The 139554-nt window shown below is 45.9% G+C and overlaps 8 protein-coding genes and 1 long non-coding RNA gene across 20 annotated transcripts in view; 4 read left to right on the forward strand and 5 right to left on the reverse strand.

Moving 5' to 3' along the window:
• Positions 1-7118: 7118 nt before the first annotated feature.
• On the reverse strand, positions 7119-37182 carry Stag3 (STAG3 cohesin complex component). 3 transcript variants are annotated; one of them, XM_076923361.1, is made up of 34 exons: positions 37059-37182; positions 35866-36033; positions 34350-34446; positions 33917-34036; positions 27580-27676; positions 26594-26670; positions 25817-26021; positions 25272-25423; positions 23438-23511; positions 22500-22623; positions 21884-21982; positions 21607-21686; positions 21142-21249; positions 20827-20941; positions 20598-20703; positions 20277-20380; positions 19961-20053; positions 19768-19857; positions 19356-19556; positions 19187-19257; positions 19000-19087; positions 18346-18423; positions 18170-18262; positions 17877-18045; positions 17631-17767; positions 16569-16670; positions 14917-15065; positions 14591-14719; positions 14351-14508; positions 9945-10131; positions 9673-9774; positions 9330-9402; positions 7692-7760; positions 7119-7467 (listed from the first exon to the last, which is right to left on the reverse strand). In XM_076923361.1, exons 2-34 carry the CDS (start codon positions 36021-36023, stop codon positions 7459-7461), a joined length of 3714 nt encoding a protein of 1237 aa, XP_076779476.1. In that variant the 5' UTR covers positions 36024-36033; positions 37059-37182; the 3' UTR covers positions 7119-7458. The 3 variants fall into 3 exon arrangements, with proteins under 3 accessions (XP_076779476.1, XP_076779475.1, XP_076779477.1); XM_076923360.1 differs by having other exon boundaries at positions 36741-37180; XM_076923362.1 differs by having other exon boundaries at positions 36587-37138.
• Positions 37183-37657: 475 nt separating this feature from the next.
• Positions 37658-43585, forward strand: Gpc2 (glypican 2). Its single transcript, XM_076923363.1, has 10 exons — positions 37658-38038; positions 38706-38864; positions 39172-39494; positions 40173-40253; positions 40875-41037; positions 41289-41419; positions 41545-41691; positions 41774-41913; positions 41996-42165; positions 43051-43585. Exons 1-10 carry the CDS (start codon positions 37873-37875, stop codon positions 43308-43310), a joined length of 1740 nt encoding a protein of 579 aa, XP_076779478.1. The 5' UTR covers positions 37658-37872; the 3' UTR covers positions 43311-43585.
• A 1245-nt stretch (positions 43586-44830) lies between these two features.
• Gal3st4 (galactose-3-O-sulfotransferase 4) lies at positions 44831-52970 on the forward strand. 5 transcript variants are annotated; one of them, XM_076923372.1, is made up of 5 exons: positions 44839-44912; positions 46084-46175; positions 46298-46399; positions 46616-46919; positions 51592-52970. In XM_076923372.1, the coding sequence occupies exons 3-5, from the start codon at positions 46302-46304 to the stop codon at positions 52603-52605; spliced, it is 1416 nt and encodes a 471-aa protein (XP_076779487.1). In that variant the 5' UTR covers positions 44839-44912; positions 46084-46175; positions 46298-46301; the 3' UTR covers positions 52606-52970. The 5 variants fall into 5 exon arrangements, with proteins under 5 accessions (XP_076779485.1, XP_076779487.1, XP_076779484.1 ...); XM_076923371.1 differs by having other exon boundaries at positions 44843-45062; XM_076923370.1 differs by lacking the exon at positions 46084-46175 and having other exon boundaries at positions 44831-44912.
• On the reverse strand, positions 51270-53880 carry LOC143437982 (uncharacterized). 4 transcript variants are annotated; one of them, XR_013107108.1, is made up of 5 exons: positions 53735-53880; positions 53504-53606; positions 52261-52365; positions 51933-52141; positions 51270-51671 (listed from the first exon to the last, which is right to left on the reverse strand). It is a non-coding gene; the product is annotated as an uncharacterized LOC143437982 (long non-coding RNA). The 4 variants fall into 4 exon arrangements; XR_013107109.1 differs by lacking the exon at positions 52261-52365 and having other exon boundaries at positions 53735-53879; XR_013107106.1 differs by having other exon boundaries at positions 51270-52141; positions 52261-52381; positions 53735-53874.
• A 170-nt stretch (positions 53881-54050) lies between these two features.
• Positions 54051-58337, forward strand: Trappc14 (trafficking protein particle complex subunit 14). Its single transcript, XM_076923364.1, has 11 exons — positions 54051-54461; positions 54715-54810; positions 54904-55033; positions 55147-55233; positions 55392-55512; positions 55623-55770; positions 56074-56156; positions 56243-56406; positions 57023-57177; positions 57317-57510; positions 57628-58337. Exons 1-11 carry the CDS (start codon positions 54051-54053, stop codon positions 57779-57781), a joined length of 1743 nt encoding a protein of 580 aa, XP_076779479.1. The 3' UTR covers positions 57782-58337.
• A 252-nt stretch (positions 58338-58589) lies between these two features.
• On the reverse strand, positions 58590-62492 carry Lamtor4 (late endosomal/lysosomal adaptor, MAPK and MTOR activator 4). The gene is made up of 4 exons (XM_076923373.1): positions 62359-62492; positions 61826-61906; positions 59195-59312; positions 58590-58916 (listed from the first exon to the last, which is right to left on the reverse strand). The coding sequence occupies exons 1-4, from the start codon at positions 62359-62361 to the stop codon at positions 58819-58821; spliced, it is 300 nt and encodes a 99-aa protein (XP_076779488.1). The 5' UTR covers positions 62362-62492; the 3' UTR covers positions 58590-58818.
• A 3944-nt stretch (positions 62493-66436) lies between these two features.
• Positions 66437-83542, reverse strand: LOC143437979 (NXPE family member 3-like). Of its 3 annotated transcripts, XM_076923367.1 has the most exons (6): positions 83412-83542; positions 78761-79061; positions 76552-77294; positions 75431-75513; positions 72607-72819; positions 66437-69254 (listed from the first exon to the last, which is right to left on the reverse strand). In XM_076923367.1, the coding sequence occupies exons 3-6, from the start codon at positions 77280-77282 to the stop codon at positions 68722-68724; spliced, it is 1560 nt and encodes a 519-aa protein (XP_076779482.1). In that variant the 5' UTR covers positions 77283-77294; positions 78761-79061; positions 83412-83542; the 3' UTR covers positions 66437-68721. The 3 variants fall into 3 exon arrangements, with proteins under 3 accessions (XP_076779482.1, XP_076779481.1, XP_076779480.1); XM_076923366.1 differs by having other exon boundaries at positions 76552-79061; XM_076923365.1 differs by lacking the exon at positions 78761-79061 and having other exon boundaries at positions 83412-83514.
• A 9794-nt stretch (positions 83543-93336) lies between these two features.
• On the reverse strand, positions 93337-112610 carry LOC143438249 (NXPE family member 3-like). The gene is made up of 5 exons (XM_076923944.1): positions 112587-112610; positions 101668-102410; positions 100873-100955; positions 97964-98176; positions 93337-95841 (listed from the first exon to the last, which is right to left on the reverse strand). Exons 1-5 carry the CDS (start codon positions 112608-112610, stop codon positions 95309-95311), a joined length of 1596 nt encoding a protein of 531 aa, XP_076780059.1. The 3' UTR covers positions 93337-95308.
• A 12760-nt stretch (positions 112611-125370) lies between these two features.
• LOC143438250 (NXPE family member 3-like) overlaps positions 125371-139554 on the forward strand; it is a 14837-nt gene continuing 653 nt past the window's right edge. Inside the window, exons 1-6 of the mRNA XM_076923945.1 lie at positions 125371-125428; positions 126670-126812; positions 132761-133503; positions 134533-134615; positions 138234-138446; positions 139140-139554. The exon at positions 139140-139554 is cut by the window's right edge and continues 653 nt beyond it. Coding sequence (XP_076780060.1) covers positions 125371-125428; positions 126670-126812; positions 132761-133503; positions 134533-134615; positions 138234-138446; positions 139140-139554 — 1655 coding nt within the window. The remainder of the gene's footprint in view (positions 125429-126669; positions 126813-132760; positions 133504-134532; positions 134616-138233; positions 138447-139139) is intronic.

Here is a 139554-nt window from a genome sequence, read left to right on the forward strand (position 1 = left end):
ACCCTTTCACTTATCAAACTGGGAAAAACCACTATCAACTCCCTGACTACAGAAGCCAAAGAACTGCTGGCCCCCTTCCAAGAGCCGCTTATGAAAACAGTCAACTCCTCTCTTTCTACAGATGCCATTCTCCTAGCCACAAGGCAGGGTGAATTATCAGTTTTTCTTGTGTAAATTGAGACTGCCTCACAAGCAAGTTTTAAACTAAATAAAGCAAGCAGTTTTAACCAGTCTTTCTTTTGAACAAGAAACTTAGAACAGGGGCCCGGGGAGATCACCTAAGAGAGGGGTGGGGAGTAAGCAGGCAAAGATGCAAAGCTGCCCCTGACACAAGTGGATCAAAGACTTCAATGTAAAACTAGATATACTAGACCTAATAGAACACAGAGTGGGGATAGCCTTAAATTCATTGGTACAAGAGACAATTTCCTGAACAGAACACCAGTGGTTCAGGCTGTAAGATCAACAAGTGATAAATGGAATCTTGTGAAACTGAAAAGCTTCTGTAAGGCAAAGGACACTGAAAATAGGACAAAACAGCAGCCTAGGGATTGGGAAAGGATCTTCACCAACCCTCCAGCTAATGGAGGGTTAATATCCAAAATTTATAAAGAACTCAAAAAATTAGACTCCAAAAAAAAGACAAATAACCCAATCAAAAAAAAAATGGGATACAGAGCTGAAGAGAGGAATCGCTAATAAGCTGAGAAACATTTATTATTAAATACTACTCAGCTATTAAAAACAATGACATCATGAAATTTACAGGCAAATAAATGAAACTAGAAAAGACCATCCCGAGTGAGGTAACCCAGACCCAGAAAGACAAACATGGTATACACTCACTTATAAGTGGATATTAGCCATAAAGTACAGGATAACCACTCTACAATCCACAGACCTAAAGAAGATAGGTAACAAAGAGGGCTAAAGGGTGGCTGCTTGAATCTCAATCAAAAAGGGAAATAAAACAGACATCAAAGGTGGATGGAGGGAGGGAACTGGTTGGGAGGTGGGGTGGGATAGGGCTGGGAGTGAGAGCAGAATTCAGTGGGGGGTTCATCTCCTAGGACTGGGGAGGATCCTGGTAGTCTATGGGAGGTGTCTAGCTGAGACTCCTAGCAGCTGGAGATATGGAGACTAAAGTGGCCACCTCCTATAGCCAGGCAGGACTTTCAGTGGAGGGAGTGGGACACCAACACATGCACAAAACTTTCAACCCAAAATTTGTCCTGCTTTCAAGATGTGCAGGGATGAAGATGGAGCAGAGATTAAAGGAATGGCCAACAAATGACTGGCCCAACTTGAGACTCATCCCATGGGAGAAAGCCAACCCGTGACACTATTAATAACACTCTGCTATGCTTGCAGACAGGAGCCTGTCTTAACTGTCTTCCAAGAGGCTTCATCCAGCAGTTGATGCAAACAGATGCAGTGACCCACAGCCAAATATTAGGCAGAAACTAGGGAATCTTGTGCAAGAGTATGAGGAAGGACTGAGGGAGATGGAGTGGTCAAGGACACAAGAAGACCTACAGTAAACTAACCTGGGCCCATGGGAGCTCATAGAGCCACCAGTCAAAGAGCATGTATGGGCTGGGCCGAGACCACCTACACATTTGTAGCAGATGTTTGTCTTCATGTGGGTCCCCTAACAATTGAAGTGGAAACTGTCTCTGCCTCTGTTGCCTGTCTTTGGATCCTCTTGCCCTAGCTGGGCTGTCTTGTCTGGCCTCAGTGGGTGAGAATGTGCTTAGTTCTGCTGCAACTTGATCTGTCAAGGTGGGTTGGCATCCATAGAGGCTTCTCCTTATCTTAGGAAAAGAGGAGGAGGTAGTGGAGAAAGGGGTTTGTGAGGGTGGGAGTAGGAGGAAAGGGAGAAGGGCCTGGAATCAGGAAATAAAGTGAATAAATTAATGAAAAAAAACAATTATTCAATATTGAGCCAACAGAATAGTTAGAGCCCCAAATAATATTGTTTAATATTACTTATAAACTCACAAAAAGCCTCCATATCTACCTCCCAAGCTGGCCTTTGCTTAAGGGCCCAGCCTAGCCTAGGCCTGACCAGTCTGAACTATTGCTGACAGAGTCCCACCTGGGCAAAGCTGAGCTGACAGAGACAAGTAGTAAGGCCCAGTGGAATCTAAGTCATCCACAGATGTTCAGGAGAAAAGAGTATTGACAGTGGTAGGCAGGTGCACTGAAGGAACGCACACAGAAGCTGCCACACGGTGGCGGGTATGAAAGACACCCAAAGGCAGCCACCACACTGTATGTGGTAGAGATGAGAGAGAAAGAGAAGGGCATGATGAGCACTGGAGTCAGAACTGGAGACTCAAGGTGGGTGAGGATCAGCCTGGTGTGAGTAGCCCATAGTTGCCACCTGAGGCCATGGTAAGGTCCTGGCCCAGGCTACCACTGAGGGCCATTCATGTTTGAGTCCATGGACCTGCAGCAGCAAGGGCCTGTGTCTGTGGCCCACATCACTACCAAAGGCCATGAGGATGTCCCTGGTCTGGGCTGCCTCCTGAAACCATCTTGATGTCCTAGGGCTGGGCAGAGCTGGCCCTCTCCTCACCAGCTGCAGCACTCAGGGGAGCCACTTGCCTGGGCAGTGTGGGAGCTGGCCCCAGTGTCACTGGTGAGCTAGTCTGAGCATGTGAGAGGAAGAGCTGGCCCTGCCCCTAGGAGGGGCAGTACTGAAGAGTTGGCCCTGGTGGCATGGATGCAAGAGAGCTAGCCCACATGGTGTGAATGCCTGAGAGGCAGACTTGCCTCTTGCTGGCTGCCACAAGTAGGAGAGCTGGCCCTGCCCTTCTCCTGGGCAAAGTGGAAGAGCTAGCTCTGGTGGTACAGGTGAAGAACTGGCTGAACCACACAGCCACCACACAGGCTCAGATCTAGGGCCTTGAGTTGGCCAGCTGCAACATCCACCCGAGATTGTGTGATAGGGCAAGTCCTGAAGAACCAAAGCTACAGGCTCTCCATGACACAGGGCAGCAGGATATCCAAGAAGAGCTTGGTGAGGATCCAGAATTGATGGTGTAGCAGGAACCAGAGGCCTCAAACCACACCAATGACTTACTGCAATCAACATTCACAAGTAAAGCTGTTTGGGCAGAAAGGTATACTGTGTGACAGACTGTGACATACTGCAGCTTCCACAGCAAGGCTTTCGTTTAATCTATCTATCCTCCTCCTCCCTCTATCCTCCTCCCCCCCCTCTCACTCCCTTCTTTCCTCCCTCCCCCCGCCCCCGGTTGTGTTTTATTGTTTTCTGTTGGGGGACATTGTAAGAGTGAAGAGAGGGATGAGATGACTGCGATTGGGATGCAGAATGTGAAATTTACTAAGAATCAATTTAAAAAGGAAATGAAGATCACTTCTAACTTTATAGTGAAACAGAGGGTGTGCTGGTGAAAGCATTTGTTGCTCTTACAGAGCATGTGATGTGAATTTGGCTCTCAGCATGTTTAGTTCTCAACATCCATTTCAGGTGCTACAACCACCTGTAACTCCAAGGGATCCAATGCTCTCTTCTGGCTTCTGTGGGTACCTGCACACACATATAACACAGAAACAAATAATATATAAAAATAAATCTTGGGGTTGGAAAGATGACTCAGAGGTTAAGAGCTTTGCCTGCTCTTTCAGAGCAGCTGCACCTGAGTCCCAGCATCCACATGGCAGTTTACAACTGTCAATAACTTCAGTTCCTGGGGATACAGTGCCCACTTTGGGCCTCTTTGAGCACTTCTCACAGCTGGTACACACATATATACAGGCAAAACATCCATATACATAAAATAAAAATAAAAACCCAGGGGGTAGGGAGATGACTTACTTAGTAGTGCCATCCATGTACATAGGCAAACCTGAGTTCAATCCCTAGCAAACACTGGATAGGAACAAAAAGCTGGACATGTACATATAATCCCAGTGTTGGGGAGGAGTTAGGAGAATCCCCAGGAGCTGGTCAGCTAGTCCACAACTAATAAACACCAGGTTCAGTTAGAGACTGTCTCAAAAGATGAGGTAAACAGTGACTGAGGAAGATACCACACATGTAAGTACACACAGAAACATGCACAAACTACAAAGCTATTCTTCTGGTGCCTTCAGTGGGACCTACATGTCACAGGCCATCTCTAATTGACATTAGCATTTTTGAAGGAAAGGAGGCAGGCCAAACCCACAAGGCATCACCACCGAGTGGCTGAGGTGCTTCAGGGAAGACTTCTGGCTTTCAGGTCCCAGACTACCATTCAAAACAAAAGTCATTTCTAACCTATCCTGTAAGGAGGATGCTATCTGTCCTTGGAAATCATTTTTTTTTTTTTTGATGTTTCCAAGTTTCCCAAAATGGAGACTTTGGGGGAGGGGCTGGATTTCTCTACTGAAGCACTAAATACAAAGAGCTTATCTATGCCATTTGGATCAATGTTGAAACCCTTTTTGAAGTTAAAGAGGTTGTTAGAACTATTTACCAAAACAGCTTTCAACAAGAACTTCAGAAAATGCTAAATTATGTCTTTTTAAAGCAAGTGTCTCTTTGTTCTAAACATTTTTTCTTAACATTAAAATGTATTTTGTACTTCTAACTACCAACTATTTAAATACTATGGTGGTTTAAATGAGAATGCCCATTATACAGATAGGTTCAAGATTTTGAACATTTGGTCCCAGTTGGTGGCACTGTTTTAGAGCGGAGGTGCTGCCGCTGAGGTAGACTTTGAGAGTTCAAAGCCTTGTCACTTCCAGTTCACTCTCTGCTTCATTCCAGGAGCCATATCTCTTGCCATGATGGACTCTTACCTCTCTGGAACAGTAAGCAAAATAAACTTTTCCTTCTAGAAGTTGTTTTGCTTATGGTATTTTAATACAGCAACAGAAAAGTAACTGATAGATACACTTAACTCACCTACTATATTTAAATGTGCATTGAAATGTACAAAATGAGGGATTATTGACATGATTATTTTATTTATACATATATTTTGAAGTTAAAATAACATCATTTACAAGTAGTTATTTTTAAAACAGTATGTTTCAACAACAGCCATATAGCCCAGGATGGCTTCAAATTTTGGTCTTCTGACTCAGCTTTGCTAGTGCTGGGATTACAAGTATGTGCCACTACATCTTGCTTAAAAGGAAAAAGAATTAAATGACAAGGACCCCCCCCCCCCCAAACTTTTGGACTGATGTGACTCTAAGGATTTGTCCCAGTTACCATGGTATATTGACTGGATCATGTGTCAATTTGACACAAGCTACAGAGAGGAAGGAGTCTCAATTGTGGAAATGCCTTCATGAGATCTAGTTGTAAGGCATTTTCCCAATTAGTAATCAATCTAGGAGGGCCCAGCCCATAGTGGGTGGTGCCATCCCTGGGCTGGAGGTCCTGGGTTTTATAAGGCAGGCTGAATAAGCCAGTAAGCAGCGTCCGTTCATGGTCTACGCACCAGTTCCTGTCCCAATTTCCTTCAATGGACTAACAATTAGTAGTAATGTAAATGTAAGCCAAATAAACCTTTCCTTTCCAACTTGCTTTTCAGATGGTGTTTATCACTGCAAAAGAAACCCTAAGAGACAGCCCATATTTAAAGGGAAGATGGCCCAATCTCCCAACACAGTGCCAAAAACAAATGTGATATGAGGGGTGGGAGGTGTAACACATCCCCAGATTCTGAGGCCAGGGACCGATTGATCCACCATATTGTGTCATCTGGATATTCACATTTACAAAGTCTACAAGTTTCTCTTTTCATTTCTGAAGTATCCTTGGCGAGTATTTAAGTAACTCAGGGATCTTTTCCCACCTGGATTCTTCTATCTCATATTCCTTGAAAATATTCATATTTTCACCTCAATGTTCAAAAGTGCTTCCATATTCCACAGATCCCCGAATCTGCTGCAAGGGAAACCACCAGGCTGCCTTCCAAAAAGAGACTCACACTCCAACCTCTTCTTTTATCTGGGATGGGAGAGGAAGTGTAGCAAAACCAGCAAAGTGGGGACAGGTAGAAATGATTTGGCTGGGTGGCCTGATCATTGGAAGACTGTTCTTTCCAGACTACCACTGGATGGATGGTGGTGCTCAGAAAGGATCTGTAATAAAGGGCTGGAAAAGGACTTAAATCATATCTCCACAGAGCTGCTGAAGAGCTCCATAAGCCCCAGAAAAAAGTAGTGGCATCACAAAGCCACACAGCTGTCTTCATGTTTGTGACAGCCTATCTGGTACAGTACAGAGGTCCTATTGTTGCTGTAAGAGACAGAGCAAGAATTAACAAGTCCTATTTACAGAAGGCAAGTCTCCTGAAATTTTGTGGCAATCAGGTGAGAGATATATTAGAGAACAGACCGGAGATGGGTGTCAGAGAACACTGCAACAGGACTTGTGAGAAACTGGCTAGGGAAGGACTGGTAACGTCACTTTCTTGTATTTGGGGTTAGGTATGTGCAGTAATTTCTGTATTCATTCTCATTCTCTCTCTCTCTCTCTCTCTCTCTCTCTCTCTCTCTCTCTCTCTCTCTCTCTCTCTCTCTCTCTCTCTCTCTCTCTTTGGTTTTTCCAGACAGGGTTTCTCTGTGTAGCCCTGGCTGTCCTGGAACTCACTCTGTAGACCAGGCTGGCCTCGAACTCAGAAATCCGCCTGCCTCTGCCTCCCAAGTGCTGGAATTAAAGGCGTGCGCCACCACCACCCGGCTCCTACTCTCGGGTACTGTGAGTCTGAAAACATTCACGTCTTTGGGATAAAGGTATGAAACTATCCTGAAAAGAACCATTGGACGACAGCCACCATTCCATGCTCTGTGAGCTTGGTGGGTAGAACAAGTTTCAAGAAGGTTCGACCTCACTTGCCCATCAGTGCCATCTTTTTTCACTTTGGCCTTCACTATCACCATCAGTGCAACTGCTCACAGACAGCTACACTCTCCTCAGCCATCTGTCCATTCATCTCACTGACACATCCATCAATCCTTGAAAGTATATATATATAAAATACCTGAGCATATAGAGGCAATTAAATAGGGGGCCATGGTGCCAGGAAGCCAAAGAACCCAATCTCCATCTGCATGACAATCTCAAGCCACACCTGTGAAATAGCTGATGTGAACATGTTTATTGAGAGCTTGGTAGTTTGGAGAAGAGATATCAAATAGAAAGTTTACTAAACTTTAGTGCTGAGGTAAAGTCTCCCTACCCAACTCCCACCACTGCAAACAGGTGAAAGCATAAAGCTATGGCGCATTAAGGATGACAGGGCTCATGGCATCTGTATACAGCATCCACTGCAGAAAGAAATGGAGGTTTGAAAAATAAGGCCATTTCTCTTTTCCTTTAATGTACTTTGCTGGGACCCAAAGAATGCTTCATTTTACTCCTTCCTTCTGCTCACTCATGGCCTTGCAGTAGTAAGTAGAGAAAGGGAGAGGCCTAAAGTCCCATCAGAAATCCTGCAACAAGAAGGAGAATGGAAGACATGAAGTTTAGGGAAAAAACAAGTAGTAAACAGAAGGCTGTGTGTTCTAGGGTAGCCACTCTAGTTCCCTCACATGGGCTCCTGAAGACTAACAGAGAGCTGCCCGTGGGTTCTGGTCTTTCTATCTATTGGAATGATAGACAGCTGGCCACCCTCACTTCCAAGGGCACACATACACACTAGCCCTGAAACACTCACCTCCATGTTCAGCTCTGTTGTATCTAACAGGTCCAGCCCATGCTCACTGGAAGAAGGGCTATGAGGTAGCTAGAGCAAACAGAGTCAAAAGTTAGAAAGACTATTCTGAAATTCTACCCAGCAACAGAAACATGGTTCCTTCTGAAGTCTCAATGAATAAATCAGAAAACTGACTCCTCTCTTGGCCTCCAAGCTAGCCTCTTTACATGCATTCAGCTCTGGAACCAGAGAATGGGATTGACCTAGCCCTCTGTACAGGTTATTTAAACAGAAGTATGAAGGTGCTATTTGAATTTTCCTTTTCCTACCCAGAGAAGACAATAAAATAATAGCAGACAGTATTAGCTTCGTGAGGATTAAATGTCTGCAGCCTCTGCTCCCCTCTACCTCCTGCAAGACCTACCTGATATGTATATTGAGATCCTAACCCTTGGAGCCCATAAAAGAGGTGTGTTTAGGTGAGAGAGTGGAGCCCTTAGAACTTTGTTAGTGCCTTCACAAGAGGCTAGCATTGGCTTGCCCTTGCCTGCATGTGAGATAGCCTGTAACTAGCAGCGGACCCTTACCAGAATCCATCTGTGTTTACCAAAACTCAAGATGTCTAGCTTCCAGAGCTGAAGGAATAAATGTCTGCCATTTATAAGCCTATAGCCATGCTTCTCTGAGCTAAGGTACAATCCTTTGCAGTTTACAAGGAGTTTTGTACTCTATAATATGTGTAAATTCTCCATTGTAAGGATGGGGAAATGGAAGTTAGACAAGCAACAGCTAACTTCATATGAAACTAAGGACTCACAGTCAGGTGACCTCACTTCAAGCTCCCTATTTAGTTCACTAGATCAGATCATCCATCTAAAATTCAGGTATCCAGAGAAGAGAAAGGAGTTAGTGGAGGGACAGGGATGGACAGCCTTGTCAGGAAAGAGGAAGGAAGGAAGGAAAGAAGGGAGGGAGGGAGGGAGGGAGGGTGGGTGGGTGTAGCTGGGGTAGACTGAGTATTCTGTTCCTGGCTCTAGGCAATTCTTCTAGCTCTTGGGAGATTCTGTGGCAACAATATTTATTTGAAGACTGTGAAGGAATGTGCTATTCCAATTCTTTTCCTTTTTTAAAAAAAATTGTGTGTGTGTGTGTGTGTGTGTGTGTGTGTGTGTACGTATGTATATCTGCACAAACTGTAGAACAGGACAAGTTTTGGGTATAATTTCTTGCCTTCTACCAATGGGATCTGGGACTGAACTCAGGCTTTCAGGCTCAGCAGCAGGCACCTTTATCGAATAAACTATCTTGCTGGCCTTTGTATTTTTAACTTCTTTTCCTACCAGTTTTCAAAAGCAGGGTCTCACTGTCTCATCCTGGCTGGTCTGGAACTCACTATGTAGCATTAAACTCATAGCACTCCTCTTGCCTCAGTCTCCTATGTGGGAGATTATGAGTGTAAATGACTTCCTCTGGTCATTTCTAAGCTCCTTATTTAATAAAAGTAAAGTCCGAACTAAGTCTGCAATCTTTCCTCTTTCCCTCTATGATTCTTTCCAACAACCTTTAGCAACTTTCAAAAAAAAAAAAAAGTCATCATGAAGACTAAGAACAGGTGTCTCAGCCTCTAAGTTCTAGGAGAAGGGACTACTGGGTCCACACCTTGTCTCCACACTGCCATTCTTCATCCAGAAGTCTTAGCTCTTCATCCTCATCTTCTTCCATAAGGCTGAGTCTGTGGTAGTGGCAAAGAGTAGAGGCTTTCAGATGGTCCTTTAAGTCCCCCTCAGTTTCTTCTCAAAGGCATGGGGAAAGAGGGCCGGGCAGCAGGAGGGGCAGGACTTAGGCTCTAGTGCACACTCCTGCTTCTGGAGAAACAGTCCTTTGCATACTAGAGAGACATGCTATGCTGGAAAGAATGTTCTGAGACCAAGACAATCCAAGAAGCACTAGCTCAGGTGAGAAGTCAGAGTGGGTAACACCAGCATGAGAAGGGAAACCTCACCGGGTCAGCTGCCTGCTCAAGCCAGATCCTGAAGGATCACATCGAATCTGGAAACATGGTACACTTGACATCTTCAACCTCTGGGTGCCTGAGAGTTGCTGACTATTGAGAATAAAGCAGTGACAGGGTTTGATAAAAAGCAAAAGGTAAAAAGAGAGAACATCACAGAGTGTAGAGGAAACATTGCTGCTATAAAAGCACCATAAGTACCCAGAGATTAGAAGGTTCTACAGGGATAAGAACAGAAACACCAAGGTTTCCCTTGGCCTCACCTGCAGATCAGCTCTGGTCCTGATCCTGGTCTTGGTCCTGATCTACCTTTTTGCCTCTTGCCCACTGTCCTCAGAGACTGCCTTGTCTTCACTGCTGTGGAGGTGAGGGTAGGTGTTGTGGGGCCACTGTTTAGCTGAAGGCTTTCTTCCTGGGATGAGGACTCTTCTTCCTGAAGCCTGCAGGGGCCTGCAAAGAAGTAGATACATATATCAAATAAATCAGAGCTACTTTTGTAAACTTGTCCCTTGTCTCTTATGGGAAAGTTAAACAGAAGAGAATGAAAAAATTATGTAGCCTTATTTTGTTCCATCTCAAGAATGAATAGAGCCCTACATAATAATAATACCTGGGTGCTATAGTGGGATGCTGTATCATTATATACAGTTCCTATCCTAGAAAATACTACCTACCTAGGAAACAAGATAGACAGAGACAAATATCCACTTCCACTTCACAGAGAACATAAACATTTGATAACAAATGTGGGAGATGAGTGATTCTCTAAAATTAAGCAGTTTGTTAAGCAATGAGTTATGAAATCCTATCCATTCTAGATTGATAGTAAACTGTTTTTGGAGCAGAGACTAGAGCAGATGTATAAGGGCCAGGGAGATAGGGTTTTCTGAAGTCAGAAGATAAAAGAATGGCAATTCTAGTGTCTTCTTACCAGAGAGGCTGAGTACAGGAGCTTTCTCTGCCAACTACAGAGGGAAAAGGAGGACGACGCCACCAACTGAAGTGTCCCCACCTAAAGCTCTCCTTCCCTGGGGAAACTCAGGTGATGATTTTAAAACTGCAGCCAAATATACATCACCATTTGCCAGTATTGAACAGTCACACCTCTACTGACCCTCTTCCTTCTCTATGACCATGTATCTACATAGAAAGAAACCCAAAATTTGCTGCCATTAACCTATAAGAAGGATTATAAATATCAGAGGCTGTAGTTATAAGTAAATCTTTGTGAACCTGGACCAGTGAATGGTTCCTTAAGACATGACATGATGGGCCGGGCAGTGGTGGTGCATGCCTTTTTTTTTTATAACTGTATAAAAACCGGCTGACCAGCCGTCACCTCTCCTTTTGGATACAGGATGAACCCCAGCATGCTGAAAAAAATACACTCCTCTTAATAATCCCAGCACTTGGGAGGCAGAGGCAGGTCAATTTCTGAGTTCCAGGCCAGCCTGGTCTACAGAGTGAGTTCCAGGACAGCCAGGGCTATACAGAGAAACCCTGTCTCGAAAAACCAAAGGAAAAAAAAAAGACATGACATGACATGAAATGCACAAGTTTAAAAAATAAAAAATAGGTAAAGTGGTGAATCGGTCAGCTCAGAGCCTTTGGAAAATTCCACCAGGACCCCTCACTTCCCAGAAGGGAGAAGTCCTTAGAGCACATAGGCACCCCTCCCCTCCCCTCTTGAAGGGAGAGGCTAAATCACATTCCTCACAAAGACCACAGGGGGAGACAGATCATTGATGACCTGCAGATAAGGGAAGCTCAGAGTGTATAGACACATTCCTCAGGGCTGGCCGCCCATTAGCCCCCAACAGATAAGAAAAGCTCTTGCCACCTCATTCCCTAAGGGCCAATCAGTTTAAAAGTCACACTATTCTGCCAATCACATTGTGTCTAGTGGCTGTTGCTCTATTCTACCCTGAAAACTGTATAAAAACCGGCTGACCAGTCATCGCCTCTCCTTTTGGATGCAGGATGACCCCAGCATGCTGGAAAAATACACTCCTCTTGCTTTTGCATCAATCTCTGGCTCTGCATGGTTCACTAGTGGGGGGTGGGGGAGGGATCCCCGGTAGCTAAGGCTTGTCAGAGTATTACAGTGAAATTCATCATAATTAAGAATACTAACAAACTAACCAACAGAATTTGAAAATATTTTTATATCTCTTTACCTAATAAACATCTATCTAGAATGTGTAAAGAACCCTCAACAACTTAACAATAAAAAGACAACTCAATTTTGAATGAACAAAAGAAAGTGAGCATGGTGGCCATGATCTGTAACCCTAATACCTGGGAAATGGAGAGAAAAAAAAACAGAAGTTCAAGGTCATCTTCTACTATATATAGTTCAAGTCCTGCTTGGCCTACACAAGACCTTGTCTCAAAGAAAAATAGACAAAGGATTTTACTAAACAATTCACCAAAGATGAACTTTCTATAAGAACATGAAGTAAAAAACTCAATTTTGTTATTCAGTAGGGAAATATAAACTGAAAAGAATGAGATATCAATTCAGTCACTAGAAGATAAACACAAGAAGCCCAGACAGTCACAAATACTGAGAGAGAAAGAAGTACTTGGGCTCCCAATTGTCTGGAAACTCCACTGCTAAGGTCAAAGTCTGATATTACTGGAAAGCCCAGAGCTCAATGCAAAATGGCAGACTCCCTTTGTCAGTGGGCTTTCTTCTTCTCTACCTGGGGAATCTCAGACTCCATCTCGCCTATTTGAGAACCATCATGTAGCCCTGCACCTAAAATTCCTGAAATGCTTGCCCATGCTAATGAGGCATCTAAGTACCTCAGCCCTCAGCCAATGACGTTTGCCCGCCCTGGATATTCTCACCCCTTCCCCAAAACTATATAACCCTTGATTCACCCTGAATAACGTGTATGTATACAAGCTGTTTCTTTAATACCATCTAAGAGAGTTGTTTCATTGAATGTAGTCTAAAAAAGCTCTATCACTGAAATCTCCAGAGGAAACCTTCTTGCCCCTAGCATTCACTGCTGGACCAGGGTCCTACTGACCCACCAGTTCCAGACTTTGCTTCCTCCTTTCCCTACTGGTGTATACTGGGGTCTGGACACTCCAAGAGAAGGGGCGGACCACAAAACTTGGCTCTGCTTCATCCTTCCCCATTCGGTGTGCAGTGGTGCCTGGACACCACAAGGGAAGAATGGAAAACCAGAACCACACCCAATCACTGCTGGTGGGCATGTAAAATGATGTAGGCACTTTAGAGAACAGTTTGATAGGTCCTTATAAAGCTAAATGTTGAGCTTCCATATGACCTAGCCAGAAATTCCATTCCCAAATATATCTCAAAGGTATGTCCACTCAAAACCTTGTATATGAATTTTAATGACATGCACATCAGTCAAACAATGGAAACAACTTAAACGTTAATCAATTTATGAGTAAAACAGGTAATGACCATACAATGGACTATCATTCTGCTATAAAAAGAACCCAAAAAACAGACTAAGCAAAAAAATAGACACACAAAGCCTCATATGTTGGCACTGCTTAGATAAAAGTATCTGCCAGAGGCAAATTCAGAGAGAGGAAGGTCAGTAACAGTGCCTTGGGTCAGGAGGACAGGGAGAACCATGAGTGTAACAGGGACATAGCTGCTTTTGGAGAAGTGAAAATGTCTGAACATTAAAGACCGGTGGGATGGTACGATGGCTCAGCAGGTAAAAGTGCTAGCTGGAAAAACTCCAAACCTGGGTTCAACACTCAGAATCCATGTAAAGGAGAGAGTCAACTCTATAGCACCGCCCTCTAGCCGCCTCATGCACAACATGACAAGTACATGCTATACATATTACACACACTTAAAATAATTTTAAGACTAATAAAATTAAAATGTTAAAGTCTTACATAAAGATTATGAATTTGCCAGGTATGGTGGCATACACCTTTAGTGCCCAGCACTCAGAGGCAGAAGGATTTATGTGAGTTTAAGGCCAGACTAGTCTACAAAGTGTGTTCCAGAACAGCCAGGGCTAAACAGAGAGTCCCTGTCTCAAAGGAAAAAAAATAACAAAAAGCACACAAAATTAAGTACTAAAATAAAAATAAAAAAAAATAGTGAAGAAACAGTCAGCAGTTAAGAGCACGTCCTGCTCTTACAGATCTCAATTCAGCTCACAGGCACCTGTGCTCACACACACCCACACCCACATGCACACACATGTCCACAATTAAAACTTGTCAAGGAAACATAAAAGCTATTGATGTATACACTTTAAGAGGATAACTTTGACTTTTATGATTTGTAAATTGTATCTCATTAAAGCTGTGACAGTTTCAAAGTTGGCATATGAAACAGATTAGAATATTTTACTTGAGACAATGTAAAAAAGAAAATTAAAGATATTAGGTAAATTTTAAGATAAGTGGTGATCTGAAAATTATGAGAAATTAATGTATTGTTTGCTGTCAATCTTTGGCTTTATCATTAGTTTCTATATAATTTTTCAAGTTTTCTATTTTAAGCAGGCTAGGTAAATGATGAAGAAAATAGATGACAGGGGGTGCCTGATGAAATATTTGACAAAGTACAACTTTGAAGAAGATCAAAACCCATCTCCTGTTATTAAGGCAACTGGGATGTGGTGCTGAACTGATGCCAGCCCTAACCCTGATCCCTTACCTTTAACACACCTCTTCTTGGAGGGGGGCGGTCCCTGAGGGCTGGCCTCTGCTGTGTTCTCTACAGGGTGGAGGGAGTGGCAGTAGGTGGCAACTGGACCCCAGGGATGGCTAGGTGCCTTGGAGACACACTGCAGACACTTTTCCAGGTATGACAGTCTAAAGGGATGGTACAGAGAATGAACTGAGCCCTCTCTAGACTCTTCTTCAAATCCACATCTCTATTCAACCACTAACTTACAGTAGCTGCTTGTCCTGATGGAAGAGGCGGGGGGAGAACTCTGAAAGAAGCTCCAGGAATGCAAGATTTGGGGGTTCACGAGAAGAACCAGCAGGAGGAAGCTCAGACAATGAGAACTTGATGCCTTCCCTTGATTGGAAAGAATGATTTCAGTTAAGAGTCTGAAACACCCAAATGCACCATCCCTACATTCTTGTTGTCCAGGCACACTCAGGACTTCTACTACTTCTACAGCACTGCCTGCTACTTCTACACATGGCGATGCATCCATTGAGACCTTATTCCCTGCCCTCCATGTACCCAACCTCCAACTAGCACTTCCTTACTTATGCAGCATGACCACAAGATCTCGGTTATGGAGCTGCTGGGGTCCAAAGCTCAAGGCAAATCTCCGGGCCAGGTCTCTCATCTCAATGAAGGCTGGAAGTTCTGTCAGGCCCTGGGGCCCCTGCTCCTGTATCAGTTCTGTGTAGAGCTGTGTGCAGGAGACAAGGCACATTTGGAAAAGGAGAAAAGGTAGCTCAAGAGAAGGTTAACTTTCTTCTCTACTCAAGACCCTACAAGGCTTGGGTGTGGAGTGCCGTCTACCTAGATACTGCCACATCCTGACCCCTGCAGCAGAGTACTTCAGCCCTGCCCCATGAGGGCTTTTAAAAATGTGCCCCTGAGGATCTATCCCAGGGCCTCATACATTGCAGGAAAGTACTTTACCACTAAAAGCCATCCCAGCATTCTAGCTCTACAGAGATAAATATCTCTGATCGGGCTGGTGAAATGGATCAGTGAGTAAAGGGGCTTGCTACTAAGGCTGACTTCCTGAATTCAATCCCCAGAACCCACAAGGTAGGAGAGAACAAATTTCCACACTTTCCTCTGATCACCACACTTACACAGTGGTACATCCTTCCCTTCCACCCCAGCTACAAACACAAAATAAGTGTAACAAACTTTTAAATGTCTGTCATAAATGAAGAATGCTGCAAAAAAAAAAAAAAAAAAAAAAGGCAGACTTAAAAAAAAAATTCCCTAGAGGTTGGAGAAACAGCTTAATGGCTAAGAGCATTTGGTGCTCTTGCAGAGGATCTGGATTCAATTAGCACCCACATGGTGGCTCACAACCATCTATAACTCAAGTCCCAGGGGATCTGACTCCCTCTTATAGCTATGTAGGCACACAGTGCAGATATACATTCAGGTAAAACACCTACATACATAAAGAAATGTTTTAAATTTTCCTATCAGTTTAGTATTGATATTAATAACTGATTTCTATAAGGCTTGGGGAAGGAGGAAACTGTTCAGTTATCTTAAGGTCTGTGGTGGTTTAAATAAGAATGCCTACCATAGGCTCATATATTTGAATTCTTAGTCACCAAAAATTAGAATGATTAAGAGGTGTGGCCTTGTTAGAGAAAGTATGTCACCAAGGTGAGCTCTTTGAGGTTTCAAAAGGCCAAGCCAAGCCCAGTGCTGCTCTCCCTATTCCCGCCTTAAGGATGGGAATATAGTTCCCAGCTGGTGTTCCAGTGACTGCCTGCATGCTTCCATGCTCCTTGCTATGACTATGATAAAGACTAAAACCTCCAAAATTGAAAGCAAGGCCCCAACTTAAAATACTTCTAAGAGTTGCCATGGTCATGGTGGGTTTTTTTTTCACAGCGATGACTAAGACAGAGTTTATAAGGTGTGAAGAAATCTGTCACAAGAAGTGAGATTCAAGAAAATTTCTGTCCTTAAAAATTTTGCAGCAGCCAAGCAGTGGTGGTATACACCTTTAATCCCAGCACTTGAGAGGCAGAAGCTAGCAGATCTCTGTGAATTTGAAGCTAGCCTTGTCTACATAGTGAGTTCCACATCAAGAGTACACAGAAAAACCCTGCCTTGAAAACAAAACAAAAAAAACTTGCATCTGTAAGTAAAGGTGGGTGGGAATCTTGGAAGAGTAAGCCACAGTTATTATGCCTCCAGGCAAAAGCACCTGCTTTAGGCTCAGGAGGAGGATCCGAGAGCACTGACAGCGGTCAATTTGTCTTGCCCGAGTTAATGTTTCCTTGATAATGTCACCATAGTCTTCATAGAACTAAGAGAGAGGAAATGAAGAAGGTAACATTAACCACACGAAAAAATCTTTGATTTATTACTCCACATTCCTAATTACAACTTCCCAGTGAGCCTTAGGTAGGAAAAACAGTTGCCTGAGTATAAATAACTCAGACTAAACCTCATCTCTAAATATTGCACTGTTCAAAAGAAACCAGATGTATGAAAGAAAGAAAGAAGAAAGAAAGAAAGAAAGAAAGAAAGAAAGAAAGAAAGAAAGAAAGAAAGAAAAAGAAAAACCTAGGAGCAAAAATTGGTTGAATCTATGTACTGGAGAAAAAGAATAGGGCACTAATACCTACCCTCGGATAACACTGGAGCCTACACATCCCTCACCACCAGTCTAGAGTTTGTAAAACAAGAGTTTCTGTGCTGTTCATTGCTCTGTCTTTAGTACCTGGTATGTCTGGTGCACTGCAGATGGTCAATAGAGAGGAACTGAGGAAATGGTAAATACACACACACACACACACACAGACAGAGAGAGAGAGAGACAGAGAGAGAGACAGAGAGAGAGAGACAGACAGAGAGAGAGAGAGAGAGAGAGAGAGAGAGAGAGAAGTGAAGCGAAGAGAAGCGAAGAGAAGAGAAGAGAAGAGATAGATAGTGAGGACTGACTTTCCCCACTGTTTTCTTTCTCTAATGTTCCATCCTGTACATTAGGTTTAAAGCAGGGAAACCAGATTTCTGAATTGGAAAAATAGGGTTATTTCCCAGTCAAGGAAAGTCTCAATAGCTTTTTCTCCTTAAATATTTACACCCATATCTCTTTCCTTTGTTCTTTTTCTAAACCCCTACTTATGTTTTCTCCTACTTCTCTTTTAAGCCTGACCCTCTCAGACTGCCTCCAACCTGACTTCCTTTCTTAGATGCTGCAGTATCTATGCTGTAGCCAAGGCTGTGTTCAACTTGGGTCTTTCATGTCAGGGTCCTGCTGTACCTTGTTGTAGTGTTTGAAAACATCTGAGGCTGCATCCAGCTCCAATACCCCATAAAGCAGCAGCTTACAAAATCCTGCAAGCAGGCGGCGCCTCTGGTGCAGAAGCTCTATCTGGACATGATCCTCCTGTGACTGACCTGCCAGGCAAACGCAGAACCAATCACAGGCTTAGGCCTGTTGCCCAAGATTCTATTGCCAGGCTCAACCCCAACCCCTTCCTAAACTCTAGGCCTAGATTTCTTATACCGTTGCCCAATTCTCCAGGCTGGAGAAAGACATGGTCCATGAGGAAGCTGGCTAGTTCTGATTGGAGAGTAGCTTCCGGAAAAAAGACAAGAGGCCTAAGGAAATCCCGTCCCCCTACAATCATCTGAGGGCTGAAGATGAGAAGCAGGTCACTTAATAAGACAAAAGCCTGTTGTGGAGGGAGAAAAAAAAGGATGATTTAAAAAATCAGAATACTACTTACAAAGACTATAATTATATACCTCATTTCCCTGGAGAACAGTCTTCTCAAACTGCAGGACACACATGCTCACCTGCTCCTGGATCTCTGAGTCTACGTCTGAGAGGCAGCTTTGGCAAAGTTCACAGAAGGCTACCATTCTTTTCTTCAGACTCATCAGCTGCTTCTGTAAAAAGAACAGCTTGCTTCACAGAGGAATGAAGGCTCATGCCCTTCCCTTCTCAGTCTCCTCCTCAAACCCACACTCACTTGGGAAGTAGACTCGGAAATGTGGGTTACTGCCCAGAGAATAGAAAAATATACCAGAGTCAAGGCTGGCAAAATCACCTGTAACCACAAAATGCCAGATTAGGTGGCTAGAGAGCAAGAGTGAGGGAGTATCAGAATTCTCACACAGACAATCAATAAGAGAGAGAAGCTGAAGTGAGGTGGTGCATGCCTTTAATCCCAGCACTCAGAAGGCAGACAGGAAGATTTCTGTCAGCAGCCTGGTCAACAACTAAGTTCCAGGACTGACAGGGTTACATAAAGAAACCCTGTGTCAAAAAAACAAACAAACAAAAACTCATCCCAAATAAGAAGATGAGACCAGGGAAACAATTCCTTTCTTAATAGAAAAGAAGGGACTATTTTGGGCAATGTCCAGAGGCTTCTAACCTAAGCAGAAATGTCGTATCTTTCTGGTTTATTTAGTCTCTTAGAATTCCTCAACATTCTCCTTGGCTCCCAGAAACCCCAGAAGCCCCCAGTCCACCTCAGAGAAGAACAGAAGTGATAACGCCACCTGACCTTCCTATGTCCACTACACACCCGAGGACTGAAACTGCCTGGGCAAGATGGCCTGCAGAACACAGATTCTGACAGTCATCTGCCCTGCCTGTGTGTGTCCAGCCTATCACCTGCCTGATGAGGAACTTCTCCTGTGTCTACAGCCTTCCGGAGGAGTTGAGAACATGGTTCAGAGATCTCCCAGCGGGTCAGGTCATGAGCACTTTAAAGAGAGAGAAGGAAACATGATGTTAGGACATATCCAAGGTAATCAACTCCATCAACATTAGGAGAAAGGGAAGGTGGCAGGAGAGCTGCTCACTTGTAAAAGGCAGAGAGACGCTTTAGAGTGGCTGTCAGACTGTATACCTCATCCTCATCTAGGAAGGATGACTAAAAAACAAAGAAGCTCACAGCAAGTTTCTCAAGAATTCATCTTTAACCCCAGCCCTCTTTTACCCTCCCTGAGTTACCCTGCCATTTAGCACCACCTGCATTAGGTCATCAAGCTCCTGCTGGAATCTATCAGTCAGAAGATCCACTAATTGGCTTCTGGCAAAGTCCACTCTGCTGAAGAAGGTGAACTCTGGCTTGCAGAGCAGATAGAGGGCATGTGCTGCAGCCTCTAGCACCTCAGACTCTACATGCTTCACCACCACCTCCTGGAGTTGTTGCAGAAGCAGCTCCAAGTGCTAAAAGGGAGACAAGGTATGGTGGACTATATTGAAGAGTGACACAGGAGGATGAAAACAGTGATGTTTAAAGGTAAGATATATTTAAATTATTATAGGTTCTTCCTGGACCAAGGGCCTTGTGGAAAACAAATTAACCAGATACTAGAAGAATCCTTAACTTAAGCAGGGGAGCAGCAAGGTCTAGGAAATGGTCTTGCTGTCTATTCACCTTCTCCAAGCGCTGAGTGCAATATATGCTGAGGTCAAAGTAACTGAGCAGCTGGAGCAGGGGAGCAACATTCTCTGCATCTGCTGAGAACTACAGTGGAAAGAGTGTCCTGTTAATTAAGGGACAAGAGGTGAATCCTTTCCTCATATATTCCCTTACCCATTTATGCTCTAGTTGTACAAGAAGCTCTTACCTTGGCAAGGAGCTGGGGCAAGAGGGGGATGAGGTGCTCAGCCAGCTTCACCTTATCATAAGCCTGAAGCTTGCGTTCTTTGGCGGTCAGACTCTGGGATTAGTCATGAGGGGTGGAAAACTGTGAAGAAACACTGGGTACAGAGGGTGGGTGTATCTGCACACACTTCTGCTCCTTTTATATGGAGATAGGACTCTATCCACATATCCACATACAAAAGGTTAGGAGCGCCCTAACCCAGAAGATAGAGGTGAAGACGGAAAATAACCATCTGGTTCCAGTAGTACTGACGTACTAACCCACTACTCATGCTCACCTTCTTTCCAGTGATGCGCCCCACTGGTGGGTGACCCTCTGCAGCTTGCCGGGCACTGGACACAAGGATTTCTATTAGCATTCTCTCTTGCATATCACCCAGATCTGGGATAGAAAGAGGATCAAAAATAAAATACCACAGATTAACCGCCTTCCATCTCTATATTCCCTTCCCAGGACCTCACTGCTGCTTTTTCCAAATCAGCTAAAAATTAAAATTAAAAATTAAAAAAAAAATGAAAAACAAAACAAAAACCCAAACCTCTCAGTTTCACACGAGAAGGTGCAAAATACACAGCCCCAGCAACCATGTGATACGCACTCTGGTCTTTCTGCAGCAACAGGCTTGTCAGACTCTCCCAGTCCTTCAGGTAAGACCCTGCACAGTCCCACAAGCTGTCTACTAAGTAAGCAGCATGGTTGTGATGCTGTGAAAGAAGGTTCCCAGTAAGTTATCCACTGATGTCACATCAAACTGCTCCAGCAAGTAGCTGTTGATAAGCAGGACCCTCCTGCCCACTGCCCATCTTGTCCTCTACTTCCTACGTTACCTCACTCTCCATAAAGAAGGCCAGTAAAAGGAAAATGAAAGTCTTCTGGGCTTGTGGACTCCGGCGTCGCTCCCTGCCACTCGATGCTTCTGCCCCACATTCAGGATGGAAGATCCTGGTAGGATGGATAGGTGAGAAGAGCGGCATGGGGAGAAGTAAGGACGCGAGGACAAGTGGAGAGCCAAGGAACTCCCATAAGATTGAGAGAGAAAAGAGGAAGAGAGAGACTTCAATAATTTTGATAAGTCCATAGGTGGGGCAGACAGGTGAGAGAGAGAAAATGAGATGTCAGTGTGACAAACACATACCACTTACTTCCAATACACAAATTCCCCTGCAGAAGAGGCCATGGCACGGTTAGAAATGTACACAATAGAGTAGATTTTCTCACAGTCTGCACTAGTCAGCACTCCCTCCATGTTCCTGCCAAGAAAAAAGGAGAAGGGGTGTGCACGTGTGTGTGTGTATGTGTGTGTGTGTGTGTGTGCCAGAGTCTGACCGCACACACACACCCAATCTTCTCACACAATGAAGTATAGAACAAAACAATACCTATAAGAATATGACTCAAAGAAAATGTTTTAGGAGTCAGAGATGAGTATGGAGAGTTAAAAATAGAGAAGTTCCCCCAGCTATCCTACAACTCAGGAATGTTCTTTGTCTTCTAATCTGGACACAAAGCAGGGTCGATTGTGACAGGTAGGGGACAGAACGCTGGAGGGTTTGTTTGACCCTCCAAGGTAAGTCTGTGAGGCTGCCTCCCCACTTCCTTCAACTCACTTCAGAATAAGGGTCAGCAATCTGATGGCCTCCACTGCTACTTCACACTCTTTGTCCATGACCATGGAAACCATCCGGTCCTATGCAAAGAACAATATCCAATCTCTTACTGCACCCATTCCCAAACACCATAGTCTCCTGAGATTTGAAATTCCCAACACAGAGGGAGTGGGAGCTATATCCAGAAAAGCCATCAGTCTGCCGGTTGAGAAGAGCTATGGTAGGGAAATGGGAAACACAGCAGAGATCGAAACCTGGGAACGGTGTCCCATCTCACCTTGAAGCGATTGGTGAAGAGCTCCATCCGTAAGCACAGCTCCTGGCTGCTGTACAGCCCTGCCAGGGCCTTCACACACTTTAGGCGGACTTCCTTGTGCTGTTGATGAAGGAAACAGGAGAAGAGAAACATGACTGACAAATGGTCATCACAGACTCCAAGTGCCCCTCACTGTTCTTCATTCTGGGCATGGGTGATTTCTACATCAAGGATTCTTAAAATGTTCAAAACAAAACAAAACAAAAGAAATAGTAAAGCACTGTCTTCTCACTGAAAACACAAATGCTAATATAAGAACTGGACAATCATGATAAAAAGAATTCCATTGCATGGCACTCTGGCCCTTGTCATCATCAACTTGCTGTTTAAAAGAGAGTTCTTCCTCTATGATATATGAGGTTTCAAAGGTATTCTGACTGCTGAATGTTTTTCTCCTTTCTGCTTTATCTTACACTCCTCAGCACTGAAGCCATCTCAAGATTCAATACCTGGATTGAGAGATAACTGCTCAATGTGTGAAATGACTGAGTAGGTAGAGTAGGAAAAGGTAAAGTGTTTCAGGACAGGTTTGAAGAAGTGGGTGACCGGGAGGAGGGAGAGGCTGACTTAACCACACCTTATCATGCAGGGTCCAGCCAATGTATTTTAGGTAGCTGTCATTAAGAAAGGAGGTGCTGTAGCTTTGCATCCAACACCCGATCTCCTCAATGCAGATAGCACGGATCTCAGGAAGGATGTCCCTTAGACAGAGAGACAAACTGACATATTACCTTCTTTCAAAGGTTATTTCTCAGCCTACTACACAGCCCTCTCATGAAGTCATGTTTGCAACAAAAGACCAGGTACTCAGCCTTTCATTTCCTCATTCCAAAGTAAATACACAAGATATATGAAATTAAAATCTTCTTTCTATAACCAGCATATGAGCTAGTTTAACATTATACAACTTCACCCTTTACACTCCTTTAAAAGCCAATTTTAAAAATTCACTTAATTGTAAGCTAAAATGTGCTATCTTTCAATTCCACATCAAGAAATGATTAAAATTACAGATAATCAGAAGTTCAAATGTAGACAAAAGTGAGACTACTACAAATACTCTCATTCTAAAACGAACATGACTTAACTCTACCAGTTCTTCAAACACTATCAAACCCCCTGGCCCTTAGCATAGTAAGAACACAGGCTTGGCTATGAAATGGCTTGCTGAGCCACACATGCTTCAGGAAAGCCAACCTTCAGGTTTCTACCCTGTCTGCTCAAGTCTCCAACTCCAGAAACACAGAAGGCAGGGCCAGGACTTGGGCAAGGTCAAGAGGAGGAGAATTCTCAGTGATATCTTGATCTCTGATTTTCTTTCCCAGAAAAATTCACAAGGTCCTTTGTAGGTAAAGATAAACCAGATCTTAACTAATTCAACATATCTGTCAGTTTTCATTCCAGTTTTCGTTTCAGTTAGTTCTGAAACTAACCAAATAACTCAGCAAAGGCCTTGTCATTTCCCATGCTACTACCAAGGACAGTGACTTCTGTAAGAGCCTGTAACTGACTTACCTGTACCGATGGACAAAGACACCTCTGAAGATGGCATTCATCATCGCCTCTATCTCTTCTTGATTCTCTTGGAACTGGAGGAAGGAACAAGGTCAGACTCACGTCACATGGCTCAAAAATACCCATCACTCCAGCTCCAGGAGATCTAATGTCCTCTTCTGGACACTTTGTACAAATACAGATACACATGAAAAAATGCAATTTTTTTTAAAATGTCCCTCCTGATTGGGGTTATTCTACTCATACCTAACTCACAGTTGTGTTCTTGACTACTACTAATTAGGAAAATGAAATTTAGAAAACTGTTGAATATATTTATTTGAGGAAAGGGCAACATACATAGGTATAGAGGTCAGAAGATGACTTTCAGGAGTCAGTTCTCTTTCCACCAGGTGGGTTCTGAGAATGAGCTTAGGCTTGGAAACAAGTGTTTTTACCCACCAAGTGATCTCACCAGCCTCAAAATGAATTTTTAATATACCCATTTTGATAAAAGTATAACCAGTAAAGATAAAAGAGATTGGATCAGTGATTTTAAAGTGGACAGTTTTGTTCCTCAAAGGATAACTGGCAGTGTCTGAATCCCTTCTTCCCAAAGTTTAGGGATCATTGTAAAAGATCCAGAAATGATAGATGAATTCACAAAACAGTGTCCTCTGGACACAGCAGAGCTACATATGAACTTGTAGTGGTTCTGACAGCATGCACAAGCCCCTTACAAGCTCAAGCAAGGTCAAATCCCAGCATGGAAAAAGGAGGTTTACATTAAGCCACACCCCAAGCCTAGGAGCTCTAGAAACTGATAGCTGCTGGTAAAGGGAGAGTCAGTTTCCTTGGAGAGTGCTGCCCCTGGTGAGCAGAACGTGCTCCAGTGGAAGGCCACACATCTATATTGTATGTGTAGGACAAATCAGACTTAATGGGAGGGGCAAAGGATGACAGAGAAGTAGAGTGGATTTTGGAAGAGTGGTGAGGAATAGATACGATCAAAATGCACTACACAAAATTCTCTGAGAATAAAAATATTTTTAAATTAAAATGTTTTAAAGTTTTGGTTGTCACAACTAAGCTGGTATCAAAGTACTACCAGAGTCTAGTAGACAGAGGCAAAGGAACACTGCTAAACAGTATACGAGGCCAGGCAGCCTCCCGTGTCAGTGATGGCACTACTGAGACGCCTCAGACTGCATGAACAGCAGATACTAAGGAAGCAGACTATAAGGAGAAACATCTTTGAAACAACTAATCCTATTTCTTCACTACACTCACATATTAGGGGAAATCTGAGGAAGCAGACATTCTGTGTAGGATTAAATAAAACAGGAAGCCAGATGTTAGTACATTTAATCTTAGCACAAAGGAACCTGAAGCAGGATTTGAAGCCAGTCTAGGCTACATAAACAAGACCCTATCCCAAGGAAGAGAACATTAAAAGAGGCTCTCCAGAAATACTATCATCAAATATCCTTACTTGAATCCTGGCTACCCTTATCACCTGTTTTTCAGCACTGTACATTTAACATGAAATTTAAACAACCTGGCATGCCAGTGTAACATTTAAGTACTACTGATAATTCTTATAGAACAATGGAAGCTGAATGAAAGTGAAATATAGAAAACTCTATCTTCACTCCAAATTAAACATCTCCAAAACAAAAGGAACACACAATGACTTCTGATAGATGAGTGCAGGAAAACTGTTGCCATCCCTATTATTTTTTGTCTGAAGGGCTGCCTGAGACCTGTGCTTACTGAGAAGTGATAGAACCTGATATGGTCTAGGCACAGAGGATGAAAGCTGGAAGAGGAAGGAAGGGGCCAGGAACTTCCTCACCTCTTTTCGTTTCTCCAGCAGACTCTCCAGTCGCTCTGGTGCTCTCTGCTCTGGCCCTTTGTTTCGTTCAGCCTCATACTGACGTTGATTGTTGTCTTTGTGTAGACTCAATTGGAGTGCAACTTTTACCAGAGAAGTCATTAGCTTCATGGCTTTGAGTCAGAGGAAACAAGAAAGCCATTGTTCAAGTCAGAGGAGAAAGCATGAGTGCAAAAGCAACAGGAAAAGAATAAAGAAAAAAACCAAGCAGGGTGACACTGAAGTCCTAAAGTTTTCTGTCCTGGAATGTCCCTCCTCCGCAACTTTTCTGGCCTTATTTTATGTGCCAGTCTATTGCCAGAAGTATGCCCTGGGAAGATATAAAAACTGGGAATCATTACTGTGGTCTCCCCTTTCCTATGTCCACTGGTGAGAAGCAGGAGGGGGGGTCTAGGATAAAAGCAACAAGGTACAGTATCATTCATGCAGGTGGGAAAGAAAACCCAGAATATACAACAAAGTCCCACTAATCTCAGGACAGCCAACTGAGTTGTGTGAGTGCTCACCAGCCAGGGTACTAGTATGACGAAAGGCTCGGACCTGGGAATCTGAGAGGCCAATGAGCAGGGAGATAAGGTCATCCATAGGAAAGCCATCATAGAGCAGGCTGTACTGGCACTGATAGACTAATGTCTTCACAAACTCACAGAAGCTTCCCCGGAACTTCTTCCAGGATAGACCTGGAGCTGTCAGAGGATAGTCCCCTGAGTCCTAAAAATAGTTTATGAAAAGTATAAGAAAATTACTAGGTTCATGAAAGTCCAGGGATTAGAAATCAAAACTCAACATAAACTCAGCATCATGAAAATGTAACTCTTTATACTTCATTTCACATTATCCCTCAACCCCAAAGCCTGTCAGCTAATTTCTGTCTCTTTTATATTCTAAGAGGCTGATGTCTTTCTTATAAAAACTATTTACAAGAATCAGAAATAAAGGGATAATGAATCTTGTGTTTTGAATTCAGAGTAAGAAGAGCATGATCCTGGGCTGGAGAGATGGCTCAGCGGTTAAGAGCACTAACTGCTTTTCCAAAGGTCCTGAGTTCAATTCCCAGCAACCACATGGTGGCTCACAACCATTTGTAATGTGATCTGATGCCCTCTTCTGGTGTGTCTGAAGACAGCTACAGTGTACTTACATAAAATAAATAAATCTTAAAAAAATGATAAAAAAAATAAATAAAAACAGCCATATTGGACTAAAAAATCAAACTTAAAAATAAATAAATAAATAAATAAAAATAAAAAAAGAAGAGCATGATCCTGATGAGCTTCTTTCACCTCATTAAACTCTTCTGTTAGGTGCTGGATGATCTCTGAGTTGGACATTGTCTTGAACATCTCAGGAGTCACAATGCCTAAAGATTGAAGGAGATAAGAGATATAAAAAGAAAATAAGAGGACACAGATACATTTGAGGATGAACTAGAGGAAATACTGGGAAGAGCTTAGAAGGAGCAATCACACAATTTGAATCCTTTCTAGTTATAAGCCTGTCATCATTCATTTGTACAACTTCTATGAATTAACTTCTGAGAAATGCAAACTGATTATGTAGTGAAAAACTATGGTTCAAAAAATACACCCAAACAAACAGAAAAAGAAAACAAAACAATTTGACAGCCCTGGCCCAATAAACTAAACCCTGGCATGTGGAGTTGGGGGCTCCAAAGATCAGATAGAAAACACAGTGACTGAGTAATAAGATTAATAGACTATCTCATCTGCAAAAACTAAAAGGCACTCAGTGTTTTGTGCACCCCAGAAATTCCAGCACTCAGAAGGCTGAGGAAAAATATAGATGAAACAGATGATAAATAGAAACAAATAACAGATTACCCCATATACAAAAACTAAAAAAAAAAAAAAAAGCACTGGATTTCATGTGCATACCTGTAATCCCAGTACTCAGAAAATTACATGAGGCAAGAGGATTGATTGCTTCAGGATCAAGGCCAGTCTGAGATACATAGTGAAACCTCTCAAAAAATAAAATAAGAAAAGCCTCCAAAGGTATTATAGTCCAGTTTTAAACCTGTGCCTATTGTTATCAAGACAGGTTTTTTCCCACCAAAAAGTTGCGCCTCAAATTGTCATAGTTCTCTACTAAACTACTTCCAATGTGCAAGCATCAAAGTGTACTTAAATACTCAAGCTCTTCATGCCTTACCTTCTTTTTATAGACAAATTCAAATGTACTCATAAAGACAAGTAGAGTTTTAAGCATCAAGGATAGGAATCAGGAAGAAGTGGGGGAGTTTCCTCACTTTTACATCCACAGGCTCGGATGAAAAAATTAACAAGCTCCAAGAATCCTGCATTTTCATCTTGCTTGTAGTTTTCTAGCCACTCATCCACCAAAGACTAGGAGAAACGTGTAGATGATTTCAATTCCAACAATATGACACAACATACTGTATTTCATCTCAAGTGAAATATATAAATTTCTCATTAAAAATTACAAACATCCTTTTAAACACATTGCTGAACTAGAATGGAAGGTAAATGTACATGTAGGTAAAAAAATGAGATAATAGCAATTCTAGGAAGGAAGATGCTGACTTTTGATGGGTTTTACTAAATAAGACAGCTATATAGAATGCACAGCCTAAGAAACAGAGCCTAAGGTATGCATTCCAAGAAGAGTAACCCAAGAGAAGGCCACCAAATAAAGTGGAGTCCTACAGAGCTGTATTCTTACGAAAACAAAGATGGGAAATGAATCTACAGGACCACTGGGAACAGAAAGGGAACATACACTATAGTGTAGTTCAAGAGAAAAAGTGAATTCACTCTCTTGAGAATTATAACCATACTTAGCCCTTGGGACTGGATTTGCAGCCCAGATTCTTTCTACCAATATGACCAGAATAATCTCAGGTAGAGTGCTTATTTTAAAGTGGTTTTTAGCAGGGATGGTGGTGAACAGCTCTAACTGCAGTATTTAGGAGGTGGAGGCAGGAGGAACAAGAGTTCAAGGTCATCCTCGGGTTCATAGTGAGTTTGAAGTCAGTATAAGGTACATGATACTCTGTCTTAAAAAAAAAAAAAAGCCATCAGAAAGTATTCAAAAGTGTTCTTGTGTTAGAAAAAAATGGAGATTTCTCTCTTATAAGCATAACTTTGACCCTGAACCCAAAGAGTTCCAACATAGAGCTTTGGAGAAAATGAGTGGATCATAATAAAAACCTAGTAAAACATATGAGGAAAGAAGGCACTGAAAGTAATAATTACAAAAAAAAAAAAAAAAAACAGACAGAATTATAAGCAGTCACTTATAAGACTGAAGGTACCACGATTAGGTTTCACGATTAAAAAAATTAACCAAATAAAAGTAGAATGCAGTAAAATTTGAAAATGTGCTATCATTGCAGAAATGAGAAATATAATAAAATGTAAAGGTTTGCAGCATATGGCTGCAGAGATGACTTAGCAGTTGAGAGCACTTGCTGCTCTTACAGAGAGGACTTGGGTTTGGTTCCTAGAACCATGAAGTGGTTCACAACCAACTGTAACTTCAGTTTCAAGGGATACAGTGCCCTCTTCTGGCTTTTCAGGGCACTACAAGCTGGTGGTACATATATAGCCTGTAGGTACTCATACACATGAAATTTTTTTTAAAAAATTTAAATCTAATAAAAACACAAACTTCACTGGATAGGTTACAGATAACTGGACACAGAAGAACAGATGGCAAAATGAATCAATGAAATGTCCAAAATGCAACTCAGAATGGCTGACAGATAGAAGTCAAAGAAGTGTTAAAGAGATCTGAGAAGAGACTGAAACTGTCTAAGATCTAACTGAATTCTAGTATAATAAAATGAAGAAAGGGCAGTATCTGAAAAGAATCTTCCATATATTTTGAAAGACATCAATTCTAAGATCCAGGCAGCTCATGGCTCTCTCTAGCATGACAAATTAAAAAGGAAATTTAACCATTAAAAGGCCTGTAAGACATCAGAACACAAAAACAAGAAAATCTTAAAAATAGTAAAAAAGAATCAATTACAAAGACCATACATTTAACATTTACAAATCAAAACATTTGCAAATGAGAAATATGCAAATACATTGGCCTTGAGTTAAACAGAACTATTAAATTAAACTTAAAAATGAAAACCCTTAGTTATATAAGGTATATTTTAAGAGCTCAATAATTGCATACAGCTAGTGGGTACTATATTAGAAACACTGATATGTAGTCATTATAAAATTCTGTATTTTAAATTTGTATTTACTATGTATGTGTATCTGATGTGTGTAGTATGGGTGTGAGCATGTCACAAATGTAGAAGTCAGATGACAGCTTTCAGGAATTGATTCTTTACTACATTTATATGGTTCTGGGAACAGAACTTAGTCATCGGGCTTAAGTGGCAAGTGTTTTACCTACTGAACCATCCCACCAGCCCTAAAATACTGTATTAATTACTGTTAAATTAGTAATAATAGCTGAGGTGTTTGAATATGCTTGGATCATGGAAAGTGGCACTATTAGGAGACGTGGCCTTATTGGAGGAGATGTAGCCTTGTTAGAGGAAGTGTTATCATTGTGTAGGTGGGGCTTTTAAGTCTCATATATGCTCAAGTCTGGCCAGTGTTATCTGGTCTCTCCTCCTGGCTGCCTGTGGAAAACAGTTTCCATCTGCTGCCTTCAGATCAAGATGTAGAACTATTGGCTCCTCTAGCACCATGTCTGCCTGAAGGCTGCCATGTTTCCTGACATGATTATAACGGACTGAACCTCTAAACTGTAATCCAGCCCCAATTAAAAATTTGCCTTTATAAGAGTTGCTTTGGTCATGGTGTCTCTTCATAGCAATAAAACCCTAAGACAACAGCTAATTTTCAGTAGCAACAAGGAAAAACATAAAGCAGTGTTAATCACATATTTAATGTGCTAAGGTGGCTCTCATGCCTGTAACCCCAGCACTCAGGAGGCTAAGGTAGGAGCATTTCTGTGTCTGAGCCAGTATGGGCTATAAAGTCAATTACACGCCAGCCTGGGCTAGAGTGAGACCCTCAAAATGTAGAGGGGTGTGTGTGTATGTAGCACACACTTTAATCCCAGAACTCAGCAGGCAGAGGCAGGCATAGCTCTGCAAGTTCCAAGACAGCCTAGTATATATAATTCCAGGCTAACCAGGACTACATAATGAGACTCCATCTCAAGAATTAACTTTTAGGATTGTATATCTAGTAAAATGTCTTTCATGAACAAGTATATGTTTTATATAAGCAAAATATGAAAAACTTTATTAATAAAGCTCTCCTAAAGGGTAATCTGGAGATAAAAGAAAATAATTCAATAGGCAAGATATGAGACTCAAGAAAGAATAATGAAGAAAAACATAGGCACATAGGCACACACACATATACATACATATATATATATATATATATATATATATATATATATATATGGGAATATATATATGGGAATATATATATATATATATATATATATATATATATATATATATATATGGAATGGGAATAGACAGAACTAAAATATGACAGCATGTATACTGGAGGAGACAGCTGTACCTAAATATACTAAGGTCCTTTAGAAGACATTCAAAATGAAGCATGTATTTGAGGGAAAGCAGAAAAAATATAGAACTGGGACACACAAAATGATAGAAATACATCAATAATGATAATAAATGCAAATTGGCTAAAATTCTCTGAGGTTCAGATTAGCAAAATAAGAAAAATAATCCAGACATGAAAAGAACAAATCCTAAAGATACACAGTACAACTACAAGTTTAGGGGAGAGAAAGAAACCAGAGCAATACTAACCAAAACCAAAATACGAACAAAGCAATGTTACAAGTGTCAAATTTTAACTATAAAACATTTGATTTACTAAGTAGACAAAATTATAAATTATAAATTTTCATATGATGCCTCATAATCTTTAGGCAAATACAGGGATAAATATAAAAGGAATAACTGAAAAGGTCAACTTCATAGATTTATGTTATTTTTGTTTTGTTTTTTGCTTGACAGGGTCTCTTTGTGTGGTCCTGGCTGTCCTGGAACTCACTATGTAGACCAGGCTGGTCTCTAACTTAGGGATCCACCTGCCTCTGCCTCCTGAGTGCTGGAATTAAAGGCATGCACCCCCACACCCAGATCTTCATAGACTTTTCATATACCTCTCTATATAACTGATTTATCACACAAAAAAGCATAAAAAATAGCAGAGATACCAAAATATTATCATATTTAACACTCTCAGTTTCCCTCAAGAGCACACTTAACTGAAGAATATGAACTCTCTTCAGGTGCCTGTACAGCAGTTTCAAAAACTTACAATATACTAGGTCAGAAAGCTTGGTCTGATTAAGTTTGAAAGACCACATTCTTTCAATACACAACTATAAATTGAGAGACCAAATAACAAAAATATAACCAGTAAAACCCCATACCAGAGGGCTGGAGAGATGGCTCAGTAGTTAAGAGCACTGGTTGTCTTGAGTTCAATTCCCAGTAACCACATGGTGGCTCACAACTATCTGTAATGAAATCCAATGCCCTCTTCTGGTATGTTTGAAAACAGCTACAGTGTACACACATAAATAAAATAAATCTTTAAAAACAAAAACAAAAAAACCTTCCATGCCTGAAAAAAAACTAAAAATGATAAAATCTGTATTATGCATTAATATGAGTGGTTCCCAGTATTTATCAAAATAATTACATTACAGAATACCAAAGAATGAGTTGCTTAAATTGATTAAAAGCATTATTAATAATAATGCTATAACAACAAGAAAATGATTAACCTAAAGTGCAGGTTAGCATTGTCTCTCTGGCTGACACTGGGAACTGAAGGACTGAACAGAGTGGAGAGAATATAGATAAACTTCTCTTCAGCTCTTGTTTCTTGAATTGAAGACCATTTGGGTGATTTATCTTTCTAACACTGGGGACTGAACCTACAAGTGCCTTATATATGCCAGACAAGTGTTGTACATCTGAGCTATATGCCCAGCCTAGTGCTGCAACTTTTAAAGTATATACAGGCTTTAAAAGTGCTTTGTTTTGTTTTGTTCCTAACTGGTCTAGACTTACTATATAGCCCAGACTGACCTCCCAAGTACTGAATTCAAGGCATGTTTCACCAGACTTGCAAAGCTTTATACACTTTTAAATGATATGCAATGAAAACATAAAAAATAAAGGATGGGGATGGAGAGATGGCTCAGCAGTTAGGAGCACTGGCTGCTCTTCCAGAGGACCAGGTTTAATTCCCAGCACCCACATGGCAGCTCACAACTGTGTGTAATGTCAGTTCCAGGGGATCCAACCCCCTCACAAAGATATACAGTACACAAAGGCAAACACCAGTGCACATAAAATAAAAATAAATTATTAAAAAGAATAAATGTGGTGACAGAAAATATTTAATGTAACTGTTTAAGAAGATACATATCTAGGCTTCTTTCTAGGTGACCCAGTGACTCGACTTATTTCTTCTAGAAAGGTAGAATTGATCCTGTTCTGTGGTATCTTTAGAATAGGAACACTCTCTTCCGAGGGCCCTCTTATTGTCACTGTAGGGGTTCATGTCCATTGTCTTATCTTTATTAGCTTATGTATGCTCAGTAAAATGCCAACAACAAATTAAATTTGTAGATTCTGATCTTATTGTCTCACCCTACAAAGCATCAGATGGTATCAAGAGGCAGGTGAGTTTGGTGTGTGACACATGCCTATAATCCCAGAAGTTGGGAGACAGAGAAAGGCAGATCTCTATGATCTAAGACCAGACTGACCTACATACTGAGTTCCAGGCCAGCCAGGAATTCATTGAGAACACATAGATGAAGTTTGCAGTTGCCTCTCTCTAAATCCAGCATAGCCTTTTGCTCACTGAACTCAAGCAGGAGAGAAAGCAAGGTCTCAATAGCAGACTATCTGAAAAGCCACAGGTGGGAAAGCACCCAACAACTAGCTATAGACACTACTAGCTAGAGTATGCCCTCTTCTGGCAAGGGGAAGAAAGCTCAGCATTCCAAGCCTGATACTGTGGCTTGGAAATAGCCTCTTGTGAAGTAGACCATAAGTCCACTGAATTTCTGGTTCGAAAACTCCCTTCAAGCGTCTGGTGTGGAAAATAGCTCAGGATTTCAAAATAGATCTGCACTTAGCTATTGGTCCTTTGAAGGAGGCAATGAAGACCTATCTGGTTAGCATTTTTGAAGATACTAACCTGTGTGCTATTTATGCCAAATGTTTAACAATTTACCTAAAAATATCCAGGTAGTATGACTTATACATGGAAAACACACAAATCCACTATGAGGGGAAACATTTCATTCCCAGAATTACTAGTAGAAAACTAGGGGACAGAAATTAGTTATTGGTAGTTGGTTTCTATTTTCATTTGTATGTGAATTTTTAATAAACATATATGATAAAACATTAATACAAGTCAAAATATTTCAGTAAACAAGTTTCAACAGCTCAACTTTTATAAAAGTTATAAATAAACCTGTAAAAACTATCTGGACATAACTATATTTTTTTAAATATAGTTAAATTTCTTATTGATGTCAAGAAGAGGAGGAGAAGTAAGGCACTTCCTTACCTGCATGCAACTTCTGGCACCTTTCACAGCATCAAAAAGGTCATTGGTTGGTGGCACTGATTCATTCTTGCCATTCCCACTAGGTACTATTTGGGACTGCTTCTTCCGATGTTTTGCTGCCTATTAAGTGTAAAAGTATTACCTGTACAAAAGCTGTAAAAATGACGCTAACATTTGACTTCATCATTATCACTTTAGGTAGCCTTAAGCTGTCAATTCCACAGCAATGGTTCCATTATTGTCTCAGAGCTTAAGAAACTGGCCTTTTTTATGGTTGTGAGATTTATCAGTAACCTTTTCTGTTTTTAAAGAATTCTGGTACCTCTCTATCCTAATGTTCTCTCTTCTTCCATTCCATCACCTAAGTCCCTTCCATGTTTTTCTTTGCTAATTCCCAGACTAGATTCTGAATTAAACAAAATGGCAGACTCACTGGGGCAGCTTTTGGTGGTCGTTTTGCTGCCCTCTTCTTCACATTTTGTCTTAAGCTGTCTTCAAAGTCACTGTCTTCATTAGTTGAGGGACTATCCCTATAAAGAGAATATGGTTTCCCTTAAGCATCATCCCATTCCCTCCACATAAAGAGTTAATTATCATTTCTATTTATCTCTAACTGTGCCACATCTACATGAGAAAAACATTCAAATTTTAAGACATACTGGACAAGAAAAGTCACTTTAAAGCAGTAGAAATGAAAAATGAGGAACTAAAAGCAGGTGAAACGGTTCAGCAAGTAGCAGCACTTTTCACCAAAGCCTGATGACCAGAATTCAACTCCCAGAACCACATGGTAGAAATAGAGAACTGCCTCCTGAAAGTTATCCTCTAGCCTCCATGTACGTTTGTGGCAGGTACATATGTACACATACACATAATTAAATGTACCTATTTTTTAAAAAAAATGTGGAACTAAACCCAGTGAATAAGACAACTGATATTCACAGTTGATATTCATACTATTCTGTGTAAAGAAAAATCAGCATGGCTCAGGAAATAACTCATCACTCATATGTAAGTAGATTAGTATGCACCTGGAATTATAGTTCACCCTTGACACTTAACCTTCATTTTAGTGATTCAAGTTTATAGTGCTGATATAATCTAGTCTTCAATAATAGCACTGGCAGAAACAGAAATGATTCAGAGAAGGCCAATTAAAATAAATGGGATGAAGATAGTGGTATATGAGATTACTTTTTTCCTAGAATGATTATAAAACATGATATGCTATTACAATATTCACAGAACAAACTCATAGAGCTGTAACAAGTAAGGATCGAGGATCTGTTTTAAGAATCTGAAACAGAACTGTAGGATACCAACTAAAAGATACCTACAAATTTTCAAACAACAAATAAGGCACTATTTATACTGTCTATTAGTCCCTACTTCCACCAGCCGTCCTAAGCATTATTGCATATTCAAGATAGGTTTAGGTAGCAAGATAAATTCAAAACTAGACCTGTACTCTATTCTGTTTTCAGGGTCTTGCTCTGTCGCCCAGGCTGGCCTTTTTCCAACTGATTTGCTATTGTTGATGTTTATAAGTTGTAAGGCAGCCAAGAAACAACAGAGCTGGGAGAAGCTGGTTCTCCAATCTGAACCAGTATAGCATTTCTTTCTCCCTTTGCTCTTCCTTCCCCTTTTCTACCTTCCATTTTTGTTTGGTTGGTTTATTTTTACTTAGTTTTAGAGCAGAGTCTCATGCAGTCCAGGCTAGCTTGAAGTCACTATGTAGCTGTCCTTAATCCTTTTGATCCTCCCACTTCCTCATCCCAAATTCTGGGATTACAGGTGTGTGCCACCATATCCAGCTTTAGATATAGCATTTCTGATACCGTCATACAGCCCCACATATACTATAACCAAGCTAGAAAACAACAGAGGAAAGCTTCTGGGGATACAGAAGGGACCCCGAAGTTCAACCACCTCTCACCAACTGCACTCACCACTCTGCAGTTCCCTGTGAGTCTCTGTCATCACAGGGTAAGATGGTGGAGGAACAAGGAGGCAAGGCCATCTCTGCACATCTCACAGACTTTTCTGAGGACACGCTGCCTGAGGAAGAGCCATGGTACTGGGTGGAGGGTGACCACAGAGTAGGCATGTTAATCCAGCTGTAGGAAAAAAGGAAAGAGTTCCTACTACTACTACATCCCTTTGGGGACCATCATCTGTCTCTCCCACCATGTGGTCTTAGTCCTGTGGGTTGGGGCACCAAAACCAATAGTCAACCTGACCACACTGAGGCATTATGGTCACTACTGCCTTAAGGGTTGGCAAACAGAAACCTAAAACTAGGGGTGATGGTGTAGGCCTGTAATCGCAGCTACCTGGGAGGCTGAGGCAGGATGTTCATCAAATCCAAAGCCAGTCTGGAATTCCAGAGTAGCCTGGGCAACTTAGTGAGACCTTATTCAAAATAAACAGTAAAAAAAAAAAAAGAGGCCTGGGGGGGTTACAGCTGAGCAATAGAAGGCTTACGTAACATGTTCCAAGACTCGGCAGTACCCAACCTTCAGTATGGGTAAATAAATTAAGGCCATAGGGCCTGGGTCCAATTTTCAGTATAGGTTAATTAATTAATTAATTAATTAAAACAGATAAATACGTAAGGCCAGAGAATCTGGGGCCAACAAACCCACAAATAAGGCCAGAGGGCTTACGCACAGAGCAGTTTCTGAGCAGCTTCTGGCACAAAGCGCTCTTAGAGGAATCAGAGAGGGGTGCACTGGTTGAGGCTTCGCTGCTAAAACTGAACGAAGGCCCTCGGATTTCCATTTCTGACTCTACAGGAAATGGGCTCTGGAAGTAGAGGCGTCACCTGAGTTGGGCCAGGAACATTCCAGAGTAAACTACGCATTCTCGACTTCCAGAAAGCGCTATATAAGGTTGACCCCAAGCTTATTTGAGCTGGGGGTGGGAGGGTGCCTTCCGTTGATGGGACCACTTATCTCTTCAAGTCAGAGGATGGGATTTCCGGCCTCCGTAGCGGACACGACCGAGCTAAAGACCTCGGTGGAGGGGCAAGAGGGCGGGAGGGTTGGAAACGCCGCCTGTGTGCAGGGCCAAAGGGGCGACCTCACTGTTTGCGCTTGGAGGAACGACCTCTAGATGAACACGGTTGAAGAAAAGTCACCACCTCAGAGGTCCTTTCAGGTCTCAGTGAACATCCCACCTCTCACGCGAGACGCCCGCCCGCCGCAGCGGCTCTTCTTCCTCAGGTGGCGGGCGGGTAAGTCTTAGAAAAAAACGCGGGAAGGCACGAGACACGCCGTGCGCAGGCGCGAGATTAACTGGTCTTCGCGCGGCTGAGAAGCGTCGCGAGACTTGGCACGGCGCGAGCTCGTGCTAACCACGTTCCGGCTCCGCTGCACGTTCTCTCGGCTTCGAACAGCCACCAGGCATGTGGCGTGCACTCCTGTCACGTGGGCCCCAGCGCGTGCGGGTCGCTCCACCCTGGTCACGCCTCCTTTACTCCTATGTCCCCCTCCATTGGCTGAGCGTTTGCTACTGCCTACAATCCGGCTCCTCAATTGCAATAGGCTCAGTTTCACCCAAGCCCCGCCTTTTGAGCAAGAATGCCACGCCCCTCCCCAAGACCACACCCCCTTGCCCCGCCAGCGTCCGCTGTGCGGGCCTTGTTCCGCCCCCTGCCGAGTTGCCGGTCCACATTGGCTTTGCGTTTACCCTGCCCCCGCCCCCGGGGCCGGTTTCTTCTTATCATTGGCGGGCTACAGCCTCGGGCCCCGCCCCCTGTCCCGCTCCCCGGCTCCCATTGTCTCCGCAGATGCCTCCTGGTCCCGCTACGGTGCTGGGGTTGTTCAGTTTTAGGGGGCACGCTTCTATTCTTCTCTTCGAGACGTCCCGCGGCCGAGAACGGGATTCTAGAGTTCCTTGGACTTGTCTTTCCTCCTTAGGACCCACTTTGTCCGGTCCCAGGGAGGAGAACAGCTATGTCTGCGCTGCGACCTCTCTTGCTTTTGCTGCTCCCTCTGTGTCCCGGTCCAGGACCGGGACATGGGAGTGAAGCAAAGGTCGTCCGGAGTTGTGCAGAGACTCGGCAGGTGCTGGGGGCCCGGGGATATAGCTTAAACCTAATCCCTCCCTCCCTCATCTCAGGTGAGAAGAAAGAGGGACGAGTCAGGGGTGGGAAGGGGCGGGGACGGGTCCTCCCCATCTCACAATAACTCTTTCCTTTCAGTGACCATTACGATGATTGTTTCATCTGTTGGGCATCTTTCTTTTCCTCCTATAACTTCCTCACCGGGATCACATTAACCCTGCTGCTCACCTAATAGGTCTCATTCTATCCCCACCCAAGGAATTCCCTTCTCTGTAATTAGCACACCCGTTAGTGTCTAACAGCCAGAAATCGTCTTGCAATTCCTGTGAGCTTCTTTTATGACAGTACTTTCTTGCTTACCAAGTAGCCCCACCCCTGCAAATCCCGTTCTTCATTCCATAGATGCCCCATAAGTCCCTGGAGGCGTGTGGGGTGTGCAGTGTTGGGGAGGGTTACCTGAAGACCCTCTCTGGTCACTAATATGGCCCTCAAAGCAGCTGTCCAATTACATTACATTACATGATCCCATTACAGATAGGAGTGAAGCTGAGATGGGTGAGGGACAATGAAGGAGGGTTCAGGTAGGGCTGAAGGGGCAAACAAAGGAAAAAGCAACCGGGCAGGTGGAAGACAAAATCAGCCCCCAGAGATAGGCGAGGGATGAAAGAAAATTCCTGAATCCCTTCTTGCCATCCACTATTCGTCCCTGTCTCCTCTGTCCAGGTGAGCACCTTCAAATCTGTCCTCAGGAGTACACCTGCTGTTCCAGTGAGACAGAGCAGAAGTTGATCAGGGATGCTGAGGTCACATTCCGTGGCCTGGTGGAGGACAGTGGCTCCTTCCTGATTCACACGCTGGCTGCCCGGCATAGAAAGTTTAACGGTGAGGACCTTTGAGGGTCCCCAGATGTACGTCACACCTCTTTATGCTTTGCAGCCCGTTCCCTTTTCCCACCTCCTGCAGTCCTAGGTGGCCCACCACCCACCCACCCCAGAACTTCCTGCTCACTTCCCATCCCTACTCCACGTTCTCTCCAGGACCCTGCCCTTCCTCCGTCCTAGTCTGCCAGATCTCCGACTTGCTGGGCTTCTAATTCTTTTGCCTCTTCTTTTCCTCATTCCCTCCTGCCTCTGCCCTTTCCCGCTCTCCCTGTCTCTGTTCCCTCTTCTCATCCCTCCACCTTTGTTAGAGTTTTTTCGGGAGATGCTGTCTATATCCCAGCATTCTTTGGCCCAGCTCTTCTCGCATTCCTATGGTCGCCTGTATTCCCAGCACGCCGTCATCTTCAATAGCCTGTTCTCCGGCCTGCGGGACTACTATGAGAAGTCTGGTGAGGGGTTAGATGACACCTTGGCGGATTTCTGGGCACAGCTCCTGGAGAGAGCCTTCCCTTTGCTGCACCCACAATACAGTTTCCCTCCTGACTTCCTGCTCTGCCTTACTCGGCTTACTTCAACTGCTGATGGCTCTCTGCAGCCCTTCGGGGACTCACCCCGCCGCCTCCGCCTACAGGTGAGGAGGCCCCACAACCTCTCTGACCTAACTGGCATCTCCAGGATAATCACCCCCTTTTGTGTCCGTGTAACCTCTGACCTGATGGCCTGCATCCTTGCCTTCTCTGACAGTGATCCTCGTGCCTGACCAGGGCCTTGGTCACCTTGAACTGCATTCTTTGCCCTACTTATATACACACTTGGCCCTCCACCCTCATCTACTTTCTGCCGACACCTCTCTAGTTCTAACACAGTGACCTTCTGTGGTTCAACTAAATAAGAATTGGGCACCAGAGTTGGGGGGTCATTTTCACTTACAGCATCACATCGAATTGTCACCATAACTGTCTGAGTTAAATAAGAGCGTCCTTATTTTACAGAGGAGGAAAATGGGGTTCCCAAGCAACTCTCAGAGCCAATAAGTAGTGATGGTAGGAGCTCACACCCTCAGTCTTCTAACTTTAGGTTCAATGTTCTGATGCACAGTCTACCGTACCAGCTCTTTCCAAACACCCAACCCTTCTAGACCATACACAATTCCTATGGCCCTATTGAATATATCGATATCACCCAGCAGTGTACCCACCCGAGTTAATTTCACAGTCTCAACCTCCTTCTGTCTCTCACTCCAGTCTTGACTAACTGATCATTTTTGTATTGTTGGTTTTTTTTTTTTCCTCGTCTTCTTTTCCTTCAGATAACCAGGGCATTGGTGGCAGCCCGAGCCTTGGTCCAGGGTCTGGAGACTGGAAGAAGTGTGGTCAGCGAAGCACTTAAGGTTAGAGGGGACCTGAATATGGATAGAGGCCAGGGAGTGAAGAAGACAGGCACGAGCTGACAGGAGAGGCCTAGAGCTGTCCTTTATCTGTTTCTGGGCTCTGGTGTTCCAGAGTCAGGCCTCCCCAGGGTGTCTGACATGATCTCCTGTGACTTCTCGTCCCCCCTCTGGTGACCCACATGCCTTCTGCTGCTCTTTCTATAACAGTTCAAGATTGGAGTGAACTCCTCAGTGCCCCCTCCCTCCTCCCTGCTGCTGAAGATCTCTCTTCATCACTGGTCCTATCCTGCCTCCTTCCTCTCTCCTCAGCCTGGGCTCACTCTTGGCCCTGAATCTTTCCTTACCACCTCCTCCTCAGTCACACCCTAGTCAAACCCCTCTCAGGAAGCAGAATCAGCAACCTTTTCTCTAGGTACCCCCCCCCCCTTGTCAGCCCTGTAGCAGTCCTGTGGTATCACCGGGTGCCACATGGGGTCACCAGCCACAGTGTACTCACATCCAGCTTCCAACAGATAGCCTGGGGAGGTGGGTCAGGATCATTGACCTCTCTGAGCTCAGCACCAGGCTTGCCAGGAACAGCCTGGGTGTCCATGGAGGGCCAGACCCATTTTCTACCCACAGGTACCCGTGTTGGAAGGCTGCAGACAGGCCCTGATGCGTCTGATTGGCTGCCCACTTTGTCGGGGAGTACCTTCGCTTATGCCCTGCCGGGGCTTCTGCCTCAATGTAGCCCATGGCTGCCTCAGCAGCAGAGGACTGGAGCCTGAATGGGGCGGATATCTGGGTGAGGGGACTCAAGAAAGCCCTAGATTGAGGAGGGCCCTGAGTAAGGTTGGGGCCATTTGAGTAAGGAGAGGGTGGCCTAAAACCAAACTGGGGGAAGAAGGAGGAGGGTTTTCTCATGTCGTTACACAGCCCACCTACAAGCAAGCAAAGTGCTCTTTCCCTTTAAGGCCCCAGTGAGATGTGTGGGAACTAAATCAGTGCTGTTCCCCACTGTATATCTCCTTTCTCTCTCTCTCCCCTTCCCTCAAGATGGTCTCCTGCTGCTGGCTGAGAAACTCCAGGGACCCTTTTCCTTTGAGCTGGCTGCTGAGTCCATTGGGGTGAAGATCTCAGAAGGTTTGATGCACTTGCAGGAAAACAGTGTACAGGTGTCAGCCAAGGTATAGAGAGGGAAGGGTGGAGGTGAGCCGTGGCTGTCAAACAATGGGGCATATGGGGCTGTAGTTTCAGAGGCAGGACACTGATTTGCTTCAGAGTGACTGTTGAGGTCTTTCCCTGTACATAGGTGTTTCAGGAATGTGGGACCCCCCATCCGGTGCAATCCCGTAACCGGCGAGCACCAGCACCCCGAGAAGAGGCAAGCCGGTCTTGGAGGGCATCAGCCGAGGAAGAACGACCCACAACAGCGGCAGGCACTAATCTGCACCGGCTGGTTAGTAGTGGAGCCGCCGGTGCTGGTGGGTGTGGCAAGACAGCTGCTCAGAAGCGCGGCAGCTTTGTTTTCTGTCGCTCAGGTTTGGGAGCTCCGGGAGAGACTGAGCCGAGTGCGGGGCTTCTGGGCTGGACTGCCTGTAACGGTGTGCGGGGACTCCCGCATGGCAGCAGATCTCTCACAGGAGGCGGCACCCTGCTGGACTGGAGTTGGGAGAGGCCGGTGAGTGTCGGGCTCTGACGGCTCTGGGAGTCTGGAAGGAGGGAAGGCTGGAGCCGGAGCTCTCGAGGTGCTGTGCTCTCAGGTATATGTCGCCTGTGGTCGTGGGCTCCTTGAACGAGCAGCTCCACAACCCGGAGTTGGATACTTCGAGTCCGGATGTCCCGACGCGGCGGCGGAGGCTACATCTCCGAGCAGCTACTGCTCGAATGAAGGCAGCTGCACTAGGTCAGGACCTTGACATGCGTGATGCAGGTGAGGCTCAGAAACCCACCCCGCAAGGCCCCTTGACCCAGGCGCTGGTCCATTGCTTCTCAAGTCCCGCCCACTATGCTCAATCTGATAAGAGCCAGCTCTGGAGCCCAGCCCACTGCTTCACAAGTCTCATTGGGCTCTTGGAAGGGAGCATCATTGCTCCCTGACACCACCCCCACTTGCTTCCACCCCTGCCCATCCCCCTTCGAGTCCCACACATTGCCCCACTAGCCACCCCTTCCTCCCTTCCCCCCCCCCCACATTAATTAGCTTCATTCGTTTCTGTTCACTTAAGACTTAAGTGCCTGTCTCAAAGGTCTCCATCCTTGATTGTAGTGGGAGACACAAACATTCCTACAGAGAACACTAAGGAAACTTACTGTAAAGGGCAGAACTGGGGACAGGGAAGCTAGCTGTGCTGTCACTGGACCGCCCCACCTTCACCCCACCTCCCATCCGTGAAATTAACCAAAAAGAGAAACAGGCACATTCACCTTTTCTTGTATTGGCTACTCTCTCAACTCCTCCTCCCTCCCCCATTCCGGTTTCTTGTCTGCCTGCTTTCCCCATCGACTCTTTTTTTTTTTCTTTTTTCTGCTCTGTCTTTTCCTGTCTCCTTGCCTTCTCCCATCTCCTTGTCTAGTGTGTGTTTATGTTTCCTCCCTGGTATTCCTGTCGTCGCTCACAGTTTGTGTGTCCTCCTCCGGCCTCTCTTAATCTCTTTTTTGTATATTAATTATACAAAGTAATGGATTTCATTTCGACATTTCCATGCATGGCTAAATATATAAAAACGTGCATATGGTTTACCTCAGTTTCCCTTCCTTCTGGAGTCTCTCAGTCCTCCTTCCTACCATCCACCTCTGGCCCTCTCCACCTGCACAGATGAAGATGCCAGTGGCTCCGGAGGAGGGCAGCAGTACGCAGACGACTGGAAAGCTGGGGCGGCGCCCGTGGTTCCCCCAGCCCGGCCTCCAAGGCCACCTCGTCCTCCTCGAAGGGATGGCCTTGGAGCGAGAGGAGGAAGTGGCAGTGCCAGATACAACCAGGGCCGAAGCAGGAATCTGGGGTCTTCTGTTGGCCTCCATACGCCACTTGTCCTCATCCTCCTCCCCTCAGCTCTGACCCTGCTTGGACTTCGATAACGAGGGAGGGGCGCCCTAGCGTCAGAAGGCTTAGTGGCCCTTTTCCTTCCACCTCCCTCAGCTGGGCATGAGGAGGAGTGGAAGGGGGCTACAGAGAGGGCAGAAAGGGACTTGGTGGGTGAATGGCTGGGGCCCCAAATCCAGGATTTTCCAGTTAGTGGGGTGGGAGGTAGATGGGTGCTCATAATATTTATTTTTTCATTTGGGAACTGGGGATATTTATTTAGGAAGGGAGTGTGGTTCAGCTCTTTTAAGGCACAGGGCTCACTGATGCAAAGGGCAGGGGTGGGGTGGGGGTGGGGAGGGGTGGTACTGTTGGCATGGGGGTACCTGGTATTGAAAATGGACAAATAAACTAGCCGAGAGTGACGTCACTTGCCTGTAAACCCATTATTATTTTGGAGGCTGAGGCAGGAGGATTGAGAGTTGGAAACTAATAAAGCTAGGAGCTGACAGTGGGGAGGGGGGTGTAGGGGGTAGGACCTGAGTTGTATTGGCTCTTTTAAAATCATCTGTTTCTTAAGTGTGGGGGGACCCATCTTGTGACCTTTGCCATCCATATCCTTCACAAGCTCCCTCTTCATATTCCTGTGATCACTTCAGTGTTTATTGGTAAATAAATAATTTATTGGACCATGTGTATGGCGCTCTCTCTCTCTCTCTCTCTCTCTCTCTCTCTCTCTCTCTGTGTGTGTGTGTGTGTGTGTGTGTGTGTGTGTGTGTGTGTGTGTGTGCGCACACGTGAGCATGCACACAGAGACCAGAGGACATGTCTTGTTATATCTCTTTGCTGTATTCCCTGGAGACAAGCATTCTCACTAAACCTGATGCTAGGCTGGCAGCCAGCAAGCTACAGTGATCTTTTTATCCTCCAATATCACTGGAATTACAGGGAAGCTGCCCTTGTGATCAAGCCCAGGGTCTTCACATGGTTATAAGGGATTTGAACTTGGGTTCTCATGCGTATGCAGCAAGTGTTTTTCCTCCTGTCTACTGGGCTTCTATAACTGGCTCAATTTCGACCTGAATCTTGCCTCTTGGAGTCTGTCCCTTGGGAGCAAGCAGCCCTAAAGAACAACCCCGTATTTCCCAAGCCTGAGGTATGAGTATCTTAATATATTAAAAAACAATTTGGACATCAAACAAATTACATGAAGTACCTGTAAAATGTGCAGAACACCAGGCCTACATAGATTACACACCACTGCTCCTGCCTTCAGGGGAAGGGCTGCTCTTCTTGGCAGCCTCTCTGTCTCTCTCCCAGTTTCTTCACCTGAATAAATCTCTTGTTTTGTGGAAAGCCAAAAGAAAAAGATGTAATTGATTCCTACTTGAAAGGAGGGTAGGAGTGGCATCTTTCAAAGGCAGTCTAGGAGAACTTTCCCCAGCGGACTGGTAAAGGGCCAGGGAGGGGAGAGACCCAGAGAGACCGATCAATGCCCAAGCAAGCAAGTGGCTGCTTGGACTGGCGGGACAAAGGGAGGGGAGGGGGAGGAGTCTGGGTGCTGAGAAAAGTTTGTGGGGCTAGTTGATCCAAGGAGCCGGGCGGGCGGTGGCTGGGGAGCCTGGCCTGGTTTTTTCGACTGCTCTCCTCATGGCCTGGTGAGTGCCTAGAGAAGCTGAGGCTGGAACCAGTGGAGGGACCTTTGAATTTCTGGAAGGAGACTGGAGGGGTTCACAGAAGACCCTTAACAAAGGGCTGGAGACAGATGCCGCACTCACCAAAGCTGCAGAAGGAGAGCTGAGATTCGGGTAATGAGAGAAGCTCGAGGTGGTTGGGAGGAAATCGAATTTAGTTCAGGATAGAGGAGTGAGTTCTCGGCTGAATCCTCGGGGCTGTGCTCCAGGGAAGGAGCTAGGGGTAATGCCAGAAGGAGGCGGACCTCTATGGGTAGCAAGCTTGGATTCTTTCCGTTTGGGATCAGCCTGGCTAGTTCAGGGAAGGAGGCTGTTTAAGCACGTTGGAAGGACCTTGATCTTTGATTACAGGGTGTGATCTGAAAAGATGGAGTTACACTCCAAGTTGGTCAGGAAGCTTAGGGCTGGGGAAAGAAGAATCAATCAATCAAAACCCCCTCACTGAAAGGATTACGAAGTGGGGTGGGGTGTATATGGAGACTCTGTAGACCCAAATCTCCATCAACCCCTTTTAGATCCTGGGGTCTTCCTTGTGCTGAGTGGGTAGCAGTCTTGCCAGCAGGTACAGTGGCTCGCCACAGGCTCCTCTAAGTCCACCGCTCCCATTCCTCCTGGGTTACCCAACCTGTCCTTATCTGGTCCTCCATTCCTTCCTAAGGTTTCTCCCTATACTAGCTACAGAAGGAGGGTTCTTCATTCCGATTTGTGATTGACAGAGGGACTCAGAAGGCAGCCAGGACCCGGTGTGACAATGCCAGGTTATCATCACGAGCCAACAGGTTCAATCTCGTTTGCTATCTGTTTCATTTGAGATCTGGGTCCTGGCTTGATTTCCTTCCCTGTTAAATGTCCAATGCTTAAAGGGGGTGAGCACAATTGAAGACAACTGAAGAGCTAGGAAGTGGCAGCAGATAAACAAGGTTGACAGCAAAAGGAATAGATGCCAGATTATCTACAAGGGTCTGGTGTAAGGAATGTGCATGTGCGTGCGTGCGCGCGTGCACACACACACACACACACACACACACACACACACACACACACACACCAGGCTACTCCCTATCCCTGCCTCAGGTCTCAGTGGCAGAAGAAAAGCTTCTTAGACTCCTCTCCTTCCCCCTCATTTCCCTTCTAGACGCTGACAGTGGCAAAAATCTGCTAACTCAGGGGGCAGACTCAACCAAGGCTGCGAGGAGGCCCGGGGAATGATCCCCTGATCTCCAAAAGGTGCCTTCCACGGCTGTACAGCCAACGTCAGTTCTCTCTGCCAGCCATGGCTCTTGGCCCTGGCTCTGTCCCTGTTTAATGTCACTTCCCTTGTGACACATGGGCCCTCTGTCTCCTACCAGGACCATGAGGCTCTGGAGGCCTCGGAGCCTGGGGGTGGCTCTGGGAGTCTTCATGACCATTGGATTTGGCCTCCAGTTCTTGGGGGGATCATTCCAGAGGAGGTGAGTCCCTACCCTGTCCTACTTCTCTGACTATAACCCCTCCTCCAACCCACCCCGAAACCTACTCTTCCTTGATCTTACCTGGGGATGTGACTCTAGGGGGTAAATCCTCAGGCAGGGGTGGGCGTTCCTACTGTCTATCCATTACAAGGACCCACCTGTTCCACATAATGCTAAGGAGCAGGACAGCATTTCCCTCCCGATCTGTTTTTCCAGGCTACCTGGACTGCAGCTCCGACAGTCCTGGATCCCTTCACTGGAACCAACTGCTAAGTCTTGCCTACCCCGGCAGCGACTTGTGTTCTTGAAGACACACAAATCTGGGAGCAGCTCTGTGCTCAATCTCCTTCATCGCTACGGGGACCAGCAGGGGCTACGTTTTGCCCTGCCTGCCCACTACCAGTTTGGCTATCCAAAGCTTTTCCAGGCCTCTAAGGTCAAAGGCTACCATCCCCAGAGTTCGGATACCCAGAAGCCTTTCCATATCCTCTGCCATCACATGAGATTCAACCTGAAAGAGGTGAGGAGGTACAGTGAGGGTAGACTAGGAAAGAGATCTCCTCAGGCTTATGGCCAAGATCTGTAAGAGAAGGGTTCCATGCCTTGGTGTGAGGGTTCACACCCAAGTTGGCATAAAGGTGAGGTCTCCTACTGTTCTACAAATGTGCTTTCTCTGGGGCAGGTGTAGTGTTGGGAGCCAGAGTCTTCTCTCAAGTGAGATTTGTGTGTGGAGGGTGCATGTGCTTGTGGAGGCCAGAGGCCAATCTCACGTGTGTTTCTCATTCATTCTTCATCTTAAGTTTTTGAGACAGTTTTTCTCACTGAACCTGGAACTTGCTCATTCAGCTAGACTGACCTGGCCAGTGAGCCCTTAGGATCTTGTCTCCATCTCCCTAGTGCTATGGTTATATATAAGTGCCACACAGAGACTTCTTATCAGGTTTGTGTTAAACTCTCAACAAAACACAGAATAGTTGGACATTTAGAATCCCAGAACTGGAGAAGTTGAGACAGGAGGCAACTGAAGGTCAGACTAGGGATGCAGCACAGTTGATAGAGTTCTTGTCTAGCATGCAGAAAACCCTGGGCTCAATTCTTTTTTTTTTTTTTTTTAAAGATTTATTTATTTATTTTATGTATGTGAGTACACTGTCCTGTCGCTGTCTTCAGACACACCAGAAGAGGGCATCAGATTTCATTACAGATAGTTGTGAGCCACCATGTGGTTGATGGGAATTGAACTCAGGACCTTTGGAAGAGCAGTCAGTGCTCTTAACCACTGAGCCATCTCTCCAGCCCCCTGGGCTCAATTCTTAGCACCACATAAACCAAGTGTGATACTACATACTTTTAATCCTATCACTCAAGAGGGCAGAAGGATCAGGTGTTCAAGGCCAGCCTCAGCCACACAGTCAGTTCAAAGTCAGTCTAAAATACAAAACACCTTGTCTTTAAAAAAAAAATAAATAAAAACAAAATAATTGAAGGCCAGGCTGAGCTGTCAGACCAGACCTTTGTCTCAAAAACAAACAACAAAAAGAGACCCCAGTTCTGACCCCCCAGAGGAAACTTCTTATGGGAGAAATAGCACATTCTCTCACAAGCTTAAACCGGTGAACACTTGTCTGAAAGAAAAGAAAGCACATTAGCACTGGGTGTGGTGGCTCACTCCATAATCCTAGCATCATGAGGGATGAGGAGCACTTGGAAGAAGAAAGATTGATGTGACGGGTAAGGAACTCAAAGGAAAGATTAGATAGGGGTTTCGAGTCAAGACTTATTATACATTCAGCTTTCTCGTGTGAGTGCGTGCGTGCGTGCGTGCGTGCGTGCGTGCGTGCGTGTGTGTGTGTGTGTGTGTGCGTGCATGCGTGTGTGTGTGTGTGTCCCCTTCTGTCTGTGTTTGTATTTGATCTCATGAGGTTCAGACTAGTTTCAAACCTACTAGGTAACTGAGGATGGCCCTGAAGTCCTGATGTTCCTGCCTCTGTCTCCTGAGTGCTGGGTACAGGTACGAACCACCACTACCAGTTTACCCAGTGAAGAGGATGGGACCCAGAATGTTGTACATGCTAGACAAGCACTCTACAAAGTGAGCTAGTTCTCCAGCTTAGACATTCTTTTGGGGAACTTTTTTTGGGGGGCGGTCACCATTGAGAACAGAATGTCCTGGAACTTATAGCAATACTGCTATATCAGCCCCTCAGGGTGCTAGAATCGTAGGTATGAACCACAATGCCCAGCAAACAGCAGACATTCTTGGTGATTTTTCTTTTGTTTGCTTTTAGTGAAGGACTGGGGATTGAGCCCAGGGCTCTCCCACATGTTCTATGCAAGCACTTTACCACTGACCTATATCCCCAGCTCAGATTGGGCATGCTCAGAGGAAGCAAACCATCACAAAGTATATACGTGTGTATCAGGAGAGTATTGCAGTGAATAGCCAACTGCCAAAACACTTTATTTTGAAATAGGCTCTTGCTACATACCCTGGGCTTTCCTTAAATTCTCAGCTGTCCTCTTGCCTTGGGGGTTACAGGTATGAACTACCAAACCCAGCACACCCTTGTTGAAGGCAGAGCAGGAGACAGCTGAGGATTGAGGGTGACGTTAGGGGTAGCAAGAGGCCACTGTTGAAATATTGAGGGGAAACTTTATCAAGTTTGGAATAATGACAAGGATCACTGAACTAAGTTCCTCTAACAGCTGAGAGACGACCTTCTTGTCACCACCACTGACTACCTACTATGTTCCAGGCACTTCCACATTCTTCCAGATATACTGATCCAGACCTACACTATAAGAAATGAAGGTTCTGATAACATCAGTGAAATGCCAAAGTCATACAAGTAACAAATGGTAGAACTGGGAAGTTATTTTGGATGCCAGAGACAGTTAACGTCTACTTAAAAAAAAAAAAAAAAAAAAAGTTCAAAGGCTCTGCCCTCTGGGCATGCCCGTATTAGTGAAGAAAATTTAAAAAAACAAATCAGTAAAGGCTAGGTACTTAAAAAAAAAAAATCTTCCATGTGTAGTTCGTTTGTGTGTGCTCCTGTGATACAAACATGTGTGTGCCGTGGTGCATGTGTAGGGGTCCAAGGACAACCTTGCTGTTGGTTTTCACCTTCCACCTCATTTGAGATGGGGTCCTTCTTTGCAGGTGGTGGCCATGTACTCCCTGCTAGCTGGTCTGTGGGCTTCTGGGGATTCGAGTGTCTCCACCTCCCATCTCACCATTGGTGATTACAGAGGCATGCTACGTCCAACTTGGTTTAATGGGTCATGGGGAGCTAAACTCAGGTCCTCACTCTTGCACAGCACATTATCCAGAGCCACCTCTCCAGCCAATCATGGCTCCTTTTTAAAAAATCAATTGGTTTTTTTTTTTTTCTCCTCAGTAATTTTTAGTCTGTTCTGTCGTAAATCTCCACTCTTAAGTCATCTGTGAAACGTCATCTGTTCGTATAGTTTCCAGATGCACATAACCCCTTAAATCCTAAATAGGTTCCTATTACCATTTTGGAGATTGATCCAAACTTTGTTTTCTTCATCTCAAGATTTAGTGTGTGTGTGTGTGCACATATGAGGAGGCGTGGAGAAGATGTCAGGGTCCTCATTGTCATTCTCTACCTATTCCTTTGAGGCAGGGCCCCTCCCTGAACATGAGGCTAGGTTCTCAGGCTATCTCTGCTGCTACTGGAGGTAGGCTTACAGGTATTTGCAGAGATACCTGGCTCATTACATGGGTGCTGGAATCTGAATGCCAGTTCTCATCATAAGTGCAGCATAAAAGGTCTTAACCACTGAGCCATCTCTCCGCCCCAGGATGGTAATTCTTAAAACTTCCTTAAGGACGGGCTTATCACCAAAGAACACCAAGATAGAGAAATGTTAGGTTCCATGATAAAAGTCATTATCAGAGCAGAAAGCGTCTTAATATATCATGTTAATCAGTCTGCTGATCAATGGCTATGTTACAGCCCAACCCAGCCTGATTGTCAAGGTACCTGTTGAGAAATGAAGACATACACCCCAGACTTTAGTCCTACCGGTTTTTCAGCACCTTTCCTCAATGCCTTACTTCAGGAGTGTCTTTTGTTCTCCAAGTTCCTCAGGAGTTCCAGAAGTGCCTTGCGCTGCAGCCCCCTTGGACTGGCCTGAGAGCAGAGCTGTTGCTACTGGCATCCCCCTCCTTCCATCCTGAGGAGCCTCAAGGCCAGTTGCTGTCTTGAAGCTGCGACCAAGAGTGTCCCAGAAAAGGCATTTAACAGGTTTCTGTGCTAGCCATAGTTGGTGCCTGTCTGTAATTAGAATGTTCAGGTGGCTGAGGCAAGAGTTCACGGTGTGCTACATAAGTGTGAGTAACCCTATGTCAAAAGGAGGCAAGGCTGGGGAAATGAATAAAACACTTCCCATGCAAGCATCAGGACCTGAATTTCATCCCCAGAAGCCATATAAAATGCTGGGCATGGTAGCAGGCTCTTGTGTTCCCAGCACTGAGGAGACTGAGTTAGGAGAGTCCCTGGGGCTCTCTGACTAACCAAGCTTGCCTAGTTGGTAAGTTCCAGGCCAGTGAAAGATCCTATCTTGAAAACAAAGGAGGGCGATGCCTGAGGAAAGGAGGTTCTCGGAGTCCACATGCATAAGTGTGCACACAGACACTCACACATATACACACATGCACTGAATACAAATAGACTTTCCTTGTAGAGGTGAACACAAAATTTGATTCTTAGAGATTTCAAGTGTGGGCCAGATAGCACCCAGGATTCTACCTGTCTCCACCTCCTCAACACTGGGTTTATAGGTGAGCACCACTGTTGTCTGGCTTTTAGGAGTGTACTGGGAATATAAACTTGTGTTCTCATGCTTGTGTGGCACACACTTTATTGACTGAGCCATCTCCCCAACCCCAGATTTGAGAGTTTTTCCCAACCAACAAAGACACAAAGACTCAAGGAAATGAATGACCAATATGAGTTTTCTATGTTCCAGATTTCTGACTAGGTGTTCTCTCGAGTATTCTTCTCAATCACCTGGGAACCTCTGACTCCTTTCCTTTTGCAGACAAGCGAATTGGATTTCAGAGGGGAAGCTAAGGGTGGACAGCCGAGCCTGAGGGCACCTCAGAGCCTCAACTTGTACTCATTTCCTCCTCAGCCAAGCTGTTCCTCTCTTTCTTTCCTCTGCAGGTACTTCAGGTCATGCCTTCTGATAGCTTCTTCTTTTCCATTGTCCGAGATCCAGCAGCTCTAGCCCGCTCTGCCTTCTCCTATTACAAATCAGTTTCATCGGCTTTCCGAAAGGCACCATCTTTGGCCGCCTTCCTGTCCAATCCTCGAGCCTTCTACAGACCCGGGGGCCGTGGCAACCACTACGCACGTAACTTACTATGGTTTGACTTTGGTTTGCCCTTCCCCCCAGAGACAAAGACCATGAGAATGAGTCCTCAGCTACCCAGAGACCCCAAACCCCTCCCACTATATATTGTACCTTCCAGTGCTAGCCCTGGAACTCTCTTCCGACCTATTACCTCGGCTGCTGATAGTTACAGGCAGCCAGCCAGCCTTGCCTCCTCGGATTTCGGGCCCTCGTCCTTTATCCAGTGGGGTCTGGCCTGGTTGGACTCGGTCTTTGACCTGGTCATGGTGGCTGAGTACTTTGACGAGTCACTGGTTCTGTTGGCAGATGCCCTGTGCTGGAGTCTGGATGATGTGGTGGGCTTCATGCACAATGCCCAGGCTGGAAGAGAGCAGAGCATCATCCGGACTGCCAATAAGACTGTGGTGACTGACGAAGATCAGCAGCTAACCAAACAGGCCCGAGCTTGGAATAATCTAGACTGGGCCCTCTATACTCACTTCAACCGTAGTCTGTGGGCACGGATAGAACAGTATGGCCGGAGTCGACTGCAACGTGCCGTGGCTGAGCTCCGGGCTCGAAGAGAAGCTCTGGCTAAACGCTGCCTGATGGGAGGTGAGGCTTTAGACCCCAAATACATTGCTGATGTGAGGCTCCGTCCTTTACAGTTTGGTTCAGCTAAGGTACTGGGCTATGTACTTCAGAAAGGACTGAACCAGAAAGACCAAGAAGAATGCGAACGCTTGGCTACCCCTGAGCTTCAGTACAAGGATAAACTCGATGCTAAGCAGTTTGCTCCTACAATCTCCCTGCCTCTCAAGACTTCAAAGCTGCTGCCCTCATAGGTATCAGACTACAAATTAGGACATATACGACAGGTGGAGGACCTCGAGATATATCTCTGTATTTCCCTCGGAAGAAACAGAAAGTTTACTCTAAGGTGAGCCTGGCACTGTCTGGACTTCCTCTAGGGATCCCAGCAGCATCTGTTCCCTCCCCCAACCCCTAACTGTGCCACTTCAAGCCTCAAGACAGATTCATGTAGCAGTTCCCCGAAGCCCCCTGGAGGGGCAAAAGATGAGAGCGACACAGAGAAAGTTTAGGGCATATGTCCACTTCTCCATGAAATATTTGTGTTGGAACTGTATTGATTTCACTGTAAAAATATTTGTTGGATGAATAAATGCTATGAAACATTTACTTATTTTTTAAAAAAAAATTATTAGATTTATCTTATGTGTCTGAGTATTTTGCCTGCATGTGTAAATGTGCACCACATGCGTGCCCGATGCCCTCAGATCTCCTGGAACTGGAGTTACCAATTACTGTGAGCCATCATGTGGGTGTTGAGACCCAAACCCTGGTCCTCTGAAAGAACAGCAAGGGCTCTTAACCAAAGAGCCATCTCTCCTACCCCTTCCCGTTCTTTGTTTTATGTAGGGTTCTAAAGCGGGGAAGTGATGGTGAATCTTTTATTGGACAGAAGTTGGTCTAGGAAGGGGTCTTTCTTCAATATTTCCTCAAGGCTGGGGATACAGCCGTTGGTAAAACGACTGGCTAGCATGAGGCTGAGGCTCAGGCATTCCAGTAACACATACACACACACACACACAACCACCACCAATAACAACAACAAAATCCAGAAAAAAAAGACATCGATGTAGCTCAGTTTGTAGAATGCTTGCCTAGCATTCACGAAGCTCAACGCCCAGCCCTGCATAAGTCAGACCTGATGACACATACCTATAATGCCAACACTCCGGAGAACGGAGGCAAAGGGATCAAAAGTTTGAGTTCGTCCTTAGCTATATAGGGAATTTAAGGCCATCTTGGGCTACAGGAAACCCTGTCATAAAAGGAAAGAAGCGTGAGTTAGAGGGAACAGAAAAAGAAAGTCGGGGAAGAAAGCAAGAGAGAGGGAGAAGAGAAAGAAAGGAAAGGAGGGAGGCGGAGACAGGTACAAGTAAATTCTACCCAAGGAAGCCGGGCTATTCTCTTTAAAGGTTCCTCGGCAGCTTGCATCCGAACCTCATCCAAGAAGCCTCAGGGGCCACGCCCCCTTCCTTCCGCTTCCGCTTTCTCTCCAGTCATTCAGCCCCGCACCCCTGTTCCGGCGCTGCTAGGTGTAGGTTCCGGGTTCGTTTCCCTGGTTTCCGGGCCAGGCTGGTGTGTCCCGCTGCCTGCCGGGTGGAGCCGCGGTTCTCCGGTGTCGGGACTCGCCGGCCGAGCTCCCGCCGGTCCCGTGGCTCCCTGCCGGCCCGGGCTCGGGTCGCGTCGCCCTCTCCACCCAATGGAGTCCCAGTGCGACTACTCGATGTACTTCCCGGCTGTGCCGCTGCCGCCGCGCGCCGAGCTGGCCGGGGACCCCGGCCGGTACCGGGCGCTGCCCCGGCGCAACCATCTGTACCTGGGGGAGACAGTCCGCTTCCTGCTGGTGCTGCGCTGCCGGGGCGGCGCGGGGCCTGGCGTTGGGGGCGGCGCGGGCTTGGCATCCCGAGGGGCCTGGACCGAGCTGGCGACCGCCCTGGCCGCCCTGGCCTCGGTCAGCGCCGGAGGAGCGCTGCCAGGGTGCGGCAGCGCGGGCGAACAGGATGCTGACCCCCCGGGGGGAGGGGACCCGGGGGGCGGGAGTTTGTTTCGAGGCTGCAGTCCCCTTCTCACCCACGGCCCAGGCCCTGCTACCTCAGGGGGAGCGACCACGGTGAGGATCTCTGGGTGACAAGGGCTGAGGGGAGGTTTGCTGGGAGCAAGAGAGGCAGTTTGGAGCATGGATTCCTTAGGGACCTGATGCAGGAGGCAGATGGCTGCATTGTCCTGCCTTGCAGAGGGACCTAAGACGGGAGGCAGATTGATATCCAGGGGTGGGCATAAACTTGCCCTGTCTTGCAGAGAGGTTAAAGGATCCTGCATCTTTGACACCTTCCTGACATCTTCACCCCTTTCATAACCCCTAGCTGCCTGTGGAAGAACCGATTGTGTCCACAGATGAGGTCATCTTCCCACTCACCGTTTCACTGGATAGACTGCCCCCAGGGACACCCAAGGCCAAGGTAGGATGACAAAGCTGGAGCTGTCTCCCTGTAATTCAGATGACATTTCAAGAGCACTCCTCCTGATCCTGGTCCGATGGCTCCTGTACCTAGATTGTAGTGACCGTGTGGAAGCGGGAGGTCGAGGCACCAGAAGTCAGAGATGAAGGCTACCTGCGCTTGCTACAGACTCGATCTCCTGGGGAGACCTTCCGTGGAGAACAGAGCGCCTTCAAAGCCCAAGGTGGGGGTGGGGGGAAGCTGGAGTTTGGAGAGGAGTAGACTAGAGAGGGCCACATTGGAAGGGGAGGTCTGTGATGTGGAGGTCTGACGGCTTGCCTCATCCTCTCTCTGCAGTGAGCACCCTACTGACGCTGCTGCCCCCTCCAGTTCTGAAATGCCGGCAGTTCACTGTGGCTGGAAAACACTTGACCGTGCTCAAGGGTGAGCAGATGTGCTGGCTCGAAGCCTGAAGAGCAGCAAGGGAGTGGGTTGGAGGGCAGTGATGGGTCCAGTATGTTAGGTAAAGGTGGAGTTGGGGTGGGAGGGCTCTCACTACTCTAAGCTGGGCTTGTTCCCCCTCCCTCTTACACCTCCTACAGTGCTGAATAGCTCTTCCCAGGAAGAGATCTCCATCTGGGATATCCGAATCCTCCCCAACTTCAATGCCAGTTATCTACCTGTCATGCCTGATGGCTCTGTGCTGCTGGTGGACAATGTCTGGTGAGGTTTCGGGGGGGGGGGTGCGGTGGGGGAGGAAGGCAGGGCTGTGGAGTGGTGGGGACAGAGATGGGATATAGCAAGCTCATGTCTTTTCCTTTCTACTGAACTAGTCACCAGTCTGGGGAAGTCTCCATGGGTTCCTTCTGTCGGCTTCCTGGTACCTCTGGCTACTTCCCCTGTCCACTCAGCGCCCTGGAGGAACACAACTTCCTGTTCCAGCTGAGAGGGGGTGAGCAGCCCCCTCCAGGGGCCAAGGAGGTGAGCTGGTGTGTTCACAGAAGTGATGAGGACTGTGGGAACTGGTCACTTGATTGAGTGCTTGCTTAGCGATCACAGAATCCTGGGTTCTACCCTCAGCATTGCATAAACCCAGCATAGTGCCATGGGCCTGGGATCCTAGCACTTGGGAGATAGCAGGAGGCTTGCAAGTTCAAGGTCATCCCCAGCTATGTAAGGAGTTGGAGAACAGTCTAGGCTGAGACCTGTCTCAAAGAGAACACAATGGAAGGGAAAGGCCATGAGCCTCTGAACATGAGAAGTCTCCCTTTGTCCCATCTGCAGGGTCTTGAAGTCCCCTTGATTGCCGTGGTTCAGTGGTCCACCCCGAAGCTGCCCTTCACCCAGAGCATCTACACCCACTACCGGTGAGTGTGTGGGAGACCCACCAGGCGCTCTCCTGCTCACCTCTGCCTAACACATACATCCAGCTTCCTCTCTTCACTGCTCCCAGCCTGCCCAGTGTCCGCCTAGACCGCCCCTGCTTTGTGATGACTGCTTCTTGTGAGTCCCCTGTTCGGACCTACGAGCGTTTCACTGTCACCTACACGCTGCTCAACAACCTCCAAGACTTCCTTGCTGTGAGGCTTGTGTGGACCCCGGAACACGCACAGGCTGGTGGGTCGCCTGCCAGGCTGAGACCTTACTTATCACCTGGGAGGGACAGGGAAAGGAAGAGGCAGTAGTGCCAGCCCCACTTCAGTGGGTGACTTGCAGTACCTGGATGACTCTCCTGTGTACCTAGCTAGTCATCCAGGGTCACAGGTCAAGGTAGGCAGTGGGCAGAGACACTGGTTCTATTCTTTCTGATATAAGCTCGCTCGCTCACGCGCGCTCTCTCTCTCTCTCTCTCTCTCTCTCTCTCTCTCTCTCTCTCACACACACACACACACTCACACACACAACTCTCACACGCACACACTCTCACACGCACACACACACTTACTGGCTCTGTGACCTTAGGTAGGTTACTTCACCTCTCTGAGCCTCTATCCACTGAGTAACATCTCATGGCTTGTCGTGCACATTAACGGAGTTAACTCACCATCTGGGTTAGAATAGACCACAACACACAGCATTAACCACTGTTGCCTGTAACCCTCAGCAAAAGATAACATTTACTCAGCTTACCCCACAGAGCACTTTGCAAATTAAACACCCCCTGTGCTGGTAAAAACTTGTGGGAGCTGAGGAAAGCTGTCCAGTGTTCATGGTTATGTGCTTCTGTCCCCAGGAAAGCAGCTGTGTGAGGAGGAGCGGCGGGCCATGCAGGCAGCCCTAGACTCCATCGTCTGCCACACACCCCTCAATAACCTTGGTTTCTCCCGGAAGGGCAGCGCACTCACCTTCAGTGTGGCCTTCCAGGCCCTGAGGACGGGGCTCTTTGAGGTGGGCCCAGTGTTGGGTAGAATAGTCAGGGCTCTTAACTTCTAGAAGGGACATGTCTTAGGTAGCACTAGAAGGCTGGGCACGGGGAAGTGGAAACCCAGTCCACCCTGGGTCTGAAGGTCTGCATCTTCCTACCCAGCTGAGCCAGCACATGAAACTGAAGCTCCAGTTCACTGCCAGTGTGTCCCACCCTCCACCTGAAGCCCGGCCCCTGTCCCGAAAGAGCAGCCCCAGCAGTCCTGCTGTCCGGGACCTGGTGGAGAGGCACCAGGCCAGCCTGGGCCGATCTCAGTCTTTCTCCCACCAACAGCCTTCCCGTAGCCACCTCATGAGGTAAGGGACCAGGACTGATAACAGTCTGACCAAGAAGGGAGTTGGGGTCAGGAGGCGGCCACTGAGTGGGATGCTATACCCTCACAGAGCTAACCCACAGCCTCTGTCTTCTCCCAGGTCCGGCAGTGTGATGGAACGCAGGGCCATCACACCCCCTGTGGCCTCCCCCGTCGGCCGTCCCCTCTACCTGCCCCCGGACAAGGCTGTGCTTTCTCTAGACAAGATTGCCAAGCGTGAGTGTAAAGTCCTGGTGGTGGAGCCCGTCAAGTAGCACCCACCAGTCTGCTAGCTCAGCTCCGGACATGCCAGAAACCCTAAGCCCCAGAGGGCTCCTTGTTCCTAGGCTGTGCCTCCCACTGTGCGCAGAGGCCTTGCAGGGCTGCCTGTCTGTGTCTGCTGGTGAGGGATGAGGGCAGAAGCTGTGAAATCCCAGTGTGGCTGCAGCTCAGCCAACAGTATTCCAGAAGTTCTTGGGGGAGGGGAGGGGAGGGCTGGCCCCACCCCAGCAGGGCAAGGGCTGCAGGAGCTCCCTGAGTTTACAGAGTATTCTCTCATTCGTGTTCAAGCCTCTCTGCCGCTGAAATTCCTTTGCACCCACCCGCAGGGCTGAGGTTAGAGGGTGGTAGTGGTAAAGGGACCCATGACAATGACTCTCCTGTCTCAGGGGTTGGGGACATAGCTAGGTGGCCTCTTTCTGCCCCTCATGTTTACGTTGGCAGCCTGAAGCACTTTAAGTTCTGTTTTCTGTTTTTGTCTGTTCCTGTAACTTATTCTCTCACTACATCTTCCAGCTGAAGTAAAACTATTAAAAGCTGTTTGGGAGAGAATATGAGTTTGTCTGTGTTGACCACAGGGTAGATGGCCTTCGGTGTGCAAACAGCTGCCTTCCTATGTATGTATGCTTCACTGGTTCCTAGTTCTACTTACAGATGTACACCTGTCTCTAGTTGTCAGTTTTATGATGCCTGGTGGTGATATTGGCCCACTGGCTGAGGCATAGCTGTCTCCCTAGAAGGTTGATGATAGGCACAAGGTGTAACCTCACCCAGAACCAGACAGACCATTCTGTGCACACATCCTGAGCTCTGGAAGGGTTGGACTTGTGTTTATTACGAACAAGGGAAGAAAGGGGAGCCCACTAGTCCGTTTCCCTTGACCCTTAGTGTAGACATGGCTTTGTGCCTTGGGTGGGGGTCAGGAAGGAGGTGGTGAGCACAAGCCCGGCTCCAGCAAGAACAGTAGAAGACGGTGTCCCCCTGCCACAGGCCCCAGAAGCAGTCCTCTTCTCCAGCCAGTGCCTTTTATACCTCAGACATCAATAGGCTCCCGACCTCGGTTCTGCCTCTTCACCACAAACACCCTCTGTCCTGACACAGTCACCAGCAGCGTGTGTTCACCAAAGACCACTGGAAAGGGAAGGGAACAAGAGTTAGTGGGCACAGTGGCCACTGTGGAGGGTCACAACAAAATTGGCTGGGATGGGACAAAGCAACCCCTTCTCATCCTTACTGCTATGTTCTCATCCTAGAGGGACCTAGTATGAAGGCAGGGACTCCAGGAGGAATTGGAAGTCAGTGGAATGGAGCCAAGAATTCCTTCCCTGAGCAGAGAGGTCTCTAGAACCCCCCCCCCCCACCACACACACACACACACTCCACCACCACCACCAAAGGCAGGAACTCACCAGACAGGCGCTTGAAAGGGATGTTTGTGCCATGGTGCAGCCGGAAGCCACAGGCTGTGCTGACCAGCTCTGAGATGGCGCTGGCTGCCTGCTCATCATTCTCAAGGTCCCCAGATGACTGCATGTGGATGAAGGAGGGTAAAAGCAAAAGAAAGAGACCAGAGTTAGGAACAAATTCAAGTCACAGGACCTCTGCCTCCTACACTTGTTATGGTCTCCCATTTACACTTGCCTGTAGTCCCAGATAACCCAGCTCCAGAAAACTCTCCTAAAACCCTTCATGGTGGTGCTGCCTTCTCTGTGCCATCTTGTTTCTTACTCTGAAATACCAGGCTTCCTTTGCAACTCTACTGATAGCCATAATGGAAATCAAAACCTAGGGTGTGATCACCAAGTGAACTATCACGCCCCTCCAGCCCCTCAATAAGGATTCTAGGCAGGGGCTCTACTACTGAGCCACGCCCCCAGCCCCTCACTGGGGTATTCTATGCAGGGGCTCTACCACTGAGCCACGCCCCCAGCCCCTCACTGGGGGATTCTAGGCAGGGGCTCTACCACTGAGCCACGCCCCCAGCCCCTCACTGGGGGATTCTAGGCAGGGGCTCTACCACTGAGCCACGCCCCTAGCCTCTCAGTGGGAGACACCTGGGCAAGTGTTCTACTACTGAGCCATGCCCACAGCCCCTCAGAGGATTTTAAGCTCTACCACTGAGCTAACTGCTCAGTCTTTGAAGATTCCACCTGCTCCCCAGTCTTCCCACTTGTCCTGTCTATAGGCTATGAAGCAGAAACACCCACTTTGTCTTTGAAGCTTTCCCTCTGGCTACTCCTTGGGTAAATGAGAAGACAGTAGTGCAGACTTCCTCTGGACAGTAGACTGGACTGTTTCAACTTCCTCTTCCCACCGCTTCTAAATGGGCCCTTTACTAGGTTTAGTTCTTTTGCTCTCAGTGTCTCCATCTGTATATTGGGCCTATATTATATCTGCCCTTGTGAGAGTCTCATGAGAAAACAATGAGAACATTATATCAGGGTCTACATAATAAACATACTATAACTGCCATTAGTCATCTCACTCAGCGTCTACGGTCAGGCCATCCCCTTAACTACTTCCTTGGTCAGCTTCCTTTCTTGGTGTCCTGTTTGTTCAGGTGCCATGGTGTGTTTCTGGTTTTCCCTGTTCAGGGTCCTACCGGATGAGTACTTCAGAAAGGTGAAGTGCACGCAGAAGTACTTAACCCAATTATTGCCAACATATACTAATACCTCTAAGATGTGATCTCTGGGCTGTAGAGACGGCTCAGTGGACAAGAGTGCTTGCTGTACAAACAAGAGGACCTGAGTTCAAGTCCCCAGCCAGGCATGGCCACACTCATACCCAGAATCCCAGCACTGTGGGTGTACAGGCAGGTTGATTGCTGAGGCTTGCTCAGGGCTGCCAGTCTAGCTCCAGGTTCAGTGAAAGACCCTGCCTCAAGGGATAAGGCAGAGAGCGGTGAGAGAGGGTCTCTAATGTCCTGCACTGGCCTCAGCACATGCATGGGCAACACATCTGTGCAGACACTGAAAACATAGACAAAATGTCTCTGCCCTTGCTCCTCATCACCACCCGTCCAGTCTCCTACTTAGATGGCTCTCCTGGGACAGTCATGCTGCACCAATTCTGTGAGTCACGGTTATGTTTTAAAAATCTTTTTAAGTAACCCTCAAGATTTGCCCCAAGATGTTGAAGCTCTAGCTGCAGGAAGTTCAGTATCAGAGTCTTATAACACAGCATCCTTCCTCTTCTCACCGTTTCAACACAAAACCACAGCCAGCTTAGGCATTGTCACACCCAGACAACTATGTCCAGCTCCCAGCCCCGAGAGTTCTTTTCCTTGTTCACAACCTTTTGCCCTTGCAGCTCAGCTCAATTCCTGCCTCTAGAGAAGAATTGTTCCCACCCTCCAAAATTCTAGGGGCAGGCGAAACAGATCAGAGCACTGAAGTGCTAGCCTCAATGCCTGATGACCTGACTTCAATCCTCAGGACCCACGTGGCAGAAGAACTCACTCCCGAAGATTGTCCCCGGACTTTCACCCACTGTGGAACCCATGTGTGCCCCCCACCTCCCCGCACACACACATGAGTTTTAAAGATATACCAAATAAAAACATACTGCAAGTGATCAGTTAGCAACACAACTGTAACTAATTGTATGATTTGGTAAAGTTTTTTTGTTTGTTTTTTGAGGCTGGGTTACATGCAGTCCAGGCTGTGATTGTACTTTGATAGGTAGCCAGAGATGAGCCTGAATGAATGTATAGTCCATCTGTTTCCACCTTTCAAGTGCTGGGACTACAGATTATGTGCCTTGGTGTTTGGTTTTATGCAGTATTGGGGATGAACGGAATTGTTTCGTGCGTGCTAGGCAACTCACTCTCCTGACTGAGCTACATCCCTAACCTCTGGTAGGTAGTAAGCTTTTACACCATATACCCCAACACTACATAAAGCTCAGTATATGGCAAGCAGAAATAGACAACTAGGAGATATTTGAAGGGATTTCCGGGCTCTGTGTCCCCAAAGGACCTCCTCCCATCCCCACACCCCCAGCCCCACCACCACACGCCTTGCCTTCCCACAACGCACCGCCAACACTGCACCTTCGCTCAGCACCAGGTAGCCAAGCTGGTCTGGGATTCGCTCCAGCCCTTGGGTCAGTGCGGAAGTCTAGTGGGTAAAGAGGCAAGGGGTGAGAAGCATGACAGCCTTGCAAACCCATCTTCCTTCTGGATATGAGCCTTCCAGACCCTCATAATGGTTTCTAACACTGAGTCTCCATCCACGGTCACTACTGGACCCCTGAGCTCTTCCACTTGTCACGTAGGTGACCCAGGAGGCCTTCCTAGCACCACAACCCCTCCTCATAGCCCTTCTCACTCCAGTCCCCTTATGCCCCGCCCCTTGTGCCATCTAGACTACTCCCCAGCCGCAGAACACCCGGTAGCGGAGCCTTCCTTTTTCAGCCCTCCCTATCGCCTCCCTCCCATCTGTGTTCCCTTTCGGTCCCAGGGTGGACTGGAGGTGTCGGTGGAGTGCAAGCCAAAGGGGGGCAACCGAAGCTCGGGGAACAAGGACGCGGAACCCCAGGCGTGCAAGCCCGCGCATGCGTCCTCACTCACCATCGCCGCGGTAGGTGCCGGAAAAGCTGTCTACCGGGTAGGTAGCTTCCGGCTCCGGGCTCGGGTCAGGTGGTTTCACCGGCTGACTCTAGCCCGGCCCTTCGCTTGCGGATTGGATGGCGGGTACGTCATTATACTTTATCAACCACTGCGGAGCGCCGCTTTCCGAACACATTCGTGGATTGGTTGCATTTCCCCGCCCCTCAGGAGTTGCCAGCCAGAGTGGCCGAAGAGTCCGAGGGTTATCGGGCGCGGGTACCCGCATACGAATGTGCGCTGGTGGGTTCCACGGAGAAAGTAGAGCAGTCCGGTCACGTAAGGGGAGTTCCCTGTTAGGTGTCACGGTTCAACCTGAAAAGAGAAACTACTGTACTAAAGTGAAAAACGATAGTTTACACGTGAAAAGCTGTTCACATGTTAACTTTCTGCCTTGAATATACGTATAAGAGTGAATAGACCCAAATATGACTATGAATGGGTAAATTAAATTTGGTGTATACACACAGTAGTATATGAACAATACAAGGGGAAAATGTCCAGATACCAGGTGTATGTGGCTTGAGAATCTCAAAAACAAGAGAAAGCAGGCCAGAGAGATGGTTTCAGAGGCTACTCAGCCTTTAGAGGCTCAGACTCAACCAAAAGGACTGGCTGTGAAAGGCCAGACACGTAAGGCTTTTATTTTATTTTATTTTATTTTATTTTATTTTATTTTATTATGTGGTTTCATCTATGTAAGACGCTTAGCTGTGACTGATGCCAAATGCTGCCAATCCTGGTATAAATGCTGGGAAGCCAAGGAGGAGGGTTGTAAGTTCAGGTCAGATTGGGCTGAATATCGACTTCAGTGTCAGTCTGAGGGCCGAGCTACCTATCAGGACCCTGGTTAAAACACTTACGCTTCCGGCAAGTCCAGAAAAACTGAAAGCAATTAGTGGTTAGTAGTGGGGCAAGAGAAAATAGGAAGGGCTAATGAGGGTATTGGGGGCGGGGCATGTGATTTAAGCTTCTTGAAATTCGTATTGAAGTCTGCATATCTTTGTGGATGTAGGAAAGTTACTAAGTTGTACACCTTGAATTAGAAAATGTTAACATCATGTGAATTATATCCCTCCCCTCCCCACTTACTTTCAGTGCCGAGAAGCAAAGTCGGTGTAAGGTTATGCACACTGGGTGAGGCTCTACATCTGAGCTACACCCCGGCACTAATCATAGCCCACCAGAGAAAATCCTCTACCCCAAATCATCTTGTTTTAGGAGAAGCAGCTAATTAGAGAAAATGTATGTCTTTAAAAACTGAGGCTAGGTTGTAGCTATGGCTCTGAGTTTGAACACTTGTCTAACATGCACAGGCCCCGGATTCAATCATCGCGACAAAAAGTAGGGCAGGCAAAGTGGCTCAGCAGGCAAAGGTGCTTGCCGCCAAGCCTGATGACCGGAGTTTCGCCGGGTCCCACATTGTGAAAGGAAACAATCAACTCTCACAAATAGTCAGTCCTCTGATCTACACATGGGAGCTATGGTACACATGGGCACACACACACATACATGTACATAATAAATTAATAAAAATAGAAATAAAAAGTCACGCAGTGGTGGTGCATGCCTTGAATCTCAATGACTTGGGAGGCAGAGGCAGGCAGATCTCTGAGTTTGAGGCCAGCCTGGTCTACAGAGTGAGTTCCAGGACAGCCAGGACTACACAGAGAAACCCTGTCTTGAAAAACCAAAACAATAAAAATAAAAAAATATAAAAGAAGTGTGATTATAATATACAATTTAAATTTAAGTGGGTGTGGTAATGCATACCCATAATCCCAAGCCTGGGAGTGAGGTGGGAGGAACTTCAGCTAGAGACTAATTTAAGCTAAATAGGGGGAGATAGTTTTGAAAAAAAATTTAAATTGGTGTAGGTTGTGAAGAGAAAGCAAGGCCTTAGATACTCATGACGCTTAGGAAAAACATGGTTTTGTCTGTTTGTTTGTTTTATTTTGCTTCTGAGGCAGAACTTCACCTAACTTAGGCTGGCCTTGAGCTCCTGGCACTCTGGTTTCCACCTCCCAAGTACAGAGGTTACAGCTGTGCCCTCACTGCTGGCTGGGAGCAGCACTTTTTGTGTGTTTTTTTTTTTTTAATTACTTGAGCATTTTCAAGTCTACACACTCATCTAAAACTCTCATTCACAAGCCCATCATAGCATCCCCTTAGCTCTTCTGTAACAGCTCCACGTTGCTGATGGGGGAAGTGCCGAGATCCAGCCTCGCTTCCAGGAAGGAGTACAGCTGGCCAGAGTTAGTTCCCACTCTCAATTGTTTGCTGGATGCCAAGGCCGGTGCTTTTTCCTTTGCTCTATAGACCAATTATGCAGTTCTCTAAAACTACGTTTACGCTTTTGGGTTGCAATTGACTAAACCATTCAAGAACCATTGGTATTCAGTGATCAAGAAGGAAACGAGGGTCTAGAGAGATTGCTTGCTGGTTGACATACCTTGCTTGCATTCCAGAGGACCTGAGTCGGTTCCCAGGAACTGTTCAGGCAACTCACAAGCTCCAGCTCTAGGAGATCTGATGTCCTCTCTCTTCTGGCATCTCTGGACACAATTAACGGTTGTTGTTGTTGATGGGACTACATTTAGCATCACCAAGGAGACAGGCCAGAGGTTTCTTTGTGATGATATTCTTGGAGAGGTTTATCTGAAGAGGGAAGACCTACTCTCAATGTGTGCAGCGCCATCTAGTGGACGGGATCTCAGCCTGGATTAAAAAGTAGACTGCTCTCTGCTTCTACTGTGGATGCCATGTGACCAGCGGCCTTGCACCCCCATAGTCAGTCCTTCCCACTCCCAAGATAGGCTGTAATCCCCAAAGTCATAATCTGAAATAAACCCTTCTTCAAGCTCTATATTTTGTCACAACCGGAAAATTAACTAACACACACACTACATCACATTAACAAAGTTCTGCAAAGGAAATAAATAAATAAATAAATAAATAGATAAAGATGGATAATATAAAGAATGAGAGGAAGAGCTGGAGAGATGGCTCAGCGGTTAAGAGCACTGGCTGCTCTTCCAGAGGTCCTGAGTTCTATTCCCAGCAACCACGTGGTGGCTCACAACCATCTGTAATGGAATCTGATGCCCTCTTCTGGTGTGTCTGAAGACAGTGAAAGTGTACTCGTATTATAAAATAAACAAATCTTTTAAAAATAAAGAATGAGAGGAAATAACTGAAACCATATATCTGGCATGGAGTTAATACCTAAAATATATGTCACTCAGAAAACAGTTTGAAGAACCATGTAATTCAATTAACAGGTGGGAAAGAAGTCAATTTTTTTTCTGAAGTGGATATACAAATATCAACAGCTGTTTTGTACAATTCAGAGGATGGTCTACAATAGCCAAAATTTTGGTTTTGAATGAATGACTTTATTAAGTATGAGAGAGACAGACAGACACATACACACACATATACACACACTTGGAGGAGAGAGAGAGAGAGAGAGAGAGAGAGAGAGAGAGAGAGAGAGAGAGAACATCAAATTGGATACTCAAGTATACAGCAAAAAAATACCTGAGGAAGCCCTTTTAAGACAAGCAGAGTCCTGGGCAGAGCAGAGAGTTTCCTCAAGAGAGGCTTCTAAATAAAAGAACAAAACTCATCAAATTGGAAGCTTACAGACATCCACCAAAAACCAGCCTGGGGAGGCTGAGGCAGTTAACTGGAGTCCGGATTGTTTTCACCCTGTGACTGAGCTTCCAGCTTCTTTATAACATTGCAGGCACTTTTATACCATGCATGAACCCTGGAGATCTCTGTTGGAAATGGTTTGCCTGTCAGCTGTTCTCAAGGGCAATTTGCTTTCTGGCTTGATTGCTTGGTTGGTTGATCTTGAGACAGGATCTCACAAATGTAGACTAGGCTGGCCTAGAACCCACAGAGCTCCTCTGGTTTTTGCCTGTACAGTTCTATGACTGAAGGTGTGTTCCATCATTGGCTGACTGGTACAATGTTTTCACTCTTGATGTTCTGTTTGAAAAGACGGGAGTTGGCACAGGACACACCAAGACCAAACTTTCAACATGAAGGAGATTTATTTGCTCCAGAGGGACAAAGAGTGGGAATAGAAGACAAGGAAGAGGGGAAAAAATATTTGCCCCAGAGGGACAAAGGACTGCCTCTGGATAAAGTGGAGACAGATGTAGTCTTTAGGCAAATGGCAGTTCATAAAGGAAAAAGAGGAAACCTGTGTTAGGATGAGTTGCTTTGTTTTGAATAGGCGTGTTAGTTAGGGTAGCCAAAGGCAGGCTTTTGATTGCTGGACATTAATATTTTATTACCAAGCTGGTCTTGAACTCAGAGATCCACATCACTCTACCTACATAGTGCTGGGATTAAAGGCCTGTGCCACCAGGCCCAGCTTTATTTATTTATTTGTTTATTTTGTTCTTGTATAGGTTTGTGTGTCTGTATGAGTATATGCTATATGCATGCAGGTGCCCATGACGGCCAGAAGAGGTCACTGTTTCCATGGGAACAAGAGTTCGAGGGCGTTGTAAGCCACTGTCTAACTGGGGTGCTTTGCAAGAGAAAACACTCACAGCGCAGTGCATCTCTCCGTCACCCTTCTGTTTATTTTAAGGCTTATCAGGCACACGATTTTGTTGTGTCTACAGGCAAGCTTTGACATTGGTAATTTTTAAAAATCTGATATATTGACTTGACTGTGTGTACATGCACCGTTTGTTTGTATTTATGTGCACTTGTATGCAGGGCCTGAGGAAGTAGGAAGACGGGATTAGATTCTCTGGAATTGAAGTTATAGATGGTTGTGAGCCGTCACAATATTGCTGGGAATCAAACCTATGTTCTCTGAAAGAGCAGCCATGGAGCCATCTCTCTAGCACCAGTAACACTTATTTTGAATCTAAGCATTTAGCTTGATGAGAGGTAGTTAGACTAGTAGATACTAACAGTGCCCAGGGGTTTCTGTTTGTTTCTCTTGATCGAAGTGCACTGCGCACTGTCTTCCCCACCTCCCCTTCTCTCTCTTTCTCTCTCTCTTCCTCCCTCCTCTCCCTCCCTGTGGATGGGCAAAATACTGTTTGTATTTTAATGCTAGCTCCACTCTCCTGGGCGGGGCTGTCTGGAACAAGGAATGAGTCACATACTCAGGACTTCTTATGATTCAGCCCCTAATGAATAAAAGAGCCAATCACTGGGCGAGTAGGAGGTGGAACTTCCGGGTTGGACAGAGGAAGAGAAGGAAAAGAAGAGAGGTTACAGGCAGTTTGGATGGGACAGCGTTAGAGCAAGATAGGTCTCCTGGTTTGTCGAATCCACCAGGATTCTCCACCGGAGGTTTTAGACTTAATATGACTTACAAGATTAGCAGTTTAGTTGTTGCACCCAGAGACTGAGTTACCATTGTTTCTGAACTAAGTTTGTGTGATGTTTTTCTTTTTTCGGCGACTCAACTGAGTTCAAGAGAGAAAGGCACAGCAGCAAAGTGTGAGTTTGCCTGATGTGCACCGCAAAGGCTGTGAGAATTTTGAAGCATGAGGCTGGCATGGTAGTGGCTCGCCAGAGGGAACTTAGCGGGTTGGATGGAGAGATTTCGGAGCTCTGGTGCCACGTGGCCCGCCGGTGCCAGAAGAAGTGCGGGGACTGCCGATCATTTTTAATACTGGCAGCAACACTTCTTTCCATTTTTCTTTCTTTTCTATTTTTTTTTTTTCATTCTGGTTTTTCAAGGCAGCATTTCTCTCTGTGTGCCCCTGGCTGTCGTGGAACTCACTCTGTGGACCAAGCTGCCCTCAAACTTTCAGAGATACTACTGCCTCTGGCTTCCTGGGGCCAGGGATTGAAGGTCTGGGGCACCCCCACCCAGCTAAGGGCTGTCTTTAAAAAACGTAAGGGTGTAAACATGAGGGCTTGAGTTTGAATTCCAAGAAACACATTAACAAATCTGATAAGAACTTTGTGCCTGCAACCACAGAGCTGTGGACACAAAACAGGATGCTTGCTGGCCGTCAGCCTAGGTCTGGTGTCAATGAGAGACTCAAAGAACAAGGAAGAGAGTGATAGAACAGGATGCTCTGGCCTCTGTGCAGACAGGGGGCAGCACCTGTAGTTGTATGTATACACACACCACACACAAACCCTTACATCATAAAAGAAAAAAAAAAACTATGCAAAACGTGGTCTCTGTCCATGTGGTGCATAGAGAGAAGTATAAAATATGGAACCAAAGTGTCACAGCGGGTGAGCCGGGGCAGCTGCAGCTTTCCATCAGTATCAGTTCATTTTTAAATGGCCACACCCAGGCTGTCCATCCATGCTCAGATCCCTCAGGAGCACTCAGGTGGGACAGATGAAGGACAGAAATAATTCCACTTCATTGCGGACAATAAGCTTCCCTGGGTGGATGTTGTCTGGCACAGCCAGGCTGGAGGTCATTTCCCACGCATCCACAAAGGCCACTCGGAGGCCAACAAAGGCAGCGCGGAGGAGGCGGTTCACCTGGACTGTCAGCCAGTCACTGCCGTACACGGATTTGTAGCCAGTATTGGCCAGTTTGATGATGACCAGAGTGCTGGGTTCCCGGTCCAGCAGGGCCTTCACAGCTGCCCGAATCCCTGCCAGTCTTCGAGCAAAGATGGAGGGAGGGAAAGTGGTAAAGTGGGCTCCCATGCCCAGCACCACCACTGTGTAGGGGCCCCCAGCCAGGCCATGGAGTTCTCTGGCCACAGAGTGCAGGGAGGCCACTGGGGTGCGGGCCGAACGCAAGGGCCAGCTATGGGCCCTCCAGTGCAACACCGTCCCCCGAGTTGTCTCCACAGCCATCAGGGGACCTACCTGATAAGTGACATGTAGATCAACTGGCTTCAGGGCTGTTGGGAGGAGGAGAAAGAAGGTTTTAACTTAGGGAACCAAGCAAGATGGCTCAGCCTGGAAGGGCTCTTGCTGCCGGCACACATGACTTGAACTTGATCCCCTGGGATTCATATGGTAGAAGGAGAGAATCAGCTCTTGCACATGGTCCCCTGAAATTCTTACACATGATAATATGTAACTGTATGCACACACAGGGAGATAAAAAAAATTAATAATGGCTGAGCAGTAGTGGCACACGCCTTTAATCCCAGCACTTGGGAGGCAGAGGCAGGCGAATCTCTGAGTTCGAGGCCAGCCTGGTCTACAGAGTGAGTTCCAGGACAGCCAGGACTACATAGAAACCCTGTCTCGAAAAACCAAAAAAAAAAAAAAAAAAAAAAAAAAATTAATAATGAATTAACAGCACTGTGAAAAATTCCCTTTTACAAACATATGTTTGTTTCGTGACACAAGGTCTCACTATGTAGCCTGGCTGGCTTGAAACTCACTGTAAAAACCAGGCTGTCTTCAAAGTCATGCATCTGCTTGCCTCTGTTTCCTTATTGTTGAGATTAAAGCTGTGTGACACTACGCTGTCTTTCAAAAATATATTTTCTTAAGACAGGCTCTCATGTGGTAGCCCAGGCTGACCTCACACTTCACATATACCAAAGATTATTTAAGCTCTGTTCCTCTCTCCACTTCCCTTTCCTGGAATTGCAGGTATATGCCATCCTGCCCAGTTTTCACCTTATTTTTTTTTTAAGACAGTTTCCCTCTCTATAGCCCTGGCTGACCTGGAGCAGATTAGGTGAGGCTAGACTAACATTCACAGAGAGCTACCTACCTTCTTTGCCTCCCAGATCCTGAGAGATGTGAGACACCACACTCAGGTATTTTTATTTCTCAGTTATGTGTATGTTTTATGTGTGTCTCTCTGTGGTCATATGCAAGTGGGGACAAGTGTCTGGAGATGCCATAAGCAGGATGGAATTCCCTGGAGCTGGAGTTATAGGTTGTGGGAGTCCCTGCAAGCATCCCAGACAGAAGGGAAACAATCCAGGTGAGGTTAGAGGGAAACTAGCTTCAGCTGGACTCAGTCAACCAGTGCTGGGCCAAACTGCTGCAGTCTGACAGCAGCTGGCTTACTTTAGCCAGAATTAAACACAACACAATTTGAAAGAGTGACGTGATGACAACCAGCTCAGCCTCTAATTAAGACATGAGCACATTGAAGCTCTTTCCACAGAACACATGGCTTCTTCCATAAAGATGGGCTCTGTTGACTTAGAAACAATGCCTAAGATAAGGGTCTAGGGAGACTGACTGAGGGAAACACCCTTCTCCTGGGAGTCAGGACTGGCCTGGCCCTGAGACAGCACAGAAAGCAAAGGATCACCAGGTTGTAAAGGACATAGCATTCTGGGAGGAAGGCAGGCAGACACCTTTGAAGTGACAAGCCTGTGTCACCTCCTGGCTTCTCCAGTGCTTGTCTGTGTGCACAAGGACTTCTTGCTCTCTACAAGAGGTAGTTGTGACCCATCTGATGTGTGTTGTGGGAACCAAACTCAGGTGTTCTGTAAGCACTCTTATACCCCATACACGACTCCAGCTCTGAGCCCTATAATTTCTGTCTGTTATTCACACCTCTGTCTTCTTTTTCCTTTCTTCTTTCCCTCAGCTGTTTTTAAGGGAAGGAGTGAGAAAGGGTCTCACTGCCCGTGCTGGTGGAGGGTGGTCCTGGACTCATGGTCTTCCTGCCTTCACCTACTGAGATTACAGTCAGACAACATCATGTCCCATGTTATAATCTGTTTTCCCCTGTCCCCTTTCCCTTGCACCCCCTTCCTTTTTCTCCCCCTCTTTTTCCTTCCTTCCTTCCTTCCTTCCTTCCTTCCTTCCTTCCTTCCTTCTTATTGTTGTATCAGTATGTGTGCTCATAACATACGTGTGTGAGTGTGGGCATGTGTTTACTGTGTGTGTACTGCGTGTTGAAGACACGTGTGTGAGTGTGAGCATGTGTGTAGCTCAGAGTGTGTGTGGAGGTCAACTCTTGAGTCAGTTCTTTCCCTTCACCATGTGGGTCGAACTCAGGTCACCAGGCAGGCATAGCAAATGCTTTACCCACTGAGACCTTTTCCCGGCCTCTAACTGTCTTCTTTACTGTCTTTTCTTCGTGGGGCATCCACTCAGGTCCCTTTCTTGGGTTTTTGTCTAAGCGCTAGCAGTTTCCTGAGTGTCCTTCCATACTAAGCGTCCTTCGGGACACTGTCTCATGTTGCTCCACAGCCTCAAGTGCAATGCAAGTAAACCGAGCCTATTTTCTCTACAGAAACCGCTCTCCACGCTCTCAGTCTCTCCTAGCCCAACCAGGCAGCGAGCATCTTGAGAGTGACTTTCAGATATTTTTGTTGTCATTGTTTTTGTTTTGAGACAAGGTCCTCTGTAACCTGTTCCAGTCTCAAAATTACTGTGCCAGGAAGACGCCGGACTTTTATCCATCAGCTTTCACATCTGTTGTATACCACCAAAACCAGTTTCTCCTTTTCCTCTCCTTTTTTTCTTTGCTTTTTTTCCTCTTTCGTTTGCTTTTTATCTCTCTGTCTCTCTGTGTCTGTGTCTCTCCCTGCCTCTGTCTGTCTCTCTCTCTCTGTCTCTCTCTGTCTCTGTCTCTGTCTCTCTCTCTCTCTCTCTCTCTCTCTCTCTCTCTCTCTCTCTTTCTCTCTCTCTCTCTCCCTTTGATTTTTTAGGAAGATCTCGCTACATAGCCCTGGCCAGCCTGTAGCTCACTGTGGCAGCTCTAACATAACTTAAGACTTGGGCTGAAGAGGTACTCATTTCATAACCTGTTTGCAGGACACACATAAGAACCTGTGTTGCAGCTCCAAGAACCTATGTTAAAAAGCTGGGTGTGCGGGCAGTGGTGGCGCTTTAATCCCAGCACTTGGGAGGCAGAGGCAGGATGATTTCTGAGTTTGAGGCTGGTCTACACAGTGAGTTCCAGGACAGCCAGGGCTGTACAGAGAAACCCTGTCTCAAAAAAAAAAAAAAAAAAAAAAAAAGCTAGGTGTGGTCGTGCATACTTGTAATCTTAGTGCTGCACCAGGGCCTGGATCCTTGGGTGTCCTGGTTTGTTCTTTGCCAACTTGTCACAACCTGGAGTTGTCTGGAAAGGGAAACCTCAACTGAGAAAATGCCTCCATCATAAAAGAGAGCAAACACCCAGCTCCTTCACTCTTTGTCCTTCAGAAAGACCCAGCAGCCTGCACCATCTTTCTACTAAGTGAGGAAGTCGCCTTCAATGCAACTGCTGTCAGGCTTCTCCATCATGAGTCCCCACAGGCCCTCCTCTCCCTCATGGCCACTCACAGGGCACTGTGTCTCGCAGATACTCCCACCACTGCCGAAGTGTGGAATCCCCCATCATGTAGACACTGTGGCCAGCCAGGCAGCTCAGGATGCTGTCCACGGTGGGGAAAGAGCGGCTAGAACAGAATGTTGAGTGCCATCTGTCTTGGTGGTAGAAGCCAGAGGGTTTTGGAGATGGGTGGCCCGGGTGGCATGGGGGTCTTGAAGGCAAGGCTACAGGGGAGACAAGAATAGAGAAAATTAAATTTTGTTTAAAAGGCACAACATGAAATTTTATTAAATGGCAGTATTCTTTACATGTTTTGTAAATGAATTGTTTTTAACATTTATTTATTGGTATGTGTGTTTGTGTGTGTGTCTGTGTGTATGCATTCACATGTGTGTATACCACAGCAGACATGTGCTACTCAGAGGACAGCCTTTGGGAGTTTCTTCTTCCCTTCACAGTGTATGTCCCAGGTCATCAGCCTTGGGAGCAGCACCTTCTCCCAAAGAGCCATTTTGGTAGTCCTGTCAGGCATTCCTCTCCATACTTTATATGTAGTGTATCAATGCACTCTGACAGGGCCTGTGAGGTCCTAGTGTGTGGCAGCGTGTGTGTGTGCACGTGCCTATATGTGTATGTGTGTGCATGCATGAGTGTGTTTGTGCTTGCATGTGTGTGTGTGTACATGCCTGTGTGTGTACGCGTGTGTGTGTGTGCACAAGAGTGTTTGAAACAGTCTTATGTACTTAATAACTTCCCATGCAGATGAGAATGATCCTGTCTTCCTAATTCTTCTGACTTCACCTAGAGAGTGCTGGGATCTCTACACTCTGAACGTAGCCCTGTTCATGTCTCCACTTAGAGATGGGGGCACTAGGGACCTAGAATACTAAGCAATTTATCATGACCAAGAATAATGATGATGACCCAGAAGCGGTAGGGATGGCATTCTGTGCTGGTCAGTTAGGCAAGTGCTCTACCACTAAGTCCTATCACCAGCCTATAAAGGGGGTTTTTCAAAAGAACACTCAAAGACAAGGATAGCATTTGACCGCAAGACGTACGCTGTTACAGCCCCAGTACTAACTAATGTACTAAAGTATTCTGGTAGGACAGAGGCAAAAGATCTGAAATAAACAGATTTGAGGGGGTGGGGGGAGTGGCTCAGTGGGTTGTACAATGTTGAGGACCTATGTTTGACCTCTAGAACATGTGATATGCCTGGAACCCCATCACTTATAGAGGTAGAAATGGCAGAACCTCACTGATCAGCCAGCCTAGCTGAACATCAAGCTCCATGCTCAATGAGAGACTTTGTCTGTAAAACCAAAAAGCACTGTTATGTGTCCCCGTGTTTACTATGCCAGAAATGACCTAGTACCTGTAGCCATTCCTCCATCCTCAGGCTAATGGCTGGTGGCCAACAACTTTACTTGTAGGCGTGGTCACCAACATGTGCAAACAATTCAACTACTTCCCTCAGTGGCCATGCATTTGGGGAGTAGAAGATGCTAGGGGTTGAACTTCAGCCCAGAAATTTCAAGAGGATGGACACAATGGCACAGGGCTGAACACTTGCATCCTTGTGCCTGAGGCTCTAGACCCAACCTGGCCTCCTCTAGGGGCACTGTATCAGATATATTCAGGGCCAGCATGAAGCAACTGGTACATTCCACCCTCTCTGTCCAGTGTCCTTTAGGTGTTGAGCAGAGTTTACACAATGACTTCATTCTGCTTGCATGTGTGCATATGTGCATGTGTGCAGTGTATGTGTGTGCAGTGTACATGTGTGCAGTGTACATGTGTGTATTTTCATGTGGACTCTCAAGGACTACCCTGATTCCAGCTCTGTCTGTTGCTGGGAAGGTCCCTATAGATCATTTCTGCCTCCCCATTCAGTGTCACCTTTGGGTTGGGCACATGATCAATTCAAGAGTTTCTTACTTCTTGGAGGGAGGCACAATGCCATCCATTTCTTCTTTAATGAGGAAGCACCAAGACACACACACACACACACACACACACAGAGAGAGAGAGAGAGAGAGAGAGAGAGAGAGAGAGAGAGAGAGAGAGAGAGAGAGAGACTGAGACTGGTACCCTCTGAATATGGATGCTTGATTAGTCGATGTCCCCCAGTTGGTCACTTTGCAAACACTGCACGTGGAGCCTCTATGGGCAGTAATATGTGCAGTGGACCTGGGTCCAACCTGACTGCCTTGCTTTCTGACTGAACACCAGCTACCCAGCCACCCTTGTGCATCCTTGGTAGGATCTCACCTGTTTTGGCTCTGATTCCTACCGATTTTCAAACCACTGAAACCCATTCCCTTGGGTGGGTGGGTGGGTGGGGGGAACAGAAAACAACAACAACAAAACAAAAGGAAAATCCACCATAGGAGCCAGTGAGATGGCTCAGCGGGTAAAGATGCCTGCTCCCAAGCCTGATGACCTGAGCTCAACTCCTGGGACTCACACTGTAGAAAGAGTACTAACTTCTGCAAGTCGTCCTCTGCAAGCCATATGTCTGACATGGCCCATATGTTCTCATACACACACACACCAGGGTGCACAAAGCATGTAATTGGAAGTATAGCACAACTTAAAGTAAAATAAGACAGAACAATTGGGGAGAACATTTTCATATTAGCCTGGTCTCCATATACCTCTGCACAGGAGAGTGAACCCCACCCACACAACACATGCAGGCATATGCACACACACACACGCACACACACATGCACACACACACACACACACACACACACACACACACACACGCCCACAACCCATTTAAGCTGATGCCCATCTCCAACCCCACCATGTTCAGGTCTCACTCACCCACGTTACTGACGTTCCCCTGTGCTGCTGGTAGGACCAGGATTGGAGGTATGCCTGAAGGGAGTCTCTGGTCTGTCACATTCCTGAAGAAACACTGAGTATTAGCTTTGAGGGAGGTTGACCAGCTGAAAATTGGATTTGTAAAGAGCAGACCATGACTGACTGATTAGTTATTCTCTGCCTAAATCCAGGTCACTACAGTAAAGTAGGCACAATAACATGGGGCGACTATAGTGGTTAGGAGGAATATACAAGGAAGGGACTTATCATTTCACTAAGAGTTAAGATAACTGAAGAGCCACGTGGTTCTCTTTTATAATAAACAGAGCTCCACAGCATGCCAGAAATGTGATTTGCCTGTCACTAAAGTCTAGAAAGCACGATAGATTTTGTTACTCTTCTTACACAAAATACACAGTTACAGGGGAATGTAGCGCCCTCCCCATGCTTTTTTGACACAGGGTCTCATGATCATGCTTCCCAGGGTAAACTCGTATTCACTAGTGTGGTGGTTTCAGTATGCCTAGCCAATGGAGTGGCACTATTTGGAGGTGTGGCCTTGTTAGGGTAGGTGTGCCATTGTGGGCTTGGGCTTTAAAACCCTCATTCTAGATGCCTGGAAGCTAGTCTAATCCTAGCCACCTTCAGATGGAGATGCAGAACTCTCAGATCCTCCCGCACAATGCCTGCCTGGATGCTGCCATGTTCCTGCCTTGATGACAATGGACTGAACTTCTGAAACCGAAAGCCAGCCCCAAGTAAATGTTGTCTTTACGAGAATTGCCTTGGACACAGCATATCTTCACAGCAGTAGGACCCTAACTAGGACACTGTGCAAACAAGGAAAACCTTGAAATCTTGATTCTTATGCCTCAATCACACAAGAAATTCAAGTTCACTCTGAGCTGCAGGAATCTCTAGATGGTGGTGATGATGACAATGATGATGATATGATGATGAAGATGATGACCAACCACCATCTTCTTGCTGCCAAGCCCAACAGACTGAGTTTGGTACCTGGGCTCCACATCGTGGAAAGGGAGAACTGACTTCCTCCAATTGTCTTCTAATCTTCACATGACTATGGTTAAGACTGGGACTCAAGATTCTGGATTTCTTACCGAGCCAGCAGATCTGCATCATGTTGTGTGGTCACCTTCAGGTAACTTCCACTTGAGTGACCCACTAAAGCATTGCAGGGCAAAGTAGGGGGTTGAGCACAATACCAGATCTCCCCAGAAACCACATCCTTGTACTGGCAGGTAGGCCCTTTGGCTCCAGTTGACTGGGGGTCCACATTACAGACAACAGTCTCTTGAGTGCCATCTGTTCCTCGGAAATAGCCTCTAAAATCAACAGTGGCTTGTTTCTCTCTCCAGACTCTTTGCAGGACCCCAACTGCCTCGCTGGAGTGGATCAGCCTCACTAGCACCTGGGCTCGTCCAGCCCAGAGCAGGGGGAAGGACAAGAGGTAAGTGCCATTCTCCAGGTCCTCCACCTCCCCTGGGACTCCTGCTCTCAATTCTGGGCCCAGCAGCTGTGCCCGAAACAGATCTCCACCGTGAGCCTTGGGCCTACCCCAGTGATCCCTAGCCACAAGGATGGCCTCTAGGTTACTTCCCAGGGTATAGTTGGCCTGGGCAGGACCCTTCAAGTGATAGGTAGAGGTTTTGGGGCTAGTAGAGGCCAAAAAGTCATCCCTGTCTCCACCAGTTGGAGGCCAGTATAGAAGGTTGGTCAGGTTGGTGAGTTCTTGAGGGAGAGAGTCCCAGATGTTGGTCTCTGGGATACATTCAGAGGCAGGACGGGGTCGTGGGAGCCACTGGATTATGGGTTCACGCCAAGGCATCATGAGGCAGAATACCTGTGGGTAAAGAGAAAGGAATATGCCAGTGTGTTGTGCGTGTCCCATTTTCTTCCTCCAAGAAGATGTTACTGTTAGCTGAGTAGTTCCTAGGTGTCCAACGTGCTTGTGTTATTCTGTCTGTCCTTCATAAGCCTGACAGTTGAGTCACCATGACTTTTATGTGAAAGAAACATCTCAAGGATGGGGTGATGCTGTTACTAGAATTTCTTGGGAGTCCCAATTGAGTCATCACATGTTACCAAAAATTGAGGTCCCTGCTTGGGTTATTCCTTTTTTTAAAAGCTGTAGGTGTATGAGTGGTTTGTATTCATCAATATGTGTACTACATGCCTGGTGCCCAAGGAGACAAGAAGTAAACTTTGAATCACCCAAATCTAGAGCAACAAATGGCTGTGATCTGCCCTATGGGTGCTGGGAACTAAACCCAGGTACTCTGAAGAGCAGCAAATGCCTCTTTGCCAGGACTTCCAGGTTAGACAGAGGAAGAGAAGAAGGAGGAGAGGGTTAGAGGCTTTTGGAACAAGGTTAGCCCATGGGCAAGATGTAGCTTCTAGAGTTTCCCAGTTGCACTGTGGATCCAGAAAGCTCCACCATGGGAGGTGTCCGATTTATAAGGTTTACAAGGTTAGGTTTTAGTTGTTGTCCCCAGAGATTGAGGTAACGTTGTTTCTGACCTAAGTCTGTGTGGTGTTTTTCTTCTCAAGGCAGTTTGACTGAGTTCAAGAGAGAATGATCCAGCAGCTAAGCGTGGGTTTGGTGATGTGCCCCACAAAGGCCATGGGGGTTTGAAGCACGGAAATGGTATGGTAGTGACCCACCAATGGGAACTTAGGGAGCTGGGTGTTGAGATTCTGGAGCTATGGAGCTCCTGACAGTGTTGAGCTTAGAGCAGGAACATGGCTGCAGAGCCAGGAAGCCATGCCAGTCTTTCTTTTTTTATTAACTCCCTCTAAAGTTCTCCTTTATTAATGGCTCTGAAATTGGGTTATTGCTAACTCTTTGCAAACCCAGGCACAATTTTAAAGTCCAGTGTCAAAACAAGATTATTGACCTATAAGTTATTGGATATGGTTAAAACTCATAACAGGTTTATAATTGACAGTTTGTACTTAGATAATTTTAAACCATATGACATGATTCTATTCTGGGATGTGAGCAACACATGGCTGCTTGCCAGCTTAACAATAGAATAAAGAAGGTAGGGCCATAGCGTTGCTGCCATCTTGATTAAGGGCAGCCACATGGCTGGCAGCCATCTCTGTTACTGGAAGTCATGGCATCTAGAGTAAAAGCAGCAACATGTGACATGAGCAGGTCTTCAAAGATGCTTTTTAAATATGGACAGACAGGTTGATCAATGGAATTGAATTGAAGACCCAGAAATAAACCCACAAGCTTATGGACACTTGATTTTTGATTTTGAGAAAGGAGTCAAACAGCATACAATGGAAAAGGGAGAGCACCTTCAACAAATGATGCTGGTCTAACTGGATGTCTGCATGTAGAAGAATGCAAATCGATCCCTATTTATCACCTTGCACAAAAACCTCAATCTTTTTTTCCTCTTTTTTGTTGTTTTTTTGTTTTTTCTTTTTCATTCTTTTTTCTTTCTTTCTCTCTTTCTTTCTTCTTCTTCTTCTTCTTCTTTTTCTTCTTCGTCTTCTTCTTCTTCTTCTTCTTCTTCTTCTTCTTCGTCTTCTTCTTCTTCTTCTTCTTCTTCTTCTTCTTCTTTTGCTTTAAGACCTCAATCTTAAACCAGATACACTAAATAGAATAGAATAGAAAGTGGGAAATATCTTTGAATTCTTTGATATAGAAGACAATTTTCTGAACAGAATATCAGTGGCTTAGGCACTAAGATGAACAATTTATGAATGGGACCTCATGAAACTGAAAAGCTTTTGTAAATCACACCAATAGGACCAAACAACAGTCTAGAGATTGTTCTGGAGATTTTCAACAACCCTACATGTGACAAAGGGCTAATATCCAAAATGTATAAAGAACTCAAGAAGTTAGACACCAACAACCCAAATAACCCAATATAAAAATGGGTTAAAGAACTAAGAGAGAATTCTCAAGAGGAATCTCAAGTGGCTAAGAAACACATAAAGAAATGTTCAACGTCCTTAGTCATCAGGGAAATGCAAATCAAAACAACTCTGAGATCCATCTCACTCATCACAATGGCTAAGATCAAAAACTCAAGGGACAGCACATGCTAGGGAGGATGTGGAGCAAGGAGAGACTCTTCCATTGCTGGTGGGTGCGTGAACTCCCACATCCACCATGGAATCATTAAAAACAAGGAGATCATGAAAGTTGCAGGCAAATGGATGGACCTACAAAACAACATCCCAGGAATTAAACTACCAACCAAAGAGTACACACGGAGAGACCCATGGCTCCAGATGCATATGTAGCAGAAAATGGCCTTATCTGACATCAATGGAGGGGAGGCCCGTGGTCCTATGGAGGCTTGATGACACAGCATAGGGAAACACTAGGGCAGTGAGGTAGGAGTGGGTGGGTGAGTGGGGAGTATGGCGTTTCATATATTTAATCTTATTACGACAGACAGAGACTCCAAAATCTTAACATTGTCCCTCAAGGTCTCCAGGGAGACACAGGCATGGAGACAAAGGGCTCCACCAGGATTGGGGTACTCTAACCATGGGGTGAGGCTGCCCTCAGTGCCTCGCCCAGTGCTAGGGCTCAACTGAACTGTGGGTAAACAGGACACCTGGAGAATTAATTCTCCCATATTGCCTGTGATAAGATGTGGTCAGTCTTTCCCATGTTCCTCCTCCACAGAAAAAGCTTCTCATCTTCTGGGCCTGGTGGCTAAAGACTGCCTCTGCCCTGGGTGCCATGGAGACCACAGGAACCTGTCCAGGTAGTGGACTATGGACTATCATTTTAATTACTACCTATGCAATTGACATTAGAATATATCCTTCGCAGGTCTCTGATAACATTGATGGCTAAGCTAACCGTAATTCTAAACCAGAGCACAACAAACAACTAGATTGTAACCCCAAGGTAATTCACCACCATGTTAGTTCATTAGTCAGTTCATCAGCTAGTTAAGATGACTAGATCTCTGATTTAAAAAGACAGGTTTGCCGTGTTCACAGGCTTCATGTTAAAGATAAACAGGTTTCAGAATTAACATTTTACTATTCCTTTATCTAAAAGAACTCACTTTACAGTGACTGCTCCCAGGAATCAACCACCCCACCCGAGACTCATGGTGAATCACTAGATAGAAGAACAATGTAAAAGCTTGTGTAAGGCTGAGGATATGGAAGCTTAAGTCATGAGGACCTAAGAAAGTGCTTTAGGTTAACACCTAAGAAGGTGTTTTAAGGTTAGTGCAAGCAAAAGCTTAAATGGTGATAAAGTGATTTAATGTATGCAAAGGGAGTTTAAAAGCTTCAGATTTCCTCCTCTCGCTGTGCTACTGTTGTGTTAGGATTTGAACGCTCAGAGTTCTAACCTTGATCAGTGGAGTTCTGAGAAGTTAGTCTAACTCTGGTACAGCCTTCCACTGTATGAGCCACTACCACAGTCACAAGCTCAAGATTCTAAATGTCCTCTGGTTGTCTTCTAAGTATAGACTTAACAGTGTTTCTCACTGTGCTAATCTATGTACACCCCGTCTTCTGGAGAGAGGGAAGAAGCCCCTCTTTCACAGTCTGTAGTCATAATAAAAACCAAGAGCAATCGAGCTGTTGCCCCTTGTGTTCCACTGAAGGCGTCTGTCTTCCCGGAGCTCACCTTAAGGAGTGTTTAAGTTTTTTAACAAAAAACATTTTCCCAAGCCTCTATTATGACACAAAGACGTGTGTCTGCTGCTTTTGTCTTCAGTGTGAATTTCAGTACAGATCACAAACAATGGTGATGCCAGCCTGTCTAAAATTAATCTCTTATCGTAAACTCAAAATGACTCTTGTAAGCTTCAGAGAATCCACTTGGATCCGCCTCTCATGGGTCAAATGGACTCCACATCAGTACCCTGTCAATCAACAGCCTGCTTCCCACCTATTGCCTGTTCCAGAGGGTGGGATTCCTCCCCATTACCTCATTTTGGGACTCCCCTCCCCCCAACTACTAGGACATTGGGCTTAAGAGATTCAAATGTACACCTAAGAAAAAATTTTTCTCCCTGATCTGTTTAACTTTATCTTCTCCCCCTAATACATACATGTGTGTGTTTCAGTATCCTGTCAAGTCTAGGTGTTTGCTCAAGATCTGCATCCAGGAAGGATCCAGAGCAGCTACCCACAGGTGCTCCAGGCTAGCCCCACAGACTCCTTAAACTGGGCCTGGACTTTCCTAGCAGCAGATATTATCCCAGCAGTGAAACAGCCAGCTCTCCCAGGACTTGGCTAGCATCCCAGTTTTCTTAGGGTCTCCCCAAATGACTTCCCCTCCACCCCAGTCAGCAGAAAATAGTCTAAAGAATACAACATATTCACTCGTGCCCACCATCGCCCCTTCCTGTTTTTGTTTGTTTGTTTGGTTGGTTTGGTTTTTTGAGACAGGGTTTCTCTGTGTAGCTCTGGCTGTCCTGGAACTCACTCTGTAGACCAGGCTGGCCTCGAACTCAGAAATCCACTTGCCTCTGCCTCCCAAGTGCTGGGATTAAAGGCATGCACCACCACTGCCCGGCTAGTTTCTTATTTTCAATTAAACAAAAAATGAGACATATTAGCTTAAAGGTCATTCCATTAAACTCCTCCCACTGACCTAACAATGGCTTATGTCATCAACTGCTGCTGTCCCCTCCAGGTGCACCTGGTTTGGGATGCATATAAAAGGTCTTCCCCCCTCCTGCATTCTCTCTCTCCCCTTTCTGTCCTTCTGTACACCAACTCTTCTCCACCCTCAGTGTAGTCCCTAAGCAAATTGCAGCAAAATTCATCAAAGCAGTGCTGCCGCTGGCCAGTCCTTCCTGCCCCAGCATATGTCTGCCATAAGATGTCCCCACAGGAGTTGGCAAAATGGAGGCAACAGGACTTCTCCTCAGCCTGCAGCAATCACAGGAGCTCTCCACAGAGGCTCATGTCTGTCCCATCTCAGCAGGAGCTGTCCTGTAGGAGCTCTCCACAGTGACAGTCTCTCCTTCCCAGCCTCCCTGAGCAGCTCCACAGAGATGGTGCCTCAGCCAAGGCCGCCTGGAAACAGGCAGGCTTTCCACTCTAAGCCCTGGGCCTGATGCAGGGAAAGGGGGTGAAAAAGCCACCGATCCCTAAGAAGTAAAGCCCATCAGCCCTGAACAAGAAAACCCATCAATCCTTGAGCACCCCAAGATCAGGACTAGAAATCCCCAAATCTTCACTCTGGAAATCTCTATCCTGAACAGCTCCTGCTAAGAAATCCTGTATAAGCTCAACCATTTGTCCGATTCCCACTCCTGGGAGCCGAGGGCAGCCACCCCTGAGGTTGTAGCTCCTCTCCCTGGAACGTCCTATACATGTCTTTTATGAGATTTGATGCCTAGTGTGACTCTCATCAGAAGAAGCCAGGAAGCAATGAAGAGAAGAAGAGAAGGAAGGAAGAAGGGAAGAGAAGGAGCAGGGCTGAGGCTCCTGAGTCTTCAGTGTAGCTGGGGATCCCCTCCCCTGGGAGCTGCAGTGCCTCTGCTGAGGAGGCTTCTTCTCAGAGCTCCGTGGTTACTGAGCTCCTGTGTCTCACGATACCTTTTCATTGGAATACCTAGTCTACTCAGAGCCGCATGGTTCCTAGGCTTCCAAGTCCCAGGATACCCTTCCATCTGAGCAAGAACACTCGCACTCATGGCTATCCTATCGTCTGTCTGTCTGCCTGTCCACATGTTCACTTGTCTGCCTCTACCTCTTCTCCAGGCCCTTATTCTTCTCCCATCTTCCCCCCCCCCAAAAAAAAAACACTTTATATCAGACCTGTTGCTTGGTGTAATTACTTAGGAGCACACCTTGGCATGAGCCCACTAATTACCCCTACCCCATGATCCATTATATTTTATAACTAGGACAGCGTCCCTCAGTCCCCTCTCCAAGATTAAGGAAGTTAACCAATCTACACATAGGGAGACACAGTAACAAAGCCAATGAGAGGGAAAGTACTTACCAGAACCAGAAAGACCAACCCCACAGTCAGAATCTTGTAGTCTTTGAATTTCCCCATGAAAGAATCCACACAGCCTAAACACTTGTTGAATAACAAATATGAATCCAGGTAGCTCATACAACATTATAAATTTAACAAGCCCTCCCATGAGAAAAGAGCTGATTTGCTGTGGTAACTTTCAATTCCCGTGACGTCCATTATGTGACATATTTACATGTTATAAAATATGGTGATAGCCGTAGCCTGATCTTTTGATCCTAAGGTTTATGTGTCTCTATTACATAGGAGGTGAGGGAGGGATCCAGACAGGACCTTTATTCACAGTTCCGTGTGCGAAGACTCCTGAACTCCACTGAGCAAGCTGAAGGATTACTGGGAACCCAAAAGTCCTTTCACTCAAGACACCCTGTAGCCTGTTCCACCGCCCAGTGTGGTAGAGCACAGAAAAGCAAGATGCTGGAGCTCCAAAGAAGAGCATCAGTTGGTGGACGATGGAGGTGGGGTGTGGGATAGAGTGGGGAGGGCGGGGGAGGGTCTCCTCTGCTGCTTGACCCACTGTCCCAGAGTTTAGTTATTTTTTTGTTTCTTCGTTGTTTGTTTCCCCTCACAGATAGAATAACACAGTACACAATGATCAATGGTTCCTTCAAGGGAAAAAATATGCAGACCCGACATTTAGTACAGGAACAACTGCAACTCGGACATAAGGTACCTAAGCCCGTGCTGATTACATTTCCTGAGCCTAGATCATCCGTTATGTGGATGTGGTCTCCTCTCCTGCTTGTCTAATCAATACTGAGATGAGTGCTTAACTTTCATCTTAAATAAATTAAAAAAGAAAACTGTCCACAGAGCTCCAGATCTTATACAAAGCAGTCCCATTACTCAACAACCAAATCCCCATCATCCTCTCAGCCTCAGCCTTCCCGCACTGTGCACCCTCAATGGCATACAGCAAGTTCAGGGCCATGGCAGCAGGGCATGTCCTGGTCTGCTGAAACCTACTGAGGATTTGTCTCTCTGCCTCAGTGGCATTCTGGAGACTCTCAGATCAATTCTTAAGGCAAAACAACGCCTGATGCAGAGCGGGTTGTTAGCTTACTAAACGATGCTCCCGCTAAAGTAGTAGCTCCCAGAATGAATGCCTTACTTCCTTATCAATTACTTATTCATCCTTCTGCCTCTTCACCTACTAGAACTGCATACCAATGAGGTCTAGAAATTCGTACAAATCATAATCTTCTGCTATGATTCATAACCTCTTATTTAAAAAAAACTATACACATAATAATGACAAGAGGTAGAGGTGTTACACAGCTCACAGGTACAGAGCCTGCGGACATAATCGTGCATGTTGATTATCTGCTCCACAATGATCATACTAGGCAGATTCATTAGCAAGTTCCTCAAGATCTATAGATAATTATTGTCCCAATAATTCCCTTTAAAATTTTTTGATGATACCTCATGGGCATTGCCTAAAATCACATCAAAATATCATAAAGAGATTGTTTTCTGTGATTTTAAAGATGACTCTTCAAAAGGACAAGGAGCATATGTTTTATACACACATCCCACTTTCTCCACGAAAAAAGAGCGTGCCCACCTCTGGTTGTACAGTTCAACAGTCTGAACTCGACACAACCAGTCTGCTTTTATTAGGCATTTCTCAGTCATTGGATATTTGAACTGACCTCATCTAGGAACTGGCACATGAAGGATAGACATGCACTGAGGGCGGGAACTGCCCAAATTTGAGAGACCAGGAATGTTGCAGAAGAACTGTGCATGCAGAGACGGTAACAGAAGGCTGCAAACATTTGGAAGGAGGTCTTTGAGGATGCAGTCTAGTGAACAGGAAGTTGGGACAGATGGGACTTGGGTAGCTTGAGACAGAAATGGAAGAGATTTAGTGCACTTCCTCCTTCTCCTGAGTCTCCTTGCCTTGAAAAGCAAAGGTAAATAAATTAAAAATCCATAAATCCACTGGTATTTAAACATGACCTTGATACTGAGCTGCTGGCACCTGTCTCTAGAGAACACAGGCAGGAAGGGTGTGCCTAGGAGGAAGCCGGGAGCAGCCATGGCTGTTGTTATAGTTGTGTGTTACTGAGACTATAGAAGCTTTCCCAGCTGCTGCAGACTCAGATTATGCCTCCATCCAATGGTGTGCCCACAGCATTAGCAAACTAAGGAACTGCTTCCTGTCCTTTACATCAACAGTAGAGACTTTCTCATTTCAGACCTCTGAGACACTGAGGACCCAAACCACTCATGTTACATTGGATTTATCACTACTGAACTTCAGCTTTTAAAAGGTGTCCTTTTGGGGCTGGAGAGATGGCTCAGTGGTTAAGAGCACCGACTGCTCTTCCAGAGGTCCTGAGTTCAATTCCCAGCAACCACATGGTGGCTCACAACCATCTGTAATGGGATCTGATGCCCTCTTCTGGTGTGTCTGAAGACAGCTACAGTGTACTCATATACAAAAAATAAATAAATAATTTTTTAAAAGTAAATATGTGAACAGGCTTGGAATGGATTTAAAGAGGAAATTAGGAGGAAGTTGGAATCTAAAAAGTTTTTTCCCTTAGAGTTTTTAATCTAGTTAATACAGGGGACAAGGAATGTAAACACAAGTACATGTTTCTTAAATTCACTTGGAGGCCAAAGGAGCTTAAACCAAAAGTGCAACCAATAGGAGTTAGAATCTTTGGAATATTTCACCTCACAGTATTTTGGTTATAGCCTGAGAATTTACAGCATCAGTTGGGTATATACAGTCGTGCTTACATGGAAACTCCATTGCTTTTTTTTTCTTTCTTTAAAGATTTGTTTATTATGTATACAGTGTTCTGCCTGCATGCATGTAGCAGGCCAGAAGAGGCCGCCAGATCTCGTTACAGATGGTTATGAGCCACCATGTGGTTGCTTGGAATTGAACTATAGACCTGGATAAGCATCCAAAGCTCTTGACCTCTGAGGCACCTCTCCAGAGCCCTTCCATTGCTTTCTCCTTCAGCATTTTCTGTGATTATTGGCCAGGTTCTTCTGAGTATCCTGTTACCTAGTAGAAGAGTCTTTTGAGCTCAAGATTCAAATTGTTGTGAATTTTAAAGATCCCAGATGTCTTAGGTTTAAATCTTCAAGAGTTAGTGACCATTGTTAACTATGTGGACATTGTTGTTTTTCTGATTTTGTGCTTGCCCTTGGTCTGACAAAAAATCAGACTCTGGCAAGGGAGTTAGAAGAGGCTCATGAGATCCTATCCTCTGTTACAGGCATTACTTTACACATGATTCTAAACTTCCCATTTGTAATTAGTAGCCAATGGTTCTAAAAGCAGCTTGACATCTGAAAGTACAGCCTATGTCTGGGTCCTCCCATGCTGTCAGGTATGTAGAGGTCTATGCTGGAGCACAACACAGGGGAGCACAATGCCTCACCCTAAGTTGGCTGCAGGGCACAATTCCAGCCATGACTCCAGGTGGCTCCAGGAAAACATCATGGTGTCATGCCTGGAATTTGGCCTTGTCAAATAGCTCTTTATGCATTTTCTTTCTAGGATTCCCATTGAAAGGACCTGTGTCAGCACAGGACACACCAAGACCAAGTTCCTAGCACAAGGGAGATTTATTTGCCCCAGAGGGACAAAGGGCAGGATATAAGAGACAAAGACAGGAGATAGAGGACATGGGAGAAGAGAAAAGGAACAAGGGACAGTGGTCAGGATTATTTATCCCCAAACAAAGAGCTGCTTCTAGACAGAGAAGAGACAAGCTTGGCACATAAGCAAAGGGTGGTTTATAAAGGGAAAGGGAGAACCCTTTGTCAGGGCAAGTTGGTTTGTTTTGATTGGTCACATTAATTAGGAGAGCCAAAGGGGGATTTTGATCGTTAGACATCGATACTTAGATTGCTGGATCTTGGTAATCAGCCTTAAGAGCAGGAAGTGGCCAAATAAGAGAACAGACCGTGGTGGCTGTCTTTAGAGATGAATTCTAAAGGTTTTTAACAAACAGGAGAAGGGTAAGAGGCAAATCCTGTGGGTGCTGAAAGGGTTAAAATTTTTCAAAAACTCCTAACAGGCAAGCAGAACCAAGAGTGCAGGTCAGCTTGGCTGTGAGCTCTGTGTTTCAGGAACTTGGCTGACCACAAGATAGATGGCTGATTACGTACAGGCTCTTAGAGAATAGCCTATACAGAATGTTCCCCATGACTCTTCCTTGTACCCTGTCACAAACTGAATAATGGGCTGGGACTTTCCACAGGTGTTGGGGGCCGACTTTTAGCAGAAAGCGGCTATCAGCTTTGCAGCCATCTTGAGCCATATACCCTGACATGAGACTTGGATTACAATAGCCTACAACAGCTGAGCACACTCTGATAATCTTGGTTTAGATACCTTGGGTGTGTGAGATTAAAGGTGTGTGACTTAAGAGTATGACTTAGAAGTATAGAGATCAGAGTTAGAGACAAGACCTAAGGGCATGATTAAAGGTGTAACTTAGAGGCGTGACTTAGAAGTAAGACATATAAAAGGCAGAGGCAGACAGTAGAGATTCAAACTATAGAGGGAGAATCAGACAGGAGACACTTAGAGGAAGAGAGACTGAAGAATAAACAGGATTGAATCACACCCTGTCTGGTCTCCATTCTTTGAGTCTGCCCTCACCCTCGCTCTTGCTGAACCCCGACCCGCAGACCGGAGCAGCAGCTTGAGCCAGGATACAGTGGTCGCCCAAATGTGGGTCAGCCTGGGCCTCAACATTTTGCCTGGGCTGCAACATTTATTTTGGCCGCCCCAACGTGGGGCTAGTGTGGACGCCAACATTATTTTGGTGCCCGAACAGGGACTCGAGCTTGGGCCTCAACACACAGGTGCTCTCCAATAGCCCTCCTTTACTTCCCCTGAGTTGTGGTTTTTGGCTTTAAATTCTCTGTCTCCAAAGTCCCAGGGTCAGACCCCACTGCCCCTGTGTGGGTCATGAGTCTTGACCTCAGTATACTGATTAAAATATACCTCTTGCTGATTGCATCAAGTTCGGTGTCTTGTGGCCACAAATTCCCAAGGCTTGGGTGAGGTTCTCCATTCCTGGGGGCCTTACAGTGCCATCTTTGCCATGCTTGATTCTGCAAGAGCTCTTCATCCATTACCACTGAAACTGATAATGGCCTTGCTTATACTAGCAAGTGCTTTAAAGAATTACACAGGCAGGGCAGTGGTGGCGCACGCCTTTAATCCCAGCACTTGGGAGGCAGAGGCAGGTGGATTTCTGAGTTTGAGGCCAGCCTGGTCTACAGAGTGAGTTCCAAGACAGCCAGGACTACACAGAGAAACCCTATTTTGAAAAAAAAACAAAACAAAAAAAAAAAGAATTACAGTTTATAGATATTAATCATGTCACTACAATCCCTTGCTGTCCACAGGATCAAGCTACTTAGGGACAACACATTGAAATGTAGGACCCCAACCCTTGGTCTTATTTCAAGCCACTTCCGAGTAAGACTGGAGATGTAGATCTATGTAAAAGCAAGAGGTTTATTTTGCAACGCATCGTGGTCCACCTTCAATTAGTCCCTCAAGGTGAGTGACTAGAAGGTGACCCCAAATCGCTATTATAAGCAGTTTTTATACTTTTTAGAGGCACAGGTTGCATCAGCAAGGTTACAGTTCAAACTTATTGGCTAAGGATATTGACCTTTAAATCTATTGGTTAGCAGGCATGACAGGCATTGGAACCCTGGGACTTTCCAGAGGGTCAGGTGACTATCAGTACATTCTGTAGTTTTTCTGAGAATCTTTTACTCAAGAATGTTCCTATGGGTGGATAATGGAACTTGACCTAGCCTTGACCCCAGGTAAGAGGGGGAAACTGTAAGGAGGGTGGGGGACTGGAAAAATCCTTAGAGTCCCTCATTTCTCCCCCCCACCCCCTTCTTGTACAAGCTCCATCCTGGAGCTACAGTCAGGGGTCTTGGGTAACTAACTCATATTCTTCAGGTCTGTCCTCAGGGTCTCATGTTGTTGGCTCAGGACAATCAGCTGCACTGTTCCTATTCTTTCTTTTATGAAGGCTATAAGCCTGTTCAATATGCAGGGTCCAAGGGTCAACAGTAGCAGGAGAACAATTAGGAGTCCTAACAAGGTGGACATGAGGGTGGTTAACCATGGGGAGGAGACTCAAACTAGCCTTGACTCTATTCTCTTTCTCTCTTCTGCATGGCTAGCCCTTAGGTTAGTTGCTAAATCCTGAGGGTTGTTGATATCCTTCACATTGACTCTTAGTGAGCCCAGCACCCATATGGTTCCTCCTCACTGTGATCAGATCCCATGAAGAGCTAGGTCTCCAGTATGTGCTTCCCAATGTTTCATACCCCCAGGTAACACAGAAAAAGTGGTTAGCCCCTCCACACTAACGGCCTGAATCTGACTTCTCCCATCTTGGAGACAAACATCTGGGGGTTTCTAGCAGGACATTCTTCAACTTTGGGTGTCTGCACCCTAAGCCCCTCACCCCAAGGCTGCTTCTGGGACATGGTTTAGATTCACAAGTTGCCTGTCCCCCACATTCCAGTAATCCTTGCCCCTGTGTCTCTAGGGTGGGGATATCCCGGGTGTCAGGGCCCACTGGTAATTTACAGAGATCAAAGAAAAGGTCCAGCCACCAGGTATAAGGTGGTTGTTCCTCTGTAGTGGACCAAGCTATATCCACAGTAGCTGAGAGTACTGGACAAGTCAATTTGGTATGGTCATGGGGGGTGCTGAGGCTCAGTCCAGGAAGGAAGATACACCATAGCCATCTCATGGTTTCTCTGGGGGTTTCTTGGGTGTCTGGCTGCTATCCAGTTGGAGTCAGGTACAGGTGCTGGTCTGATGTGAGTTACATGAACCCAGGCAGTTACTCCATCCACTTTAACAGTAGTTGGGGTGGTCAACACCACCAGGAACGGCCCTTTCCCCTTTGGTTCCAAGTTTTCAGCACAATGCCTCTTAACATATACCCAATCTCTGACTTGGTAGTCGTGTGGAATCTCTAGGGTACCTGCGTTAAACATGGTGTTAAGTGTAGGCCATGATTCCTGGCAGCTGATCTGGAAAACTTGCAACGGAGCCATAAGATCCTTGTCAGCCTGAAAAATCCACTGGGCGGGGGTGGGAGTCAAGAGCCAGAGTTAAGGGAGTGAGGGTGCCATACAGGATCTCAAAGGGAGTTAGATTGAAACGATAGGGTTTATTTCTGGCCCTAAACAATGCCATGGGAAGGAGCATCACTCAGTCTGTGCCAGTCTATAAGGAAAATTTGGTTAAGGTCCCCTTCAGGGTTCAATTCATCCTTTCTACCTGCCCTGAACATTGAGGATGGGATGAACCATGGAGTCCAATCTGTCCCCAGGAATTACCCAAGTCCTGGCTTACATGAGAAACAAAGGCTGGTCCATTATCTGAGCCTAAGGTTTTAGGCATATCAAATCGAGGAATTATCTCCTCTAGTGTCTTCTTCATGACCACCTGTGTGGTTTCTCTCTTGGTGGAATAGGCTTCTACCCTTCCAGAAAGTCTCTACAAAGACTAGGAGGTACTTATACTCATATGTTCCTGGCCCATCAATTTGGAGGAGGACCAAATGTTGGGCCCCAGAATCCACCAAGAATTAGGTGGGTTTCCTCTCCACTTTCAAGAATACCCTGGGCTTGTGGAGGGGTATGAACCCCGTCCTTCTTAGTTGCCGTCTTCCCCCAGGGTTCACACATTCATCATTTGGGGGTGTTTTTTCCCAAGACCTGAGAATTCCCACCCCTGGCTTCCATTTGTTGGGCCACTCTCAGGCCCTGTGGCCTCTCTCCTTGCAACATGCCCGCTGGTCCTTTCCAAGGGGTTTCATGTCTTTCTTTGGTTGGAGTCTCTCTTCCCTGCTTTCACTAACTACTGTAGTCAAGAGTCTGTAAATTCCTTTCCTGTTGCTTTTCTTTTTCCATCTCCCTTTCATCTTGTTCCTTTTTCTTCTCTACTTCTCCTATGTCTCCCTATTGTGATAGGCTTTCTCAGCAACCTGCACTAAATCCCTCAACTACATATCCTGTAGTCCCTCTAGCTTCTGAGGCTTTTTTCTGTTATTTCTACTAGCCTGGTCTATAAAAGCCACAGTAGCTTTGTGCTTCTTGCTGCTGGGGTTATAGGGTGTTTATTGGCAAAATGCCTTCATGAGCCACTCTAGAAAGGCAGCAGGCAATTCATCTGATCCCCATCTTACCTTATGTACCTTGATCAAATTTGTGGGCCACCAGGTGGCTACCTTGAGACCTGCCAACAGAGCCTGGTGGTAGACTTTAAGATGTTCCTTACCCTTGGCTGAATAAAAGTCCCAGTCAGGTCTAGTCAGGCGCAACCCACTGTCAATGACAGTCTGGTCAATCGATGGTGCCCTGGTGTCTGAGGGGACATACTTCCTGGCTTCCTGCATTATCCTCTCACTCTTCGGTCATGAAGAACACTCTCAGGACATCATCCCAGGTGGGCTGACGAGTAAATAAAACAGTCTCAAAGAGATTAACCAGGCCCTTGGCATTATCTGTAAAGGGGCCTGTTGGAACTTGCAGTTGTACAAGTCAGCCTAAGAGAAGAGCCAATATTGATTGCATGGCCTGATTGCCATCCTCACCTATGGTCCAGTAGGCTCGGAGGGGCAGGGCCACTCTTCTGTCATATGGGTGAAATGGACCTTTTGCTCCAGGTCCCCATGGAAGGTATGGGCTTTGAATGTCCTTCCTCTCCGTCCCCCCTTCCTGAGGCTGGAGGAAGAGGGGATAAAGGGCCACTGTATGAGAGTTGAAGGGAGATCCTTGAGGAGGGGCCATGGGAACCAGAGTCATGGTAGGAGTTAAAAGGATGGAGGATCCATGATTAGCATATATGCTGTGGAAGATCCTGGAGGACATTCTTCTTCACAGGCTCGCTAGGCTCTGTGGGGTTCTTCTCCTTCATGTCCAGGACCTTCGAGAGTATCGGAGACAAAAAGGCTTTTATCCAAGGGGTTGGGGGTTTTCTTCCACTAGATCCTTCCAGGTAACTCTATAGGGCACTTGGTTGGGGTGCCTGAGAGACCCTGGCCTAAACACTCTTTCCTCTACTACGCTGATCACCTGCAAGTCAAAGGTCCCTATGGGTGGCCACCCTACTCCGAAGGTGGCCCATTCAGAGGAGCAGAGAGTAAGGAAGGTGAACTTCGTTACCACTCCTGACAAGTTTCCTCCTCTTTCCCTAACTTCCCTCCAGTGGTTAACTAGGATGTTTAACAGGGTAGATTCAGTCTGTGCCATCTCCAAAAATAATGTCAGTCCAAGTCTTGGAACACAGAGAAAGACAACCCACACACAGACAGTTTGCCCCTGCCACTGGCACAGAAACCAGGTCATGGCAAGACTCAGTAGGCTCCTGCTGATACTGTATCTTGCTGTTTACAAAAAGAGCAGAGTCTGCCCGACTTCCTCCTGGGTTGGGGGTCTGAAGCAGTCCTCCAGACTCACCATGGTCACAACCTTAAGGGACATCTGCCCCCTACAATTGATCATATCAGACAAGAGGCTTTCCTGCCCACATCTTGCTCAAGAGCCAAATGTGAAGGCAAAAGACAGAGAGACAGACACAAGTAGGTGCTGGGCTCAGTCTTTTTCTTCAAACCAGCCTAGTTAGTGGTCACTCGAGGGGTCTCCTGGAATCCTGGGACAAGCGTCCAAATGTAAGGCCCCGATCCTTGGTCAGTGGTGCTTACTTCTAGATTCCCCCTAGTGACACACCAAGACATAGATCAATGCAAAGGCAAGAGGTTTATTTTCAGGGTCGACTTCAATTAGTCCTTGAAGGGCATGACCAGGAGGTGACCCTGAATGGCTATTATAAGCTGTTTTTATACTTTTTAGGGGCACAGGTTACAGTTCAAATTTATTGGCTAAGCACATTGAGCTTTAAATCTATTGGCTAGCAGGCATGGGCAGATCATGACATGCACTTGAACTCTACCTAGGAATTTTCAATGGTCAGGTGGCCATCAGTCAGCACATTCTGGAGTTTTTCTGAGAATTTTTTACTCAAGAATGTTCCTGTTGGTGGAGAATAGAAGTTGGCCTAGCCTTGACTCCAGGCAAGAGGGGAAGCTATAAGGAGGGTGTGGGACTGGAAAAGCCCTTAGGGTCCCTCAGAAATACTTAATTGGCTAATTTTAAAAATATAAAGGAGGTATCTATACCCATGAGGAAGAGTTCATGGATAACTTGGGGAGACATCAAAAATTTAAAGCATCAGGCAGAAACTTTGCAGAAACAAGAAGGTCGTACTATATTACTGACTCCCAAAATGATGCTTTTTGGGTTTACAGACTGGACTGCATCTTAATCCTCAGCTTGTCAATGCAGAACCCAAACGACTTTTGTCATGGGGTATAAAAGGCACCCTCTACCAGGAGACAACATCATGTCATTGTGCCATGCAAAGGATATATTTTACCCTTTAGGACATGCTTTCGGGATAAAAGATGGTATGCACATATTTAGTCACATAGATGAGAGTCAATATGGTTGGATTACTATAATGGATCAGTACAAATGGAATAATACAGAAGAACTCTTCAGGAAGCTCTGATAGTGGAAAGTTTACTTGTATGAAGATGGGAAGGAGATTATCTGAAGTATTGTTTGCTGAAGTTTATATTATTGTACCTAGAATAGTATTATCTGTTGCTGATGGTTTAGATAATAACTTATGGCTTCATTGGGCAATGGCAGAAACAAGAACAGTCTATTTGTATCAGAGGAGAGCCATTTCCTCTTGGGCACTTTGGATACTTGTGTGAATTATGCAGTAAGAACCACACATGTACCCACAGGGCTTCCCCTGATATTTCTGTGGTGGTGATTTTCTATCACATCACTGATGCTTTGATGCACTTACGTCCCTCCTTATAGAAATCCCATCTCTAGCCCGACGGTGGTGGCGAATGCCTTTAATCCCAGCACTTGGGAGGCAGAGGCAGGTGGATTTCTGAGTTCGAGGCCAGCCTGGTCTACAGAGTGAGTTCCAGGACAGCCAAAGCTACACAGAGAAACCCTGTTTCGAAAAACAACAACAACAACAAATCCCATCTCTAATCATATCCTTCCCTTTCATAAACAACTGCCTTTGGGATGGACTTTTTCTGTGAACAATGCTCCTCATACTCCCACTCCTGCATGGTGAAAAGGTTTAGGCAGGATAGGCCATATTACACTCATTTTCATCAGTAAATCTTTGCACTTGGTCAACAGAATTAAAAGAACTCTCCTCCAAAATTGTGATGAACCCTTGCACTAATTGAGCCCTGTAATATCTGCAGCCACAGCGACTCTTTTATTGTCTATCTCAGGAATTGTTACAGAATACAAAGGAAGGGCATACAATGCCTCCTTGTACACATAAGATTGTGTTACAATAGAAAACTTTCCCCTCTGTCCCATATAATACTGGACTTAAATATGTGTAAAATAAACTGCCTAGTGCCAGATTCCATACGATTGAAGCAACACAAGCTACTGAGCCATGCAGGATTTCCCGGATAGAACAGGAGAGCCCAAGACGTCCTCTGGTCTCTGTGTGTACACAGGGGGCAGCGCCTGTAGGTGTATGTATATACACACCACACACAAACCCTTACATCATAAAAGAAAAAAAAACCTATGCAAAACTTGGTCTCATTTGTATAAAACTAGATCTGTCCATGTGGTGCATACAGAGAAGTATAAAATATGGAACCAAAGTGTCACAGCGGGTGAGCCAGGGCAGCTGCAGCTTTCCATCAGTATCAGTTCATTTTTAAATGGCCACACCCAGGCTGTCCATCCATGCTCAGATCCCTCAGGAGCACTCAGGTGGGACAGATGAAGGACAGAAATAATTCCACTTCATTGCGGACAATAAGCTTCCCTGGGTGGATGTTGTCTGGCACAGCCAGGCTGGAGGTCATTTCCCACGCATCCACAAAGGCCACTCGGAGGCCAACAAAGGCAGCGCGGAGGAGGCGGTTCACCTGGACTGTCAGCCAGTCACTGCCGTACACGGATTTGTAGCCAGTATTGGCCAGTTTGATGATGACCAGAGTGCTGGGTTCCCGGTCCAGCAGGGCCTTCACAGCTGCCCGAATCCCTGCCAGTCTTCGAGCAAAGATGGAGGGAGGGAAAGTGGTAAAGTGGGCTCCCATGCCCAGCACCACCACTGTGTAGGGGCCCCCAGCCAGGCCATGGAGTTCTCTGGCCACAGAGTGCAGGGAGGCCACTGGGGTGCGGGCCGAACGCAAGGGCCAGCTATGGGCCCTCCAGTGCAACACTATCCCCCGAGTTGTCTCCACAGCCATCAGGGGACCTACCTGATAAGTGACATGTAGATCAACTGGCTTCAGGGCTGTTGGGAGGAGGAGAAAGAAGGTTTTAACTTAGGGAACCAAGCAAGATGGCTCAGCCTGGAAGGGCTCTTGCTGCTGGCACACATGACTTGAACTTGATCCCCTGGGATTCATATGGCAGAAGGAGAGAATCAGCTCTTGCACATGGTCCCCTGAAATTCTTACACATGATAATATGTAACTGTATGCACACACAGGGAGATAAAAAAATTAATAATGGCTGAGCAGTAGTGGCACACGCCTTTAATCCCAGCACTTGGGAGGCAGAGGCAGGCGAATCTCTGAGTTCGAGGCCAGCCTGGTCTACAGAGTGAGTTCCAGGACAGCCAGGACTACATAAAAACCCTGTCTCGAAAAACCAAAAAAAAAAAAAAAAAAAAAAAATTAATAATGAATTAACAGCACTGTGAAAAATTCCCTTTTACAAACATATGTTTGTTCTGTGACACAAGGTCTCACTATGTAGCCTGGCTGGCTTGAAACTCACTGTAAAAACCAGGCTGTCTTCAAAGTCATGCATCTGCTTGCCTCTGTTTCCTTATTGTTGAGATTAAAGCTGTGTGACACTACACTGTCTTTCAAAAATATATTTTCTTAAGACAGGCTCTCATGTGGTAGCCCAGGCTGACCTCACACTTCACATATACCAAAGATTATTTAAGCTCTGTTCTTCTCTCTCCACTTCCCTTTCCTGGAATTGCAGGTATATGCCACCCTGCCCAGTTTTCACCTTATGTTTTTAAGACAGTTTCCCTCTCTATAGCCCTGGCTGACCTGGAACAGATTAGGTCAGGCTAGACTAACATTCACAGAGAGCTACCTACCTTCTTTGCCTCCCAGATCCTGAGAGATGTGAGACACCACACTCAGGTATTTTTATTTCTCAGTTTTGTGTATGTTTTATGTGTGTCTCTGTGTGGTTATATGCAAGTGGGGACAAGTGTCTGGAGATGCCATAAGGGGGGTGGAATTCCCTGGAGCTGAAGTTATAGGTTGTGGGAGTCCCTGCAAGCATCCCAGACAGAAGGGAAACAATCCAGGTGAGGTTAGAGGGAAACTAGCTTCAGCTGGACTCAGTCAACCAGTGCTGGGCCAAACTGCTGCAGTCTGACAGCAGCTGGCTTACTTTAGCCAGAATTAAACACAACACAATTTGAAAGAGGGGAGAGTGGTGCTATGTTTGTATCAAAAGCCTGAATAAACTGCTTGAGGAAGAAACTCAGGAGTTGCGTTTACTTTCTGCTGGTCAGAGAGGAATAACAGCGCCAAGATTCCACATCTGTTGTGTACCACCAAAACCAATTTCTCCTTTTCCTCGCTTTTCTCTTTGCTTTTTTCCCTCTTTCGTTTGCCTTTTTTATCTCTCTGTCTCTCTCTGCTTCTGTCTCTCTGTCTCTCTGTCTCTGTCGTCTCTCTCTCTCTGTCTCTGTCCTCTCTCTCTCTCTCTCTCTCTCTCTCTCTCTCTCTCTCTCTCTCTCTCTCTCCCTTTGATTTTTTAGGAAGATCTCGCTGCATAGCCCTGGCCGGCCCGTAGCTCACTGTGGCAGCTCTAACATAACTTAAGACTTGGGCTGAAGAGGTACTCATTTCATAACCTGTTTGCAGGACACACATAAGGACCTGTGTTGCAGCTCCAAGAACCTATGTTAAAAAGCTGGGTGTGCCGGGCAGTGGTGGCGCTTTAATCCCAGCACTTGGGAGGCAGAGGCAGGATGATTTCTGAGTTTGAGGCCAGCCTGGTCTACAGAGTGAGTTCCAAGACAGCCAGGGCTGTACAGAGAAACCCTGTCTCAAAAAAAAAAAAAAAAAAAAAAAAAAAAAAGCTAGTTGTGGTCATGCATACTTGTAATCTTAGTGCTGCACCAGGGCTTGGGTGTCCTGGTTTGTTCTTTGCCAACTTGTCACAACCTGAGGTTGTCTGGGAAGGGAAACCTCAATTGAGAAAATGCCTCCATCATAAAAGAGAGCAAACACCCAGCTCCTTCACTCTTTGCCCTTCAGAGAGACCCAGCAGCCTGTACCATCTTTCTACTAAGTGAGGAAGTCGCCTTCAATGCAACTGCTGTCAGGCTTCTCCATCATGAGTCCCCACAGGCCCTCCTCTCCCTCATGGTCACTCACAGGGCACTGTGTCTCGCAGATACTCCCACCACTGCCGAAGTGTGGAATCCCCCATCATGTAGACACTGTGGCCAGCCAGGCAGCTCAGGATGCTGTCCACGGTGGGGAAAGAGCGGCTAGAACAGAATGTTGAGTGCCATCTGTCTTGGTGATAGAAGCCAGAGGGTTTTGGAGATGGGTGGCCCGGGCGGCATGGGGGTCTTGAATGCAAGGCTACCAGGGAGACAAGAATAGAGCAGATTAAATTTTCTTAAAAAAAAAAAGAAAAGAAAAAAGAAAAAAGCACAACATGAAATTTTATTAAATAGCAATATTCTTTACATGTTTTGTAAATAAACTGTTTTTAACATTTATTTATTGGAGTGTGTGTGTGTGTGTGTGTGTGTGTGTTTGTGTGTATGCATTCACATGTGTGTATACCACAGCAGACATGTGCTAGTCAGAGGACAGCCTTTGGGAGTTTCTTCTTCCCTTCATGGTGTATGTCCCAGGGTTTGAAGATCATCAGTCTTGGGAGCAGCACCTTCTCCCACTGAGCCATTTTGGTAGTCCAATCAGGCATTCCTCTCCATACTTTATATGTAGCATATCAATGCACTCTGACAGGGCCTGTGAGGTCCGTCTGTGTGTGTGTGTGTGTGTGTGTGTGTGTGTGTATGTGTGCACATGTGTGTGTGTGTGCGTGTGTGTATGTGTGCATGTTTGTGTGTGCATGTGTGTCTGCGAACATGAGTGTTTGAAACAGTCTTATGTACTCATAAACATCCCATATAGACCATATAGATAAGAATGGTCCTGTCTTCCTAATTCTTCTGACTTCAACTAGAGAGTGCTGAGATTTTCATACCCTGGAGGTAGCACTGTTCATGTCTCCACTTATAGATGCGGACATGGGGACATAGACTTCTAAGTAATTTACCATGACCTAGAGCATTGATGACGGGCCAGAAGCGGTAGGGATGGCATTCTGTGCGGGTTCAGTTAGGCAAGTGCTCTGCCACTAAGTCCTATCACCAGCCTAGAAAGGGGGTTTTTACAAAAATACAGTCAAACACAGAGCTAGTGTTTGACCACAAGACGTAGCCCTAGTACTAACCAATGTACCAAACTTTTCTGGCAGGATAGAGGCAAAAGATCTGAAATAAACACATTTGAGGGCAGGGAAGATGGCTCAGTGGGTAGTACAGTATTCAGGAGCTATGTTTGACCCCTAGAACATGTGGTATGCCTGGAACCCCAGCACTTGGGGAGGTAGACATGGCAGATTCCAGGGCCTCATTGACCAGCCAGCCTAGCTGAACAGCAAGCTCCAAACTTAGTGAGAGACTTTGTCTCCAAAACCAAAAAGGACCATTATCTGTCCCCATATTTATGTTGCCAGAACTGACCTGGTACATGGAGAGCTTCCTCCATACTGGGGCTGGTGGCCAGCACTTTTTCTTGGCGACATGATGAAATAACTGAAGTACTTCCCTCAGTGACCATGCATTTGGGGATTAGAAGATGCTAGGGGTTAATCTTCAGCCCAGAAATTTCAAGGGTCTGGATACAATGGAACAGGGCTGAACACTTGCATCCTTGTACCTGAGGCTCTAGACTCAACTTGGCCTCCTCTAGGGGCGCTGTATCAGGTATATTCAGGGACAGCATGAAGCAACTGGTACATTCCACCCTCTCTGCCCAGTGTCCTTTAGGTGTTGAGCAGAGTTTCCACAAAGACTTCATTCTGTGTGCAGTGTGCATGTGTGCAGTGTGCATGTGTGCAGTGTGCATGTGTGCAGTGTGCATGTGTGCAGTGTGTATGTGTGCAGTGTGCAGTGTGCATGTGTGCAGTGTACGTGTGTGCAGTGTGCCTGTGTGTATTTTCATGTGGACTTTCAAGGACTACCCTGATTCCAGCTCTGTCTGTTGCTGGGAAGGTCCCTATAGATCATTTCTGCCTCCCCATTCAGTGTCACTTTTGGGTTGGGCACATGATCAATTCAAGGGTTTCTTACTTCTTGGAGGGAGGCACAATGCCATCAATTTTTTCTTTACTGAGGGAGAACAGAGAGAGAGAGAGAGAGAGAGAGAGAGAGAGAGAGAGAGAGAGAAAAGAGAGAGAGAGAGAAGAGAGAAGAGAGAGAGAAGAGAGAGAGAGAGAGAGAGAGAGAAAGAAAGAGAGAGAGAGAGACTGAGACTGGTACCCTCTGAATATGGATGTTTGATTAGTCGATGTCCCCCAGTTGGTCACTTTGCAAACACTGCACGTGGAGCCTCTATGGGCAGTAATATGTGCAGTGGACCTGGGTCCTACCTGACTGCCTTGCTTTCTGACTGAACACCAGCTACCCAGCCACCCTTGTGCATCCTTGGTAGGATCTCACCTGTTTTGGCTCTGATTCCTACCGATTTTCAAACCACTGAAACCCATTCCCTTGGGTGGTGGGAGCAGAAAACAACAACAACAAATCAAAAGGAAAATCCACCATAGGAGCCAGTGAGATGGCTCAGCGGGTAAAGATGCCTGCTCCCAAGCCTGATGACCTGAGCTCAACTCCTGGGACTCACACTGTAGAAAGAGAGTACTAACTTCTGCAAGTCGTCCTCTGCAAGCCATATGTCTGACATGGCCCATATGTTCTCATACACACACACACCAGGGTGCACAAAGCATGTAATTGAAAGTGTAGCACAATTTAAAGTAAAATAAGACAGAACAATTGGGGAGAACATTTTCATATTAGCCTGGTCTCCATATACCTCTGCACAGGAGAGTGAACCCCACCCACACAACACATGCAGGCATATGCACACACACACACACACACATGCACACACACACACACACACACACACACACACACAAGTCCACAACCCATTTAAGCTGATGCCCATCCCCAACCCCACCATGTTCAGGTCTCACTCACCCACGTTACTGACGTTCCCCTGTGCTGCTGGTAGGACCAGGATTGGAGGTATGCCTGAAGGGAGTCTCTGGTCTGTCACATTCCTGAAGAAACACTGAGTGTGAGAGATTTGCAAAGAGCAGATCATGACTGACTGGTTAGTTATTCTCTGTCTAAATCCAGGTCACTACAGTAAAGTAGGCACAATAACATGGGGCGACTATAGTGGTTAGGAGGAATATACAAGGAAGGGACTTCTCAGTTAACTAAGAGTTAAGATAACTGAAGAGCCACGTGGTTCTCTTTAATAATAAACAGAGCTCCACAGCACGCCAGAAAATGTGATTTTCCTGCCACTACAGTCTAAGAAGCACAATAAATTTTGTTATTGTCTTTACACAAATTGTCACTAGAGAATGTAACACCCTTCTTCAACCCACCCCATCCCATCCACCCCTGCTTTTTGGACAGAGGGTCTCATGCTCATTGACCCCAGGCCAAGAAGTCCTTGAACTCTTAACTTTTCTGCCTTCATTAAAAGGTCACTCTCAACCACACAAGAAATTCAAGGCCACTCTAGGCATAGGACTCTTTAAATGATGGTTGATGATGGTGATGAAGGTGGTGATGGTGCTGCTGCTGACGGTAATGACAAAGATGATGACCAACATCTTCTTGCTGCCAAGCCCGACAGACTGAGTTTAATACCTGGGCCTCACATGGTAGAAGGTGAGAATTGACTTCTTCATGTTGTCTTCTCATCTCAACATGCCTATAGTTAAGACTGGGACTCATTCAAGATTCTGGATTTCTTACCGAGCCAGCAGATCTGCATCATGTTGTGTGGTCACCTTCAGGTAACTTCCACTTGAGTGACCCACTAAAGCATTGCAGGGCAAAGTAGAGGGTTGAGCACAGTACCAGATCTCCCCAGAAACCACATCCTTGTACTGGCAGGTAGGCCCTTTGGCTCCAGTTGACTGGGGGTCCACATTACAGACAACAGTCTCTTGAGTGCCATCTGTTCCTCGGAAATAGCCTCTAAAATCAACAGTGGCTTGTTTCTCTCTCCAGACTCTTTGCAGGACCCCAACTGCCTCGCTGGAGTGGATCAGCCTCACTAGCACCTGGGCTCGTCCAGCCCAGAGCAGGGGGAAGGACAAGAGGTAAGTGCCATTCTCCAGGTCCTTCACCTCCCCTGGGACTCCTGCTCTCAACTCTGGGCCCAGCAGCTGTGCCCGAAACAGATCTCCACCGTGAGCCTTGGGCCTACCCCAGTGATCCCTAGCCACAAGGATGGCCTCTAGGTTACTTCCCAGGGTATAGTTGGCCTGGGCAGGACCCTTCAAGTGATAGGTAGAGGTTTTGGGGCTAGTAGAGGCCAAAAAGTCATCCCTGTCTCCACCAGTTGGAGGCCAGTATAGAAGGTTGGTCAGGTTGGTGAGTTCTTGAGGGAGAGAGTCCCAGATGTTGGTCTCTGGGATATATTCAGAGGCAGGACGGGGTGGTGGGAGCCACTGGATTATGGGCTCACGCCAAGGCATCATGAGGCAGAATACCTGTGGGTAAAGAGAAAGGAATATGCCAGTGTGTTGTGCATGTTCCATTTTCTTCCTCCAAGAAGATGTTACTGTTGGCTGAATAGCACCTAGGTATCCAACCTGCTTGTGTTATTCTGTCTGTCCTTCATAAGCCTAGCATTTAAGTCACCATGAATTTTATGTGAAAGAAACATCTCAAGGCTGGGGTGATTGTGTAACTAGAATTACTGAAAATTCCCACTGGAGTCACCCCATATTAACAAGGAAATTAGATCCCAGTGGTGTTCTTCTTCATCTTTTCCTTTTCTTTCTTTCTTTCTTTCTTTCTTTCTTTCTTTCTTTCTTTCTTTCTTTCTTTCTTTGGATGTAAGTGTATGAGTGTTTTGCTTTCATCTATCTGTGTACCACATAGAAGTCTGGTGCCCAAGGAGACCAGAAGGGAACATTGAATCCCCTGAAATTCGAGGTACTAATGGGTGCTGGGAACTAAACCCAGGTACTCAGTAAGAATAGCCAATGCTCTTAACCACTGAGCCATTTCTCCAGCTCCAAATGTCTGTTGGGTTTTTAAACAATGTGTGTGTGTGTGTGTGTGTGTGTGTGTGTGTGTGTGTGTGTGTGTTCACTAAGGCTCACATGTGAAAGTCAGAGGACAATTTGTAGGGTCATTTCTCTTTTCCCTCCATGTCCCAAATTCAGGTGAGCAGGCTCGGTAACCAGCTCCCTCATCACTGAGCTATCTTGCTGATCCTCTGTTGTTGTTATCTGATATGATGGAGCACAGTAGCTTAGATGCTTACACACTCTGCAGACCCAAGAACTTAAAAATCTAAACTGGCAGTAGAGAGAACCAAGAGGAATCTCATTGTGTACATTTGTAGGTCAACAAGATTTGAGAGTAGGTAGAAATAAGAAATGGGGCTAAGGAGGCCAGGAAATGGATTCTGTGAAGGTTTACCTAAGTAGTATGTTCATTGGCATGGAAAGTATATAATAGATGCATACAAATGCTGTGCCCTTCCCCAGCCTTGAGCAGGTGGAAAGATCTTATTTACTACAATAAACCTTGCTACAATAGGACCTACGTGGAGTCATCCACCCTGGCTGTCTGTACAACTTCCTACAGGAACTTAGAAGAATACACTGCCGCTGAGCTTGCCTTGTGACATGATCCAGCTGAAACAAAGGATGGGTTCCCTGGGCTTCCCCTATATATACAAAGTGCTGAATATTAAACTTTGAGCCTTAGCTGGGCGGTGGTGGTGCACGCCTTTAATCCCAGCACTTGGGAGGCAGAGACAGGTGGATTTCTGAGTTCGAGGCCAGCCTGGTCTACAGAGTGAGTTCCAGGACAGCCAGGACTAAACAGAGAAACCCTGTCTCAAAAAAAAAAAACAAAAAAACAAAAAAAACAAAAAAACAAAAAAACAAACAAACAAACAAAAAAAACCTTCGAGCCTTGATCAGAAACTTTGTTTTGGCTTCATGTTTCTCTTGCCCCTCCATCTTCTTTTCATTTCTAGCCCTCCTTTCAAGTGAATCCAGTTCATCCATGGCTGCTGGGAGGCTAAAAAGGCTACTTAACTAACCTATATATTGACTATAGTGAGGATCAACATCCAGATTACCTCCACGTGTGTTTATAAATTACAGACTGATTATAACATGTTTAAGCATGGAATAAGGCCATGTATGGCATGTGTATAGTCCCAGCCTTCAGTAGGCGGTGGCAAGAAGTTCAGTAGTTTCAGGTCACTCTTGGGTAATTTTAGGGCAGAGTTCCTGGGGGAGCAGATCAAGGCCTGAATGGATGAACTCCTGAGTGAATGTATGTTATTGACATGGATACAGCTATGTCAAGGACCCAAATGCCTCAGACCCATGGGAAACTGGAAGGCCTTCCCCAAGCTAGTCTCATGAAAATGGCAAAACCTTCCCTTCTGGTCCGAGAGTGAATGTTGATAGTGATGACCACCGAGAATAGGAGCAGCAGTGAAGTGGAGTTAGCCAGAACCTAGAGTGCTACAGAGGGCAGAGCTGGAGAAGTGACCCAAGCCCTTTGGACAATGCCAGAAGATCATGTGTGGACCCCAGCCATTAGAACAAGAAGCTGTAAAGTTGAAGTTGACTTGGAGACCCCAAGATGTAGAGATGCCAGAGCCAGGTGGTACATGCCAAGGAAAGCTGCTAAGAGAAAGTGGAACCAGCCAAAGAGAAAGGATTCTGCTGCAGTTCACAATGCTGAAGGGAGTTGGACATCAGACATGAAATGCAGACTTTAGCGTTTGCCCAGCTGGATTTTGGTCTTGCTTTGGTCCAGTACTTTCTCACCACGACATTTTAGAATGGTAATGTGTATCCTGTGATGTTGGAAGTATGTGATCTGCTTTTTGATTTTGATTTTATAGGAGATCACAGTTAAGTGATTGCACAAATCTCAGAAGAGACTTTGAACTTTGGACTTTTAATACTGTTAAGACTGCTATTGTCTATGGGGACTTTTGAAATTACACTAAATGTAATTTGTATTATGCTGTGGTTAGTTATGGTCCCCATTGATTCATGTGTTTGAGCAAGCCTACGGGGGCAGGAAGTGGAATTTGCTGGTTTGAATATGTTTAGCCCATGGGAAGTGACACTATTAGGAGGTATGGCCTTGTTGGAGGAATTGTCTTCTCATGGGGGTGGGGGTGGGGGGTTGAGTCCTCCTTTGCTTAAGCTCTGCCCAGGGCAGAAGAGACACTGCTCCAGTCAGCCTTTAGATCAAGATGTAGAACTCTTAGCTCCTCCAGCACCAAGTCAGCCTGCACACTGCCATGCTTCCCACTGTGATAAAAATGGACTGAATCTCTGAAACTATGAGCCAGCACCAATGAAATGTTTCTCCTTATAACCATTGCCTTGGTCATGGTGTCTTGTCACAGCAATAAAAACCCAAACACACACACACACACAATCACACAGCCCACATCACACACATTTGCACATCATCCCATGCACATACACAAATAATCATAAATAAATAAATTAAGTAGCAAGTTGGGGACTCACACCTCCACTGCAAGCATGAAGCAGAAAAAGAAAACTGGAAGTAAGGTAAGATTTAAGCTCTCAAAGCCCAGTCCCAGGGACACATGGCCTTCAGCAAGGCCACCACTTCCAATATTCTCAAACACCACAACCAATGAACGATCAAGCATTCAAATACTGGAATGTCTATAGGGGACATCTCTCAATTAAACTATCACACATGATGACAACTTATAAAGTCTTATAAAAATAACTATAGTCATGGGGCTAAAAGATGGATGGATAAATGGCTTAAAAACACATACTACTCTTGCAAAGGACCAGAGTTCCCCACCCCCTACCCCCGGTAGCTGTAACAGAAATCCAAACCTTAGTACAACTCATTCCATGAAAGAAGTGCCATTCAGGCTGAAAAACCTAGTACATAGATAGCACCTCCGGACAAAACCCAAAACCCAATCCAGCAAAGTTCATAGTTATGGGAAAGTCTCTTAAATGTACTACTATTGCTTTTAGGCTTCTGTAGTTCAGCTCCTGGCTAACTGTTTTTGATAACTGAAGTGTGCCAACCCAGGATATAGTTTGGTGCTTGAAATCTCACCCTGAGAAATGTTCTGGGTACACTGGGATCCCAAACACCCAGAATAGTCACTGGCCTCCTAGTAAAGACTTTCTGTCGGCTTAGGCTTGTGTCCAGGCAGTCTTCCATTAGGAATACTCCACAACACTTCTGGAAGCTCCAGTGAGACCGCAGAGACCAGATCATGAGACATGGTGGAGGTCAGAGCCCCTTGGAACAAGGAAGAATGCAAGGGTCAGGGGACTCCTGATGTTTAAGTCCTCAGGACTCCCTTTGATCCATCACTGCCTGACTCTTTAGAGGGATCTGATATCTCTTCCCCAAATCTTTTTCCCAAGTAAATGAAGTAGAAAGTGGCCTGGTCTGTCATCTCTGGAGGCGAGTCTGGTTAAAGTGCCTCTGTATAGACACATAGGAAAGGTTGCACATGGCTGCTCATCCAGTGTCTGGGGTCCCTGTGAGGCAGAACTGAATTCCTCTGTCTGTTCAAGTGTACGTGTACATGTATGTGTATTCTCTCTCTCTCTCTCTCTCTCTCTCTCTCTCTCTCTCTCTCTCTCTCTCTCTCTCTCTCTCTGTATCTCTGTGTGTGTGTTCCTGTGTGTGTCTCTCAGTTTTGTTTCTTATATTGACCAGTGTCTTTCTCTGGTGTGAGACAATCCCCTCACTAGGTTTAAGACCTGTGCCCTGTCCTATGAAGGATCCGAATCACTCACTCTGCCAGGTCTCCCAGAGAAATTTAAAACACCTCTACCTGTCCGCACTGGGAGCCGGAGCACTTGCTTGTTGTGTTGGTTGACTCCTGCTCACTGTCAGGGTTGGTTCTGGTGTGGAGGTGGGCCTCTCATTCAGGGCCCGCTGCCATCTCAGTAGAATGCACACAGAGATGGGGAAATGGTTAATTCAGGCGAACATTTCCTCTGCCCCATGCCTGCTCTAAGCAGACCCAGGAAAGGATAGTTAAACCAATGATTCATACAATCCAGCATTCTCTAAAAAAAAATTTTTTTTAAATTGCCCCTGGGGCTGGAGAGATGGCTCAGCCATTAAAGGCTAGGCTCACAACCTAAAATATAAAAATTGCCCCTGGGTTGAGCAGGGGATCTGTGCCAGCAATGCAGTCTAGACAGAACATGTTTTTCCTTCTGTCCAACACTGACCAAGGAGACTTTAAACAATTTAGCCAGTTCCTTTTCAAAGTATAAAAGATATCTACTAAAAAAAAAAAAGATTTTCTTTGTCACCAGTCACCCCAAATATCATAAAAAAATTATAAAAGTTTTTAAAATGTCAAGGTATAAGTAAGTCCCTATTGCTGAAGGTAGTATTAAAAAGTGTTTTAACAAGAGAGGACTGACTGGGACCAGACATTTAACAAACTAAAAGTCACTACCATCTTCTTGTTGATGACACACAGGGTCTTACAGATGCCCTGTGACACTCTATACAGACATTTGCACCCTGTAGCCACAGGATGGACCATCTATAATAGCTGTGGTGGCAACTGCTAGGGTAATGAAAAACACAAAACAACAACAACAACCAAAGCAAGTTCACTCTGGGTCAAGATGTTAGGCCCACAGCATCCCATGATGCAGTTGAGGCTCTCCTCTGCAGAGCACCAAAACACTGGCCATCTAATGACTGTGTGACCCAGTACCCTGCCCTATGCCTGGCCCACTTTCAAGTCCTATGTGACAAACCCACCGACTTCAATCAGATCAGCTGCCTCTTTCTGACAACACAGTGCTCCGCCATGCATGTCAGGACATGAAAGATGAAACCAGGTACATTGGAGCTGCAGTAGTTATTTTAACCGAGAGGATCTGAGCCCAAGCCAGATCCTCAGCCTAGAGAGCATAACTGATTGATCTGACCCTGGCTCTCAGATGGGGAAAAGGAAAGTCCTCTACCATATACCCAGATTGTCAGGTTATATGCTTTTACTACTTACTCAGCTATAGAGGATAGACAGATAGATAGATAGACAGACAGACAGATAGATAGATAGATAGATAGATAGATAGATAGATAGAATATCTATAGAGAAGAAGGGCTTCTCATTGCTGGGGAAAAGGATATTAGAAATTCTTGGCCCTCCTAAAGGGTATTTGGCGTTCCCTACAAATTACTGTCACAGGATGCATAGAGGGTCATGGTCCACCTGTCACCACCCTCAGGCCTTGAATATAAGCTGAGGAAGACAGACACAGACAAGGTATTAGGTACAGTGACCACACACAACAACCCATAGAAAGACAAACACAGGCAAAGTATTAGCTAGAGTGATCACACAGCAACTCATATTCATCTTCATCTCTGCTTGCTGATACCCAATTTACATGTCTAGTTTATGGAGAAAAGGGAAGCTATAGCAATTTATCTTTGAGATTGAAAGAGTTTACAATTCTATGTGTGCCATGTGACTGGATGCCCAGGTTGCCAGAACCAAGGGAGTTTCCATTGCAAAACTAGGGTTTATAAAAGTGAGGCTTTATTGAGGGTTTAAAAAATCCTTTAAAAAAGTCTGGGAGACAGGAAAAACCTGTGCTGCAAGAAGGGACCCTGGAGATAGAGTTAATCATTTCCAAAAAATCAAGCAAGATCAGCCAGGGTTGCTGGTTATGCTTAGACACCCCTTCTCTGTACCACATCAGGATAGAAACAAACCAGACTGTCAGCGCATTGACCATGACTGATGAAACTCACTGTGACTGGGGATAGCCCAAATTAATATTAGAGGACTTATAAAGGGGTGAAACTTGTCTAATAGCCCAAACATTTAACCCAGGCATTTCCCCTCATTCTGATGCCCGCTAGTCTGCCTTATGGGTTAATTCATATGGATAACAACAATATTACTGGGCCTCTGAGACTGCTTGGTGGGCACGTACTGGTTTGAATGAATGTGCCTCTTCTGATGTTTTCCAAAGTAAGTACATAGGTCGATTAGGACCCAGATGTATTAAAAGTTTCCATTTCTGAATTAAAACAACAGTTAGATTCTCTTGCAGAAATGGTCCTACAAAACTGGCAAGGCTTGGACTTCTCATTAAATAATAAAAACAACTATGTCTGACTTTGGAAGAATCCTGCTGTTTCTAGGCTAACTATCATGAGTAATTAGAATAATTCTTGCCACTGTTTGGGGGAATATTGGTACCAGTCTCTGTTCTCTTGGTCCCCCTGGCTAACTACTCTGCTATCAGCACTGGCTGGGTCCTTAAATTTCATTCTGACTGAATTAGCCGAGAAGCCCTGTTAATCCGGTGAGGTCCTGCATCTTAAACTAAAACAGAATGAGTCCAAGATTTGACTCATTTACTAAGACAAGTTGGGAGTACAGGGCCCCAGACGTTAGTGGGTCACAAGACCTTAGCACAACTGACTCTGTGATGGAAGTGCCATTCAGGCTGCAAAACTCAGCAGATAAACAGCACCACCTGCAAAAACTATAACCAACACCTCGTCCAGCAAGTTTAAATAGTTCTGGGATTCTGGGAAAGTCCTAATATGTAATAACCTTGCTCTTTAGCTCTTGTAGTTCTGCTTCTAGTTGTTGTTAACTGACGTGTATCGTCTCAGAATGTTGGTTTTGTGCCTAAAAGCTCACCCTGAGAACGACTCGGAGCTACACTAGGGTCCAGAACACCCAGTGTAGTTGCTGGCCTGCTAATAAAGAATTTCTGTTGGCTTAACCCATGTCCAATCAGTCTTCTTTGGTGACCACCCCACATCAGTACTCACAATCCCCTATAACTTCAGCTCCAGGGAATCTGACACGCTTTTCTGAACTCTGTGGTTACCTGTAGTCATGTACAGACACACACACACACACACACACACACACACAGACACACACACACACAGACACACTATACAAAATCACACACACACACACACTATACAAAATCACACACACACACACTATACAAAATCACACACACACACACTATACAAAATCACACACACACACACTATACAAAATCACACACACACACACTATACAAAATCACACACACACACTATACAAAATCACACACACACACACACTATACAAAATCACACACACAGACACACTATACAAAATCACACACACACACACACACACACACACACACACACACACGAGTGCTAGCTCAGTTGGTCAGCCCATCAGCTCTACTATGCCCACACTACCTGCTCTCCATCACTGCCCTGGCTAGCTCACCCAATGCCAATGCCCCAGTGGGCAAGGAGTCGAGTCAACTCTTTTGATGTCATGACCTCAGGCTGACCTGAGCCAATGGCACCAGGGACAGCTCTAATGTGCTGCCCAGACAAGGTACTGTGCCAAATCTCCTGAGTGCTGTAGCCAGGGAGGGGTGAGGCCAGCCTTTCCACCTGCCTGAAGCAGCAAGAGTCTCTTGTTCACATGTATTTATTTGTGTGCATGTATGTATATCCACACATTTCATGGCACGAATATGAACCTCTGATGGCACCTTTTGAGAGGTGGTTCCCTCCTTTCACCACTGGACTCAGGTTGTCAAAACTATCAGGAAGCACCTTCACCCACTGAGCCACCTCAGCAGGTCTGAGGATTTTTTGTTGGTGTTGTTTTGGTTTGTTGATTTGAGAAAACTCACTATGTAACATTACCTGGCATGAAATTCATTTTCTAAATCAGGCCATTCTTGAACTCACAGAAATACACCTGCTCTGTCTCCCAAGTGTTCGGGTTAAAGGTGTGTATCATTATGCACAAACCTCTCTCTCTTTTTTTTTTAACTTTCATTTTTATTCTGGTGTGTGTGTGTGTGTGTGTGTGTGTGTATCCTAATTAGTTTAATTAAGGTGACTCACAAATGCATAGGCAACTTACCAGTAACTACAACACTGAAGGAAACCTCCTCCTCTTTCTACAGTGACCACTGACAGCCAGGATATTTAAGGAAAATCTATTTGGTTCCTTTTTTAGGTGTTTGTTTGTTTGTTTAGTTGTTTGTTTGTTTATTTTAGAGGCAGATCTTACTGCACTATTGGTCACCCTAGGAATAGAGAAGGAAAAAAAAAAAAAAAAAAAAAACCTTTCCCTTTCAAACAATACACAGTTGCTATAAAAATAAATCGACATCTCTAGAAAGAAGGAATTCATTTTTTAAATCTCTTTCACTACTATTGTTCTCAAAATAATGTCCAATATGTCTTCTTATGTTTCAAATCATACATTTCCTAAGAAAAGTGAGAAATCTACCTTTTCATACAGAAACATCTTACTGCTTAAAAATCAATAACAATGCCCTGTGAGTTAAAATTCCAGTTTTCATAGACAGACAGGAAAAGCTTTCTACTGACACTTCTTGGCTTGTCTTCATACAACTTCATAGAAGAAACTAGGGTTTATCCTAATCTCCTAGCTTGCTTTTGTTTGAGGCAGGAATTTAAATTTGTTTTCGCTTTGTGGTTTTTTGAGACATGCTTCCTCTGTGTAATGGCTGGCTCTTCTGGAACTTGCTTTGTAGTAGACCAGGCTGGCCTTGAACTCCAAGATCTGCCTGCTTCTAGCTACCTCCTGAGTTCTGGGATTAAAGGCAGGAGCTGCCCAGCCTTAATTTGTTTTCTTATTTACTGTGTTTGTTTCATCCATGTATACAATGCATTTCGATCACACTCACCCCATTATGGTGATAGACCACTCTCACTGGCCCCCTTCACTTCCAACCTCCCCACCGTGGTGTGTGTGTGTGTGTATGACATTTTCTATTTCCCAACTTTCCCCCACTACATGCTAAAAATGGGACCAGACACCAGAAGATTTCTTTCTTTTTATCTTGGACAGAGAGGACAACACCTTCTGAAGACAAGAGAACTGAGGAATTGCTGGTGTGGAACACAGCCATTAATTACCATTTTCACCAGAGATGTGACAAGAGGCAAGGGAGCCTCAGCAAGGCCAAGTCTGCAGACTTTACCTTGTTGAAGGAGGGTTTGGGAAGGGCCCTTAGATTCTTATCTGAAATTCCAGCTGCCCCACCCCCAGCCTTTTCCCACTGTCTGCAGTTCTGCTCCAGCTTCAGCTGGTGTCTGGAGGTGCTGGAGCATGTGAAGGTGACAGCTAGTAACAGGGAGAGCTCCATTTGTGCAGCTGTAGAAGAGCTGTGTGCAGAGCCTCTTTGTTTCTGTGGTTGTTTGGAGGCAGACAACTCTTACTTGCGCTCCTGTCAGTAAGCCAAATAAACCCATTTATTCCCCCAGCTAGGCACAGGTAGAATTACTGTCTTATCTGCTGTTCCTGCCCTGTGTTGGGTAAGAAGACATTTGCTCAGGCCACACACTCGCCTATACTTTTTCTCCTTGGGACTTCCCTGGACAACTTCTTCTGAGCTTAGATTCCCCGATGGACCCCCAACACATGGTACCTGCTCACACTCCTTGTAGAGTGATGTTCTCCCCTGCAGTTGATGCCCCAAATATCCCTCAGCAGTGCAAGTAGGGATAATGAGAACTTCCCCCAGTCCACTCTCCAAGGTTAAAGCATTTAACCAATCTACACATAGGGAAAAGTGGTAAGGAAGCCAACAAGAGGGAGGGAAAGTACTTACCAAAACCAGGAAGACCAGCCCCATCGTCAGAATCTTGTAGTACTTGAATTGCTCCATGAATGGACCCACACAGCCTAGACTCTTGTTGAATTATAAATATGAATCCAGGTGGTAGCTCAAGCAGTATTATAGGTTTAGCAGGTCCTCCCATTACAGAGGAGTTGATTCACTGTGTTGGCTTCTAATTTCTGTTAGCAGTGCCATCTGACATGTGTAAATGCTGTCAAATAGAGGAATATGGTAATAGGAGAAGTTTCAGCTGTTGGTGCTGAGGTCAGGCCGGCTCTGTTACATAGGTGCTGAGGCAGAATTCAGGTGGGAAAATGGTATAGTTCTATGTTCAATGTCTCTTGCTTCCCAGTGAGCCAGCAGGAAGGTGTGCCCAACAAAGTGTCCTCTCCCCACAGATACCCACAGGGAGTAAATGGAAACTTAACTTTTATATTTTCCCCTGAGGGCTCTAGTGTAATACCTGTTCTAGTTGTAAGAAGCGGGTGGAGGGGGAGTCTGTTTCTGAGTGTGTTTCCAGCCAGTAGGCTAGGAAAACTCTACGTGTTGAGAGCAGCATCCACATTTGCTGTTTACTAAACTAGCATGCAAATTGCAGAGCAGTTACTGGAAAGGCAGAAGTAGGCTGAAGCCGGGCAGTGGTGGCGCACGCCTTTAATCCCAGCACTTGGGAGGCAGAGGCAGGCGGATTTCTGAGTTCGAGGCCAGCCTGGTCTACAGAGTGAGTTCCAGGACAGCCAGGGCTACACAGAGAAACCCTGTCTCAAAAAACAAACAAACAAAAACAAAAAAAAACAAAAAAACAAAAAAAAAAACAAAAAACAAAACAAAAAAAAAAAAACAGAAGTAGGCTGAAGAGCCACTGAGGAGGAAGACATTTTACTCCAAAAAAAACAGCTGTTGAGAAAGAGAGAGTGAACCAGCTGAGGCAGCTCTGGTTAGAATGTCACATTTGGATTAGAATTTGATGTATTTTGAAAAAAATAGAAAATTTCTGTACGTGTCCAGATAATAGAATGAGGGGGTGTTGGGAAGAGCAGGCATCCTCTGGCTCGTTCCCTTAGTTTGGTTATGTGTATGAAAGTCTCTGTGCAAGTGTTTGCGACATGAGTGCAGTGCAGTTCCTGCTGAGGCCAGAAGAGGGCATCAGACCTCTTGGGCCATCTCTCTAGCTCCAAAAGCCATTTTCATGAGGTCCTTTTGAAGGATTTGGAGGGTCATTTTGCCATTTTTGGAGCCCCCTCTTAATATCTGAGGAAGATTAGGATACAAAATATGTATGTACATATAATTTTCCAGCCTTGGTAGTTAGATCTAAGTTCATGTACTTAGGAAGTGCTGCTGCAAGGCAGTTTATGAAGGGTTTTCATCAGCCCTGTAAGAGATTGCTTGAATTTTGTTTATTTACTTAATATATTTATTTTAAAGGGACAGGCCATCACATGTTAAATCTGACACAGAGGATCAATTCCAGCTCTTGCATCTCAGATCAATTCTCTCAATTCCTTCACCACGGCTTGACCTTGATCCATAAGCAGCAGAGAGAGTGTGCGAAAGCATGGCATGGCCTTTTGAAACCCCAAAGCCCCCTCCCCTAATACACTTCCTCCATCAAAGTCACACCTACTCCACCAGGGCCACCTTCCTACTTGCTCTAATTGTGGCTACCTCATAACTGTAATTGTGCTTCTGTTGTGAATCGTAATGTAAATATCTGTGTCTTCTGATTGTCTTAGGTAACCCCTGTGAAGGGGTCCTTAGTCCCCAAGGGGATCTTGACCCACAGGTTGAGACCACTGTTCTAGTCCTTCTCAGTGTCACTCCATGGTGACCAAGCTCTCAAATATATGAGCCTATGAGAGCCATTCTTATTCAAAGCAACACAGCCTGGTTGCTCATACCTGGAATGCCTGCACTAGGATGGGGGCAGGAGGATCGGAAACTCAGGCTATCCTCAACTACATAGTAACTTGGAGGCCAGGCTGGGCTACAAGTAAAGACCTGCAGTCCAAAGATTGTAAAAGCCAGAGTCTGGGGAGGACTGGATGGAAGCAGTACCTTCTACACGTGACTGAACTGCTACACTCACGAGGGCTTGTCTGCACACGTCCTACGTAAGAGCAAGCTGGCCAATGTTCCAACATGGGAATAGGACACATAAAAATCAAATCCAGGCAGTGCAGCATAGGAGGGGGAGGACAGACAGAGATCCGTGTTCTGCCATGCCACAGGAAGTGGGCAAGGAAAGACGACGCTCACAGCCCACAAACTTGCTCTCTGCTCCACAGTCTCGGGGTTGGGAGCGGGATGGAGCATAGACACACAAAACCCTGCCTACCATAACACACTGCAGCTCAAGAGCACGAAAACAGAGACCTGGGGCAGCCATGCCACCCACAGACCTGCCCTCTGGTGCATGGCACAGGCCAATTATAGACACCTACTAGCTTGCCACGCCAAGCGACACAGAGGTAGGATGTCACCCAGGGGATGGCTCAGCCGTGTGGCCAGCTGGCAGTAGGAGCTATCACAGTGTACTAAGTATGTGGTAGTCAGATGATAAAGAGAGTGGGGCAGCTGGAGCATTGTGAAGACAGACAGAACTGGAGACTGGAAGGTGGAGAGGAGGAGCCTGCTGTGAACGGCTCCTGGGGCTGCCACACCAACCCCAGTAGGATCTGTGTGACAAGTTCCACAGACTGAGGTGAAAACTTCAAAAGAAGGAGGGCTCTTGGAACTGGCTGTGGAATTCTTGACCAAAACAAAATATTTAGCCGTAGTTCTCCTGGCAATGTATCTGTTTTATCTTTTTCTATTCCTTTTCTTATTTATGGGATGTTCCTGATAGCCTAGGCTGAGATTTTTAAGTGATAAAAATGGATAAGAAACCATTCCTTGAGATGGGGTCACTAGCCGTGACCTTATCTCCGGGAAAACCAGCGCTTTACTTCATAAATCATTTACAAAATTACAGAATATTGTTATGATAGATAAAAACTTTCCCAGCAACAAAATTTCATATAGCTATATGTGTGTTGTCGAAAGTGGGCTTTGGTATATGGTATATAAGAAAGCCTTAAATAAAAAAAAAAAAGAATTAGAATAGTTTAAATTTACACCTTGAAGATTCACAAAAAAAATTAGATACTAGATTTTAAATAATAACTGGCCATAAAAATTTATTAACCTGCTCTTGGAAATATGCCATTAGCCTTGGATGGTTTTGTACTGTACTGTGCCAAATAACAATCTGCCTTATTTGTGATTGCTCCACTAAACACATCTTCTAAGAGTTGTGATAATTGTTTCATTATATATAAAAATATTTGCTTGAGAGCTGCAAAATACACTCAAATTCAAACTGCTTGTGTTTATTTCTGTTTGTCACCGCTGAATCCTTTACCCACCTAGCCTTCGAGGACCCTCGTCCCAGGGAACCCCTTATCCGGCTGGGATGGCCCATGACATGGGGCCATGATGAGGTCCCAGCGCGAGCTGCTGCCTAGGGTCTGGATTCCTGGCTACACAGTGGCAGGGGTAGGTGTCAATGTCTGTGGCTCATAGTACCAATAGAGAACATGGAGATGTCCCTGATCGGGGCAGCCATCAGAGACCACATGGATGACCAGAGGCTGTGCAGAAGACCTTATCCTTCACTGGCTGGGGTGCTCTGGAGAGCTGGCCCCATCTCTCACTTGTGGCTCTGCTCCTCTTTCCAGGCAGCACAGTGGAGCAGGCCCTGGTGGCACGCATGTGGGTGAGCCAGCACCTAGGGCTTAAGTATGGGGGAGCTGACCTCCAACACACACCTGTCTGCTGTGGGGTGGCACAGGCACAGAGATGATGTCCCCTTGCCACCTTCAGCAGTCAGGAAAGCTACCGACAGGGTCATGAGAGTGAGAGCGATGGCCCTGTTCCTTATGGCTGTAGATCAGGCTGGCAGAAATCCACCTGCCTCTGCCTCTGAGTGATGGGTCTAAAATAAAGGTGTGCACCAATGCCCAGCAGGAAACCAATGCTTTTATAAAATGTGACCAAAGTAATTTTGCAGGATTTAAAACAAACAAACAAACAGGAAAATAAATAGGATGTAAAAGAAATGTCTACTTTGGAACCAGAGCATCAGAGACAGAGCACAGTGTACTTAAGTAGACTGGGAATGTGGCCTGGTGGACCCTAGGACTGCATAGGTAGGTGTGTGATGTAGCAACACATGCCTATAGTCACAGCACTTAGGAGGTGTAGGCGGGAAAATCAGAAGAGGTTTAAGGCTCATTCTTAGCTACAGAGAGAGTTTGAGGCTGGCCCGGACTATGCTGAAAACAAAAGAACTGAGCCAGCTTTAGCTTGATGCGGAAATTAGCCATTTATGGTCACACCTGTGAGCAGCCAGCTTTACTCACCATCCACCTCTACCCTCGCCTTCTGCACACCTATTTTATTTTATTGTTTTATTATTTGATTTCTGAGACAAGGTTTCATTGTGTAGCCCTGGCTAGCCTCAAACTCAATATATAGATCAGGCTAGCCTGGAATTCACTAAAAATCTACTTGCCTCTGTTTCCTGAGTGTTGAGATTAAAGGTAGGTATCACTATACCCAGCAGATACTTTTTAAAAAATTATTTGACTCCCCGCCTCCTGTGCCCCACCTCGTGCGTAGGTGTGTGTGTGTGTGTGTGTGTGTGTGTGTGTGTGTGTCTGTGTCTGTGGAATGTATGTGTATTGTGGGGGTATTTGTTGTGTGTGAGGTGTGCATGTGTGTTGTACATATGTGTGTTTATGGGAGTGTGTGTATATGGGGGGTTGTGTATGTGGGGGGTGTATGTGGTGTATATGTGGGGGTGTTGTATATATGTGTGTGTGTTATATGTATGTGTGTATATGGGAACATGTGTATATAGTGCGTGTGCATGTGTGTGTGAGGGTGTTGTGTGTATGGTGTGTGTGTGTTGTATGTGTGTATGTGGAAGTGTGTATATGTGGTGTGTGAGGTGTGTGTGATGTGTGTGTTGTGTAGGTGCGTGTATGTGTGGTGTGGGGGAGTATATTATGTGGTGTATGTGTGTATGTGTGTGTGGTGTCTGGTGTGGTGTGGAGTGTGTGTGTTGTATGTACCTGTTCACAACAGTGTGTGCACATTTCAGCGTGTGGAGCCCACAGGCAGACTTTCAGGTGTTTTAAGGTGGGGCCTCTCACTTGACTAAGCAGTCGGGCTAATGAACTTGCAATATCTGTTTGTTTCAGCCCCTCTCCATACCTACTGTTGGGGTTACAAGGAGCTGGAACCCCAGAATTTTATACCAAACCCCCTTTTCTTCAATACACAGCATTCAGTGAACCAAATAATTCCCATCAGTAAAAACCCATCTGTCAGAACCTCCACTTTGGGTATGTAGCAGTCTAGCAGACAGCATGTCCTTTGCAAAATGTCATTATAGCCCTAACGGGCTCGTACAGGATGAGTCTGACTCTGCTTCAGTGCTCAGCCTGGATCCAAGGTCCAGTGCACAGAAGCTTCTCCTAGCGTAGCCCTGCTGAGTATGCCACCTTGAACTACACAGAACTATAATCCCAGCCCACGGGAGTCTGGAGGTCAGGGTGGTTCTCAAACTATATAAGGAGTTTGAGGCAAGCCTGGGCTACATAAAACTCTGTCTCAGAAGGCTAAGCAACAACAACAGAAGGTAGGAAATCAAGACACACATCAAGAATAAACCAAGACATGTATAAAGAAAAAGTGACTTGTCAGGAAGACTGTAAATTCCAGGTTAGCCTGGCTATAATATGTACCACAAGAACATAGTAGTATTTGTCAGGCTTAAAGCCCTGTGGCTCCAAATGGCAGCATGATCTCCCCCTTTGCTAAGGTGAGGGATATAGCTCTGTTTGTAGAATGTTTGCCTAGCATACAAAAATGCCTTAGGTCTGACACCCAGCACCACATACAGTGGTTCTGTGGCACTGACATTCCAGCCTTTAGGAGCAGAGTTAGAAGTTAGAAGGAGAAGGATCAGGAGTTCGAGGCCACACATACATGCACCTACACAACACACACATCACACACACCTCACACACCACATATACACACTTCCACATACACACATACATACAACACACACACCATACACCTTTAAGCCATGCCCTTAGGTCTTGTCTCTAAATCTGATCTCCAAGTCACGCCCTTAAGTCACACACCTTTAAGTCTCACACACGCAAGGGAAGATCCTGGGTATCTAAAACAAGATGTTATCAGAGTGTGCTCAGCTGTTGTAGGCTATTGTAATCAAGTCTCTTGTCAGGGTATATGGCTCAAGATGGCTGCAAGGATGATAGCCGCCGTCTGTCGGCTCCCCACTCTGCTTTCCATAATAACTCTACTAAATTCACATGGTCAGCAGCAGCTGCAAGGATTCCGTTTTCCTCACAGTCTCACTGCACCCGTCATTTGTTGTTTTTATAATAACTGTTGTAAGAGCTAGTGAGGTGGCTAAGAGCGCTCTGGCTGCTCTTCCAGAGGAACTGGGATCGATCCCGAGCACCCGCAGGGATCTGGCGCCCTCTTCTGGTCTCACTTTGCTACAAACTTGCAGGCAAAACACCCCTACATATAAAATAAACCAACCGTAAGAGATCCCCATCCTAGGAACTGTGGGGTAGTTTGGGTATGCATTTCCCCAGTGATTAGTGATGCAGAACACCTTTTTCTAGCTATTGTCATTTACATTATATTGGTAAGTGGTCATAAGCTGTTTGAGCTCACCAAGAAGCTGGTTCTGAACTCAAAGTGGTAGCCTCATCCCCACCTCTACCAGCATTTCAGACATGAGCGTGTGTGTCCCAAAGTGTTTTCCAAGGTCTAGAGATGGGCTAGCCTTCCAACTCTGATAGACAGGGAACAATGTCAGGCCTCTAGAAGGCTAGAACATGGTAAACATGGCACTGGCAGGCCTTGCCCTTCCCCCTTCTCTCTCCCCTGCTAAACCACGTAAAGCTAACCACCAAGGTCCATTCCCTTATTTGGCCCCACCCCAGCTCACAAGCCCCTTTTCTTTCAGTCCCATTAACCCTGAATATCTTTCCCTGATTCTCCTTGCTTTCCCAGGAGACAGTCTTGGCGATTTGAAATAAACCTTTTCCCTTTTCACCCACAGAGTGGCTATTTTGGATTCTTTACTGGGCTCATTTTCAGGATCAGTAAAGTTGCCAGTCTCCCTATAGACCTTATCTGTGATTGAGAATTTTAATTTCAAACTAAAAGAGCTCCAATTCAAAAGTATAATTTTAAAAAGTTCATTTATTTTATGTGTATTTGGTATTTTGCCTGCAAGTATATCTGTGAGGGTCCCAGATCCCTTGGAACTGGAGTTACAGACAGTTGTGAGCTGCCATGTGGGTACTAGGAATTGAACCCGGGTCCCCTGGAAGAGCAGTCAGTGTTCTCAACCGCTGAGCCATCTCTCCAGCCCCCAAAACTATTTTTAAGGCACAAACCAAACAGGGATAGAGCTGAAAAATCCTAAACTTATATAAGCTACTAACTGTTAAGGATATTAATACATGCAAGTTAATTGTCAGTCACCTTATAAATGATCAAATTCTTTAATGGTTTCTGAACTATGCTTATGGTCATGCTAAGTACTAATGTAATTATGTATAGGAATAAGCTTTATTTAGCCTCCTATATATATATTTTTTTCAAAGTAACTAGAAACAAGAAAAGTTTGTCTATGTAGATATACTTAAAATAGATTGGTATAAACACTTCAGAGATCTGCAGAATATAAAATTTAAGATGTTTTAATAAAACAGCTTTTGGTGACAGAGAGACGCATGGCTCCTGGCAGCACCCCTAACATCTAAAGAAGACTACGGGCATGGAAGAACCTCCAGCTAGAGCTCGCTTTAAATGCCGTAAAGCTGGACATTGGGCTATTACCCATCCTTCGTCTCTACTGCTGCCAGCACGCTACCCAACTTTAAACAAGCAGGACACTGTGGAGTTGATCACCCTACTTTGCCTAGACCAGTGTGTCAGTCCCCCTACCCCTCAAGTTTCCTACTCTGCAGGAAAGTCTTTCAGATCTTCTAGGCCTGATGGGCAAAGACTCATGCTGCCATGGGACCTCTGCCCTCCACCAACCATGGAGGAACCTAGGGTGGTTGTCCACGTGGCTGGTAAGTCTGTCATTTTTAATAGATACAGAAGCAGCTTGCACCACACTTCCTACTTACTCAGGTGAAATGTATTCTTCTCAGGTCTCTGATGGGGTTGAGGACTAACGATAGCTCTCCTAGGTTAACAGCAGCAACCAAGGCTCCAGATGCCTTCTCGGTCCTCTTCCTGTGTAAAACTCAGGCTTCAAGCCTCACTTTCCCAGAGCCGCCACCACTAGGTCTAGGCACAGTCTACTGTATTACCAGACTCAGAAAACAGCTTTCAAGGTAACTTATTACAATTCCTTTACTTAGAGGAACTCGCTTTACAATGGCTGCTTCCAGTACTCAACCACCTGTGTATTGTGGCTCATCACTGCATTTAAAAAAAAAAAAAGTCAAGTACAAGGTAGGGATCTAAGCAAGTGTTTCAGGATCTCAGAAGGTGTTTTCAGTAAGGTGTAGACATTCCAGTTATGGAGGTTGTTGGACTTGAAAGCTTAAATAGTGATTTTTAAAGTGATTTAAGGTATAAAAGAAACAAAGATGCTTCATGTTCCTTTTCTTCACTGTGCTTCTGTTGTATTAAGTCTCCAAAAGGGAACAAAATACTCATGGGAGGAAGAACAGAGACAAAGTGTGTAGCAGAGACTGAGGGAAAGGCCATCCAGAGACTGCCCCACCTGGGGATCCATCCCATATACAGTCACCAAACCCAGACACTATTGTAGATGCCGAGAAGTGCATGCTGACAGGAGCCTGATATGGCTGTCTCCTGAGACGCTCTGCTAGAGCCTGACAAATACAGAGGCAGATGCTCACAGCCAACCATTGGAGTGAGCACGGGGTCCCCAGTGGAGGAGTTAGAGAAAGGACTGAAGGAGCTGAAGGGGTTTGCAACCCCATAGGAAAACAACAATATCAATCAACCAGACCCCCTTTGAGCTCCCAGGGACTAAATCACCATACACATGAGTACATCCACATGGAGGGACTCATGGCTCCAGCCGCATATGTAGCAGAGGATGGCCTTGTCGGGCATCAATGGGAGGAGAGGCCCTTGGTCCTGCGAAGTCTCAATGGCCCAGTGTAGGGGAATGCCAGGGCGGGGAGGCAGAAGTGGGTGGTTGGGTGGGGGAACACCCTCATAGAAGCAGGGGGAGGGGGAAATGAGATAGGGGGACTTCGGGGTGGTGGGGAGGGTTGGCGGGAAGGAAATATCTAGTTAAAAAAAATAGAGAACAAAAAGACTTCAAAAGTTCACAGTTTTAACATTGATCAATGGAGTTCTTGTAGTAGGTTGGCCTAATGCAGTTTGTATTCTAATGTTAATTTAGATCCCCTAAAACTGTTTGCTTGAGAGGGTCTGCATATAAGACACCAAGGGACCCTGCCCCCAGTTAATTCTGATTGGTAAATAAAGATGCCAGCAGCCAATGGTTGGGGAGAAAAGACATGGGGGGGGGGGTTAGGTTTCCCAGGCTTGGGACAAGGAGGAAGGAGGGGAGGGGGAGCTGCCATGCCGTAGGAGAGTGTGCAAGAGAGAACTATCCTGGGCCCAGATAGTCCTACAGAGCCTGGACAGCAAGAGAAGCAGCCAGCTCTCCCAGGACTTGAGCAGCATCCCAATTTTCTTAGGGTCACCAAAGATATTGTTGCCCCCGACAGCAGGAAGTAGTCTAAAGAACAACACCCTCACACCTGCCTCAACATCACCCCTTCCTAGTTCCTCATTTCTTTAATTAAACAAAAAAAAAAAAAAAAAAAAAAAAGGAGGAATGTTAGTATACAGACAGTCCCGCTGGCCTGCTCTTAAAAGAAAATTTTATGGGTCCCATGAATTATAGATTCTTTTTCCCTAGCCTGAGTAGCTAAAGTTGCCCCTCTGGTTTGCCAACCAGAGGCCAGTTAATCCGTAAACAAAGAATGCAGAGTTACAGGACAATGGGCTACCAAGGCATCCCAGGAATGAAGATCCTGATAAGGAACTGCTCCCCGCCCCCATGGACCGGTTTGGCCAGATGTTCAAAAATTGGAAAACAACCAATCGTATGCACCCGCGCGAAAGTTTCTCCTTTTCCCCACCCCGAGCTTATATAAACCCTAAACCCTGGAGCCACGAGGTCGATGCCCCTGTCTCCCACATTGAGACACGTGTCGGCCCGGAACGTTCCGCCATTAAACTACCTCGTGTTCTTGCAGCAAGTTGGTCTTCCGTGTGTCCTTTGGGTGCGCACCATCCTGTGACTCGAGTGGGGTCCCCTTTGGGGGCTTCCCGAGCCTTACACTCTCAGGGACCTAGCAACTGCTTACATCATCCCCTGACACAGCCAAGGTCCCCAGATGTGTGCAGTGGATTAAAGTGACTCCGCCATCCCACCATCCCAGAGCTCTCTCTGGATTCTCTCTCTTCCCCCCCCCCCCTCTCCATCCTCTCCCTTTCTTTCTCCCACTCCACCCTCTCTCCTTTTTCTCTTTCTCTCCCTCTCTCTTTCTTCCTCTCTCTCTCTCTCTCTCTCTCTCCTTCTCCCACCCCCACTCCCACCCCCAGGGACCTAGCAACTGCTTACATCATCCCCTGACACAGCCAAGGTCCCCAGATGTGTGCAGTGGATTAAAGTGACTCCGCCATCCCACCATCCCAGAGCTCTCTCTGCATTCTCTCTCTCTCTCTCTCTCTCTTCCCCCCCCCACCCCCCTCTCCATCCTCTCCCTTTCTTTCTCCCACTCCACCCTCTCTCCTTTTCTCTTTCTCTCCCTCTCTCTTTCTTCCTCTCTCTCTCTCTCTCTCTCTCTCTCTCTCTCTCTCTCTCTCTCTCTCTCCCTCTCCTTCTCCCACCCCCACTCCCACCCCCACCCCCAAGCCCCTCCCCCAGTCTGCATGATCTGCATGATAACATCCCTGACCTTGTTCTCTGAGACTGGTGAAACTGCCCAAGCACTGCCCCCAATAAACGTGCTTTTATACTTTTTAAATCTCATTTGATTTGGTTTATTACATTGGCAAAGGTACTTATTATCTGAGACAGAATCCTATGAAGTTCCCCCATGTAAGTGTGGTACTATACACGCAACTGATGCTATAAAGGAAATAAAAGTGTGAATAGGACCAAAGCATAATAGTCCCACGAGGAAGGACTTACCACAAGGGTCTAGTTTTTATTACTTTTGTAGGCAGTCTGATGTAATAAATTCCCAATCTCTACCAAAAATAATTTTCTGTGAAAACTTTGAGAGAATCTAACTTGTATTGATTGTACTTTCACTTTAACCCCTTTTGGCCTCCAAGGGAATTTGAGAAATATGTATTTGTGTGTCCATTCCTTGGCCACTGTACTCTCTAGACTAAATATTGCAGGGAAAAAAACTTTTCTGGTTACAATTTTCTCCTATTTTCTTCTTTAAATCCATCCCAAGCCTGTTCACATATTTATTTTTAAATATTTGCTTTGTGCAAATATTTGTTTACAAATAAATACAAAAGGACACCTTTTTTTTATTTTTATTTTATATACATACACTGTAGCTAGCTGTCTTCAGACACACCAGAAGAGGGCATCGGATCCCATTACAGATGGTTGTGAGCCACAATGTGGTTGCTGGGAATTGAACTCAGGACCTCTGGAAGAGCAGTCGGTGCTCTTAACCACTGAGCCATCTCTCCAGCCCCAAAAGGACACCTTTTAAAAGCTGAAGTTCAGTAGTGATAAATCCAATGTAACACGAGTGGTTTGGGTCCTCAGTGTCTCAGAGGTCTGAGATGAGAAAGTCTCTACTGTTGATGTAAAGGACAGGAAGCAGTTCCTTAGTTTGCTAATGCTGAGGGCACACCATTGGATGGAGGCATAATCTGAGTCTGCAGCAGCTGGGAAAGCTTCTATAGTCTCAGTAACACACAACTATAACAACAGCCACGGCTGCTCCCGGCTTCCTCCTAGGCACACCCTTCCTGCCTGTGTTCTCTAGAGACAGGTGCCAGCAGCTCAGTATCAAGGTCATGTTTAAATACCAGTGGGTTTATGGATTTTTAATTGATTTACCTTTGCTTTTCAAGGCAAGGAGACTCAGGAGAAGGAGGAAGTGCACTAAACCTCTTCCATTTCTGTCTCAAGCTACCCAAGTCCCACCTGTCCCAACTTCCTGTTCACTAGACTGCATCCTGGAAGACCTCCTTCCAAATGTTTGCAGCCTTCTGTTACCGTCTCTGCATGCACAGTTCTTCTGCAACATTCCTGGTCTCTCAAGTTTGGGCAGTTCCCGCCCTCAGTGCATGTCTATCCTTCATGTGCCAGTTCCTAGATGAGGTCAGTTCAAATATCCAATGACTGAGAAACGCCTAATAAAAGCAGATTGGTTGTGTCGAGTTCAGACTGTTGAGCTGTACAACCAGAGGTGGGCACGCTCTTTTTTTCGTGGAGAAAGTGGGATGTGTGTATAAAACATATGCTCCTTGTCCTTTTGAAGAGTCATCTTTAAAGTCACAGAAAACAATCTCTTTATGATATTTTGATGTGATTTTAGGCAATGCCCATGAGGTATCATCAAAAAATTTTAAAGGGAATCATTGGGACAATAATTATCTATAGATCTTGAGGAACTTGCTAATGAATCTGCCTAGTATGATCAACGTGGAGCAGATAATCAACATGCATGATTATGTCCGCAGGCTCTGTACCTGTGAGCTGTGTAACACCTCTACCTCTTGTCATTATTATGTGTATAGTTTTTTTAAATAAGAGGTTATGAATCATAGCAGAGGATTATGATTTGTACGAATTTCTAGACCTCCTTGGTATGCAATTCTAGTAGGTGAAGAGGCAGAAGGATGAATAAGTAATTGATAAGGAAGTAAGGCATTCATTCTGGGAGCTACTACTTTAGCGGGAGCATCGTTTAGTAAGCTAACAACCCGCTCTGCATCAGGCGTTGTTTTGCCTTAAGAATTGATCTGAGAGTCTCCAGAATGCCACTGAGGCAGAGAGACAAATCCTCAGTAGGTTTCAGCAGACCAGGACATGCCCTGCTGCCATGGCCCTGAACTTGTTGTATGTCATTGAGGGTGCACAGTGCGGGAAGGCTGAGGCTGAGAGGATGATGGGGATTTGGTTGTTGAGTAATGGGACTGCTTTGTATAAGATCTGGAGCTCTGTGGACAGTTTTCTCTTTTAGTTTATTTAAGATGAAAGTTAAGCACTCATCTCAGTATTGATTAGACAAGCAGGAGAGGAGACCACATCCACATAACGGATGATCTAGGCTCAGGAAATGTAATCAGCACGGGCTTAGGTACCTTATGTCCGAGTTGCAGTTGTTCCTGTACTAACAGTCGGGTCCGCATATTTTTTCCCTTGAAGGGACCATTGATCAATCTGTACTGTGTTATTCTATCTGTGAGGGAAACAAGGAAAAAAAACAAACAATAACTCATCTCCAGGGAAGCCGATACATAGGTCAAGCAGTGGAGGAGACCCTCCGGGGCCCACTCCACTCCATCCCACGCCCCACGCCCCACGCCCCACGCCCCACGCCCCACGCCCCACGCCCCACCCCCCACCTCCCACCAGCTGACGCTCTTCTTTGGAACTCCAGCATTGCGCCGGCATCTTTCTATGCTCTACCCAATTGGCAGTGGAACGGGCCACAGGGTGTCTTGAGCTCAAGAACTTTTGGGTTCCCAGTAAATGTTCCCACTGGGTCACTGGAGTCCAGGAGTCTTCCCGCATACATCTGTGAAAAAAGTCCTGTTTCGTTAATCTGAACTCTGCCTCCCTCACCATCTATGTAATAGAGGCAGGCAGACCTCAGCACCAATGGACAGCTATTACCATATTCCTCTGTCTGAAAATATGTATGTATGTATGTCAGGTGACAGTGTTCACGTTGGAAGTTGACACAGTGAATCTGCTCCTTTATGGAAGGTGGGCCTGTTAATTTTATAACGTTGTCCGAGCTACCTGGACTCATATCTATAATTCAACAAGAATCTAGACTGTGTGGATCCTTTCATGGGCAATTCAAGGGCTACAAGATTCTGACTGTGGGGTTGGTCTTTCTGGTTCTGGTAAGTACTTTCCCTGCCTCTCATTGGCTTTGTTACTGTGTCTCCCTAGGTGTAGATTGGTTAACTTCCTTAATCTTGGAGAATGGACTGAGAAAAGCTCTCATGGTTATAAATTACAATGGAGCAAGGAGGGATACCTAGTGGGCCCATGCCAAGGGCAATTACACCATGCAACAGATCCAGTGTAAAGGTTTATTGTGGGAAAGGAGAGGAGTAAGGACCTGGAGAAGGGGTAGAGGCAGACAAGTAGACATGTGGACAGGCAGACAGACAGACAATAGGATAGCCATGAGTGTGAGTGTTCCTGCTCAGATGGAAGGGTATCCTGGGACACAGGAGCTCAGGAAACATGCAGCTCTGAGGTGGGACAGTGCCCAAGGGAAGGACATCCTGATACACAAGAGCTCAGGAAACATGCAGCTCTGAGAAGAAGCCTCCTCAGCAGAGGCACTGCAGCTCCCAGGGGAGGGGATCTCCAGCTACACTGAAGACTCAGGAGCCTCAGCCCTTCTCCTTCTCTTCCCTTCTTCCTTCCTTCTCTTCTTCTCTTCATTGCTTCCTGGCTTCTTCTGATGAGAGTCACACTAGGCATCAAATCTCATAAAAGACATGTATAGGACGTTCCAGGGAGAGGAGCTATAACCTCAGGGGTGGCTGCCCTCGGCTCCCAGGAGTGGGAATCGGACAAATGGTTGAGCTTATACAGGATTTCTTAGCAGGAGCTGTTCAGGATAGAGATTTCCAGAGTGAAGATTTGGGGATTTCAAGTCCTGATCTTGGGGTGCTCAAGGGTTGATGGGTTTTCTTGTTCAGGGTTGATGGGCTTTACTTCTTAGGGATCAGTGGCTTTTTCACCCCCCTTTCCCTGCATCAGGCCCAGGGCTTAGAGTGGAAAGCCTGCCTGTTCCCAGGCCGCCTTGGCTCAGGCACCATCTCTGTGGAGCTGCTCAGGGAGGCTGGGAAGGAGAGACTGTCACTGTGGAGAGCTCCTGCAGGACAGCTCCTGCTGAGATGGGACAGACATGAGCCTCTGTGGAGAGCTCCTGTGATTGCTGCAGGCTGAGGAGAAGTCCTGTTGCCTCCATTTTGCCAGCTCCTGTGGGGACATCTTACGGCAGACATATGCTGGGGCAGGAAGGACTGGCCAGCTGCTGCTCTGTTTTGATGGATTTTGCTGGGAGCTGCTTAGGAAGTACTATGAGAGCTAAATAGAGGGGGTGACAGAAGGACAGAAAAGGAGGGAGAGAGAGAGACTACAGGGAGGGGAGCAGTTCTTTTATATGCAGCCCAAATCTGGTGCACGTGGAGGTGAAAGCAGCAGCCAATGACATAAGCCGATGACATAAGCCAATGACATAAGCCAATGACATAAGCCATTGCTAGGTCCCTGGGAAGAGCCTAGTAGAATTGCCTATAAGCTAATGTCTCTCCCCTTTTATTTAATTAAAAACAAAAACTGAGGAACTAGGAAGGGGTGATGGTGGGCACGAGTGAATATGTTGTATTCTTTAGACTATTTTCTGCTGACTGGAGGGGGACAAAGTCGCTTTTGGGGACCCTAAGAAAACTGGGATGCTAGCCAAGTCCTGGGAGAGCTGGCTGTTTCACTGCTGGGAGAATACCTGCTGCTAGGAAAGTCCAGGCCCAGTTTAAGGAGTCTGTGGGGCTAGCCTGGAGCACCTGTGGGTAGCTGCTCTGGATCCTTCCTGGATGCAGATCTTGAGCAAACACCTAGACTTGACAGGATACTGAAACACACACATGTATGTATTAGGGGGAGAAGATAAAGTTAAACAGATCAGGGAGAAAAATTTTTTCTTAGGTGTACATTTGAATCTCTTAAGCCCAATGTCCTAGTAGTTGGGGGGAGGGGAGTCCCAAAATGAGGTAATGGGGAGGAATCCCACCCTCTGGAACAGGCCATAGGTGGGAAGCAGGCTGTTGATTGACAGGGTACTGATGTGGAGTCCATTTGACCCATGAGAGGCGGATCCAAGTGGATTCTCTGAAGCTTACAAGAATGATTTTGAGTTTACGATAAGAGATTAATTTTAGACAGGCTGGCGTCACCATTGTTTGTAATCTGTACTGAAATCCACACTGAAGATAAAAGCAGCAGACACACATCTTTGTTTCATAGTAGAGGCTTGGAAAACTGGTTTTTGTTAAAAAAAAAAACTTAAACACTCCTTAAGGTGAGCTCAGGGAAGACAGACGCCTTCTGTGGAACACAAGGGGCAACAGCTCGCTTGCTCTTGGTTTTTATTATGACTACAGATTGTGAAAGAGGGGCTTCTTCCCTCTCTCCAGAAGACGGGGTGTACATAGATTAGCTCAGTGAGAAACACTGTTAAGTCTATACTTAGAAGACAACCAGAGGACATTTAGAATCTTGAGCTTGTGACTGTGGTAGTGGCTCATACAGTGGAAGGCTGTACCAGAGTTAGACTAACTTCTCAGAACTCCACTGATCAAGGTTAGAACTCTGAGCGTTCAAATCCTAACAGAACAGTAGCACAGCGAGAGGAGGAAATCTGAAGCATTTTAAACTCCCTTTGCATACATTAAATCACTTTATCACCATTTAAGCTTTTGCTTGCACTAACCTTAAAACACCTTCTTAGGTGTTGACCTAAAGCACTTTCTTAGGTCCTCATGACTTAAGCTTCTGTATCCTCAGCCTTACACAAGCTTTACATCGTTCTTCTATCTAGTGATTCACCATGAGTCTCGGGTGGGGTGGTTGATTCCTGGGAGCAGTCACTGTAAAGTGAGTTCTTTTAGATAAAGGAATAGTAAAATGTTAATTCTGAAACCTGTTTATCTTTAACATGAAGCCTGTGAACACGGCAAACCTGTCTTTTTAAATCAGAGATCTAGTCATCTTAATTAGCTGATGAACTGACTAATGAACTAACATGGTGGTGAATTACCTTGGGGTTACAATCTAGTTGTTTGTTGTGCTCTGGTTTAGAATTACGGTTAGCTTAGCCATCAATGTTATCAGAGACCTGCGAAGGTTATATTCTAATGTCAATTGCATAGGTAGTAATTAAAATGATAGTCCATAGTCCACTACCTGGACAGGTTCCTGTGGTCTCCATGGCACCCAGGGCAGAGGCAGTCTTTAGCCACCAGGCCCAGAAGATGAGAAGCTTTTTCTGTGGAGGAGGAACATGGGAAAGACTGACCACATCTTATCACAGGCAATATGGGAGAATTAATTCTCCAGGTGTCCTGTTTACCCACAGTTCAGGCTGAGCCCTAGCACTGGGCGAGGCACTGAGGGCAGCCTCACCCCATGGTTAGAGTACCCCAATCCTGGTGGAGCCCTTTGTCTCCATGCCTGTGTCTCCCTGGAGACCTTGAGGGACAATGTTAAGATTTTGGAGTGTCTGCCTGTCGTAATAAGATTAAATATATGAAACGCCATACTCCCCACTCACCCACCCACTCCCACCTCACTGCCCTAGCGTTTCCCTGTGCTGTGTCATCAAGCCTCCATAGGACCACGGGCCTCCCCTCCATTGATGTCAGATAAGGCCATTTTCTGCTACATATGCATCTGGAGCCATGGGTCCCTCCGTGTGTACTCTTTGGTTGGTAGTTTAGTTCCTGGGATGTTGTTTTGTAGGTCCATCCATTTGCCTGCAACTTTCATGATCTCCTTGTTTTTAATGATTCCATGGTGGATGTGGGAGTCCACACACCCACCAGCAATGAAGGAGTGTCTCTTCTTGCTCCACATCCTCCCTAGCATGTGCTGTCCCTTGAGTTTTTGATCTTAGCCATTGTGATGAGTGAGATGGATCTCAGAGTTGTTTTGATTTGCATTTCCCTGATGACTAAGGACGTTGAACATTTCTTTACGTGTTTCTTAGCCACTTGAGATTCCTCTTGAGAATTCTCTCTTAGTTCTTTAACCCATTTTTATATTGGGTTATTTGGGTTGTTGGTGTCTAACTTCTTGAGTTCTTTATACATTTTGGATATTAGCCCTTTGTCAGATGTAGGATTGTTGAAAATCTCCGGAACAATCTCTAGACTGTTGTTTGGTCCTATTGGTGTGATTTACAAAAGCTTTTCAGTTTCATGAGGTCCCATTCATAAATTGTTCATCTTAGTGCCTAAGCCACTGATATTCTGTTCAGAAAATTGTCTTCTATATCAAAGAATTCAAAGATATTTCCCACTTTCTATTCTATTCTATTTAGTGTATCTGGTTTAAGATTGAGGTCTTAAAGCAAAAAAAAAAAAAAGAAGAAGAAGAAGAAGAAGAAGAAGAAGAAGAAGAAGAAGAAGAAGAAGAAGAAGAAGAAGAAGAAAGAAAGAAAGAAAGAAAAAAGAATGAAAAAGAAAAAACAAAAAAACAACAAAAAAGAGGAAAAAAAGATTGAGGTTTTTGTGCTAGGTGATAAATAGGGATCGATTTGCATTCTTCTACATGCAGGCATCCAGTTAGACCAGCATCATTTGTTGAAGGTGCTCTCCCTTTTCCATTGTATGCTGTTTGACTCCTTTCTCAAAATCAAAAATCAAGTGTCCATAAGCTTGTGGGTTTATTTCTGGGTCTTCAATTCAATTCCATTGATCAACCTGTCTGTCCATATTTAAAAAGCATCTTTGAAGACCTGCTCATGTCACATGTTGCTGCTTTTACTCTAGATGCCATGGCTTCCAGTAACAGAGATGGCTGCCAGCCATGTGGCTGCCCTTAATCAAGATGGCAGCAACGCTATGGCCCTACCTTCTTTATTCTATTGTTAAGCTGGCAAGCAGCCATGTGTTGCTCACATCCCAGAATAGAATCATGTCATATGGTTTAAAATTATCTAAGTACAAACTGTCAATTATAAACCTGTTATGAGTTTTAACCATATCCAATAACTTATAGGTCAATAATCTTGTTTTGACACTGGACTTTAAAATTGTGCCTGGGTTTGCAAAGAGTTAGCAATAACCCAATTTCAGAGCCATTAATAAAGGAGAACTTTAGAGGGAGTTAATAAAAAAAGAAAGACTGGCATGGCTTCCTGGCTCTGCAGCCATGTTCCTGCTCTAAGCTCAACACTGACAGGAGCTCCATAGCTCCAGAATCTCAACACCCAGCTCCCTAAGTTCCCATTGGTGGGTCACTACCATACCATTTCCGTGCTTCAAACCCCCATGGCCTTTGTGGGGCACATCACCAAACCCACGCTTAGCTGCTGGATCATTCTCTCTTGAACTCAGTCAAACTGCCTTGAGAAGAAAAACACCACACAGACTTAGGTCAGAAACAACTTTTCCTCAATCTCTGGGGACAACAACTAAAACCTAACCTTGTAAACCTTATAAATCTGACACCTCCCGTGGTGGAGCTTTCTGGATCCACAGTGCAACTGGGAAACTCTAGAAGCTACATCTTGCCCATGGGCTAACCTTGTTCCAAAAGCCTCTAACCCTCTCCTCCTTCTTCTCTTCCTCTGTCTAACCTGGAAGTCCTGGCAAAGAGGCATTTGCTGCTCTTCAGAGTACCTGGGTTTAGTTCCCAGCACCCATAGGGCAGATCACAACCATTTCTTGCTCTAGATTTGGGTGATTCAAAGTTTACTTCTTGTCTCCTTGGGCACCAGGCATGTAGTACACATATTGATGAATACAAACCACTCATACACCTACAGCTTTTAAAAAAAGGAATAACCCAAGCAGGGACCTCAATTTTTGGTAACATGTGATGACTCAATTGGGACTTCCAAGAAATTCTAGTAACAGCATCACCCCATCCTTGAGATGTTTCTTTCACATAAAAGTCATGGTGACTCAACTGTCAGGCTTATGAAGGACAGACAGAATAACACAAGCAGGTTGGACACCTAGGTGCTATTCAGCCAACAGTAACATCTTCTTGGAGGAAGACAATGGGACACGCACAACACACTGGCATATTCCTTTCTCTTTACCCACAGGTATTCTGCCTCATGATGCCTTGGCGTGAACCCATAATCCAGTGGCTCCCACGACCCCGTCCTGCCTCTGAATGTATCCCAGAGACCAACATCTGGGACTCTCTCCCTCAAGAACTCACCAACCTGACCAACCTTCTATACTGGCCTCCAACTGGTGGAGACAGGGATGACTTTTTGGCCTCTACTAGCCCCAAAACCTCTACCTATCACTTGAAGGGTCCTGCCCAGGCCAACTATACCCTGGGAAGTAACCTAGAGGCCATCCTTGTGGCTAGGGATCACTGGGGTAGGCCCAAGGCTCACGGTGGAGATCTGTTTCGGGCACAGCTGCTGGGCCCAGAGTTGAGAGCAGGAGTCCCAGGGGAGGTGGAGGACCTGGAGAATGGCACTTACCTCTTGTCCTTCCCCCTGCTCTGGGCTGGACGAGCCCAGGTGCTAGTGAGGCTGATCCACTCCAGCGAGGCAGTTGGGGTCCTGCAAAGAGTCTGGAGAGAGAAACAAGCCACTGTTGATTTTAGAGGCTATTTCCGAGGAACAGATGGCACTCAAGAGACTGTTGTCTGTAATGTGGACCCCCAGTCAACTGGAGCCAAAGGGCCTACCTGCCAGTACAAGGATGTGGTTTCTGGGGAGATCTGGTACTGTGCTCAACCCCCTACTTTGCCCTGCAATGCTTTAGTGGGTCACTCAAGTGGAAGTTACCTGAAGGTGACCACACAACATGATGCAGATCTGTTGGCTCGGTAAGAAATCCAGAATCTTGAGTCACAGTCATGTGACATAGCCATAGCCATGTGAAGATTAGAAGACAATTGGAGGAAGTCAGTTCTCCCTTTCCACCATGTGGAGCCCAGGTACCAAACTCAGTCTGTTGGGCTTGGCAGCAAGAAGATGGTGGTTGGTCATCATCTTCATCTTCATCATCACATCATCATCATTATCATCACCACCACCACCTAGAGATTCCTGCAGCTCAGAGTGAACTTGAATTTCTTGTGTGATTGAGGCTTTCCTTGTTTGCACAGTGTCCTAGTTAGGGTCCTACTGCTGTGAAGATACGCTGTGTCCAAGGCAATTCTCGTAAAGACAACATTTACTTGGGGCTGGCTTTCGGTTTCAGAAGTTCAGTCCATTGTCATCAAGGCAGGAACATGGCAGCATCCAGGCAGGCATTGTGCGGGAGGATCTGAGAGTTCTATGTCTTCATCTGAAGGTGGCTAGGATTAGACTAGCTTCCAGGCATCTAGAATGAGGGTTTTAAAGCCCAAGCCCACAATGGCACACCTACCCTAACAAGGCCACACCTCCAAATAGTGCCACTCCATTGGCTAGGCATACTGAAACCACCACACTAGTGAATACGAGTTTACCCTGGGAAGCATGATCATGAGACCCTGTGTCAAAAAAGCATGGGGAGGGCGCTACATTCCCCTGTAACTGTGTATTTTGTGTAAGAAGAGTAACAAAATCTATCGTGCTTTCTAGACTTTAGTGACAGGCAAATCACATTTCTGGCATGCTGTGGAGCTCTGTTTATTATAAAAGAGAACCACGTGGCTCTTCAGTTATCTTAACTCTTAGTGAACTGAGAAGTCCCTTCCTTGTGTATTCCTCCTAACCACTATAGTCGCCCCATGTTATTGTGCCTACTTTACTGTAGTGACCTGGATTTAGGCAGAGAATAACTAATCAGTCAGTCATGGTCTGCTCTTTACAAATCCAATTTTCAGCTGGTCAACCTCCCTCAAAGCTAATACTCAGTGTTTCTTCAGGAATGTGACAGACCAGAGACTCCCTTCAGGCATACCTCCAATCCTGGTCCTACCAGCAACACAGGGGAACGTCAGTAACGTGGGTGAGTGAGACCTGAACATGGTGGGGTTGGGGATGGGCATCAGCTTAAATGGGTTGTGGACTTGTGTGTGTGTGTGTGTGTGTGTGTGTGTGTGTGTGTGTGTGCATATGCCTGCATGTGTTGTGTGGGTGGGTTTCACTCTCCTGTGCAGAGGTATATGGAGACCAGGCTAATATGAAAATGTTCTCCCCAATTGTTCTGTCTTATTTTACTTTAAGTTGTGCTACACTTCCAATTACATGCTTTGTGCACCCTGGTGTGTGTGTGTATGAGAACATATGGGCCATGTCAGACATATGGCTTGCAGAGGACGACTTGCAGAAGTTAGTACTCTTTCTACAGTGTGAGTCCCAGGAGTTGAGCTCAGGTCATCAGGCTTGGGAGCAGGCATCTTTACCCGCTGAGCCATCTCACTGGCTCCTATGGTGGATTTTCCTTTTGTTTTGTTGTTGTTGTTTTCTGCTCCCCCCACAACCAAGGGAATGGGCTTCAGTGGTTTGAAAATCGGTAGGAATCAGAGCCAAAACAGGTGAGATCCTACCAAGGATGCACAAGGGTGGCTGAGTAGCTGGTGTTCAGAGCTCAAGCTTGAAGAAGAGCTAATTCTGTTCCTTCAGGCCACAGTCAGAAAGCAAGGCAGTCAGGTAGGTCCACTGCACATATTACTGCCCATAGAGGCTCCACATGCAGTGTTTGCAAAGTGACCAACTGGGGGACATCGACTAATCAAACATCCATATTCAGAGGGCCTCTCTCTCTCTCTCTCTCTCTCTCTTTCTCTCTCTCTCTCTCTCTCTCAGTGCTCTCTCAGTAAAGAAAAAATTGATGGCATTGTGCCTCCCTCCAAGAAGTAAGAAACCCTTGAATTGATCATGTGCCCAACCCAAAGGTGACACTGAATGGGGAGGCAGAAATGATCTGTAGGGACCTTCCCAGCAACAGACAGAGCTGGAATCAGGGTAGTCCTTGAAAGTCCACATGAAAATACACACATGCACACTGCACACATGCACACTGCACACATACACACTGCACACATGCACACTGCAACATGCACACTGCACACAGAATGAAGTCTTTGTGGAAACTCTGCTCAACACCTAAAGGACACTGGGCAGAGAGGGTGGAATGTACCAGTTGCTTCATGCTGTCCCTGAATATACCTGATACAGCTCCCCTAGAGGAGGCCAAGTTGAGTCTAGAACCTCAGGTACAAGGATGCAAGTGTTCAGCCCTGTGCCCTTGTGTCCAACCTCTTGATATTTCTGGGCTGAAGATTAACCCCTAGCATCCTCTAAGCCCCAAATGCATGGTCACTGAGGGAAGTACTTCAGTTGTTTTCTCATGTCATCACTCCTACAAGGAAAAGTGCTGGCCACTGTTGCCGCCCGCAGCAACAGTGTTGAACCTGGTTCACCTGTAAGAGAGGCTGAGGACGGGAAACGGTGGGAAGGGATGAAGCCAAGACAAAGTGTTCTGATCAAGGCTTATAGTTTAATGTAGGACCATCAAATAAAAAGGGGGAGACCCAACCCCCACAGGAAGAGTCTTCCTAGGCACTTCAGCTCAGCAGCGTGGGTGAGGGGTGTGTGTCCTTAATCATGGGCCAGAGGTGTGGCGAGCAAGTTCAGCAGGCAATCTACTCAACTCAACTCCTGTAGCAGACTTCCTGTCTCCAATGCAGGCAGCTTCCCAGGTCCTTTGTTATTCTGGTCTCTAGTGGTAAACAGTGTGTTCCAGCCTGCTCAGCCTGATAGGCTGACAGCCTTGGGAAAAAGATACCGTTCAGGCCACCAGCCCCAGTATGGAGGAAGCTCTCCATGTACCAGGTCAGTTCTGGCAACATAAATATGGGGACAGATAATGGCCCCTTTGGTTTTGGAGATAAAGTCTCTCACTGAGTTTGGAGCTTGCTGTTCAGCTAAGCTGGCTGGTCAATGAGGCCCTGGAATCTGCCATCTCTACCTCCTCAAGTGCTGGGGTTCCAGGCATACCACATGTTCTAGGGGTCAAACATAGCTCCTGAATACTGTACTACACACTGAGCCATCTTCACTGCCCTCAAATGTGTATATTTCAGATCTTTTGCCTCTATCCTGCCAGAAAAGTTTGGTACATTGGTTAGTACTAGGGTTACATCTTGTGGTCAAATGCTAGTGAAGACCCCCATACTCGGGAGACCCTTCCTCAAGCCTCCTGAAATCGCGACCACCCAAAAATCACAAGAAACCATACCTGGATGCAATCAGCAGAGGTTTATTAGGGGAGGAGCCGGCGGTCAAAAACGACAAGCTCTTTAGCTCCAAGAGCAGGGTTTTTGGCCCCGCATGGTGGGTTAAAGGGTCTTTTCTAGCATGGGGTGGGGGGAGGAAGGCATTTTCGCGTGCTTACACATGAAGATTGGTTGTTTTACAAATTTTGAACATAGCACTGGGAAGACCAAGGGAGGGGTAACCAAGAACAGTGGAACATTTCAGAGAATCTAGCCCAAATGATCTAGAGTCATGTGAGATCACTCTGCACACTCATTCTTCTCAAAAATGTGGTTTTCACCATGCTATTGTGTCCTATTCTGCCATTTCAGATTACTATCTTTACTTTTTCCGGCTATAGGGCTATGGCCCCACCTAGGTGGTAGCATCTTTATCTGTAGTCAGGAATGCCTTCCTGCCTTGGGCGAGGCTTGGGGAATGTAATCCAGCAAGTGTCCTTCACCTGGAATGTGAAGGCCTGAAATCTTATTTTCAGTTCCGAGTTCTGTAAGGCGAAAAATCTACACATATTTCATAAAATAGCCTTTATAATTTTTCACTCTACACTAGCTCTGTGTTTGACTGTATTTTTGTAAAACCCCCTTTATAGGCTGGTGATAGGACTTAATGGCAGAGCACTTGCCTAACTGAACCAGCACAGAATGCCATCCCTACCGCTTCTGGCCCGTCATCAATGCTCTAGGTCATGGTAAATTACTTAGAAGTCTTTGTCCCCATGTCCGCATCTATAAGTGGAGACATGAACAGTGCTACCTCCAGGGTATGAAAATCTCAGCACTCTCTAGTTGAAGTCAGAAGAATTAGGAAGACAGGACCATTCTTATCTATATGGTCTATATGGGATGTTTATGAGTACATAAGACTGTTTCAAACACTCATGTTCGCAGACACACATGCACACATACACACGTGCACACACACACACACACACACACACACACACACACACACACGGACCTCACAGGCCCTGTCAGAGTACATTGATACACTACATATAAAGTATGGAGAGGAATGCCTGACAGGACTACCAAAATGGCTCAGTGGGAGAAGGTGCTGCTCCCAAGACTGATGACCTGGGACATACACCGTGAAGGGAAGAAGAAACTCCCAAAGGCTGTCCTCTGACTAGCACATGTCTGCTGTGGTATACACACATGTGCATGCATACACACAAACACCACACACACACACACACACACACACACCAATAAATAAATGTTAAAAACAGTTCATTTACAAAACATGTAAAGAATACTGCCATTTAATAAAATTTCATGTTGTGCTTTTTTTTTTTTTTTTTTTTTTAAAGAAAATTTAATCTGCTCTATTCTCATCTCCCCTGTAGCCTTGCCTTCAAGACCCCCATGCCGCCCGGGCCACCCATCTCCAAAACCCTCTGGCTTCTACCACCAAGACAGATGGCACTCAACATTCTGTTCTAGCCGCTCTTTCCCCACCGTGGACAGCATCCTGAGCTGCCTGGCTGGCCACAGTGTCTACATGATGGGGGATTCCACACTTCGGCAGTGGTGGGAGTATCTGCGAGACACAGTGCCCTGTGAGTGACCATGAGGGAGAGGAGGGCCTGTGGGGACTCATGATGGAGAAGCCTGACAGCAGTTGCATCGAAGGCAACTTCCTCACTTAGTAGAAAGATGGTGCAGGCTGCTGGGTCTTTCTGAAGGACAAAGAGTGAAGGAGCTGGGTGTTTGCTTTCTTTTATGATGGAGGCATTTTCTCAATTGAGGTTTCCCTTCCCAGACAACTCCAGGTTGTGACAAGTTGGCAAAGAACAAACCAGGACACCCAAGGATCCAGGCCCTGGTGCAGCACTAAGATTACAAGTATGCACGACCACACCTAGCTTTTTTTTTTTTTTTTTTTTTTTTTTTTTTGAGACAGGGTTTCTCTTTGTAGCCCTGGCTGTCCTGGAATTCACTCTGTAGACCAGGCTGGCCTCGAACTCAGAGATTCGCCTGCCTCTGCCTCCCAAGTGCTGGGATTAAAGGCGTGTGCCACTACTGCTCAGCCATTATTAATTTCTTTTATCTCCCTGTGTGTGCATACAGTTACATATTATCATGTGTAAGAATTTCAGGGGACCATGTGCAAGAGCTGATTCTCTCCTTCTACCATATGAATCCCAGGGGATCAAGTTCAAGTCATGAGTGCCGGCAGCAAGAGCCCTTCCAGGCTGAGCCATCTTGCTTGGTTCCCTAAGTTAAAACCTTCTTTCTCCTCCTCCCAACAGCCCTGAAGCCAGTTGATCTACATGTCACTTATCAGGTAGGTCCCCTGATGGCTGTGGAGACAACTCGGGGGACGGTGTTGCACTGGAGGGCCCATAGCTGGCCCTTGCGTTCGGCCCGCACCCCAGTGACCTCCCTGCACTCTGTGGCCAGAGAACTCCATGGCCTGGCTGGGGGCCCCTACACAGTGGTGGTGCTGGGCATGGGAGCCCACTTTACCACTTTCCCTCCCTCCATCTTTGCTCTAAGACTGGCAGGGATTCGGACAGCCGTGAAGGCCCTGCTGGACCGGGAACCCAGCACTCTGGTCATCATCAAACTGGCCAATACTGGCTACAAATCCGTGTACGGCAGTGACTGGCTGACAGTCCAGGTGAACCGCCTCCTCCGCGCTGCCTTTGTTGGCCTCCAAGTGGC

The sequence above is a fragment of the Arvicanthis niloticus genome, chromosome 24 (assembly GCF_011762505.2).
Source record: "Arvicanthis niloticus isolate mArvNil1 chromosome 24, mArvNil1.pat.X, whole genome shotgun sequence".
Classification (NCBI taxonomy): Eukaryota; Metazoa; Chordata; class Mammalia; order Rodentia; family Muridae; genus Arvicanthis; species Arvicanthis niloticus.

What these genes read in the sequence shown, in the direction of transcription:
- Stag3 (XM_076923360.1), bottom strand. Translation starts at nt 36,760, where the DNA reads ATGTTCCTGGCCCAACTCAG. An exon ending in AGCTTGATGACCTAATGCAG is followed by an intron (nt 19,258 to 19,355) that starts GTGGTGCTAAAT and finishes TTTGTTTTTTAG; the next exon opens with TCATCCTTCCTAGATGAGGA. An exon ending in TTTTCAAACACTACAACAAG is followed by an intron (nt 16,671 to 17,630) that starts GTACAGCAGGAC and finishes CCTCTCTCTTAG; the next exon opens with TTCTATGAAGACTATGGTGA.
- Gpc2 (XM_076923363.1), top strand. Translation starts at nt 37,873, where the DNA reads ATGTCTGCGCTGCGACCTCTCTTGCTTTTGCTGCTCCCTCTGTGTCCC. An exon ending in TGGTCAGCGAAGCACTTAAG is followed by an intron (nt 40,254 to 40,874) that starts GTTAGAGGGGAC and finishes TTCTACCCACAG; the next exon opens with GTACCCGTGTTGGAAGGCTG. An exon ending in TGAATGGGGCGGATATCTGG is followed by an intron (nt 41,038 to 41,288) that starts GTGAGGGGACTC and finishes CCTTCCCTCAAG; the next exon opens with ATGGTCTCCTGCTGCTGGCT.
- Gal3st4 (XM_076923369.1), top strand. Translation starts at nt 46,275, where the DNA reads ATGGGCCCTCTGTCTCCTACCAGGACCATGAGGCTCTGGAGGCCTCGG. An exon ending in GGGGGATCATTCCAGAGGAG is followed by an intron (nt 46,400 to 46,615) that starts GTGAGTCCCTAC and finishes CTGTTTTTCCAG; the next exon opens with GCTACCTGGACTGCAGCTCC. An exon ending in TGAGATTCAACCTGAAAGAG is followed by an intron (nt 46,920 to 51,591) that starts GTGAGGAGGTAC and finishes TTTCCTCTGCAG; the next exon opens with GTACTTCAGGTCATGCCTTC.
- Trappc14 (XM_076923364.1), top strand. Translation starts at nt 54,051, where the DNA reads ATGGAGTCCCAGTGCGACTACTCGATGTACTTCCCGGCTGTGCCGCTG. An exon ending in CTGCTGGTGGACAATGTCTG is followed by an intron (nt 55,513 to 55,622) that starts GTGAGGTTTCGG and finishes CTACTGAACTAG; the next exon opens with TCACCAGTCTGGGGAAGTCT. An exon ending in CCCGGAACACGCACAGGCTG is followed by an intron (nt 56,407 to 57,022) that starts GTGGGTCGCCTG and finishes TTCTGTCCCCAG; the next exon opens with GAAAGCAGCTGTGTGAGGAG.
- Lamtor4 (XM_076923373.1), bottom strand. An exon ending in GCGAAGGTGCAGTGTTGGCG is followed by an intron (nt 59,313 to 61,825) that starts GTGCGTTGTGGG and finishes ATCCACATGCAG; the next exon opens with TCATCTGGGGACCTTGAGAA. An exon ending in CCCTTTCAAGCGCCTGTCTG is followed by an intron (nt 58,917 to 59,194) that starts GTGAGTTCCTGC and finishes TTCCCTTTCCAG; the next exon opens with TGGTCTTTGGTGAACACACG.
- LOC143437979 (XM_076923365.1), bottom strand. Translation starts at nt 83,468, where the DNA reads ATGGGGAAATTCAAAGACTACAAGATTCTGACTGTGGGGTTGGTCTTT. An exon ending in GATGCAGATCTGCTGGCTCG is followed by an intron (nt 75,514 to 76,551) that starts GTAAGAAATCCA and finishes GTGTTTCTTCAG; the next exon opens with GAATGTGACAGACCAGAGAC. An exon ending in GGGGAACGTCAGTAACGTGG is followed by an intron (nt 72,820 to 75,430) that starts GTGAGTGAGACC and finishes TCTCCCCTGTAG; the next exon opens with CCTTGCCTTCAAGACCCCCA.
- LOC143438249 (XM_076923944.1), bottom strand. Translation starts at nt 112,610, where the DNA reads ATGGGGCTGGTCTTCCTGGTTTTG. An exon ending in GGCTGGTCTTCCTGGTTTTG is followed by an intron (nt 102,411 to 112,586) that starts GTAAGTACTTTC and finishes CTTTACCCACAG; the next exon opens with GTATTCTGCCTCATGATGCC. An exon ending in GATGCAGATCTGCTGGCTCG is followed by an intron (nt 100,956 to 101,667) that starts GTAAGAAATCCA and finishes GTGTTTCTTCAG; the next exon opens with GAATGTGACAGACCAGAGAC.